The sequence below is a fragment of the Hevea brasiliensis genome, chromosome 11, assembly GCF_030052815.1.
Source record: "Hevea brasiliensis isolate MT/VB/25A 57/8 chromosome 11, ASM3005281v1, whole genome shotgun sequence".
NCBI lineage: Eukaryota > Viridiplantae > Streptophyta > Magnoliopsida > Malpighiales > Euphorbiaceae > Hevea > Hevea brasiliensis.
Window position 1 is genome coordinate 48,464,480 of NC_079503.1, and position 144,179 is coordinate 48,608,658.

At 33.8% G+C, this 144,179-nt stretch overlaps 1 protein-coding gene across 3 annotated transcripts; it reads right to left on the reverse strand.

Moving 5' to 3' along the window:
* Window positions 1-16,140: 16,140 nt before the first annotated feature.
* On the reverse strand, window positions 16,141-69,293 carry LOC110640869 (protein NAP1). Of its 3 annotated transcripts, none has more exons than XM_021792435.2 (24): window positions 69,066-69,293; window positions 67,710-68,148; window positions 67,534-67,608; window positions 57,829-57,909; window positions 57,478-57,558; window positions 57,265-57,347; window positions 53,983-54,067; window positions 52,645-52,770; window positions 52,377-52,484; window positions 51,753-51,797; window positions 51,527-51,669; window positions 49,685-49,817; window positions 49,087-49,197; window positions 48,784-48,862; window positions 47,642-47,835; window positions 35,702-35,847; window positions 34,362-34,443; window positions 33,988-34,098; window positions 25,873-25,998; window positions 25,626-25,765; window positions 25,453-25,549; window positions 23,138-24,129; window positions 22,430-22,642; window positions 16,141-16,840 (listed from the first exon to the last, which is right to left on the reverse strand). In XM_021792435.2, exons 2-24 carry the CDS (start codon window positions 68,121-68,123, stop codon window positions 16,348-16,350), a joined length of 4,158 nt encoding a protein of 1,385 aa, XP_021648127.2. In that variant the 5' UTR covers window positions 68,124-68,148; window positions 69,066-69,293; the 3' UTR covers window positions 16,141-16,347. The 3 variants fall into 3 exon arrangements, with proteins under 3 accessions (XP_021648127.2, XP_057986028.1, XP_057986027.1); XM_058130045.1 differs by having other exon boundaries at window positions 67,710-68,189; window positions 69,066-69,265; XM_058130044.1 differs by having other exon boundaries at window positions 69,070-69,264.
* Window positions 69,294-144,179: the final 74,886 nt, after the last annotated feature.

The window sequence follows — 144,179 nt, forward strand, 5'->3', positions numbered from 1 at the left end:
ATAGAAGGAACTTCAACAACTAAAGGTTGGACTTTCAACAACCGAAGTCCTTTTTTTGGTTCAAATCTCCTTTTGAAAAGAATGCATTGTGGTAGTTGAAAATCCCCTCAATAGCAAGGCTATAAATAGCCCATTTCAGTTCAGATTTCAAAGAAAAATTGGTTTATCTTTTTCTTTCTCTTTCTCTCTCCCAGCTAATGTTACATGCAAAGGGTCTAAACTTGAGTTTTTCTTGGTACTTACTTGTCTTGTGTAACACCCTCACTTTAGCTAGTCTGTAGATTCGACTGTTCTAGTGACCAATGTCTGTCTGGATAGCTAGAATGACTAGAACTATATGTAGACTAGAGTGAGGAGTCATAAATAACTCAAATATTAATAAGAAAAATTTAGAAAAAATTTTAGAAATAAAATACAACCAAGTTAAATGAGCCGATGCCCTAGCGATGGGTAACCCAGTGGGAAGTTACGGTCCTCGCAACTAGGAGCCTTAAACCTGGGAGAAAATTCATAAAATAATTTTTTAGACTCCAGAGAAGAGTCATTGAGGTTTCAATGGCATTAGAATGCCAAGAAAAGGCTTCAAAAAATTTTTGTATCGGTACAGACAATTTTAGTCTGTTAAGCCAAACGAAGGGCATTTTGGGCATTTCGTCTTCAGAGATGATTTTTGGCTGACTTGTCCAGTTAAGTAAATAATTATTATGACATAAAATGTGAATAAATATTGTTAAAAATTTAATTAAAAATGAGCAAAAAAGAAAAGAACAGAAAAATAAAGTAAATTCATTAAAGGCTTTTAGTTACATCAGGCATAATTATGACATAAGCATGATGTAACTAAAACCTTCCACCAATCATTATCAAGCAAATTCATTAAAAGGGAAAATGAGGCAAAATTGAAACAAAAAAAATATGTTCTTCTTCCTTCATCAATCGGTAGCTTCTCTCTCTCTCTCAACCTCCATTAAACCTCACTTCCCAAGCTTGATTCTTACTTTGTTTCACCACAAAACCCTAACCTCTCTTCATTAAAATTTTACCCCACACCTTAAACAACCTCTAGGCAGCCATTGGAAAGAGAAGAGTGGAGTTTTTCAAGTCTTGGAGATTGGCTAAATTCAGGTTAGTGTCCAATTTCTTGACTCTTTCATTTAAATTCTTGTTAGAATGATAAATTTGAGCTAGGATATATGAAATTCCATTAAAAATAAATATGTTAAGGTGTTACCCTATTTTTGGCAGCCATGGATTTGTTATGTTTTTTATGGTTTCTTTGGATTAAATGAGTGAATAAGCTACTCTTGATATGACTGTATCACTCAAAATATTAGTTTATGAGTTTAGTGCAAGAAAATGAAACTTTGGAATTTTAGGGCTAGGGTTTGAAACTCAAATATGGAGGTAGATGTAATTGAACACAAAATGATGTTGTAATGGTCATTTAGTGACCATTTGGTGTAGTTTGAATTGGAATTGGAGTGATTGGTGACATTAACTAATGTAGAGAATTAGACTGCCTTAAGTGTGCATTCTGGACTCTTTGAGTCTAGTGCGCTCTTGGGGTTATAACTCAAGCTAGGTAACTCCAATTGGTACAAGGCCAATTGGAGACTAGACTAGACACAAAATGCAACAATTTTGATGAAGGAACTTGTCCTAGAAAACTAACCTAAGTGGCTCTAAAAATTGACCTAATCCGGGTGACCAATATGCGGTCCCTGGAAAATGACCAAATGAATAGTGTTCATTCATTTGGTCATAACTCAGTGTAGAAAGGTCCAATTGACCTGAATTTTCGCCAATAGAAAGCTGAGACATAGCCCTACAACTTTCATGAAAAAAACAAACCCAAATTTTGATCATAATATGTCAAAAAACTGACCTGCAGTCAGTGTACAAAAACTGCAAAATTGATTATGCCCAGAAATTCTAGAAAAATTGCAATCTGGCCAGTTATGGTGTTTAGGCCATAACTTGAGCTACAAAACTCTTAATGGAGTGATTCAAAAAAAATAAATGTAACTAGACACAATAATGAACAACTTTGATGAAGAACATTTGGCCAAATTCTTACTGTAGAATGGCCTAATGGAACAGTGAACTCTAGCACCCAAAACTGAAATTTCTGATTTATTTACCATAGGTTAGAAGTATGAATTGGCAACTAATGCCAACACTTTTGGGAATCAAAATGTGGTAAATTTATGTGACTAGGATTTATGTAGCTATTATGCATTGGAAAGTCAATAATTTGACCTAAATAGTAAAATGAATAGTAACCTTACATGTAAAGCCTGAAAATTCAATCAATAACTTAGTATTGTGCCCTAATACACCTAGTAAGATTGGTTTGGATAGGTTGGCATGCTAATAGGGTTCAGCTAGCAGTACTGCACATGCCATTATGCCATTCTTTGATTTTATGGCTTTTAGCCATTCTGATATTATGATGATACTTAGCCTTGTGCCTAATGTTATTACAGTTTATCAGCTGTTATGTTGTCCACCGAGAGATACTATGTGACCAATAGTGTGATGGCCCGAGGTACTTGGTACCCAGTGCCAGTTTACCCGTTTATCCAGTCCAGTCATCCAGTATAGGTTACTTGGGCAACCAAAAATGAAAGTTGATAAATTTAATGAAATAATGGATATAACAAGTACCAAATAAATAAGACTACAAATAATTACCAAAAATTTGTTTGCATAAGGCATCGATATACACACTACATATTTATTTTTCCTTTAGCTCTTTTTATTTTATTATTGTCACCACTAAGCATTATTGCTTAGTGCGTTGCTTTTTGCCATGTGTAGGCTCTGGAGAGACTGATAGAGAGCCCAGCAGACCACAGACTGGGTGAGGTCACAGATCTGCATAGAGTCAGAGTCACCTCTCATCTGCAGTGCATCAGTGGTAGGACCTTTAGGCTCCTTTTGAAATTTTGTTTTTGCATTTTGTAATAGGTAGTAGTTTGTGATTTGTAAATTATGAACTCATAAAAATAGTAAATTTATGTAATCATATGTTGATGTACATATTTTGTAAAATTTCGTTAATTAATATAATTTGAGAATATCTTCATGAAATTAAATTTGATTTTGATCTGAATGAAATTATGGATTCATGTTGAAAACTTGAGATGGTTGTGATTGTTGAAAATTGTTGAGACCATGTTGATGGTTATTGGAGTTTGAGAATATGGATGAATGTTTTGGAAGTGTTTTTCATAGGTTTCGAAGAACCGTTTTCTCCATTTTTAGCCGGTACTCTACCGGATTTTCTATTAAATTTTCAGAACCTCAAATGAATTTATAATTTCAATAAATGACTTAAATGAGTCAAATCTCCCAAATTGCATTTCATCATCATAAAGAAATAAATTAAGGAAGGATAAAAATAATTGAGATAAAATATGGTGTTTTGGTACACAGTGTGGCATATCTTGCTCGGCTATACTGTAGACGGGTAAGGGGTGTCACATCTTGGATGTTAGAAGGTCCTTGAAGGGAATAAAAATTTCAAGAAAAAATCAAGATCTTAACTCTACCAATTTCCTTTTCTTCTATACCAAGGGAGAAAGGTATTTATTTTGTTCTTTTTGATCTCGAATCTAGTTTGGCAGTTTGTTTCCAGGGGAGAGTTGAGTGGTTTAGTTTGCATGTAAATGTTAAGTTGGCTTTCGAAATTTTGATGTTAGGGAAGTTCGATCAAACTTGATGTTTTGATGATATGTATAATTGCATGTGCAGTTGTGGGTTTTTGACCAAGTCTAGAGTCCTTATGGACATAAGTAAGTTGGTTATGGGATGTTTCAAGTTGAAATATGTGTTTTTCCTTTTAATGAATGTTGAAAAAAGCTTTGGAGAAATAATGATTTGTTGTTGTTTTTGGATGCATGTAGCATCCATATGTCTTTTTCAAGTTATTATATGTTTAAAAAGTATGTTTTAATGTTAGATTATGTTTAGGAGCCTTGAGGATGAGTTTGGTTTATTTTGGGGCAAGGTTTCTGTAGATTTTCGAACTTAGAAATTATGTACATTCTCGGGATCAACTGCCGAAGATCATTACTTAGGCTACCGAAGTGGCTACAGTTTCTCTGGAGATTTTTAGGTTTAGCTACTGAAATCTAGGATTTTAGTAGCCATAACTTCCACTACCCAAATAAGGCATTTCAAGTTTAAGACTTCCATAGCCAAAGTCCCATGTTTTGCTAACCGAAGTTAGTTTTGCCAACCCTATTATCCTTTTTGTTCCAAGGCTCCAAAACTTGTTTTTATGATCCAAAAGGACCTAGAATAAGATGTTTAGCATGTGTATAGAGTTTTTAAGCTCCAAATAACTCTTTAAGGTCTGATGTTTACAGGATCAAACTTGAAGGACTCAGGGAGCTAAGGATCCAAGGCTAGCAACCATTCATATAAGGTGATTGATAGACTACAAGAGGTGAGTAACACTAATCTTAATACATGAAACTGATTTAATTGAAATCATAACCATCCACATGCATCATTTCATTATTTATTAGGATGTATTTGTAACACCCTCATAATAAGCAGTCCTGTGCATTCCACTGTTCTGGTGACCAATATCTATCCGGACAGTTAGAATGTCTAAAGCTAAACTTAAATCACATAGAGGAGTTATAAATAACATTGATAAAGATTAAATAAAGGTGGATAAAAATAAAAGAAATCAAGCACAAATGGGTTAAATGAGTCGAGGTCCCGGCGATGGGTGACCGACTTAGGAAGTGACGGCAAGCTCAGTTACTACCCTAAATTCGTGTAGGACCCCATGACACCCTAGGCCAAGGGATAATTGTGAAACTAACAGGAACTAGAAAATCATGGAAATAAAAAGAACACAAGCTCAAACAAGGGAATCAGAACTCAATGAGTTATCGGGTATTATTAAAAGACGGATTATTACCAATGAGGAGTATTTTGGTCAATTCACCCTTAGAGGTGACTTTTGACCTAAATCTTAATACATGAAACTGATTTAACTGAAATCATAACCATCCACATGCATCATTTCATTATTTATTAGGCTGTATTTGTAACACCCTCATAATAAGCAATCCTGTGCATTCCACTGTTCCAGTGACCAATATCTATCCGGACAATTAGAATGTCTAGAGCTAAAATTAAATCACATAGAGAAGTTATAAATAACATTGATAAAGATTAAATAAAGGTGGATAAAAATAAAAGAAATTAAGCACAAATGGGTTAAATGAGCCGAGGTCCCTGCGATGGCTGATCGACCCCGGAAGTGACTGCGAGCTCAATTACCACCCTAAATTCGTGTAGGACGCCATGACACCCTAGGGCAAGGGATAATTGTGAAACTAACAGGAACTAGAAAATCGTGGAAATAAAAAGAACACAAGCTCAAACAAGGGAATCAGAACTCAAGGAGTTATCGGGTGTTGTTAAAAGATGGATTATTACCAATAAGGAGCATTTTGGTCAATTCACCCTTAGACGTGACTTTTGACCTAAATGTCCATTAAAATATATGAGATTAAAATAATGAAAATTAATTAAAAATGAAGAGGTGTAGGGAAAGAAAAGAAAAAGAAAGAAATGAAAAAAAATTAGATTAAAGTGGATTATGACATCATGGTGACAAATGGATGACAAAATTAAAAATATAATTTAAATTAATTTATTTTTGGATAAATATGTATAGGATAAGATAGAAATTAAAAATCAAAATATCCATCTTTTTCCCAAACTCACTTGGCCGGCCACTCAGCTCTCTCTCTCCTCCATTGATAACTTCATTCAAGCTTTGATTCCAACTTTCTTTCCCTAAAATTTTCCCCAAAATTAGTAAAAACCTCCTAATTGAGCTTTAAAGTGAAGATTTGGAGGAAGAAATTCAAGAACAAGTGAAGATTAAGAAGTTTGGAAAATTGTCAATTAAAGGTAAGTTGATTTTTAAACTCTCTTTTTATATATTGATGTAATTAGAGTTTAAATAGGTAGAAATAACTTAGGAAAGTATGAAAATTTTGCATGAAACTCAAGCGTGAATTATGGTCAGCCATGGGGTATTAGGGTTTTGATGTGTTTAAGTTTAATTGAACATGAATTTGAACTTAAATGAAGTTGTATATGTAATTTGTAAAGTGAAATTGCATGAGTTGCTTGAATTGTGAAGTTGGGAGAATTAAGATTTGGTGAGAATTAGGGTTTTGAGTAATGTTGACCAATTGATATTTGTCATGCTTAGTTGTGGTCATGTTGTGTGTTTTGGATAGATAATTGATGTGAATTGATGAAGGGAATTGATGGAATTGTAATGTGTGAATTGCTGGATTCTTGACAGCCTAAGTCCAGTCCACTTAGGTGGTTATAAGTTAAATTATATAGCTCCAATTAGTGTGAGGCTAATTGGAGATGAAACTTAAAACCTAAAGTCACAAATTTCATGGAGAAACCCTGCTCAAAAACTAACCATAAGTTATTCTAAATTTGGCTTGAATCCGGAATTGGTGTTCTGGACCTAACCAAAATTGACCAAATGAACAGTACATCTTCAATTAGGCATAACTCGCACTAGAAAACTCCAAATTAGGTGATTCTTGAACCAATGGAAACCTGAAACATATTAGAACATTTCTTATGCAGATTATGAGCCCAAATAATGACCTTAAGTTAGTCAAATTGCTAAGCAAATTTAGTCTAACAAATCTGCTAGAACCAAACTTGACCTCGAAATCCTAGACAAATGACCATCTGACCAGTTTTGGCAAAAATGCCATAACTTGGGCTAAAAAACTGCAAATGCAGTGATTCAAAAACCAAAATCTTTATAAGACCTATAACTACAACTTTGATTTTTCGGCCAGAACCTAGATCCTAAAAGAACTTAGGAAAATTGTTAGGACAATTTAGGGCTTCCCAATCTGGAATTCCTGCATTGAAATCAATTTAACCATTTGACCCCAGGACAGTACTTAAACCATAACTTTCACTATAAAATTCCAAATGGGATGAGCCAAAATGATTTGAAAACCTAAGACGTAGGCTATAACTGTAACACCCCTCACCCGACTACAGTGTAGCCGAGCGAAGTGTGTCACACTCGGTGCCGAAGCACCGATTTTATCTTATTTCATTTTTATCGTAGTTTTGAATATAACTTGTGAAATATAATTCATTTATTGAAATTATAATTTATTTGAGGTTCCGAAAATTTTATAGAAAATCCGACAAAGTACCGGCTAAAAATGGAGAAAACAGTTCTTCGGAACCTGTGAAAAACACTTCCTATGATCATATTCAATCAATCCCAACTCCAATTATCAACAAAGTCTCAGAATAATTTCATCAATTTCATTTATTTCTCAATCATTCATCTCATGGTACTCATATACAATTCACATTTTGTATCACATCAAGTTACAGCAATTTCTTAACGATTCCTCTATTTATCATTTCACATCATCATTAGACTCAAATCATAAATAAATTCTCACATGTGATTTATAATCACAAATTACAAGTACTTACATTAATACAAATTATATTACATTTGTTCAAATACATATGATAAAATAAGAGTTTAATTACCAAATTTACAAAAATCTCAAAATACAAAATGGGACCTAGTGTCCTACCAATGCACTGTAGACGGTGAGGTGACACGGACACTATGCAGAACTGTGAACTGCCTTACCGAATCTGTGGTCTACTGGGCCCTCTGTCCAAATCTTCAGTACCTACGCGTTACAAAAGCGACGCGCTAAGCATAAAGCTTAGTGGTGCCAATAGTACAAGAAAATATAATATGCAAATAAAAATAATAATTTCCTTGCTATTGTGTTCATAAGAAATGAGTAATTACTAACTTATTGTTTAGTCGAGGGCTAATCATGTTTTATGATATTAACTTCTTCATGCATTTCGTTAATTATTTTTTTTCTTCATGATCTTGAGCTTCCTTGTATTTTTGTAATCATTCCTGATACTTAATTTTCGTATTTTCTTTAATAATCAGTTCACAGTTATGCTTTTCCATTCATTTGGTTGCCCAAGTAACCTATACCGATGACGGATCGATAACGGTCGTTGGCACTGGCACCGCGTGCCTCGGGCCGTCATACCATGGGACGCAGAACGTCAACCATGTATGCAGTCAGTATGGCTAAAAAGCCATGATATCACATAATCGGGCATAAAAGCCATGCATACGGGCATAAAAGCCATGAATACGGGCATAAAACCATGAATACAGGCATAAAGCCTTTCGCAGTACTGCTAAAACAATACCCTATTGGCATGCCAAACTATCCAAACCAATCTTGTTAGGTATACTAGGGCATTTGATACTTTAAAATTCTTCAATCTTTGAATTTCAACTTTTGGTGTCACTATTCATTTCATTGGTCAATAAAAAAGTTGACTTTTGCATAGAAAATATGTACACTGACTTTGGCACTTCAAACATACCACATTTTTCATTTAAAACTTGTTGGAAGTGATCACCATTACCATTTCTAGGCTTAAACCAAGGGAAACAAAATTTTCAGTTTTTGAAACTTAACTTTACTATTCCATTAAGCACTGTTGCAGTGGGAATTTGAGGAAATGGTAAACATGAAAGTTGTTCCTTATTTTGTCTAGTTGAATTTCCTTTTTTGAATCACTCCATTTGAAGTTTTTTAGCTCAAGTTATGGGCAAAATAAGTTTACTGTTCACGTGCACTGTTCATGCTGAGATTTTGGGTCTGGCAGATTTTTTGTCCAACTTTGGTCAGTAATTTGATCAAGTTAAGTTCATAATTTGGTCTAACTTTCTTCTTATAAAATGTTCTACCATACCTTAGGTTTCCATCGGTTCAAGAATCGCCTAAATCCGAGTTTTCTAGAGAGAGTTATAGTCCTCCAAACATTACTGTTCAAATGAAAATCTGCAGAGTTGCAGGTTTGATAACTCAACTTTGCCCAATAATTTGAATGGGTTAATGGCATAATTTGGGGTGATGTTCTTCAAGAAAGTTGTTTTTCTATATCATATCTTGTTACTGTAAAAATTTCAGGTCAATTTGACCATTCTACAGTGAGTTATGGCCAAATGAACAGTTACTATTCATTTGGTCATTCTGCAGGGGCTGTTTGCAGGGTATCTGGATTGGGGCCAACTTTTGGTCCTCTTGCTTTGGTCTTTTGGGCATGGTTTCTTCAGCAAAAATGTGCCATTATAAGCCTAGTTTCATGTCCAATTGGCCAAACACCAATTGAACCTACACAGCCAAAGTTATGGCAGTCCAATTGGACTGAAATCTCAGCCACCATGCTGCTATCTTTAGGCAGCCTACCATTCCACTTTGCCATGCCATTTTTCAGTCCAATTTATGATCAACATACCTCAAATGGTCACTAATTGACCATTAGAATGTTCTTTAACCATTTCATAAGCCAAGTCAAATTTTCATTCCTAAACCCTAGCTAAATTTCAAAGTTTTCACAATTTCCCTAATTTACTCTTTCATTCTCTATATATATATATATGTATACACTTTAAACCTAAGCTCTAGTTCACTCTAAGTCCATCAAACACTCCATTTCTATTCCTTCAATAGGGCTGCCAAAATGCATGGCATGCATACACATAATTTTTTTTCATTTTAGTTACAATTCCTTACTTATTTTAAGTCCCTTAGCATAGAAATAAAGAGCTTTAAATAGATAGGTGCACTAACCTCTTGTAGGCAAATTTTTCCCAAGCTCAAACTTCACTTTTCTTGTACTCTCTTGGCTGCCAAACACTTCCTCTAGGTCCAAGGATTCATTTTAGTGTTGGGGTCTTAAGGAAATATGGTGAGGAAGCATGAGAATGAAAGCTTGCAAAGAATGGCTATGGTGGAAACCCTCTCTTCTCTCTCTCTACGTTTTGGCTTGGTTTTGGGGAAGGAGATGGCTGCTGCATTTTTAATTCCTTTGGTCCATTTTTGGTCTCTTTTATTGGTTAATTAATTGGTTGTTCAATAGTGATTGGTGGTGGCTTTTAATGACATCACCTTATGTCATAAATAAACCCTTTTTTCTCATTTTTCTTTTCTTTTCATCACTACTCAATTTCAATTTAATTTTTAGTAATGTTTCTTCATATTTTATGTCATATTAATTATTTACTCAACTGGAAAAGTCGGCCAAAAATCACCTCTAAAGGCAAAATGACCAAAATGCCCTCCTTTGGCTTAACGGGTCGAAATTGTCTGTACCGATTGAAAAATTTTTCTAAATATTTTCTTGGCATTCTAATGCCATAGGAACCTCAATGACCCTTCTCTGGAGTCCCAAAAATTATTTTATGAATTTTTCCCCGGGTCTAGGGCTCCTCGTTGCGAGAACCGCAACTTCCCTCTGGTTACCCATCGCTTGGGCACCGGCTCATTTGACTTGTTTGTATTTTATTTCTAAAATTTTTACTAAATTTTTCTTATCAATATTTGAGTTATTTATGGTTCCTCACTTTAGTTTAAATATTTTTCCGAACGTTCTAGCTGTCCGGACCGACACCGGTCACCGGAACAGTAGAATGTACGGAGTTGCTACCGGGAGGGTGTTACAATAACTTTAGTTTAGAAACCTTACTCAAATTCTGAGAGTAAGGACCTCAAATGTGAATTGCAATACCTGATCTGGAACCTAGAATTATGGAGTTGTAGGGTTATGAGTCCAAGTTGATTAAATTACCATACCTCACCCTATATGACCTCAAATTTAGAAATTCTTGAACTTATGTAACCATGAGACATAGGGGAACAACTTATATGAAGAATACTAAGCCAAATTATGACCATAACTAGACCAATTAGCTTGACCAAGTTGAGTTCCAGAATTTTCCTTGTTCTAGAACAGTATTGGTCATTGGACAAGCACTTGGTAAACTGACCATAAATAGAGCTACGCAACTCCAAATGGAGTGATTCAAATTGGAAAATGAAACTAAGACATAGAGGAACAATTTTTTATGAAGAACAACTCACTAGATTATGACTAAAACTAGTTCGAAATTGGGTTCAAAAGTCAAGAGGTAAAACTATCCAGAACCCAAGCTTTATGAAACTTCATAAATAATTTAAGTATGTATGATGCCATTGTTGGATTAGTTATTAGAAGTGTTTCAGTTGGAAAGGAGCCTTCCAAGGAAGGAGAAAAATTGAGTTAAATCAAGATAAGTTAAGAAGGTTTGTGCACAACTATTTCTAATTCTTTGTTTTCAATTTAGAATTGCTTTGAATAAGCCTATATGAATGGTTTATGATTCTATTTGCATTGAAAATTTTAAATTGAGGAATTATGTGTTGCCAAACCTATAAGAGAAAAATTATGAATGAAATGTGATTATTGGCTTGCAATGAAATTTTTGAATGAAATTGTTTAGATTTGTTTTGAAACCACACTTGGCATGATAATTCATATTGTGTTTCTCCTCCATTCATTGGGGTCAAATTTGATTAAATTTCCTCTCTCTCTGGCTTGCCAGTTGAGGTTCAGTTCGGATGAGTACTCATATAGCTAGCTAGCCACCTCTCTCATTAATTTCGGTTAGTGAGGTTGTAGATTGCTTTGTCATGGTGTACAACACGGCATTAATTGTGAAATTTTGTGTTATGACCTAAGTTGCGTGAATTATCAGCAACACTATTGTTTGCAATTTATTTTGATAAATTGTTATTAAAAATATTGGTATCAGCTTTTTGATTTATGGATTTGTAAAAATTTTAAATTCTTGCTTATCAATTGATAAATTATGCTTTTAATGACTTTTAAAAAATTATAGTTGTGCACCACTGAGTGTTATGCTCAGTGATAGTTGTTTCATGCTGTTGCAGGTAAAGGAAAGGAAAAACCTCCAGAGTGAGCAGCATGAAGCAGTAGTGGATATAGTTTCGAGTATATACTAGGTATACCCTATTGTATATGTATTTTGATGTAATTAGCATGTATGCACATAGACAATTGAGCAGTTGTAAGAACAAAATTGTAATAATACTTTGATGTATTTTGGCTTGTATTTGGCATAAGAATATCCATTTTGAATTTATGTTTATAAGATGAGAATTATTACTTGAGAATGATGGAAATAAATTGATGATCGAGATTCTTGAGTTGATCGAGATGAAATATGTTTATAAATTATTTTCTACAGGTTTTTGAAGAACTCTTTGTTCCATTTTTAGTCGGCACCATGCCGAATTTTTGTAAAATTATAAAAATGCTAATTAAATTCAAATTAAATATTATAACATTAATTTGAATAAATTTTCCTTTGAAATTGTTTTCCTCACCACGCTTAACAAAAAAAATGATCGTTTTAAAATCCCTTGTAGTATATTTAATAAGTTATCAATAGGCAAAATTCGGTAATTCATTAGATATATTACAAGAGCATGCCATGACTTACGGAGGGATAAGGTATGACAGTATCTATCTAGAACACAAAGATATTTCATTTATGCATAATTACAATTGATAACAATGGACATTGGATGAGCCACTAGTTTCCCCTATGATACAATTATGTTATATGTTTATGATCATGGATGATATGATATGATATAATGTGTTAAGACTAGGTAAGGCCTAATAAGCCCTTGATTCACTATGTTTTTAAGCGGAAGTCCTGAAGAGCCTCTATATGAGCCAGACACTTTGGAATTGTTATGTATTTAAGTGAAAGTCCTGAGGAGCCTCTGTATGAGTCAGGCACACTGGATATAGGGAATCATTGGTGACAAGTCCATCTTATGTGAAATATTTATGATGTAAAAAACTTGTGATTGATGCATTGCATATGTATGAAGTGAACAATTTATGTTTGATTAGTTTACTCACTGAGCTCTTTGAAGTTTACCCCATTCCCTTAACCTTAGATGTAGAATTATAAGGATAGAAGTGCCTTCGAGGAGAGCTAGCAACAAGAGAAGCTTTAGTAAGTTTTATGTGTGTTGAGTTTATAGAATGGACATGTAAATTATAATGGTTAGATACTGTGCTTGGCTATAAAGAATTATACTATGTATTGTTTAAGTTAAAATATGCATGTATGTTTACCTTAATCTATAAGTACACTCATTAACTTGTCACGAATGTACGAAAGGAGTACACTTTAGTAGTTATGTATGATATGAAAGGGTTCAAATTATGAACCATTTTAAAAGACAATGAATTATGTTCCAATGTAAATGCTAAAGTGTGATTGGTTATGAGTTACATAGGTTTTGGCATATATATGGAATGAGCTTATGATTAATAAGTTTTAGGCTTGCTACGGGTTCAGCAGCTTTAAGCTTATCGGATCCCTAGTGGTGGTAACGGCCTGTGGTTGGGTCGTTATAGTGAGAGAGTGAGATGTGGGTCGGAGAGGGGATGATTGGAAGGGATAAGAAATATCTAGGGTTTTATTAAAAGGGATTTAGGGTAATTCAATTTTTTTTTTCATTTTTTCAAATTTTGTGGGTTCCACATTAATTAATTTTTTTTGCCATGCCAGAATAAAATTTGGATTTTATTTTTTTTATTTTAAACAAGTGGTACCCATTTTGCCACGTTAAGAATAAACATAAAAGGCATTGCCACATTAGCATCACATATGCAATTTTAATGTTTTTAGCCGTTTTGTCACTTAAGGGGTTATTTGGTATGAGGTTAATAATGAGTAATTGTTACCCTTATAATTTTTAACTCCTTATTAATGTTTTTTGGATACTTAAAGAGACCAGATTAATTTTTTATCTCATTAATATTTATACCTTTTTGAGGAGTTAAATGTTAACCTTGGTGGGCATAGGTTAATAATTACTCTCTTTGAATTTTAAAACTTAAAATAATAACATTTAACCCTTGATTTTTTAACCTTCTACCAAATACAGCCTAAGTGTTAACAGGTGTGCAATTTTAATATCGTTAGCCATTTTGTCACTTAACTGTTAACTACATGAAAATAAATGTTCTAAATGGCAATTAAAAAAAGTGTAGGACATGAATGCTAAAAGTGTGAAAATACAAAGGATTTAAGTGTACTTTCCCTAAACTTTTTTTTTTTTTGATAAATTACTATATAGCACCTATATATTACTATTTATTTATTAATTTGTCCTTATATTTTGATAATTACATTATTTTTTACATCCTTGATATTTGATTATATCAATTAAGTAGTGTCTGTCCATTTTTATCAATATATTATTCCAGTCAAGCAAGTCAAATGAGAGAAATTTTTTTTTCCGATGATACCCTACTCCTCTCTCCCTTTTTCCTCTTTCTTTCCCTCCATGTCTCTCCTCTATCTCTATATACTCCTCTCAACCCCATTTCCCCCCTCTTGCCCTCTCCTCCTCTCCTCCCCCCCCCCCCCCCCCCAATTTCTATTTCATCCATTTCTCTCTCTTTATCTCTTTCCCCTAATTTAGTTTTACTCTCTCTCTCTTCCATCTTCAATTCCTTCTTCAACCTCATATATCTATAATTAGAAAATCAATAAATTAAATATACATCTAAAATGAAAAAAAAAATCTACCACCAAAAATTTTTTTAACACATTAAAAACTAAAAAATCAAAAGTTATTTTTGAATAAAAAAATTCATCATCGCCCAATGACAAGTAATAATTCTCATGTAATAATTATTTTATCAAATGTAATAATTATTTTATCAATGACCACTCCAAATATTGAAATCAATGGAAATCTAGTGCCCCAACCCATTAAATATTTTTACCAAATCATTTTTTAAAAAAACATTATAATATTTGATTTTTTTTAAGTATTTCTTGCAACCATTTAAATTAATATTTTAAACCATTTTGACAAAAACTTTGAAAAAACTATAATTTTTCAAAGAACGAAAAAATAGGTGTTCAACTGATAACAACCTAGCAAGGTCTTCTTTCATAATATTGTTGGAATATTTAAAGATTTGGGGCAATGTGAACACCCAAATTGATTAATTTGGATTTGGTTAATGTCATTCGCACCTTGATTGAATGTTTATTTTGAAGGTGCCACCTAAAGTCTCATCGTTTCCTTCCCTGAATTTGAACATATGTCTATAGTGATTGCATTTTATTTTCACTTCATTATTTATATGAACTTTATTAAAATGGACACTGAATATATCAAATTTTTAGGTATTTTCCTCCTTGATCCGATTGAGTTGCAATTGGAGTTAGAGGTTTGTCTTCATCCTCTTCCAAGTTGATAAGCGGACTTTCTTAGTTGGATATAGGAATAATAGTTGACTGTCGAATAATTCATTAATTGGGGGTATTGATTTCCATCGGTTGAAAATTAGGGTCAAAGAAAGATCGAGTTTTTACAATTTTTTTTCTTTTTTCTTGTTATTTGTTCAAAAGCCTAGATGAACCTTCACTTGACTTTAAAATATTTATAAATTTAATTTTAAAAAATAATCAAAATGCTTTTAAAAAATGAAAAAAAAAATGGCCAATGGTCAAAAAGATGGTTGGGGACTGTCGTGGTAGGCATAACGGTCACATAAAGGACAAGGGGGTAGTAGCACGCGCAGCATGAGCCGTCCAGCGTGTGCTGAGTGTTTAGCATGTTCTTTTTTGTTTTTGAATTTTTTAACTAGATGAACCGCTGGCTCCAGTTCGGTCCAATTCACAGGACTCCAAGGGGGTAACTGGCCCAATGACAAGAGGAACCCTTGTAAAAAAATCTTAAATATAAGTTAAATTATTCAGTTATTAAATTAAAAATTAATTATATAAATAAATTTTATATTTAATAAAAAAAAAAAAAGCAAAGGAATTCATAATGAATTCCATCGTGTTATTCATTTATAAAAAAAAAAAATCAATTTTATCATAACATTAAATAAAAAATAAAATCAATTTTATCATAAAACTTTTATTTTATTCTAATCAGACTTGAACTGGACTAATAGGGATAAAAGACGTGGACTTGTTAACAGTAGAGGGTAATTTAGACAAACACAAAAGTACAGTAATTTTTTTTAATTTAGAATAGAATTGCAGTTTTTTTTTTATTTTCCCAAAAAAAAAAGTTTTTGGGGAAAAAAATAACATTACAAAGCTACTCATAGAAATTACAACACTAACTAGTAAAACTTTATGAATAAACCACATAAACAAGAAATTAAATATTTCATTTATGACAGGCATTAAACTATATGATTAAAAACATTACAAAGATGAAGTTATTAAGTATTACACTTACAATGAAACAAAATTTGCATCTATTAATTCTGTAATCATTATGTATTCTAACATATAATTGATAATTGACAAGTGGATAATTTACGACCCTCTATTTCTACATGTTTCACCATATCCTATTTATACAAGAGAGGGCCAGATCTTGATACTGCAAATCTTGGCAATGGACTGGGACCTGTACTGCCTGAAGTTGAGCCTTCCACGAATTTAGTTTTGCGGCTTGAACTATAATCCAAAGGCCCAGACCGGCGAACATTCCAGTGTTTGTTTTCAGTGCTGCGAAGGCTCCCACTATCCGTGTCATACGGGTGTTCCTGGTTATGGGATGATGATCCTTTAAAGAATCCTGAATCATTAGTACCATACTGAGGTGTTGAATCTCCACGAGGCTGCTTCACCGAAGGTGATGCATGCAGCGATACTGCAGGTGAATGGCGAGGTGATACACTTAGTAGTGCCAGTGGCATGGAAGGAGAATTTGAGTAGTACTGGCTGTAAATTGAACGAAGAATTGCGTAAGGAACATGGGCTTCAAGAGAACTTCTTGGAAGGTATGGGGACATCTCACAGAGTTGGTCCAGGAAAATAAGCTTTGCTACAAGATGAGACCTGTGGAGAACAGTGGAAATTAAAAGTTAGCTTAAATTCATAACAAGAACTACCGACAACAGTGTAGCAGCAACAATGGGGAAAAGGTTGAACAAGACAAGGAACTACCAGCATTCTAGTCACTGAAAACAACTCCACGATGTTTTTGACAGCTGAGCAAATTAGTAGGGAATTCTACATGCAAGAATGAATTTTTCACCAACACTTGAACACAAATTTTTCATTTATAATTCCATTAAAAATATATTTTAGAGCTCTTAGCAGCCTTGGTTCTTGAAAATTGATATCGACTTGTGTCCCAGAATTCCTGAAATAATGATGGTAGTTCAATGATGATTTATTTTGCTATGGTTATATATTAATAAGAGCATTATCTACATTATATAGAACAACTCCGCCTAAGTAGTTTGCACTTAGCTGGTCCCAAGCCCGGATAAAGGAGGAGGGTTGCGGTAGGTGACAACCAGCGTAAAAATTTCGTCACACCCTATGATATGAATTCAAAAGATATAAACGTTAGGCGTCCTCTACTAACGACGCGCTACATCGGAGCCCGGGTGTAGTGATAAATATGCAAGGGTGTAGGGCGTTCACCGAAAGCGACGCGCCATGCCGGCGCCCGGGTGTGGTGTTAAGTGAGCAAGGATTCCCACATCATGGACCGGTGTGGGTAAAGAAGTTAGTCCATATGACAGATAGTAGAACAAATAGTGGAACAGAACACAAGATAGACATAGAAAACAATAGAAGATATCATAGAATGAGACTAATTAGGAATGAGCAGGATAGGAGAAGAATTAGGGTTGGTACTTGGAATGTTGGATCACTTACAGGAAAATTAATGGAGCTTGTGGATACCTTGGAAAGGAGAAGGGTGAATATTTCTTGCATTCAGGAGACTAAATGGGTAGGAGAGAAAAGTAAGGAAGTGGGTAATTCAGGGTACAAACTGTGGTTTACCGGAAAGGAGAGAAACAAGAATGGAGTGGGTATAATCATAGACAGAACATTGAAAGACGCAGTAGTAGCTGTGAAAAGAGTAGGAGATAGAATTATACTAGTAAAGCTAGTACTAGAAGGAGAAACAATAAATATAGTTAGTGCTTATGCCCCACAAATAGAACTAGACAATGAGAATAAACAAAGGTTTTGGGAAGATATGGATGATTTAATGCAAAGCATACCAAATGAAGAGAATATTTTCATTGGTGGAGATTTGAATGGACATGTAGGAAGTGATAGGCAAGGTTATGAGAATGTTCATGGAGGTTTTGGTTTTGGCAGTCGAAATGAGGAGGGAAAAAGCATCCTGGATTTTGCTATGGCATACGACCTAATACTAGCAAATACCTACTTTATAAAAAGAGAGTCACATTTAGTGACTTTCAAAAGTGGGCGACATAGAAGCCAAATCAACTTCCTCTTAACCAGGAAGACAAATAGAGCTCTATGCAAGGATTGCAAGGTCATTTCAGGAGAGGCTTTAACAAGTCAACATAGGTTGGTGGTCTTGGATGTCAAGTTTAGGAATAATTCAAGTAAGGTCAGAAGAAATAGTGTAGCTCGAACAAAGTAGTGGGAGTTCAAAGGAGTAAAGCAAGTGAAGTTCAAAAATGAGTTTCTCGAGTCCGAAGTATGGAAGCTAGATATGGAGGCCAATGATATGTGGATACAGATGGCATCAAAGATTAGAGAAGTAGCTAGAAAAGTACTTGGAGAGTCTAAAGGACATGGACCACCCTCAAAAGAGAGATGGTGGTGGAATGAGGAAGTACAAAAGGCAGTGAAGAGAAAAAGGGAATGGTATAAGAAATTACCTAAATGTGATAATAATGAGGCATATGAACAGTACAAGATAGCAAAGAAATAGGCAAAAAAGGCAGTTAGTCAAGTAAGAACACAGGCCTTTGAAAAGTTATATGAGAAACTTGGAACTAAAGAAGGGGAGAAAGATATTTATAGATTAGCAAGGAGTAGAGAAAGGAAATGTCAAGATCTCAATCAAGTTAGGTGCATTAAGGATAAAGAAGGAAAAGTGTTGGTAAAAGATGAGGACATTAAAGAAAGATGGAGAAATTATTTTAATGATCTCTTTAATAATAGTCAAAATGGAAATAGCGTGAATATAGATTATAGAACAATAGAAAAGAATGTAAATTTTACTAGAAGGATTAGATCTTTAGAAGTAAAGGAAGCACTTAAGAGAATGAAAGTGGGTAAAGCCTGTGGACCCGATGAAATACCAATTGAAGTGTGGAAGTATTTGGGAGATATGGGAGTGGCATGGTTAACTAAATTATTTAATAAGATTCTAAACTCAAAGAAAATACCTGATGAATGGAGGAAGAGTATTTTAGTACCTATTTTTAAAAATAAGGGAGACATACAGAGTTGCTCAAACTATAGGGAAATTAAACTCATGAGCCATACTATGAAGTTGTTGGAGAGAGTTGTGGAGCATCGACTACGTCATGATACTTCTATCTCTCTCAATCAATTTGGTTTCATGCCCGGTCGTTCAACTATGGAAGCGATCTTTCTCATTAGAAGCTTAATGGAGAAATATAGAGATGTGAAGAAAGATCTACACATGGTTTTTATTGATTTGGAGAAAGCTTATGATAGTGTTCCAAGAGAAGTCTTATGGAATGTGTTAAAACAAAAGAGGGTATCTATTAGGTACATACAAGTATTGAAAGATATGTATGAAGGAGCAACTACTATTGTGCGCACAGTGGGAGGGGACACAAGAGATTTTCCGATCTCAATTGAATTACACCAAGGATCAGCCATAAGCCCTTACCTTTTTACATTAGTTTTAGATGAACTGACGAAACATATACAAGATAGTATTCCTTGGTGCATGATGTTTGCGGATGATATTGTTCTGATAGATGAGACACGAGAAGGAGTCAATAGGAAGCTAGAACTTTGAAGAAGTACTCTAGAGTCAAAGGGTTTTAAGTTAAGTAGAACGAAGACAGAATACATGCATTGCAAGTTCAGTGAAGGCCAAACTGGTGATAGGGAAGGAGTTAGTTTGAATGGAGTGGTACTGTTCCAAAGCAATCACTTTAAATATCTAGGCTCAGTCCTTCAAGTAGATGGGGGATGTCAGGAGGATGTTAATCATAGGATTAAAGCCGGATGGTTGAAGTGTAGACGTGCCACGGGAGTTTTATGTGATCGTAAAATTCCCAATAAATTAAAAGGAAAATTTTACCGTACAACCATACGACCGACTATGTTATATGGTAGTGAGTGTTGGGCACTGAAAGAGTCGTATGCATCTAAGTTAAGAGTTGCAGAGATGAGAATGTTAAGGTGGATGAGTGGCCATACTAGACTAGATAAAGTCCGTAATGAAAGTATTAGAGAAAAGGTAGGAGTGGTGCCAATTGAAGATAAGTTGAGAGAAGGGAGATTAAGGTGGTTTGGTCATGTGAAGCGTAAACATACGGAGGCTCTAGTTAGACAAGTAGAGCACATTAGATTAGAGGATACAACTCAACTCAACTCAACTAAGCCTTTATCCCAAAAATTTGGGGTCGGCTATATGGATTCGCTTTTTCCACTCTGAACGATTTTGGGTTAAATCCTCAGAAATGTGTAATGCTTCTAAGTCATGTTGTACTACTCTCCTCCAAGTCAATTTAGGTCTACCCCTTTTTTTCTTTCTATCCTCTAGCCTAATGTGCTCTACTTGTCTAACTGGAGCCTCCGTATGTCTACGCTTCACATGACCAAACCACCTCAATCTCCCTTCTCTCAACTTATCTTCAATTGGCACCACTCCTACCTTTTCTCTAATACTTTCATTACGGACTTTATCTAGTCTAGTATGGCCACTCATCCACCTTAACATTCTCATCTCTGCAACTCTTATCTTAGATGCGTAGGACTCTTTCAGTGCCCAACACTCACTACCATATAGCATAGCCGGTCGTATGGCTGTACGGTAAAATTTTCCTTTTAATTTATTGGGAATCTTACGATCACATAAAACTCCCGTGGCGCGTCTCCACTTCAACCATCCGGCTCTAATCCTATGACTAACATCCTCCTCACATCCCCCATCTACTTGAAGGACTGAGCCTAGATATTTAAAGTGATTACTTTGGGACAGTGCCACTCAATTCAAACTAACTCCTTCCCTATTACCAGTTTGGCCTTCACTGAACTTGCAATGCATGTATTCTGTCTTCGTTCTACTTAACTTAAAACCCTTTGACTCTAGAGTACTTCTCCAAAGTTCTAGCTTCCTATTGACTCCTTCTCGTGTCTCATCTATCAGAACAATATCATCCGCAAACATCATGCACCAAGAAATACTCTCTTGTATATGTTTCGTCAGTTCATCTAAAACTAATGTAAAAAGATAAGGGCTTATGGCTGATCCTTGGTGTAATCCAATTGAGATCGGAAAATCTCGTGTCCCCTCCCACTGTGCGCACAATAGTAGTTGCTCCTTCATACATATCTTTCAATACTTGTATATACCTAATAGATACCCTCTTTTGTTCTAACGCATTCCATAAGACCTCTCTTGGAACACTATCATAAGCCTTCTCCAAATCAATAAAAACCATGTGTAGATCTTTCTTCCCATCTCTATATTTCTCCATCAAGCTTCTAATGAGAAAGATCGCTTCCATAGTTGAACGACCAGGCATGAAACCAAATTGATTGAGAGAGATAGAAGTATCATGACGTAGTCGATGCTCCACAACTCTCTCCCACAACTTCATAGTATGGCTCATGAGTTTAATTCCCCTATAGTTTGAGCAACTCAGATGTCTCCTTATTTTTAAAAATAGGTACTAAAATACTCTTCCTCCATTCATCAGGCATTTTCTTTGAGTTTAGAATCTTATTAAATAATTTAGTTAACCATGCCACTCCCATATCTCCCAAATACTTCCACACTTCAATTGGTATTTCATCGGGTCCACAGGCTTTACCTACTTTCATTCTCTTAAGTGCTTCCTTTACTTCTAAAGATCTAATCCTTCTAGTATAATTTACATTCTTTTCTATTGTTCTATAATCTATAATCTATAGAGTAGTACAACATGACTTAGAAGTATTACACATTTCTGAGGATTTAACCCAAAATCGTTCAGAGTGGAAAAAGCGAATCCATATAGCCGACCCCAAATTTTTGGGATAAAGGCTTAGTTGAGTTGAGTTGAGTTGAGTTGAGTTGTATCTACATTATATAGAACATTATCTACAAATCGTTTTTATATAGCTCCTGTCACGGGGAATCTATGATAAATGCACCTGTAAAAATATGTAACGACATAAAATGAACCATACTGACACAAGCCACAATGCAGTGTTATACAGATGAGACAGGTGATACTGATGAAAGATAAACAAGAAATGCAGTGGATATTGAAGTTCAAATATTCCAAATGCATCTAGATCTATACAATATGATGATGGTGATTAGAACATATTAGGAAAAATTAGCACTTTGTAAAAATAGCATGAGATCAACTAGCATAAATGAAGAGAAAAGAGTATTTATGCTTCCATTGTATATTACGAACACAAATATAAATCTGTGCATGCGTTTATATTTACCTATTAGCATCACTCCAAGAATCTAGCACAATTCCAGTGGCAAATTTGACAAAAAGCTGCATTGCAGATTTAATACTTGCTTCAGCTGATAAACGGCTATGTATTTCAGGATCCAAAGCCTCACCAACATGGCCATTGGAGAAAGACAGCCTCTGGTGATGTTCACGTTCCATTCTCACAAACTCACTTCCCGCAATCACAGCACTCATGCACCTGCCAGCAAGATTTGATGCGCAAGGCATAGATATTAGTAATGAATATTTGAAAACCATTTTTCTGAGTCCATAAAGAGTAAATGAATAAACCCTATCATCATCATTCGTCACTGATTCAAAAGGTGAACCAAGGAGAAGCCAACAGGAATGACATGATAAATGCTCAAACCAATAATACCAAAGACCAAGTTAATGTTTATGGAAAAAGATATGTCCCAGTCCCATAGCACAGATCATATGAAGAACAGTTGCATACAAAGACTCATGCAGTTTGAGTTCAAAATTGGAAAAGATCTATCTGCCTATACATATGATTAAATGTTCAATGAACCAATCCTACAGAAGGCTGGATAGAAATGATAGTTAAGGACCTCTGGACTGGATCATTAGCGCATATGCATATACTTTCTACAATGTTCAAGTACCGAACACATGTTATTCAGGAGTAATCCTATCAACCAATTTGAATATAGGTGGCAAAACAAGAACTGACCTTGCCAAGCAATGAATATTGTTGTTGAAGCCCCCTGTGTCAACATTGAAGCCAGTGGTGTTCCAGATGCTTGATGTCATGAAGGTTGCAAATAAATAAGGCAACAAGGTCCAAGAACCATCATTTGCACCCCCAACTTCTTCAAGAATTGATCTTACCCACTCAGAATCATGATCCAGAACCAAACCAACACTAGTTGCCACCCCTCTTATTCTCTTTATTTCTCTCTTTTCAGGCATTTCTTCAGGTATATGCTTAACCACCCCAGCAAGTAGTGAATATATCAAGGGTGCACCTTCTTCAAGCACAACTCCAGCAGCTTCAGCAAGAAGCTGATCAAAAGCAAGCGCTTGTCCTGCCTCAATACAAAATCCAATTACTGTGTCCAAGTCTACAATCTGCTTCAAACATGCCTCCCTTTCTATTCGATCACCAGAATGCATGCTTCCAGCAATTGCCTCTATCACTTCACGGTTAGAACGTAATGATGTGTCGACACAATTTAAAAGTGCAGCAGTGTGCTCTTTCATCATTCTGTCTAGCCTGTCAACTCCATAGCCACCAAAAATACGAACAAAGGCCTGCAATTCTCTGAGATCAGTAACTGACTCGGCAAAATATCCACCAACAGGCCTTGTGCTTTTGATGCATCTGTGCAATGGTGTAAACAAGATTCCAGCCCCTGATATATCTTTTACAATGTTTTCTATGTACCAGTTGCATACAACTTCAGTGGCTGATCCAGTAAGCTGCTCAGATGGTTTTTCAAACAAGTGCAGAGAAGAAACAGGTCCTGAAAAAGCCTCTGTGAGTAGAACTTCTCGAATACCATGGGTTAGGTCCATGCTTATGTGCTGCTCTGCTAAATGTACTATGCTCATGTGCCTGCGAATTAACGACTCTAGTGCAGAAGGCCGTTGAAGATCATTGTCAGTTTTTAGCACTGCAAGCACTCTTCTCCTGAAGTTTCCGAGGATGCACTCTCTCATGTACTACACAAAGCTTAAAAGTTATAATCATATCCCAAGAAACCATATGCTATGCATCAATGCACATCTCTTGTTCAATAATAGGTCAGAAGTCAGCATTTCAAGAAAAAAAGAAAAAGAAATAAGATTCCCAAATGAATTTTGATATTCATTCTCTGCTGTAGTAGATCATCCATGGTGGGACTGCAACCTCACCAAAATCAGATTCTACCTATACAAATTTCTTTAACCTATAAGTTCATGATTTTAATTTACCTACCTTATTCATTCTACAACTTAATTTGAAGATAATAGTTGCAACTACATCTATTAGTATTAAGCCACTGACATTGTATATTTTGATTTTTGAATCAACAATTAGTCAAATCAAACATAAAAATAGTTGGGTTATTAGAGATATAAAACTATTCTTTGGGGCACTGACCTACAAGGTTAAGCTTTTAGGTTAAGTGGTTTTTTTTATATGGTATCAAAACCTCTTAGACCAAAAGGTCCAGATTTCGAATCCCAATAATTAAATATTTCAGCATGAAATAAAATGAGCTTGTGCTTATTCACGCTTCAAGTCCAGTGGCAACCACATGCAGAGGTATGTTAGGGATATAAAACTATTTTTAGGACCCTAACCCACAAACTTAAAATTTTAGATTGAGTGGTTTCTTAACATGAATGAAGCCAAAGACCCAAGACAACGAACACTTTTAAAGCTATGAAGACCTCAAATATCATAACAATGGGAAGAGGGGAAACCCCCCCAACCCAAAAAAAAAAAAAAGGCATAGGTAACCCATAAAGGTTACAAAAGGCACTTTTCTTCAAGCTTAGACAATGAAATATAAATTGGTCAACCTTCCTAATATTTTTAGAAAAAGGCTTTATAATGGCAAACTAACATACACCTCATATACCGGCTCAAAAATAAATATCATAATTTTCATATCTTCTACATTTATAGTTTAATTTTATTTAGTTTTCTCCCTTTTTTATTCCTTATTGATTTTTTAAAAATTTTTTCTTAAATTATTTTGCAAGTGTCAATATGCCAATGACTAAAAAGTTTTTTTTTTTAATATTTCATGTTCGTTCCTAATTTTTTTTAACTCTTACTTTTTTTTCTTAATTTTCTAAATGTTAGTTTCATTTAAACTTTGTTTACCATAATGAGAGCTGGCACCATCATGAAATATTTTCTTAGTATTTTATCCTATTACAATTTTTTTAATTAATTTTAACTATTTTTACTATTCTCAACATTTTTTTTCCCTTTTACTGGGTTGGGAGGGAGAGGGGGGCAGGAAAGAAAGAAAAGGAAATGGCATGTCTCACCTCCCTCAGAACAAATACATGGTTTAGAACACATATCGGCTCCATGTCATTCAAAACTGAACATAAGTTTGTCAACCTTTGCATTGCAGCTTCTAACCTGCAATCAACATAAAAGTCAAGACCTAAATGCAGTCTTGCAGACTGAACAAAGACAACATTATAGGCTGCCTTACATTTTTATAGAGCTATTATTCTCAGGATAGCTCTCGTGACCAGGCAGAGGAAATCCAACTGCTCCTTTAGGAGATTTTGCTGAAGGAATTGAAACTCTAGATGCATTATTCAAATAAAAAGCTGCCTGCTCGGGAAGAAGCTGAAATTCTCAAAATTAATTAATTAATTAATTAATTAATTAATTAATTAAACACAATCTCAATAGAAATTTCCTTATATGTTATAGCATTAAGTAAAGGTAACAACCTGAGTCTCTAAGGCGCCAAACCCTCCTTCAGAATCAAGAATATTGATCAAGCCCTCCAATCCTCCCATGATAGATTCAATAAGAGATTCAACATATAGGACTGCATCTCGCCCAATTTTGGTAACCTGCTTGCAGTAACATATTCAGTAAATTTCACAAGGCTTCCACTTCTATTGTTTTTCCTTCTAATGATGACACTTGTGGGATGTATGTGATTTGGAAGGAAGGGAGGAAGGTAGCTAGGGTAAGGGGGATTTTATGTTCCTTCAGGAGATATATTTGATACCTGTGCTATTCAACAATAAAGTTCATACAACCAATAACTTGAACAAAGCAACAATCATTCTCCCAAAAGCTCATTTCAGTATCTCCACAAGTCAAAGATTTATTTTACAATAAAATCAGAACTCCAGTAACATTAAATATGAGGGGTATATCAATTTCCTCCAAATCATAATAAATGGAAAGTTTTGACCTGGACACTGATGGAAGTTGGAAGAAACCATTCATTTGCCTGCATACTCATTTTCAAGTAGATTATTAATTTAAAAAAAAAAATGCATCACATCCTTTTCTCTTTAAGAAAGAACTATAAAAAGAAAAACAAATTAGTAACTAATGATATATGCTCATTGTACTCATGATTGGCCACTTTACACATAATAACAATTTATTCACAAATACTTCATTTAGTTCCAATTGAATCAAAATACTTTGGAATCCAGTGAAAGACCCACCAGAAAGCTGACATAAATGCAGGATTTGAGGAAAAAGGGTAGAGTGAAATTTAAGAGTCAAGAAATTGGAGTTTGTGCTTAGACACTGACTAGGATGAAAACAAAAAAAGTGATGAAGTGGTAGCCATATCAGCTTTTCGACAAGCCTTTCACCAGATTCTGGCAACAATGACATTATCTCAATTGAGACTAAATTAAAACTTGTTATGCAAATAGAAGATTTGAGAACAAATTGGAAATTGAGTTCAAGCATTCTTAAATATGTGACAGACCTTATCTTCATTTTATAGCATTCATCAACGAACTGCTAGCATGTTAAGGCATAAAGTCACTCCTGAATCATTCGATACTCGCTTAAAGATCAAAATTGAGGGATTCAGAAATGAAGGGCAAGCAGAGCAGACATATGGCTATTCTCTATGACCTTTTACGAAAAGTTGGGTTAGTGCTAGAGGTTGATGATGAAGATTCTTATCGATGCCACTTTAGGGATGTGAAGTTTGAAATAGTACTATAAATATAAAGTTCTCAAGGTGAATGAGAAGTACAATTAAAGGAGGTCTGGGGTACATGAAACTTAAGTTGCCTTTTTATTTGCACTACCGCAACAAATGGTTCTTATGAGTTACAATTGATCATGTGTTTAAAACAGCTTAGCACTGAAAGGTGATATATTTGAAAGAGAAGAACAAAAACATTTATCTTTATTTAGTTCACCATCCAGCACTCAGAAAATTGTTTTATCTTGTTTTTTACATATCTGTTATCTGGGTAATTCCATTATCAGTGGGAGTTTCATCACAATGCAAGTGATTCAGAATCTTAGGTTCCTAAGTCTAAAGCAACCTTTATTCCATAAATAAACCTGAACATATGCCACACATATACCTCCTTTATTTAGAGAGAACTAAAGTATGCAATTACCATACTAGCTTAAACCCAATATGTTAAATAGGGATAAATAAGGTCCTAAATACACAAAAGCTCCTAACTTAGAAATTTTACAAAGAAACCTAATTTAATAAACACATAAAAATAATTCTCAATTTCCTTGCTTATCGGCTACATCAGTTGATAGAATAAGTCAATGAATAATGAAGAAAGAGATGATTCTCGTTGATCTCAATTAATCTGTACATGGGTATATATATATAATTGATTCCTATAATTGTGTTCTACTAATTAGGAAGAAATCCTAAATAAAAAATCCTAAATAGGAATACAGAATACAGAATATACAGAGAAATAATATAGTGATTGACTTTCCATAACACTCCCCCTCAAGTTGGAGCATAGATGTTAATCATGCCCAACTTGTTACAAATGTAGTCATCTCTATTCAGAGCTTTTGTGAAAATATCTCCTAACTGCTCTCCAGTTTTGATGTGTCCTGTTGAGATGATCTGTTGTTGAATCTTTTCACGAATAAAGTGACAATCAATCTCAATATGTTTGGTCCGCTCATGAAACACCGGATTAGAAGCAATATGAAGAGCAGCTTGATTATCACACCACAATTTCGCAGGCAATGAGGTCTTAAAACCTGTCTCATCTAGTAATTGAAGTATCCACATTACCTCACATACTGATTGTGCCATGGCTCTGTATTCGGATTCAGCACTAGATTGAGAAACTACACTCTGCTTCTTGCTTCTCCAAAACACCAAATTTCCTCCAACAAAAAAACAATATCCAGTAGTTGACCTTCTGTCAACCTTAGATCCAGCCCAGTCAGCATCTGAAAAACATTCAATATTCAAATGCCCATGATTACCATATAGCAAACCTCTTCCTGGAGCGCCCTTCAGATAACATAAGATTTGTTCCAAGGCTTCCCAATGAGCAACAGTTGGGGAAGACATAAATTGACTTACCACACTAACGGCATAAGCAATGTCAGGACGAGTGACTGTAAGGTAGTTCAATTTTCCTACCAATCTCCTGTATCTCTCTGGATCTTCAAACAACTCACTATCCCCGCTACTTGATTGTAAAGTTGGAGTTATTTGTGCGCTACACGGATTTGGACCTAATTTTCCTGTCTCTGTCTTTTGATCGAGGTCATATTTTCTTTGAGACTTTAAAATACCCTTCTTTCTTCTCATAACTTCGATATCAAGAAATACTTTAACAATCCCAAGTCTTTGGTCCAAACCGAGTTTGGAGGAAGGTTTTAAGAGATGAAATACTGCAGAGTCACTCCCGGTGATGACAATGTCATCCACATAGACTACCAAGAGAATTAGACCAGCCTCAGTTGCCTATAAAATCTTGAGTGATCACACTTACTCTTTTGCATACCAAATTCTGTCTTGCTTCACCGAATCTCCCAAACCATGCCCTAGGACTTTGTTTCAAGCCATAAAGAGACTTCCGAAGCCTACAAACTTTACCCGACTCCCCCTGAGCAACAAACCCAGGTGGTTGCTCCATATACACCTCCTCCTGAAGATCACCATGAAGGAAAGCATTCTTGATATCCAATTGATGCAGGGGCCACTCATATGTAGCTGCTAAAGAGATAAATAAGCGAATAGAAGTAAGTTTAGCTACAGGAGAAAAAGTATCAGAGTAATCAACCCCATATGTCTGAGCATATCCTTTTGCTACAAGGCGTGCTTTTAACCTAGCCACAGAACCATCAGGATTTACATTTACTATAAATACCCATTTGCAACCAATAGGTTTCTTACCAGTGGGCAAAGGCAATAGTTCCCATGTACCATTAGCATCTAAAGCCTCCATTTCCTCTTTCATAGCATCACACCAGCCAGGATGAGACAGTGCCTCACCAACAGTATTAGGGATAGGAACAGAGTCTAAAGAAGTAACAAAACACCGAGAACAAGAAGATAATTGATTATAAGAAACAAAAGAAGAGATAGGGCAAGTACATGAACGTTTACCTTTACGAAGAGCAATGGGTAAGTCTAGATCAGAATCATGATCAGTATGAGGTACAGGATCTCCCAACGAAGTAGCTGGTGGAGGATCTGAGTCAGGAATCTCCAATCTCCTGGAATAAACACGAACAACGGGGGGTCAAGTAGGTGCAGACGGAAGGCAGTGTGGAGAGGACTAGACATTGGTTGGGACAAGATATATTAAGAGATCATCCTCCTCCCCCTGACTCTCATACACAGATGATGGAGGAAAAAATGGAGTGGACTCAAAAAATGTGACATCTGCAGAAACAAGATAACGATTAAGAGTAGGAGAGAAATAACGGTACCCTTTTTGGAGCCAGGAGTACCCAAGGAAGACACATTTGAGAGATTTTGAATCCAATTTAGTAACCTGTAGACGAACATCACGCACAAAACATGTACAACCAAAAATACGGGGTTCAATAGGGAACAAAGATTTTGTACGAAACAAAGCAGTATAAGGAATATCCCCATTAAGGACAGAAAACGGCATACGATTGATCAAAAAACATGCCGTAGAAACTGCATCCACCCAAAAGTATTTAGGTATTTTCATCTGAAAAAGAAGAGCACAAGTTACCTCAAGAAGATGCCGATTTTTTCTTTCGGCCACACCATTTTGGGATGGAGTATCCACACAGGAAGACTGATGAAGAATGCCATTTTGTGTCATATAAGACTGAAATTGTGCTGAAAAGTATTCTTTGGCAGTGTCACTTCTTAATATGCGCATAGAAATATTAAATTGAGTTTTGATTTCATTACAAAAGGCACAAAAGATAGAAACAACTCAGAACGATTCTTCATTAAATATAACCAGGTAACACGAGAGTAATCATCAACAAAAGTAACAAAATAACGAAATCCAATTTTAGAAGTAACAGAACAAGGACCCCAAACATCAGAATGAACTAACTCAAAAGGGGATGAAGCCCGTTTATTGACTCTAGACACAGAAGGCAAACGATGATGTTTTGCAAACTGACACGACTCACGTTCTAGTACTGATAAAGACTGAAATTGAGGACACAGCTTCTTCATGGTAGACAAAGAAGGATGACCCAATCTACAATGAGCTTCAAGAGGTGTTAAGGTACTGGAGCAAACAAGCGACCGCAGTACATGATTTTCCAGAATGTAGAGACCACCTGACACGCGTCCTCTACCAATAATCTGCTTCGTTGTAAGATCCTGAAACAAACACTGATCAGGAAAAAAGGAAACAGAACAATTTAAGGTACGCGTAAGTTTACTAACAGAAAGTAGATTAAAAGACAATTTTGGTAGACACAAAACAGAAGACAAAGAAATTGACGAAGTCGGGTTCGCAGTTCCAGAACCCCTGACACAAGAAGTAGAACCATCAGCTAAAGTAACAGTGTTGGAAGTGAGATTAGACTGAAAAGCAGATAGAAGACTAGAATTACCTGTCATGTGATCTGTCGCACCAGAATCAATAACCCATTTGGATGAGGAAGACACAAGGCATGTAGTGGATTTATCTGACTCAGCGATCGCAGTGACAGGGGAACTGGTAAGCTTTAGAGATGTCTGATACTGGGAAAATTGTGCAAAATCATCTGCAGATACCAAAATAGTTTTCTCAAAGGAAGATACTGTAGAATTCTCTGCTGCCATATTTGCCATCTGTGATCGCTGATTTTTCTTCTGAAGTTGCAGACAATTATATTTTGTATGGCCAGGCTCGTGGCAATAATAACAAATGACTCCTCTTAAGTCCTAATTAGAACTAGCCTCTCCATTACTGTGATTATACATTGCTGTAATTCCTCCTCTACTTCCTCTTCTATTACCCTGTTGTCCATTTGGATTACGGCTAATAAGAGCACTACTGGCAGGCTGTGAAGATTGAGTACCAGAACCCATGACACAAGAAGTAGAACCATCAGCTAAAGTAACAGTGTTGGAAGTGAGATTAGACTGAAAAGCAGATAGAAGACTAGAATTACCTGTCATGTGATCCGCGCACTTAATCAATAACCCATTTGGATGAGGAAGACACAAGGCATGTAGTGGATTTATCTGACTCAGCGATCGCAGTGACAGGGGAACTGGTAAGCTTTAGAGATGTCTGATACTGGGAAAATTGTGCAAAATCATCTGCAGATACCAAAATAGTTTTCTCAAAGGAAGATACTGTAGAATTCTCTGCTGCCATATTTGCCATCTGTGATCGCTGATTTTTCTTCTGAAGTTGCAGACAATTATATTTTGTATGGCCAGGCTCGTGGCAATAATAACAAATGACTCCTCTTAAGTCCTAATTAGAACTAGCCTCTCCATTACGCTGATTACTTCTGTTGCCTGTAATTCCTCCTCTACTTCCTCTTCTATTACCCTGTTGTCCATTTGGATTACGGCTAATAAGAGCACTACTGGCAGGCTGTGAAGATTGAGTACCAGAACCCATGACACAAGAAGTAGAACCATCAGCTAAAGTAACAGTGTTGGAAGTGAGATTAGACTGAAAAGCAGATAGAAGACTAGAATTACCTGTCATGTGATCTGTCGCACCAGAATCAATAACCCATTTGGATGAGGAAGACACAAGGCATGTAGTGGATTTATCTGACTCAGCGATCGCAGTGACAGGGGAACTGGTAGGCTTTAGAGATGTCTGATACTGGGAAAATTGTGCAAAATCATCTGCAGATACCAAAATAGTTTTCTCAAAGGAAGATACTGTAGAATTCTCTGCTGCCATATTTGCCATCTGTGATCGCTGATTTTTCTTCCGGTTGCGCACAATTATATTTTGTATGGCCGTGCTCGTGGCAATAATAACAAATGACTCCTCTTAAGTCCTAATTAGAACTAGCCTCTCAATTCTGTGATTATACATTGCTGTAATTCCTCCTCTACTTCCTCTTCTATTACCCTGTTGTCCATTTGGATTACGGCTAATAAGAGCACTCTTGTGTGTGAAGATTGAGTACTCTGTCTGAAGGACCCATGTGAACGTTTCATGCAAAGAGGAAATCTCGAATCGGAGAGAATCGAGATTTAGCGATCTCATACTCAAGGAAGGCCTGCAAGAAAACTCATAACCGATTGCTCCGTTGGGCTGCTGAACTTTCACATCGTGACTAAAAGGCAACAATACATTAAGTTCCTCATATACCCGCTTAAAATCCATAAAATAAGCCGTGAGAGACTTATCCTCTTTCTCAAGACGGTAGAATGCCTTACAAACATCATAAATACGGAGATATTCCCTTTACTGAATCTGAGAAAATCTAAGTAATACATCAATTCCTTAACAAATTCACAGTGATTAATTAAACTAATTACCTCACTATGAATCGAGTTCCGAAGCTGCAAAAACAACCGAGCATCCTCCCTTAGCCAAGTTTGTCGTGTATCATCAGTGGGTGGATCTTTAGTAAGGTGATCATCCTTATCAATGCTATGCAAATAGACCCTAACAGTCTTACTCCACTCCAGGTAATTCGAACCATTAAGTTTGTGTTCCGTGATCTTAGTCATCACCGGAATCACATCAAAAATAACATTCTTATTGTCTGCCATTTGTTGAGACAAAGAAAACTAACCGAAACGCTAATCCAAAGTGCTTATAGCAGCAAAATAATCCAAAATCACAAATCAAGCAAATACCGAAATAGGATCTGAGAGCCAAATCTCAGAAGTCCTTTAATGGTGTACTGGATCAGGCAACAGCACACAGTGGTGGAATGAGAGGGTTGAGACGACGCCGGCGATGTTGATCAGGGTTGAAACGGCCGATCGGCGGCCAAGGTCTCTCCTGAGCTGGGTAGTGAGAACAAATAGTCACCCTAGATTGATGACTTGCTCTGATACCATGTAGAAAGAGATGATTCTCGTTGATCTCAATTAATCTGTACATGGGTATATATATACAATTGATTCCTATAATTGTGTTCTACTAATTAGGAAGAAATCCTAAATAAGAAATCCTAAATAGGAATACAGAATACATAATATACAGAGAAATAATATAGTGATTGACTTTCCACAACAAATAAGAAGAGCTTCTTGGCTTGGAAAACAGTACTAATGTGGCAGATGAGGAGGAAGATATCGAAAAAGCAAAACAGTATTGCTTTTGATAGCATATAAGGTTTCTTCACTTGAAACCACAGCAGATTTTCTTAGAAATTCATTTGTTCTCGTGGAGGATTTGCATTTTATCCACCAGTGCTTGACCCTTTAAAATCCTTCTTTGTTGGGTCAGGTTCACACTTCACACAAACTTTATTTTTTTTTCCTCAATGATGAATCATCAACCATCTACTTCAACAGCCTCACCACCCCGCCCCAAACCCAAAAAAAAAAAAAAAAAAAAAAAAAAAAAAAAAAGAAAAAAGAACAACCCATAAAAAATAAGGAAAATAAAGGAAAAGAAAAGAAAAATAAAAAAATAAATAAAAATTAATCAATGATGGATCACCTCTTCAGGAACAATTGGAGAAGCACACTCTGGAAAACTACTAGCAACACCAAGCCATGCACAGCAATGCTGGGGACGTCCTTCTGGCCCAAACATAGTGTTTCTGAAGACCTATGACAATCATATGTGCACATAGTTACAGATAAGCTGTTTCTTCAGATGAAAAGGAAAGAAATAGCAACAAGACAGTAAAATGAAAGGAAGCAAAATGACAGTGGAAAATAACAAGAAATCATCATGCATATCAGTCCCAAATTCTATCAACAAGAGTAAAGGGCAGAGAGATAGGCAAGCTACCATGCCCAATGAAGATGTTGACAGACCAATCTTGAAGACCTAAAAATGTAAAATAAATTCAGAAGGTAAGAACTCACAGCTGTGAGGTGCTGGTGGTAGAAATACAGTTTTCTCAGACTTCCATGCTTCGATAATTGAGACTCCAACTCATCAACGCATCTACATTGAAAAAATTCATAAGCATTATTGCTGTATATTTTAACAATCTTTCGTTCAAACAATATCGGATTGAGAGAATAACCACATTAGACCAAATCCAAAGCAAAAAGACTAAACCGAAAGGCTGTTTTGGAAAAATAAGAACCTATACAGTGGGGTTTTCTTGAAACCTTCAATACCTGTGCTCTAAGCTGAGGTTTACATCAAATTATGATTTCATTCTTGTGCCAAAGCCATTTCCACAATTTCCTAGCAATAACTGTCTCCCAAACACAACTTCCCATGTGTACACTCAACAAAATCTCAAGAAAACAAACAATGAAGAAGAAAACAAACGGACAGACCGAACATATTGGAAAAAGAAAAACCACAGAACAGAGTGTAGCATAATATGGCAGGCACAGGCTCTCACAAGTGAAACTATAGAGAAGTGGCATAATTGATGGATTAATGATGTATTTCATGGGTCTACATTGTGAATACTTTAGGGAAGGAATATGAATATTTTGCACCTCTTTTTTGTTAGACTTTAATGCAACGAAAAAAATTTTCTATTTTAGAACCATTTATTGTTGTTCAATGTAGCTTTTGCCTTGTTTGTTGAAAAAAAAAATCCTGAAATTGTAAATTTTTTATATATTTGCGTAGTATTCACAAACCAACAAAACATTTATGTTTTTGAAATTAACCCAGTTGTTTTATGTAATTAACCCTAAAATATTTTTCTATAAAATGTATTATACTTACATGAAGATGATTTATAAAAATATAATAAGGAGAAATTTTGAAAAAATGCTGGATTAATTTATTTAACCTCTCAGCTTAAATCAGAGAATTTTTTGCTAAAAAAGTAGTAGGTCCCATCCTACATAGGCTATTTAAGTGTCCTAAAGCATAAGTCTAACAATATCTTTAAAAGCATATATCAAATCACATAAAAATGAAATAACATTTATTATGTGCTTACTACTAAATACAAATAATCATGCAATGTATAATACAAAAGTGTACTATTTTGTTCCAAAAGCCCCAAGCCTAGGCATGCGTCTCCTAAGCTTTAGATGTGCCCAAACGAATGGGCCTTATTAGGGGCTAAGAAGTGCAACCCTGGTAGTTTTGCTAACACTTCTAACAACCACCAAATAATCCAATTATTTTTTTACTCCAATGTTTTTAAACAAAAATATTTCAATAAATGAGGCTTTGGCACAATGATGCATAATAACAATAGTCATGCCAAATAAAAGTTCGACAGTACCTGGACCAATTATAAGCAGCATTTCCTTCTGATAGTAGCCCTTCCTTTCCAGTGGAGACAGTAGCTTTCTCCAAATGTCTTATGTTTATAGAAGACCTAGCGGATGTGACAATCATCAATATTGATAACCAATCCTTGCGGAATTCCTGCTTGACAACAACAAATGATGATGCAATGAGCAACATCCATCCTCATAAATATGCTAATATTGAAATGAGAATGAAAATATTGCCAGCAAAAAAGTGTTCCAAGAAGCACAAGTCCAACAAGAACATTCATATAATTATCCATGATAGAAGGATAATCAAGTATAGAAAGCAAAAGCTTTAAGCTGCAACATGATTATAATGAATTAGGCCAAGTGGCCAACTATTACTTCATCTTATGAAGCCACATCACCAAAGAAAAGTCACAAAACAATATAAATACCAGAATTATCTTTCCTAGGGATCTCTGCATTAGGAGAATTACTGGTAGGCAAAGAAAAAACAAATATATATATATATATATATATATATATATATATATATATATATATATATATGTAACTCAGAAAACTTGAAACCTGAATTCCAAACAGCAGGGATTTTCTCTCTAAGAAACTAGCTAAAAATTGAGAGTAGATAGGGCAAGGAGACAAATAAGACATAAAAACCTAGCATCATACCAGGTTTGTAGGAATAACTTATTAGGAATTCATTGTTGTCTGTAGAAAGAGATGATTCTCCTTAATTTCAATTAATCTGTACATGAGTATATATATACAATTGATTCCTATAATTGTGTTTTACTAATAGGAAAAAATCCTAAATAGGAATACAGAATATACAGAGAAATAATATAGTGATTGACTTTCCATAACACTCCCTCTCAAGTTGGAGTATAGATATTAATAATGCCCAACTTGTTACAAATGTACTTAATCCCAGCTCCATTCAGAGCATTTGTGAAAATATCTCCTAACTGCTCTCCAGTTTTGATGTGTCCTATTGAGACGATCTATTATTGAATCTTTTCACGAACAAAGTGACAATCAATCTCAATATATTTGGCCCGCTCATGAAACACTGGATTAGAAGCAATATGGAGAGCAGCTTGATTATCACACCACAAATTAGCAGGCAGGGAGGTCTTAAAACCTGTCTCATCTAGTAATTTAAGTATCCACATTACCTCACATACTGATTGTGTCATGGCTCTGTATTCTGATTCAGCAATAGATCGAGAAACTACACTCTGCTTCTTGCTTATCCAAGACACCAAATTTCCTCCAACAAAAACGCAATATCCAGTAGTTGACCTCCTGTCAACCTTAGATCCAGCCCAGTCGGCATCTGAAAAACATTCAACATTCAAATGCCCATGATTACCATATAACAAGCCTCTTCCTGGAGCACCCTTCACATAACACAAGATTTGTCCCAAGACTTTCCAATGAGCAACAGTTGGGGAAGACATAAACTGACTTACCATACTAACAGCATAAGCAATGTCAAGACAAGTGACTGTAAGATAGTTCAATTTTCCTACCAATCTTCTGTATCTCTCTAGATCTTCAAACAACTCACTATCCCCTGCTAACAATTGTAGATTTGGAGTCATTAGTGCACTGCAAGGCTTAGCACCTAATTTTCCCGTCTCTGTCAATAGATCGAAGGCATATTTTATTTGAGACAAGAAAATACCCTTTTTACTTCTCATCACTTCAATACCCAAGAAATACTTTAACAAGCCCAAGTATTTGGTCTGAAAGTAGGTTTGGAGGAAGGTTTTAAGAGATGAAATACCTGCAGAGTCACTCCCAGTAATGACAATATCATCCACATAGACTACCAGGAGAATTAGGCCAACCTCAGATTGCCTATAAAATACTGAGTGATCACACTTACTCTTTTGCATACCAAATTCCTGTACTGCTTCACTGAATCTCCCAAGCCAGGCCCTAGGACTTTGTTTCAAGCCATAAAGAGACTTCCGAAGCCTAAAAACTTTACCCAACTCCCCCTGAGCAACAAATCCAGGTGGTTGCTCCATATACACCTCCTCCTGAAGATTACCATGAATGAAAGCATTCTTGATATCCAATTGGTGCAGGGGCCAATCATATGTAGCTGCTAAAGAGATAAACAAGCGAATAGAAGTAAGTTTAGCTACAAGAGAAAAAGTGTCAGAGTAATCAACCCCATATGTCTGAGCATATCCTTTTGACACAAGGCGTGCTTTTAACCTAGCCACAGAACCATCAAGATTCACCTTTACTGTAAATACCCATTTGCAACCGATTGTTTTCTTACCAGTAGGCAAAGGCAACAGTTCTCATGTACCATTAGCATCTAAAGCCTTCATTTCCTCTTTCATAGCAGCACACCAGTCAGGATGAGACAATGTCTCACCAACAGTATTAGGGATAGGAACAGAGTCTAAAGAAGTAACAAAACATCAAAAACAAGAAGACAATTGATTATAAGAAACAAAAGAAGAGATGGGGTAAGTGCATGAACGCTTACCTTTACGAAGAGCAATGGGTAAGTCTAAGTCAGAATCATGATCAATATGAGGTACAGGATCTCCCAACGAAGTAGCTGGTGGAGGATCTGAGTTAGGAATCTCCAATCTCCTGAAATAAACATGAACAACGGGAGGTCGAGTAGGTCTAGAGACAGAAGGAACAGACTATGGGAGAGGACTACACATTGGTTGGACAGTATATATTAAAAGATCATCCTCCTTCCCTCGACTCTCATACACAGATGATTCAGGAAAGAATGGAGCGAACTCAAAAAATGTGACATCTGCAGAAATAAGATAACGATACCCTTTTTTGAGAGAAACAGCGGTACCCTTTTTTGAGCCGGGAGTACCCAAGTGTAGAAAGAGATGATTCTCATTGATTTTAATTAATCTGTAAATGGGTATATATATACAATTGATTCCTATAATTGTGTTCTACTAATTAGAAAGAAATCCTAAATAAGAAATCCTAAATAGGAATACAAAATATACAGAGAAATAATATAGTGATTGACTTTCCATAACATAGTAATTGACTTTCCATTACACTCCCCCTCAAGTTAGAGCATAGATATTAATCATGCCCAACTTGTTACAAATGTAGTCAATCCTAACTCCACTCAGAGCTTTTGTGAAAATATCTCCTAACTGCTCTCCAGTTTTGATGTGTCCTATTGAGATGATCTGTTGTTGAATCTTTTCACGAATAAAGTGACAATCAATCTCAATATGTTTGGTCCGCTCATGAAACACCGGATTAGAAGCAATATGAAGAACAACTTGATTATCACACCACAATTTCGCAGGCAGGGATGTCTTAAAACCTATCTCATCTAGTAATTGAAGTATCAACATTACCTCACATACTGATTGTGCCATGGCTCTGTATTCTGATTCAGTACTAGATCGAGAAACTACACTCTTCTTCTTGCTTATCCAAGACACCAAATTTCCTCCAATAAAAATGCAATATCCAGTAGTTGACCTCCTGTCAACCTTAGATCCAGCCCAGTCGGCATCTAAAAAATATTCAACATTCAAATGCCCATGATTACCATATAGCAAACCTCTTCCTGGATCGCCCTTCAGATAACACAAAATTTGTTCCAAGGCTTCCCAATGAGCAACAGTTGGGGAAGACATAAACTGACTTACCACATTAACGGCATAAGCAATGTCAGGACGAGTGACTGTAAGGTAGTTCAATTTTCCTACCAATCTCCTGTATCTCTCTGGATCTTCAAACAACTCACTACCCCCTGCTAACAGTTGTAAAGTTGGAGTCATTGGTGCGCTACAAGGCTTAGCACCTAATTTTCCTGTCTCTGCCAATAGATCGAGGACATATTTTCTTTGAGATAAGAAAATACCCTTCTTACTTCTCATAACTTCGATACCCAAGAAATACTTTAACAATCCCAAATCTTTGGTCTAAAACTGAGTTTGAAGGAAGGTTTTAAGAGATGAAATACCTGCAGAGTCACTCCCAGTGATGACAATGTCATCCACATAGACTACCAAGAGAATTAAACCAGCCTCAGATTGCCTATAAAATACTGAGTGATCACACTTACTCTTTTGCATACCAAATTCCTGTACTGCTTCACTGAATCTCCCAAACCATGCCCTAGGACTTTGCTTCAAGCCATAAAAAGACTTCCGAAGCCTACAAACTTTACCCAACTCCCCCTGAGCAACAAACCCAGGTGGTTGCTCCATATACACCTCCTCCTGAAGATCATCATAAAGGAAAGCATTCTTGATATCCAATTGATGCAGGGGCCACTCATATGTAGTTGCTAAAGAGATAAACAAACGAATAGAAGTAAGTTTAGTTACAGGAGAAAAAGTATCAGAGTAATCAACCCCATATGTCTGAGCATATCCTTTTATTACAAGGCGTACTTTTAACCTAGCCACAGAACCATCAGGATTTACTTTTATTGTAAATACCCATTTGCAACCAATAGCTTTCTTACCAGTGGGCAAAGGTAATAGTTCCCATGTACCATTAGCATCTAAAGCCTCCATTTCCTCTTTCATAGCAAAGACACTGTGATGAGACAATGCCTCATCAACAGTATTAGGGATAGGAACAGAGTCTAAAGAAGTATCAAAACACCGAGAATAAGAAGACAATTGATTATAAGAAACAAAAGAAGAGATAGGGTAAGTACATGAACGTTTACCTTTACGAAGAGCAATGGGTAAGTCTAGATCAGAATCATGGTCAGTATGAGGTACAGGATCTCCCAACGAAGTAGCTGGTTGAGGATCTGAGTCAGGAATCTCCAATCTCCTGGAATAAACATGAACAACGGAAGGTCGAGTAGGTCTAGAGACAGAAGGAACAGGCTGTGGGAGAGAACTAGACATTGGTTGGACAGTATATATTAAGAGATCATCCTCCTCCCCCTGACTCTCATACACAGATGATGGAGGAAAAAATGGAGTGGACTCAAAAAATGTGACATCTGCAGAAACAAGATAACGATTAAGAGTAGGAGAGAAACAACGGTACCCTTTTTGGAGCCGGGAGTACCCAAGGAAGACACATTTGAGAGATTTTGGATCCAATTTAGTAACCTGTGGACGAACATCAGGCACAAAACAGGTACAACAAAAAATACGAGGTTCAATAGGGAACAAAGATTTTGTAGGAAGGAAACAAAGTAGTACAAGGAATATCCCCATTAAGGACAGAAGACGGCATACGATTGATCAAAAAACATGCCGTAGAAACTGCATCCGCCCAAAAGTGTTTAGGTACTTTCATCTGAAAAAGAAGAGCACGAGTTACCTCAAGAAGATGACGATTTTTTTCTTTCGGCCACGCCATTTTGGGATGGGGTATCCACACAGGAAGACTGATGAAGAATGCCATTTTGTGTCATATAAGGCTGAAATTATGCTGAAAAGTATTCTTTGGCATTGTCACTTCTTAATATGCGCACAAAAATATTAAATTGAGTTTTGATTTCACTATAAAAGGCACAAAAGATAGAAAACAACTCAGAACGATTCTTCATTAAATATAACCAAGTAACACGAGAGTAATCATCAACAAAAGTAACAAAATAACGAAATCCAGTTTTAGATGTAACAGAATAAGGACCCCAAACATCAGAATGAACTAACTTGAAAGGGGATGAAGCCCGTTTATTAACTCTAGACACAGAAGACAAACGATGATGTTTTGCAAACTGACACGAATCACATTCTAGTACTGATAAAGACTGAAATTGAGGACACAGCTTATTCATGGTAGACAAAAAAGGATGACTCAATCTACAATGAGCCTCAAGAGGTATTAAGGTACTGGAGCAAACAAGCGACCGCGGTACATGATTTTCCAAAATGCAGAGACCACCTGACTCGCGTCCTCTACCAATAATCTGCTTCATCGTAAGATCCTGAAACAAACACTAGTCAGAAAAAAAGGAAACAGAATAATTTAAGGTACGAGTAAGTTTACTAACAGAAAATAGATTAAAAGAGAATTTTGGTAGACACAAAACAGAAGACAAAGAAATTGACGAAGTCGGGTTCGTAGTTCCAGAACCCATGACACAAGAAGTAGAACCATCAGCTAAAGTAACAGTAGAGGAAGTGAGATTAGACTGAAAAGCAAATAGAAGACTAGAATTACCTGTCATGTGATCTGTCGCACCAGAATCAATAACCCATTTGGATGAAGAAGACACAAGGCATGTAGTGGATTTACCTAACTCAACGATCGCAGTGACAGGGGAACTAGTAGGCTTTAGAGATGCCTGATACTGGGAAAATTGTGCAAAATCCTCTGCAGATACCAAAATAGTTTTCTCAGAGGAAGACACTGTAGAATTCTCTGTTGCCATATTTGCCATCTGTGATCGCTGATTTTTCCTCTGAAGTTGCGGACAATTATATTTTGTATGGCCAGGCTCATGGCAATAATAACAAATGATTCCTTTTGAGTTCTTATTAGAATAGCCTCCCCATTACGCTGATTACCTCTATTGCCTGTAATTCCTCCTCTACTTCCTCTTCTATTACCCTGCCGTCCATTTGGATTACCGCTAATAAGAGCACTACTGACAGGCTATGAAGATTGAATACTCTCTGTACGAAGGACCCGTGTGAACGTATCATGCAAAGAGGAAATCTTAAAACTGGAGAGAATCTGAGATTTAGCAGTCTCATACTCTAAAGGAAGGCCTACAAGAAAACTCATAACACCCAGTTGCTCCCGTTGAGCCTGCTGAACTTTCACATCAGAACTAAAAGGCAACAATACATTAAATTCCTCATATACCCGTTTAAAATCCATAAAATAAGCCGTGAGAGACTTATCCTCTTTCTTAGCACGGTAGAATGCCTTACAAACATCATAAATACGGAAGATATTTCATTTACCAGAATACAAAAAATCTAAGTAATCCATCAATTCCTTAACAAATTCACAGTGATTAATTAAACTAATTACCTCACTATGAATCGAGTTCCGAAGTTGCAAAAACAAACGAGCATCCTCCCTTAGCCAGGTTTGTCGTGTAACATCAGTGGGTGGATCTTTAGTAAGGTGACCATCCTTATCAATGCTACGCAAATAGACCCTAACAGTCTTACTCCACTCCAGGTAATTCGAACTATTAAGTTTGTGTTCCGTGATCTTAGTCATCACCGAAATCACATCAGAAATAACATTCTTATTGTCTGCCATTTGTTAAGACAAAGAAAACTAACCGAAACGCTAATCCAAAGTGCTTATAGCAGCAAAATAATCCAAAATCACAAATCAAGCAAATACCGAAATAGGATCTGAGAGCCAAACCTCAGAAGTCCTTTAATGGTATACTGGATCAAGCAACAGCACACAGTGGTGGAATGAGTGGGTTGAGGCAACGCCGGCGATGTTGATCGGGGTTGAAACGGCCGGTCGGCAGCCAAGGTCTCTCCTGAGCTGGGTAGTGAGAACAAATAATCACCCTAGATTGATGACCTGCTCTGATACCATATAGAAAGAGATGATTCTCATTCATTTCAATTAATCTGTACATGGGTATATATATGCAATTGATTCCTATAATTGTCTTCTACTAATTAGTAAGAAATCCTAAATAAGAAATCCTAAATAGGAATACAGAATACAGAATATACAGAGAAATAATATAGTGATTGACTTTCCATAACATAGTGATTGACTTTCCATAACACCAAGGAAGACACATTTGAGAAACTTCAGATCCAATTTAGTAACCTGTGGACGAACATCATGCACAAAACAGGTACAACCAAAAATACTGGATTCAACAGGGAACAAAGATTTTGTAAGAAACAAAGCAATATAAGGAATATCCCCATTAAGGACGGAAAACAGCATACGATTGATCAAAAAATATGCCGTAGAAACTGCATCTGCCCAAAAGTGTTTGGGAACTTTCATATGAAAAAGAGGAGCACGAGCTACCTCAAGAAGATGCCAATTTTTTCTTTCGGCCACGCCATTTTGGGATAGGGTATCAACACAGGAAGACTGATGAAGAATATCATTTTATGTCATATAAGACTGAAATTGTGCTGAAAAATATTCTTTGGCATTGTCACTTCTTAATATGCGCACAGAAATATTAAATTGAGTTTTGATTTCATTATAAAAGACACAAAAAATAGAAAACTCAGAACGATTCTTTATTAAATATAACTATGTAACACGAGAGTAATCATCAACAAAAATAACAAAATAACGAAATCCAATTTTAGAAGTGACAGAACAAGGATCCCAAACATCAGAATGAACTAACGCAAAAGGGGATGAAGCCCGTTTATTGACTCTAGATACAGAAAGCAAACGATGATGTTTTGCAAAATGACAAAACTCACATTCTAGTACTGATAAAGACTGAAACTGAGGACACAGCTTCTTCATGGTAGACAAAGAAGGATGGCCCAATCTACAATGAGCTTCAAGAGGTGTTAAGGTATTGGAGCAAACAAGCGACCGCGCTACATGATTTTCCAGAATGTAGAGACCACCTGACTCACGTCCTCTACCAATAATCTGCTTCGTCGCAAGATCCTGAAACAAACACTGGTCAGGAAAAAATGAAACAGAAAAATTTAAGTTACGAGTAAGTTTACTAACAAAAAGTAGATTAAAAGAGAATTTTGGTAAACACAAAACAAATGACAAAGAAATTGACGAATTCGAGTTCCCAGTTCCAGAACCCATGACACAAGAAGTAGAACCATCAGCCAAAGTAACAGTAGAGGAAGTGAGATTAGACTGAAAAGCAGATAGAAAACTAGAATTGCCTGTCATGTGATTTGTGGCATCAGAATCAATAACCCATTTGGATGAGAAAGACACAAGGCATGTAGTGGATTTATCTGACTCAGTGATAGCAATGACAGGGGAATTGATAGGCTTTAGAGATACCTGATACTGGGAAAACTATGCAAAATCCTCGGCAGATACCAAAACAGTTTTCTCAGAGGAAGATACTGTATAATCCTCTGCTGCCATATTTGCCATCTGTGATCGCTGATTTTTCCTCTGAAGTTGCGGACAATTATATTTTGTATGGCCAGGCTCATGGAAATAATAACAAATGATTCCTTTTGAGTTCTTATTAGAATAGCCTCCCCATTACGCTGATTACCTCTATTGCCTGTAATTCCTCCTCTACTTCCTCTTCTATTACCCTGTTGTCCATTTGGATTACCGCTAATAAGAGCACTACTGACAAGCTATGAAGATTGAATACTCTCTGTACGAAGGACCCGTGTGAACGTATCATGCAAAGAGGAAATCTCAGAACTGGAGAGAATCTGAGATTTAGCAGTCTCATACTCTAAAGGAAGGCCTACAAGAAAACTCATAACACCCAGTTGCTCCCGTTGAGCCTGCTGAACTTTCACATCAGAATTAAAAGACAACAATACATTAAGTTCCTCATATACCCGTTTAAAATCCATAAAATAAGCCGCCAGAGATTTATCCTCTTTCTCAACACGGTAGAATGCCTTACAAACATCATAAATATGAGAGATATTCCCTTTACTAGAATACAAAAAATCTAAGTAATTCATAAATTCCTTAACAAATTCACAGTGATTAATTAAACTTATTATCTCACTGTGAATAGATTTTCGAAACTATAAAAACAACCGAACATCCTCCCTTAGCCAAGTTTGCCGTGTATCATCAGTAAGTGGATCTTTAGTGAGGTGATCATCCTTATCAATGCTACGCAAATAGATCCTAGAAGTCTTACTCCACTCCAGGTAATTCGAACCATTAAGTTTGTGTTTCGTGATCTTAGTCATCACTGAAATCACATTAGAAATAACTTTCTTATTGTCTGCCATTTGTTGAGACAAAGAAAACTAACCGAAATGCTTATCCAAAGTGCTTACAGTCGCAAAATAACCCAAAATCACAAATTAAGCAAATACCGAAGGAAGATCTGAGAGCCAAACCTCAAAAGTCCTTCAACGGTGTACTGGATCAGGCAACAGCACACAATGGTGGAATGAGGGGGTTGAGGCGACGTCGGCGATACTGATCAGAGTCAAAATGGCCGGCGGACGCACCTCCACACGTCAACAAGTGAAGAAACGGCGAGAACCTGAGTTGAGCGTGTGAGCCTCACGCGCTTGAATTCCGACGACCGGATCAGAGGGGACGGCCGATCTGCAACCAAGGACTCTCCTGAGCTGGGTGGTGAGAATAAATAGTCACCCAAGATAGATGACCTAAGGTAAGTGGGTTTCAGTCCAGAAATAGACGGGAAAGAAATTCCATATTTAGATTCCTTAATGAACCAGCACTGATACCATGTAGAGAGATGATTCTCCTTAATTTCAATTAATAAGTACATGGGTATATATATACAATTGATTCCTATAATTATGTTCTACTAATAGAAAGAAATCCTAAATAGGAATACAGAATATACAGAGAAATAATATAGTGATTGACTTTCCATAACATTGTCACACGTGAGAAAAGGATGCATCACTTCCAGTTTAGTATCTGCCATTAAGGCTGATATTTCTTTCATTTTATCCCAAAATAAAATGCCGTAGCCCTACATAGCCTCTTAAGGAGGTCCCAAGGCTTAGAGGAACTGAGATCCACAAGAAAAGGTTTCCTTCAAGTTGTGACTCAGCAGCCAAGATACTTAACAAAGAAATCCTCTTATGGACCACCTGTTAACTGAGACCACTGATTAAGTAGCCTATTCCTCTGACAAAGCAACATGGACATGGTAATTGTGTTCAATAGGGAGTTTCTTTCTTTAAGCTGTCATGTGAAACCAGCAATACTTGCAATAAAGCGTGCACAGACTCTCTTCTTTCTTTACAGTGTTGTTATCTTCTCAAACAACACCCACTGATTACATCTTTTCAACCATCTCAATTGAGAATCTGTCTTCAATATGCAAGTCATGTAATACAGTAACATGGGTTTAAAACATGGTCACAGACGCGATAATGGTTAGTGGCATATGATAGAGCGGCAACACAACAGTAATAGCCTATCATTGCACAAATTTTTTTCAAAAATTTGCAAAATGCATAAACTAAACAAAGGTTAATTGAGCCAACTAAAATTAAGAAATCCATCGTAAATATAGCAAAAGTTCCAAGTTTTAACAACAAATTTGTAAATATAACCAACAAAAAAAATAATAAACCTCTTTCAAGGAAATTATGAAGAATACTCATTTCTACATAATTGTTCCCTTATGCTTAGTAAAATGTGGAATTCCTTTCAATCAGGTTGAAGATTACATATATATATATATATATATATATATATATATATATATATATATATATATATATATATATATATAATGAGTCGAGCTACTCACGAGCTGCTAGAAACTCATTTCGAAAAAAAGCCTAGCCTGGCTCAACTCATTTAGAGCTCATTTTCTTAACAAGCCAAGCTTGAGCTTATGGATATTCAGCTCGAGCTTGACACAAGTTTAGCTAAGCTCGAAAAAATTTTGACAAATCACACATGAGCTCTTCAAAGCTCAACTCGACTCAACTCGATTCAGTTTATTTATACCCTTATGTGGTTTGGAGTGTCAGCAGCTGTATCCTGCTGCCTACTGAAACATTACCTTTTACATGGTAATGGCTGTTAGATAAACAGCCATTACAGTTACATTTTGGCGGTAACATCCATTACTATATATATATATATATATATATATATATATATATAGTGGTGGCGTATTGGAGGTAATCAAAGGTACCCCCAAAACCGTTATTTAAGGTTAAGTAATGCCCATTATCTGAATTCATGTCTAACCACAATGTCTAATTCTACTTGTAGTAAGCGGTACTTTAAAAGCAAATCAGTATCAGTTGAAATCCGAAAGTATTAACCTTAAAAAATATAATGAATGGTTTATAAAGATTTCTTACACATAGATCACACGTGATGGCAGAAATATTTTCACCCTGTGGTTTTGGTATATTTTCAAGATGATGAACAATCCGTTGTAAAAGCCCTTTCAAGCTAGCATCAATATCAAGAGCCACCATTCCAGGAGTTCCCAGCAAAAAGCGGATTCTACCAGCACATGAAGAAAGGTATGATAACGCATATCCTCGAATAGCTGCATTAGATATGAAACAACTTTAAAGATTGCAATCCATATGAGAGGTCTGTGAATGAAAAGAAGAGCATTGCAGAACATATAGCAGCTTCAGAGTCATATGACTAATATTTAAGAGAACATATAAATCATGGAGAAAGCCAAACAAATTTTCATAACATCAGTACTTTCCCAGCTCTAATAACCAGTACTCTGCTCTCTGTTAATATAAATTGGAATTAAATTTAATAACTACTCCGTATTCTTATATAAGAAACCTTAATCGTAAGTTAGCACCCATATAAAACCAAAAAAAAAATTTACACTGAACAATATTGCTGGATAAAGCTGTTTCCCAAAAACCCAATAATAAAAGTGATGCAATAACAAAGTATGGACCAAAAATCTACATCACTTCGCTCTACTGATAAATGCATGGGCTGCAGTTTGCAATTAATGAATTAAAAATATTAGACCTCCTGTGGCATGGATAGGAGAGCAGTCTTTCACTCTTCTTAGCTACTTAACCTTCCCAAGCACCAACACTTCAGGAAACTATGCACCCACACTTCAGGAAAATATGCACCATCAAAAGCTTTTATATCGACTGTTATTGGTGCCATAGTCAGACCTTCCTAAAAAGGTTAAAACACCATACAACTAGGGAAGTGGGAATTCAAGAGAAATAACATTACAATTCATGAAGAATATACAGGCGATCAAGATTATAAATCTCAGCAGTCAGTACAAAACGCAATTGCTTCACCCACCCCCAAACCACAAAAAGAATAAGTAAATAAGAAAATTTAAAAAAAAAAACACTTGTGAAAGAGCAATGCAACAATTTTATGTGCATTTAACTGTTTTATATATAGGTCTCATTTATATTATCCACATATTTCAAAATCAATATAAAGTATATCACTTGTGGAAAAGAACTAATTTTTGCATACATATTCCCATACCAACCTGCAATATACTTGCGCACTAAACAACAGAGACGATCCATTCCATCTAGTAAGAAACCAATAGTTGGATCACTTGGATCCTGCAACCAAAAATAAAACCCCTTTAAGTTACAGCATTCCACAAGTTTGTCAGCAAACCTATTACTTTATGACTGACTAAGTCTCAGTTCCAAACTAGACTTTAGGGTTCGCCATGCAGATACTTCTCCACCATTCAGCTCTGTTAGGGGATTCCGGCAACCAAAATAATAACAGAAATGCAATGGTAATATAGTTAAGCAATACATGGGAGAAGCTGACATACTATGTCCACAGGTACCGCTCGAGCAGCTTTAGATTTTGATGGTGCAATTCCTACATGTTGGAAATACCAGATGACTTCAGATTGGGCCAAAGCCAATGCAGAAAATACCATCTGTAAGGAACACCATCAGATCAGGGGAAATTTGTAGCAAGTATTATTCCATTTATACTCTGGGACAAATGTGTAAATTAATGACTGAAGGGAGAAATCTAAGGGCCTGACAAAGACACCACTTTCTAATGACCACAAGCTGAACATCACAGAGAGTAGGAAAACTATTTTAAAGATTATTACATTCTATTTTGATAAATAAATAAAAAAACAGAGCACATAAATTTTAGGAATTTCCAAGGCTTCACCAACTGTTTCATAAATGTCGAGTGAGACAAATCCAAGGATTTTTCACTAAAAACAAGTGCCACAGAACCACAGGACACAAGTATTTCCCACCTTTTACAGGACAGAAAGATTTGAAATATAGCCTATTGGTTGGGTACATGTGTTTTTTTACTACACCTTTAAAAGTGTATGCAAAATTAAGAGAATCACTTCAAATCCTATTAGAAGAAGTCTGTAATGAGTCTATGGACAGTCTTACCTGGATGTTCGGTGCCAATAAACTCGGCTGATCTGTAAAAAAGAGCACCATTCTTCCAATTTCTTGCTTTAACAATATTCTTCTCTCACTGTGAATAGCATCACATGATACAAGTGCTTGTTCATGTACTTCACTGCAACGATTCATCAATTTCCAAATTACACTGATGCTGAAACAGTAGGCATGCTGGTTTGTTCTCTTTCTTTTTTTTTTCTTTTTCTCTACAAGAATACAGTATAGTAATATAATTCTTCCTTTCTCTTTTCTTTTTTTTTTTTTTTTTTGAGAAAGAGGGCTGTCTAATAAATGTCAGTAGCATGCTTGCCATAGTTATTAAAGGTGCACCTCAAGCTCAACGCTCACCAAGCTTCAACCCTAATGCTTTATGCACCTAGACATGTGCCCTTCTTCCAAGCACAAGGCTCTGGAAAACCAAGTCTTCTTTATTTCCACCTTTGGCGAACACTTCCGTTGGCAAAAAACACTACCACTTAAATTAGATATTTGTCGATCTATCAGAATCCTATATTAACGCACTAGGAAGTTTTCAGAATTAGTATCGCTAGTGATAACTAGCGATCAAAATCTTATCAAACTAAAACTTTTAGCAAGTTTATTTTTATTTTATTTGGAATGCAAAATTATTATTACTTGATTGCTTATTAGTTATTATTATTTTTTAATTTCATTATATTTGAAGTTTGATGGAATATTCATATTTCTTTGACTTTTATGGATTTTTAATTTTTTTTTTTACTTTTGCACCTCACCTCAGTCAAGCGCATGCCTACGCCTTGTGCCTTGCGCCTAAACTCTAGGACTCACTTGGCGCCTTAGTATGCCTTGAGCCTTTAATAACTATAATGCTTGCAAATATTTTAACATGAAAGAAGCAAACAAGTGGTTGCGCATTTCATAAAATTATATACATAAAGAGAAAATCCCAAAGACTCTGGATTATACAAGGTAATATTAATGCTAATGGAATTTATGTTCAGTGCAATGAACTGGTCCACTTTTCAGCTTATTAGAACATAAATGGCCAGTGTTCTCAAAAATGCACATATATAAATGATCAGGAATTTTCCAGTTTGCTAGCTTCACATCTTAATCTTTTATCAACAGTGAGCATTTGATCTTTATATGCTAGAATTTACATACTGCTAGAGTGATTACTGCAATGAATGGCTCTATATTTTCTCCTTTTGTTTTCACATTTGTTTTCACATATACCCTTTGTATATACATTGGAAATGTCTATTCAGTTTAGAATTTAGGAAATTAATCTCTTCTACACCATCATCCTGTTGAACTCAGTATAAACACTGAAGCTTAAAATATGCCTTCAAAGACATACAACTCAACTCAACTCAACTAAGCCTTCAAAGACATAGTGACATTTTTTTTTAATTTCTGCTAGAAGAGATACAGACAGCCTAAAGCTTCTTCAATCCAAATATAAGCTAAAAAATGGCATTTGCCTCTTCAAAGTTTGCTTCTGGTAACTTATCCTAGCAAGATCAAGTCTTCAAACCTCACAAAAATTATCGGTTTTGACAAGGAGTCCAGGACCAATTTTAAGTCAATAAAGATCAATGCTAAAGTTTCAAATTCCATAATTTGGCCTTGACAATTTCACCATGAAAGAAACTCATTTATATAAATATTACTTTCCACTTCCAGATCTCAGAGAGGAAAATAATTTAACTGAAATCCACAGCTCTAGAAAAGAAAACCAAAAGAAAGTATCTCTTGTTCTTGACTTTATTCAACTTGCTCAAGTAAAATTGAGAAATCAAGTTTAGCAAATGCATCAAAACTATCAAATCCAATCAGTTATACCTTATCATTTTCTCAACCTGCTTTGCCACACTGTATTCCAAGTCTGCTTCCTTTTGCTTAGCTCGTCCAGATTTAGCCATCTTCTTTGACTCTAATATCCGAGGCAAAACATATAACTGATAATCTTCATGCAATAAAACATACTGCACATTCAAGATTTCAGTGAAAATCAGATATTGCTATGGAGAATGCAGTTTTGAGTTTGACAATAAACAGCACCGCTCACCTCATCCCTGAATAGTGTAAGAATTAAATTTTCCTTCAGTACAACCTGAAGACCATTTTGAACAAGATAAAATCAATGTAAGATGACAAACAAACATCACACAGTGCTTTCATGTCCATGAAAAAACAGTAGAAGGAACCATGGAGGTACATCCATATATTCTTTCTAATCTTTCACGCCCATAAAAGTAATAAAAAATCATATTCTTAAGTGCACAGCTAAAAATTATATACATATGTTAAGAATCCACAGGCAATATTCCAAAAATATACATAAATATTTTGCTTCATTTATTAATTAAAAAAATATAATTTTATAAATTATTATTAAAACATGAAAAATATTATAAGTATAATTTATATGATAATAATAAACGTAATAATTGTATATAATTAATAAAAAAATAAATTATTTCAAACATAATTTACCCACAAAATGAACCAATAACTGAAACCTGAAATTTTTAAAAAATACTAACCAAACCAAAAAGATCAATACCAAATAATTGAATATCATTGGTTAAATTTATAAATGAATTATTTCTTAATTAACTTCAACTTTATTATCACTTCCTGATATCATGTACTCAATGAGAATCAAAGCCAATAATCATGGGAGACATACCAGAGCAATATCGATGCTAGTGACACGAAGTAGCTCATCAGGACAAACAAGATATCCAAGCAGCACCCATTCCCTGTAATATGTAACATTTGCTAGATCTTGGGCCCTCTAAAATGTGAAAAGTAACATGAAAGCAATTAGGAATGCCAATTGCAATTAACAGAAGTGCTGAAAATTAGTAAGACTAAAAGTAGTAGCAATAGTTTGGCAAACTTAATGACGAATTTCCTCAACAAATCTCAATGTCTTCCAAAAGAATAGTACTTACCATTGGGTGAGCAGAATTTGTAAGTATATCTGGATATCTAGGATGGTATGGACTTAGAAACCCCTCATTTCTGAGCTTCCTTGTATCTGTACATAGGAAAATAATTGGACCCACGGCCTCTAAAACCTATAGAATAAAATTGAAAGTTTTCAAGAATGAAAATTATTGGATTTATTAATAACACAAAAAGGAAGAAGTAGAAAAGAATGAAGGGTCACAATAATCAAAATTAATTATCAGTGGTAATGCTTATATCGAAATAGATATATGAAGAAAGCACGTAACTTACAGGTCACGGAAGCAACAATTCAAACATTAAAATAATTCCCAAATCTATTGGCATAAGTCTAGATTTTTTATATACTTTCGCGGTATGGTCCTTAAACAATAATCAAGTACTTGAACAATAACCTGGTCAGTTTAGCTAACATTCAATGATGAGTCAAAATTAAGGTGGAAGTAATTAGTCCACATATGGCCTGAAGCGTTGAAAAATGCTGATGCAATGCTAAAATGGCAAGTAGCACTACCACTAATGATGCGCTTGATAATAGATTTTTCACAAAACCATGTTCTACCAACTTACTAAAATTAGCTTTTATGGGACCCACTATACACACGGCTCTTGTCAATTAGTTCATTGCTTTAGTAAACCTTAGCTGGGATCCACTTTTTTAAAGGATCCCCAAATGGAAGGACCCGCATGTCATATCAGTAGGCGCTTTCACTCTCAATGTACGCATGAACTAAATAGTTTCATGTCAGCTCCAACTTAACATCAGAGAGCAACTCTAAGTGACTAGAAGGCACAAGCTTTCGTAGTCGTTATTACTTATTTTGTATAGTTGTTTAGAGACAACATCCCAAAAATTTATAAAATTTAAGACAAAAATCTGGACTAATTCCTAAATTCTTCAATGTGAAAACTCAAGAACTTAGATTATCTTAGTTTAGCTTCTCTCTTAAGTATCACATGCAATAATCCTAAATTCTACATCATTTTGAAATGGCATAACTAAATAAAAAAATGCATGATCTGCAAGGAAAAGAAAATTATTTCTAGTATGATTTTCAAGAAAGAGAAAATTAGTTCTTGTTCTTATAAGTTATTATCTATATACAGATGAACATTAAGGCATAACAGAAAAAAGAAATAAAAGTGGAGATCTTATCTTTAAAGTTTGCAGAAAACTACAAGCTATTACAAATAACCTCCCACTATGCAGTTTATGAGATAAAAATAAGCTATAACTGTAACACCTTATGACACCAAAACATAAAGAGAATTTTAACATCAACATTAATATATCATCTCTAGGAAAGAGAGAGAGAAATTACCTCTCCAATGCGTGGACTGACAAAATTAAGGTCTTCTTGTAAACCTTTCAATGGTGGATCATAGGAGTCTATGAATTGAACCAACCTAAGATACAGATTTTTATTTGTGTATAAGATAAAATAGCAGCCACATAACAATGTCCCCTTAAATTAAATTGAAGCAACCATGCTAGAAACAGATAATAGAAAAATCAAAAAAGATTATATGCAAGTATGAACTCTTTCAGAGATGAGAATGAAAATAGTATGTTATGGAAAGTCAATCACTATATTATTTCTCTGTATGTTCTGTATTCTGTATTCCTATTTAGGATTTCTTCCTAATTAATAGAAGACAATTATAGGAATCAATTGTATATATATATACCCATGTACAGATTAATTGAAATTAAGGAGACTCATCTCTTTTTACATGGTATCAGAGCAGGTCATCTATCTAGAGTGACTATTTGTTCTCACCACCCAGCTCAGGAGAAACCTTGGCTGCCGACCGACCGTTTCGACCCCGATCAACATCGTCGGCGTCGCCTCAACCCCCTCATTCCACCACTGTGTGTTGTTGCCTGATCCAGTACACCATTAAAGGACTTCTGAGGTTTGACTCTTAGATTCTATTTCGGTATTTGCTTGATTTGTGATTTTGGATTATTTTGCTGCTATAAGCACTTTGTATTAGTGTTTCAATTAGTTTTCTTTGTCTCAACAAATGGCAGACAATAAGAATGTTATTTCTGATGTGATTCCGGTGATGACTAAGATCACGGAACACAAACTTAATGGTTCGAATTACCTGGAGTAGAGTAAGACTGTTAGGGTCTATTTGCGTAGCATTGATAAGGATGATCACCTTACTAAAGATCCACCCACTGATGATACACGACAAACTTGGCTAAGGGAGGATGCTCGGTTGTTTTTGCAGCTTTGGAACTCGATTCACAGTGAGGTAATTAGTTTAATTAATCACTGTGAATTTGTTAAGGAATTGATGGATTACTTAGATTTTCTGTGTTCTGGTAAAGGGAATATCTCCCGTATTTATGATGTTTGTAAGGCATTCTACTGTGTTGAGAAAGAGGATAAGTCTCTCACGGCTTATTTTATGGATTTTAAACGGGTGTATGAGGAACTTAATGTATTGTTGCCTTTTAGTCCTGATGTGAAAGTCCAGCAGGCCCAACGGAAGCAACTGGCTGTTATAAGTTTTCTTGCAGGCCTTTCTTCAGAGTATGAGACTGCTAAATCTCATATTCTCTCTAGTTCTGAGATTTCCTCTTTGCATGAAACATTCACACGGGTCTTTCATACAGAGAGTACCCAATCTTCGCAGCCTGCCAGTAGTGCTCTTATTAGCCGTAATCTAAATGGACAACAGGGTAATAGAAGAGGAAGTAGAGGAGGAATTACAGGCAACAGAAGTAATCAGCGTAATGGAGAGGCTAGTTCTAATCAAGACTCAAGAAGAGTCATTTATTATTATTGCCATGAGCCTGGCCATACAAAATATAATTGTCCGCAACTTCAGAGGAAAAATCAACGATCACATATGGCAAATATGGCAGCAGAGAATTCTACAGTATCTTTCTCTGAGAAAACTATTTAGGTATCTGCAGAGGATTTTGCAAAATTTTCCCAGTATCAGGCATCTCTAAAGCCTACCAATTCCCCTGTCACTGCGATTGCTGAGTCAGGTAAATTCACTACATGCCTTGTGTCTTCTTTATCCAAATGGGTTATTGATTCTGGTGCGACAGATCACATGACAGGTAATTCTAGTCTTCTATCTGCTTTTCAGTCTAATCTCACTTCCTCTACTGTTACTTTAGCTGATGGTTCTACTTCTTGTGTCATGGATTCTGGAACTGCAAACCCGACTTCGTCAATTTCTTTGTCTTCTGTTTTGTGTCTACCAAAATTGTCTTTTAATCTACTTTCTGTTAGTAAACTTACTCGTACCTTAAATTATTCTGTTTCCTTTTTTCCTGACCAGTGTTTGTTTAAGGATCTTACGACGAAGCAGATTATTGATAAAGGACACGAGTCAGGTGGTTTCTACATTCTGGAAAATCATGTACCGCGGTCGCTTGTTTGCTCCAGTGCCTTAACACCTCTTGAAGCTCATTGTAGATTTGGTCATCACTCTTTGTCTACCATGAAGAAGCTGTGTCCTCAATTTCAATCTTCATCAGTACTAGAATGTGAGTCGTGTTAGTTTGCAAAACATCATCGTTTGCCTTCTTTGTCTAGAGTCAATAAACGGGCTTCATCCCCTTTTGAGTTAGTTCATTCTAATGTTTGGGGTCCTTGTTCTGTTACTTCTAAAACTGGATTTCGTTATTTTGTTATTTTTGTTAATGATTACTCTCGTGTTACTTGGTTATATTTAATGAAGAATCGTTCTGAGTTATTTTCTATCTTTTGTGCCTTTTGTAATGAAATCAAAACTTAATTTAATATTTCTGTGCGCATATTAAGAAGTGACAATGCCAAAGAATACTTTTCAGCACAATTTCAGTCTTATATGACACAAAACGGCATTCTTTATCAGTCTTCCTATGTGGATACCCCATCCCAAAATGGCGTGGCCGAAAGCAAAAATCGGCATCTTCTTAAGGTAACTCGTGCTCTTCTTTTTCAGATGAAAGTTCCTAAACACTTTTGGGCGGATGCAGTTTCTACGGCATATTTTTTTTATCAATCGTATGCCATCTTCTGTCCTTAATGGGGATATTCCTTATACTGCTTTGTTTCCTACAAAATCTTTGTTCCCTATTGAATCCCGTATTTTTTGTTGTACCTGTTTTGTGCGTGATATTCGTCCACAGGTTACCAAATTGGATCCAAAATCTCTCAAATGTGTCTTCCTTGAGTACTCCCGGCTCCAAAAAGGGTACCGTTGTTTCTCTCATACTCTTAATCGTTATCTTGTTTCTGCAGATGTCACATTTTTTTAGTCCATTCCATTTTTTCCTCAATCATCTGTGTATGACAGTCAAGGAGAGGAGGATGATCTCTTAATATATACTATCCAACCAATGTCTAGTCCTCTCCAACCAATGTCTAGTTTCACTATTTGAAACTAGTAAAAAAAAGACTGAGCACAAAGTGCAGATCCTTCAAATTCATTATCTTATTACAATTAATAAATAACATGAAAAGGTGCAAAGGCTGTAACCAAGCATAATGAAGACATAAAAGAGGATAATGGCCAGTTTCATTATAATTGTCCCATCTAGAAGGACGCACAATGATAACTCCAATAATTAACTAAAAACCATTCCATACCGATGATAGAAATCACAGTCTCTGTCATTTCTTGACATGGCATGAAGAAAATTATACATTTGTAGCATCATTTTTCTTGGTATCTACATGAGGGCACAAATTTCAGTGTTAAACATGTACGGAAGTTCCCAAATACAGGATATTAAAAAAGTATATATATATATATATATATAAGAAAGAATTAAAGGAGAACAAAACAAAAAGAAGACTTGCCTTCTCAGAGAAAAGGTTAACACGGACAAAGGAACAAAACAGATCCATAAATGCATGCAGTATAAGTGAGTTCTGATGGGGCTGCAAAATACCATGCCAAGTTATCAGAGATACCATGGGCAAAAACGACCGTTATGTTTCTGTTCATTTATATTAGAATAAATAAAATAAAATAAAATTATTGGCAGGTGTTAGGGAGAAGGCAAGTGTAGCATCTTTATGGGTTTTGATGCACATCAACAACTATGTAGCATCTACATATCATTGGACGTTTGAGGTCAACTGTTTGTAATCTCAGACAAAAAATGTCAAAAAAAAATTGTGATGAAGGAGCAGCATCTTGATACTCACCAACAAGGTAATGACTGTACTACTTAGATCCAATATAAGTCTTAGAGCTTGTTCCCGAAATGCCATCAAGTCAATAAGCAGCTGGTCAACATAAAAGAAAGCTATCATCAATTAGAGATAAATGTTGATTTGCAATCACTGTAATTATCAGAAAGCAATCAATTTCCATGTCATCGTCAGAGACAGAGCAGTCCAAATGGAAGCACATCAAAAGATTGGCTATGAACCTAATAGCTTCTAATATGTGAAAAATGCCGTAACTATATGACTTCAGCCCATTTCTAATTGAAGTTCAATCAAATCCAGTAATGAAGTCCAATTCAATAATAAGCAGTTAGGATTAGTTGAAGCTGTTGGTGGAAGTTTCCCTTGCTGCCATGATTAGGAGTTTGTTAATAATCAATCAACATTAATCACTAAGATTGTTCCTTTCAACATAATCTCTCCCTTCTCCATTGCTCTCTCTTCTTATTTTCTTCCTTTGATTTAGCCAAAATCAACTTGCATCAGCTTCTCACAAGACATTCCTAACATGTATCATGATAGCTAATAACATGATTTCAAATAACAGCCATTATTTAACAGTTTTTGAAGGGCTGCGTGCCATTACTACCTAACTATAGGCAAAAAATTTTTGCCTTAGTAGCGATTGTCATTTGTTCATTACTAGTATGATAATGACTAACAGCTGTTACATGTATAAAAGGCTAGATTTTTGCTGCCAGCTCCAGCTTGCATTTCCCCTACATTCAACCTCTTCTCTAGTCATCAGTTTCACACTTTCTTCATCTAAAATCCTTCAAAACTCTTGCTACATAAAATTTCTGTTTGATTTTGCTTAGCAACAAGGAAAACTATAAATAAGCTATACAGAAGCGTTAAACAAGGCCAGAGCCGAGAACACATCTAAAGCTTAAAAATCCTTGAATCCACAAGGAAGAGAAATTCTGTTGTCCACTAGAATGTAAAAGAACTGAAATTTTCTTTAATTTAACAATCCCCCCCCCCCCCCTCTAAACAGTACAAAATAAAATACCTATTTATAAGAGTAAGAATCTAATTATATTAGGCTCCTTCTCTCTAAAAGTCTTCCTTCTCCACCCCTTTCCCTCTACTCCACTCGCCCTCTCTTCTTTTCTTGTTTTTCTTGGTTTTATGCCAATAATGATTAGCTCTACCCTCCTTTGAAGTTGATCTGTATTTGTTGCCTCAATTTTTGAGTATTTGTGCTCCTCTTTTTTGGATGTTTTATATGGTTTGTTACTTCATTGTGTGGTTGATAGTCCAAAAAGATGGGCAAGTCTTTTTTTTTTTTTAAGCATATTTTATTTTTGGTGATTATCATATAGGACTTGCAAAAAAACTATGGAATCAAACAGTGGCTAAAAATTGTTGAGTGGAGCATGCTTCCCGCCATTTGGCTTGTCCAAAAGCTCCAACAACCCGATTTATGTCTTCAAATCAAGATAGTTGTTCATATATCTGGTTATTCAATATTGCAACAAGGTCTTGTACCTCTGATTTGTACTATTTCTCCTTTAAATCAAAGATTTTATTTTACGTTCTCAAAAAAAAAAAGGAATGTTAATTATAAGCTTACTAGAATAGAAAAGCTAAAAACTATAGGAATATTTTAAAGAAAGTACAAAAAAGTACCAAGAAGTTTTGCACTTTGAGTCATTAAAAATTGTTAATTCAATTTTTTTAATTTTCATATTATTTGTTGGATCCAAGACTTCTTTTAAAAGGTATTACTTTATTAGAATCACACTGTCACATCAGCATAACTAAGTGTTATAGTCTTAGTAACTCAGTGTATCATTTTGTAAAAAATTGAACCACAGACCCCTAAGTGTCAAAGTGCAAAATCTCAGGATATTTTTTTGCATGTTTCCCTATATCTTCATACAATAAAAAATAAATAAACTAATTAACTTACTACTACTACAAAATTTCTGTTATAAATAATATTATAATTATAATTGTTTTATACACCCCCCACATCATACCCCTCCACTTAAACAAAACTCATCTTCAAGTTTATAACTAGAAATTGTGATCTCCCATGCCAAAGAAATAAGTACTTCAAATATCTTCATGCCTTCAATTTCCTCACAAAGTAACATAGCATAAATACCTTTGCTTGAACTTTCATCAAATTACAATATTCCCCAATATAGGACAATAATGTAATGGAAGTCAGTAATCCCAGTAAAATCAATATTTTGCAGCTTATCAAGAATTAAAAATTCAATGAGATTATGGGACTTGAGGGTTTTTTTGTCCATCTTGACATCCAACAATTTGATCTACCCATAATTCATCCTTATCAATTTCAATATCTTGGCTATCATTATCAAAAAGTCTTATTTGCCTCTTCCTCAATTTGCTACCCGATTTCTTGAGCCTGAACATCTTTCATTTCTCTTTCTATGAATTGTTTAGATCTTTGTGGAAATTTGGCATCACGTGCAAAGTTGGCCTTGCATAATCTAGATTCAAGTTCTAAATTCATCCTGTTTCAAATTCTAGGGTTCATCTCCAAGAATTTCCAAATCTTCCCCCATCTTTTAATAAACAACTTCTGCAAACTTACACAGAGGCTGCAAATTCAAAAAATTGTTTTGGATCTCACCCATATTCTTTCACTCACTGTTTTCAGTTTGGAAGTTAATTTCGAATGGTTGAAATGGTTTTAGACTTTCAAGCTTTGTACCTGCAGAAAATCTTAAAGAACCAATTGATTCTTGGATGTTTTATACTACATAGTATCCATCCAACTTTTTCTTAAATAATCGAAATTTTCTTCATAATACTTTTATAATAAAATTCACTCACTAATAATTTTTTCACTCTTGTTCTATAACGAATTTACCAATTTTCCACAGAAAATTCAAAAAACAATCAGCTACCCCATAATTGAGTTGTAAAGAAGCAAGTTTAATTTTTCCTCCCCATGAATCTCATGAAAATCAGAAGATACTGTAGAAAACAAAGAATTTGAAAAATTTTCTTTTATATTTCTTCATACTAAAATGATTTACAAGCATTCTAATTTATATACAAAGGTTAGGACTAACTAGGAAACTAAAAATAGCCAATAAATACAATGATTCCTAATTATATTCTAATTTACAACTAATTTACACTGATTAAGGGATTTACACTAATTGAGGGATTCTAACACTCTCCCTCAAGTTGGTTCATGTATGTTGCACATGCCCAACTTGCAAACTAGGGTATGAAACCCCTTACAACTTAATCCGTAAGTGAACACATCAGCCAACTGGTTTTTCGACCCTACGTAAGAGATACTTAAGGAACCATTGACAACTTTTTCTTTTATCAAGTGTCTATTAATCTCTATATGCTTAGTCCGATCATGCTGAATTGGATTGTGAAATGTACTGATGACAGCTTTGTTATCACAGAACAAGGACAAACCACTAGTTTCCAGCAATTTTAATTCCTCCATCAACTTTAATTCCTCCATCAACTTTCGTAACCACAATAGTTCACAAATACCTTGAGCCATTACTCTAAACTCAGCCTCTGCACTGGATCTAGCTGTCACATTTTACTTCTTGCTTCTCCAAGTGACTAGATTACCATCAACAAAAGTACAGTAACCAGATGTCGATCTCTTATCATCAAGAGATCCACCACAATCTGCATCTGTAAAGGCCTTAATCTGAAGATGGCCATGCTTTGAGAAAAAAAGTCGTTTCCTAGGTGTAGATTTTAAGTATCGCAAGATGCGAAAAATAGCCTCCAAATGAGGTTCACGAGGATCATGCATATACTGACTCACTAGACCCACTGCATATGCTATATCTGGTCTGGTATGCGAAAGGTAAATCAGTCTGCCAACCAATCTCTAATATCTCTCAATATCCACGGATTCTCCAACTCCAGCTTACAATTTGTGATTTGCCTCAATGGGAGACTCAGACAGATCTAGTATGTACTTCCTTTGAGCATGATCCAGTTTACAACCTAGCATTCCTGTTTCCTCCAACAGATCTAGTATGTACTTCCTTTGAGAAATAAAGATTCCTTTATCTGATCTGGCAACCTCTATTTCAATAAAGTACTTTAGCCTTCTCAAATCTTTGATTTCAAACTTCTGTGCTAGTTGTTCCTTTAGATGAATCATTTCTTCCCTATCATCACTAGTTACCACAATATCATCCACATAGACAATAAGCAGAGTGATCTTACCCCTATAGCGTTTTATAAAAAAGGTGTGATCAGCATTACTTTAGCAGTATCCAAAGAAACCATAGCCTTACTAAACCTATCAAACCATGCCCTAGGTAACTGTTTTAAACCATACAGTGCTTTCTTCAATCTGCAAACTTTTCCTTTGGTCTTTCCATTCTCAAACCCTGGAGGGATTTCCATATATACTTCTTCTTCCAAATCACCATGTAGAAACACATTTTTTACATCAAACTGCTGCAAATCCCACTCAAGATTTACTTCACATGATAGTAAAATTCTGATGATATTCATTTTAGCAACAGGAGCAAATGTTTCTTGGTAATCTACCCCATACGTCTGCGTGAAACCTTTTGCTACCAGCCTAACTTTATACCTTTCAATTGAACCATCCGCTCTATGTTTCACAGTGAACACCCACTTGCATCCAACTGGTTTTTTTCCCAGTGGAAGAGTAACAAGTTCTCATGTCTCATTCTTTGCTAGAGTTTTCATCTCCTCCACCAAGGCTGCCTTCCATTTTGGATCAAGACATGCTTTCTTCCAATCTTGTGGAATAGAAGCAGAGGAAACAAACAATAGAAAGGTTATATAGGATGGAGACAAAGAATCATAGGAAATGAAGTTAGAGATTGGATGTTTAGTACAAGTTCTAACACCTTTTCTGAGAGCAATAGGAATATCAAGATCATTATTAGAAGAAGGAAAAGTAGACTGAGAATTAAAATTAGACTCTTCAGGAATCAAAGGAGACTCATCACATACGTCAGGATGTTCAGAAATTGAATCCAGATATTCCGGTTGATTAGCAGTCTCCTACTCGATGGCTATATCTGTCTTATTCCGCCGAGTATAGATTCTCAAATCTGGTCCATTCAGTCTCCCTCAAGATTTAGGTGACTCCCCCTGAGTATCATTATTAGATATAGGCTTTAGACCCAGATTTTTCCTTTGAAGTTGAAAGTTGAAAGAGCATAAAGAAGAAGGGAAAGGGAAAGGGAAAGACACATCTTCTCCCTTCCTATGCTCCCCCTGAAGAGGTGGATGGAAATAAGATTTAGATTCCCTAAAGGTAACATCCATGCTCACAAAATATTTCCGTGTAGGAGGGTGGTAACACTTATACTCCTTCTGAGTACTGGAATAACCAACAAAGACACACTTGAGGGCTCGATATTCTAACTTCCCCCTATTAGGCTAATGAACTAAGCAAACACAACCAAAGACCTCTGAAGGAATAGTATATGAATTTTTACCTTGCAAAACCTCTAAAGGACTCTTAAACTCCAAAGTCTGAAGTAGCATCCTGTTAATAAAATATGCAGCAGAAAGAATTGCATCCCCCAATAAGGTATGGGAATACTCATTGTAAACATAAGAGACCTAGCAACCTCAAGTAAATGTCTATTTTTTCTCGCAGACACTTCATTTTGAGCACTAGTATTAACACAACTAGTCTGATGCAAAATTCCGTGTGACTTTAAATATTTCTGAAAAACTCCATTCATATACTCTGTGCCATTATCAGTTCTCAGTATTTTAACATAAGCATCAAACTGGGTGCTAATCATTTTGTGAAACTGGTAAAAACATGAAAATACATCATTTTTCCCTTTCATCAGATATACCCAAGTTAACGTACTGCAACAATGTCACAAACCATTTATAACCTGATAAAAACACAGTTTGAGTAGGCCCCTACACATCAGAATGGATAGTCATAAAAGGAACTGAAGCCTTATTATTTATTACAGGATAAGATTGTCTAGTATGTTTAGCAAACTCACAAGCATCACATACTAACAATTCAGTTTTGCATTGCTTAAACAAAAGAGGATAAGGTTTCTCTAAAACAGTAAATGAAGGATGTCCAAGTCTCCTATACCACTGAATAATTTCTTCCTCAGCACTCATAGACTGTCCCAACATGGCTTGATCAACACAATCATTCAATAGATATAGCCCATCTTGCAATCTACCACTGTCAATCGTTCTCCCTGTTATCAACTCCTGAAACAGACAATGGGTGGGAAAAAATTCAATTTTGCAGTAGAGAGCTTTTGTGATAGAACTGACAGACAAAAGATTAATAGGAAAGCTAGGCACATGTAAGACAGAACTAAGACTTATAGTAGGAGTGCATTTAACAGAACCTGTTCCAGAAATATTAGATAAGGATACATTCGCAGTGCGGACTTTTTTTTTGCCTGAACATGGAGAATAGGATATGAATTTATTCGAAGAGCTTGTCATATGTTTGTTTACTCCAGAATCTATAACCCAAAATGAATTATTATGATTGACAAGAAAAGCATTACGTGAGTTGACGAAATTAGAAGAGGCAACTGTAGTGGATTATAATTCAAGCTGTGATAGGAATCATCTCAAAGTCTGTACCTCTTCATTGGAAAATATCCCACTGATAGAAGTATCTTCAGAAACACTCACAGCCTCAGATACATTTACTTGTGATCTAGCAGATCCCATCCTTTTTCCTCCACAACCTTTAGTTGGGCGGCCATGCAGCTTCCAACATTGTTCTTTGGTGTGCTAATATTTCCCACAGTAGTCACAATGCAAGTGATCCTTATCTAATAGACCATATGACTGTTCTCGTAAGGAGTTAGCAGCTAGCCCAGCCTTATCAACAGCTGTAGAATTGATCATGACACTCCTTCTGCTCTCTTCCAGCTGAACATAAGAGTATGTCTGCCTTAAGGTGGGCGAAGGATCCTTACCGAGTACTTGGACCCGAATCTAATCATACTCCACATTTAGCCCAGCAAGAAAATCATATATGCGCTCCTTCTCAACCAATTTCTGGAACTTAACTACATCAGCCGGACATAAAGCCTGAAAGTCCTGATAGAAATCCAACTCTTGCCATAGACCACTCAATTCCGCATAATACTGAGCAACAGTCAACTTACCTTGTTTCATTCCATGAACCTTGTTCCTAAGCTCATAAACTAGTGCATCATTCCCAACTTGAGAATAAGTCTGAGAAACAGTACTCCAAATGGTAACGGCACTGTCAAACAGTAAATACCCAAAGCTATATGAGGTTGCATAGAATTAATGAGTCATGACATAACAAGAGTGTTCTCTGACTCCCACTGGCTGTAAGTAGAACTAGTACTTTCTGGCTTTTTTCTATCTCCAGTGATATACCCCTGCAGTCCTCTAGTCTGAATGAACAGTAAACAAGATCTAGACCATGTCAAATAATTAGTTCCATCCAACTTTACAAGACTAATTTGTAAAGAGAGATTGTCACCAACAAATCCATCCTTTGTTTCAGATACTTTCTTCTTTTCATCAATCATTTTTCAATTAAAGAAATAGGTACTAAGACAGAAAGCAAGAAACTGGGCAACAGAAGGTACCCAAAAAAAACATAAATGTGCAAACCAGGTGTGAAAATACGTTGGTTAGAGGCGCGTCAAACAGGGAAGGTCGTCAGGAAGAGGTGCGGTCGGAGAAATCACCAAAGAAAAAAGGGTGCACGCGCCAGCGCGTGAAGAATGACGTGAGACTTTTGCAGGAGCGTGAGCTCACGCGCTTCACCGGACGGCGGCGGGACTCCAGACGTAGGCCGATTGGCTGGTGTCCTTCCTCCTCAAGTGGGTGGTGACAGTCACCTCCCTTCCTAGAACAACGTAGAAGCTTGACCCAAAAAAAAACTACCCAGAACTACACTGCTCACGCCAATAAATTTTGACACTGCTCTGATACCATGTAGAAAACAGAGAATTTGGAAATTTTTCTTTTATATTTCTTCATACTAAAATGATTTACAAGCATTCTAATTTATATACAAAGGCTAAGACTAACTAGGAAACTAATAATAGCCAATAAATGCAATGATTCCTAATTATATTCTAATTTACAGCTAATTTACACTGATTAAGGGATATGCACTAATTAAGGGATTCTAACAGATACCTTTAGCTCAAACAACCACTTCACGAAATCTCTCTTGTAAAATCTCCATCAAAATAAGAAATGACCCTAATTAGGAATGAGTCTATGAATAAACTGATCGCAAGCAAAATCTCCAATGAAATTTCTATCATATCTATGGTTCCAAAAACTTACTTTCAATTCTCAAAAGAATTTTCACTTTCTCAAAAGAATCTTAAACCTCCATAGCATCAGAAAGCCATGAGAAACCTCGCTCTAACACCAACTAACATAGGATGGAAGCGCTAAACAAGAGTACAATACACTCACAACTCAAAATTCAAAATTCCTTGAATACACCAGGAAAATAAATTCTTGAGTCCACCAGAGTGTTAAATAACTGAAATTCTATTTAAATTGACTATCCCTCCTCTACATAGTACATAAAATACCTATATTATATTAGTGGTAATCCTGATTGTACAAGTTTACTAAAATAGGAGCCTAAAAACTCCATGAATACTTTAAATACAATGACATAAAACCTAAATTAATTAAATTATCTTATGAAAATTCTTTTATAAACCATATTATAGTTATAATACATTTATAAGAGCCCTACATCAGTTAAATTTGGCTTTGTTGTTGATGCTTTTGCAAATTTGTTATAAAAACAATTGCTTTATGCAATTTTTTAATGGATCTACTAATGCCATACATTAGTTTGCTAGATTTACAATTTTTTTACAAGTGAAACATAACATTAAATTAGAAGTTTAGCTTGATTAATGTTTCAAAACTATAAATGTATAAATTAAAGCATAAGAAAGTTAAGTCATGGTTGACAATAATAAATATGAACCATGGACTCAATATCTTTATTTGATGTATCTTTGCTCATTATTTAGTTGCATTCCTTAATAGTTAACTCCTTTAATATCTATTTAATTTAATGAATTATGCAAGTTTTAGCCTTGGTTTGGTTCCTTAATTGTGCAAAGGAAATGAAAAGAAACTAAATAGAGGAAAAGAAAAGAAAAGAAGTCTATTTTACATCATATTGTTTGGTTAAATTATGTGACTAAGTAGTTAGAAAAGAAAAGAAACAAGTTTATAAAGTCTACTTTTACTATTACACCCTCATCATAGAGCCTTTGCTATTTATATGGTTTCAAGTGTATATTCGTAACTTCAGCTTCCATAACGTTTTTACTTCTCTTTTCCCCCCTTTTCACACCAAAATGGTGGGAAATTTTTTTGGAGGTTCGGAGGGAAATTAAGAAATCTAATTCCCATTATTTTTCTGCTCTTTTCCTTTCTCCAATTGCTGTCCAAACAAAAGAGAATAGGGAAATAATATTTTATTTGTTTTCTTTTCTATCCACTTCCCTCAAAACAAGCAAAATGTTAGGGAAAAAAAATTGTATCAACATGCTGTGATCATTACATAGCAAATGCAACAGCCAATATTTGTTATATATTATGACCGTGACAATGATTTTAAGTCTATGGCTATTTGCAGCCTTAAATACTGAACATGCTTGTAACAGAAAAATGAAAGCATGCAAGCAAATTCAATACCTGGACCCATGGTTCCAAGCTCTGCAAATGAACTTCTGCACTATCATTCAAAGCATCAAAAGCAATCTTATCAACCTGCATCAATCTTCCCCACGTTATAGAACTCATCTGTTCGTCTATAGATACATCAATGAAAATAAATATGTGTATATTTAACAGAACAAGGTAATTCTTACTCGCTCAAGTTGCAGTTTGCTAAAATGGTCTGGAAACTTTTTGGAGAGCAATAAGCAAATCCTCGGATAGTTTGGGAACACACCTGCTTTCCAAAATGCTTCTGAGAAAACATGACCAACTGGATCCGGATAGTCCAGGATTTGATTCAATCTATACATTTTGGCCATAAGGCCTTCAGCTACTTCAGTAAGCTGTACTACCCACTGCAAGTTCAAACACTTATGAGAACCACCTGAATTTTGAACCTGTCCATCAGGACCCTTGTTCCTAGAAGTCCTAAATGTCATTGGAGAAGACATATCAGGACCCAAGTACTCCGTCCATCTTGATTGACCCTCCCACTCCTTTGATCTTGCAGCTGTAGGTGAAAGGGATGTGTCGTGGACTGAAAAATCTTGCCAAGGCTTTGCCATGAATTAATTAGCTCACTTGGAAACTCTGCAAGTTAAGTTTAGTTAAGTGCCAGGCCAGCTTCAGATCTGAAAATGAAGAAGTATTTCCTTATGCACTTCATTTTCGCATTTGCATTATGTGGTATTTTTTTCTCTTTTATTTATTTTTTGGGGACAACCATGGAGATGGGGAACCTTCAAATTACATTATATTTTCCTTTTCCATAGTTTCTCTTTGCCACAAAACAGAAATGAAGCCAACATTTTTCTTTTCTAGGGAACTTTTATGCAATTATCCTAGAGAATTTAATCATTATTCTGTTTTACCAGGTAAAGAAATTTCAAGGAAGAGGGGAGGGAAATAAGAGATCGAATATTTTTCTTTTTAAACTTTGCCTGTTATTACAAATCATCTGTATCAAAAGAGAAAATAAAAGTACGAAACAGCAAAAGCACAAAGAACCAGAATATTAAAAAGTTCCTTTCTTTCATTTCCATAAACTCAGTAGAGTAAATAAAAACAAAGCATCACAATCACAAGCAACCTATTTCTTCAAAATTACTACTACCAGTTTAGTTTCTCAACAAATGTAGGACAAATATTAAAAAAAAAATCCTAAAAAAAGAACACTAGAATTCTGTTTCTGAAAGATTAACTACTCAGCCAAGGTCTGAGGAGAAAAAATTTCTCTTGTTCCTCATATTTCCTCAGCAACCGAGGGGAGAACTCACATTCTAAGACACAAACATAGAAAACAACATTTTGAAAAGAAAGAGAGAATGCAACTCAAAGGAATTAACAAAATAAAACCAGATTAAAACAAAACCAATATAAAAACACATAATTTTACAAACTCCATCCAGTTTCCCAAGAAACCGAGAGAAGAAAGTAAAATTGCAAATTTAAGGCCACAATAATCAAAGAAAGAAGCACAGTGGTTTAGCTCGGAGAGAGAAGAGTACCTACAATTTGAAGCAGCGAAAGTTGAAATTCACAGCGACGCTAGAGATTGTTCGATGGCATCCAAGTACGGAGTTCAGATCTGAAGAGTCTTTCTAATACATGCAAGAGGAGAGAGAGAGAGAGAGAGAGAGAGAGAGACGGGGGTTGGTTGGTATTAGTACGAGGGAGCTGGATTTCGGAGATAAGAAAACGGGAGTGGAAGATGACATGAAAATGACGATTTTATTTCCTTAATTAAAAACGGGTAGCCATTGTTTTCTGTTTTTCCTTTTCTTTTCTCTTTTGAAGGGAAATTAATCTTAAGTGCTTTAGGTATATATTCCTTTTTTTATATAAATAAAATATATATTTTTATTTTAAAAAATAATTATAATGTTTAATAATAAATTGTATTTTTGATAAATAAATAATATATTATAATTTCGCATAATAAATATATTGAAAAAAATGACAATGATAATATATTTTTGTAAATTTATTATTTATTTTTTATAATAATAAAATTAATAATTTATTTTTTATATTTTAAAAAATATATGAATTAATTTCTAAGTTTTGATTTTATAATTTATTTCTGTAGCTCCTTCTATTTTTCTCAACTTTTATTATTAATAATAAATATTTTTATCTTTAAGTGATGTCATTATTAATATTGTCCACCATTAATTGTCTTTTAATTTTTTTTATTAATTGTTAAGTTGACAAAAATAAATAGAGTTATCAAATAATGAAACGTGAAGAAATAGATTTCTTTTTAAATATGAAAATTAAATGAATTAAATAATAATTTATTTTATATTTTTTAATTTGATAAATTAATATTTTCTTTGGAAAACATTAAATACAAATTAATATTTTTAAGAAAATAGGGGAGCAATATAAAAGAAATTAGACCGGAACAAAATATTTTAAAACACTAAAACTATTTAAAAGTCATTTAATTATCTCAACATTTTACTAATTGAAAATTTAAATATTAAAATAAATATTTTTATTTTTTATTTTATTTCTTATTACAAAGATATAAATCTAATTTACTTAATGACTTTTTTAGTATTAAATAATTTAAATTTAAATCAAATTTATATTATTTTATTTCTTTAATATAATTTATTTCTTAAATTAAAATTTCAAATTTAAATAATTATACGCTTTTCAGACATAAAATTTAATTAAATATAATAAATAATTAAATTACACTAAATTCTTTTTTTTTACTTTCCCAATTTTTTTAGTAATAATTCAAGTCGACAAGTATTTTTTAAACTAAATTCTTTTTTTAATAATTGTCAAATTAATAATCTAATTGCCAATTATTTCTTTTATGTTTGATTTGCTTGGGAGTAAAATATTTTTTTGAAGATTTTTATCTATTATTAAAACATATTAGAATTTCTATTATAATAATTACAAGTAAAATGAAAAATCTTTTGATGATTAAGATTTTATTCAACAACAACTTTTAAGGTAATATTTTGTGACATAATATTTATAGCAGTGTTTAGAGTTTGAGAAATTTATTTATGAAAAGTTATCATCATGACTTTTAGAAATGGAAAGAGAGTTTTGATTAGGGTCAATAAGATGATACTACTGTTTTTACATTTAACCACTAATGTAATAAATATTTTTACCGAATATTTTTATTTTAAATAATTATATAAACAATTAAATATCAAAAACTAATGTCTAACAGTTAACAATTAATAAAATAGTAAAATAGCTTATAACTATTAAAATAGCTGACAGCTACTAAAATAACTAATATTATCGAACATGGTCTAAAAGGTTGTGTTCACAGCTTTAATTGGAGTTATGTAGTAAAATTGAAAAGAAAAATAAAATGTAATTACTTTATAAACTTGTAATGTTAAAATGTAAGTTATTTGAGGTAAAAACCTTTTACCAAAAAAAAGCCTAAATTAACCTTCCAATTATACCCTCAAAGACAATTTCACCTTAATATTAATTATAATTTAGCTTAATTAGGTACTTGAAAAATATTAAATACTCAATTAAGATTTATATAGAAATGTTTTCTAATTATTTATCATGTGTTTTAAACGAGGACTTTATATTATACACATATTTTAAATTTGATTGAAATGAAACTTAATTGCTTAATCTCAATTTTCATAAAGGTATAAATGAGTGAAAGTTAAAATATAATCACGGAATTGATTCTGACAATAAAATTTGAGAACTAATTAAAATTTTCTAACCTAAACAAAAATAATAATGGTAATTAAAAATTAAAGATTAAAGATGTTTTATTTTGATTTCAGTTCGAGGCTTTCTTTTTTTATCAAAACAGATTGATTCATTGATGAAAAGATTTAACGCACGTTTGATATTGTGGTTTTAAGGTTAAACTGTTTTTTAAGAAAAAAAAATTGAAAATAACTGTTTTAAAAAAAAATATTTTATTATCTTAGTATTATATTCAATTCAACTAAGTTTTTATCTCAAAAATTTAGAGTCAGCTATATAGATTCTCTTTCTCCACTCTAAATCATTTTGGATTAAATCCTCGAAAATATGTAATGCTTCTAGGTCATATTGTACTACTCTCCTCCAAATCAGTGTAGGTCTACCTCTTCTTTTCTTTCTATCCTCTAACCTAATGTGCTCTACTTGTCTAACTGGAGCCTCCATATGTCTACGCATCACATGATCAAACCACCTCAATCTCCCTTCTCTCAACTTATTCTCAATTGACACCATTTCTTATAATAACTAAACTTATTCTCAACTTATTATCTTAGTATTATAATAACTAAAATTTGTCAAGTTTAATTTTAAAATTTTTAATGCTTTTTAAGTAGTATATTTAAAAAAATAATAATCTTTTCAACAATAGTTTCAACAGATGTCAAACAGACTCTTTTCAAGCTCACACTTACAACAAGAAACTTATCTAATTCCAATGCCCAAATGCAAACAATAAAACCCCAAGGCCAATAAAAGAAAGAAAACCCTAAATTTATCAGGTGGGTAAACCACAAATCAAACTTAGGAAAGCTTAAAAACACAGTCACTCTCATGGGCAATGACATCAACAAAGCATAAAATATGGAGAACCATTGTCACCAGACCAAAGCACCACCAATTGTCAGAGGAAGATCAATAGCACAAAGGAACCACAACATAAACTTTTGATCAAAACTATCAACCCCTAGATGAGGCATAGCTAAGAGAGGCAGTTATTGTTAAAGGAGAAGCAAGGAACCATGGCCGGTAAACTAGGAATGGCATGACGCAGCTCGAGCATCTCACTCTCATATAACTTAAGGACCGGCGTGACCCACTAATCAAAACGGTACTAACACTTCCCTTGAGAATACTAGCCAACTGGGAAACTCCCAAACAAGGAAATAGATATTAACAACTATAGCAGATTAACCATTCATCCCTCATTGTAAAGTGCAAATCTACAAAACAAGGAAGAGCCCACACTCTGGCTGGGGAAGAAATCAACACTACTCTATTACTCAAGTTTTCCTGAATGAACAAAGAAAAAAATTCTCTCACTAAGAAGAGAGACGAGCGCTCTCACTTAGCGTATTATTTCAGTCATGACTTATTTAAAAATCAAAATTAAATTGTAACATTGACATGGTTTTTATTTTATTTTATGATATTTTGATTCCAATTCAATTTGTTTTGATCTTAATTTGAATTTTGATTCTTAAAATAATTTTATGCATATTGACCAAAAAAGTATACCTAAATTACAATTTACTTTAATATTTATTGTTAATAAGTGATAAATACCTTTTAATTATTTTTAATTATATAATTTTTAACTATTAAAAATATAAAATCAAGGATCAAGCATATTATATACCATATTAATACACTTATAATTAAGTATTATAAAGTGATTTAATGTATTAATGACTAAGTAAAGGTGAATGATATTAATCCCCCAACAAAGCTCATTCCCCGGTCTTTTACTTAAAAAAATAAAAAAAAGAAAGAAAGTAAAAGGTAGATGAATGAAATATAATATCCTTTTTATTTTGAAAAATACATTAGTTAATTCTTATATTTTTATTCTATTTACTCTTTAATTTCTTTGGTCAAAGGTGTTAGTTTTGAGTTTAGTCTTTGTAATTTTAAAAACACAATCATATAGTTTTTCTATTTTTTAAAACTTGAATTATTTAAATATTTGTAAAAGTAATTTTTCTTTTATTTGAATACATCGATTAACAAAAAAATTTAATTAAAATTAGACAAAGAAACTAAAAGTAAATAAAATAAAAATATAGAGACTAATAATATAGTTTTTAAAATAGAATAACTAGGTGATTAATTTCACTAAAATATATTGATTAGATAATAATTTTTATATAATTATATTAACAATGTATAATTTATCTAAAAATCACAAAAAAAATGCGTAAAAATAATTTTTTATTTTGTTTGACTCATATATAAATTTGGTAAGGTTTCAATTCAATTGAATGAAAAATAAAATAATAAAATAAATTTGTTTTGATGCGATTTTCATTATCGACTACATGAGAAAAGAATATAAGGAAATAGGCTATTCGCATAACGTGGCATTTGTGGTCCATCCCTAACAGTACAAAAGTCACGAATTATGAGATGCGATATCATAAATAACCATGTTACGTGGAAATTTAGTGATTAATTTGAAAAAAAATTTAAATAAGTCGATGCACTTTTAACGGATGCTTATATAAGTTCAAAATTAAATTTTGAGTTAAATAAATTTATATATTTTTTAATTAAGGTTAAATAATTTTATATTTAATAAATATTTTTTTTGCTTTTAAATAATTAAATATTAAAAATAATAATTCTAATATTAAACAAATTTTATTGGTCATGTTTTTCAATTTTATAAAGCAGGGTTTAACCCTCCCTCTCTCCCTCTTAGGTATTTAATAAATTTTAATTTATTTTAATACTATTTTATTTTATTAATATTAAAAAATAATAATATATAAACTAAATTTATTTATATACTAAAATTACATATATAAAGCACAATAATTCTTTAGGATTAAATTCATTGTTTTAATAATAAATGAGAAAAGAAAGAATTTTGTATTTCTAAATCTGTGTATTACAAGATTTACAGGGTTCTATATATACAAGTATAATTGAGCTAAGAAAAGAAAGAAGGTTGGTAGCAAAAATAAAGCCTAGATTAAAGCTTAAATCAAGGTCCGTAATATTGGGTTAATGACAGAATATTAGGTCAATGACAACTTAATACAAATATGGCAGTTATATTCTAACATCCCCCCTCAAACTCAAGTAGGCAAAGTATTTGCTAACTTGAGTTTGCAAGATAAGCTGTGAAATCACCCAGGTGGATGAGCTTTGGTGAAGATATCTGCCGTCTGATCAGCAGAAGGAACCGAAATGAGACAAAGCTTGCCACTCACAAGTTGATGACGAACAAAATGACAATCAATCTCAATGTGTTTAGTTTGTTCATGAAAAACATCATTGTGGGTAATTTGGATGGCACTTTGATTGTCACAATAGATGTTTGTTACAGCATTAAATTGAGAGACACCCATATCCTGTAATAACCATCTTAACCAGAGAAGTTCAGAAGTAGTGTCAGCTAGTGCCCTGTACTCTGCTTCCATACTAGATCGAGAAATTATTGTTTGCTTCTTACTACGCCAAGATATAAGAGAATCTCCTATAAAGAAATAATAGCCAGTTGTAGATCTTCTATCGGTAGGATCTCCAGCCCAGTCAGCATCAGAATATGCTTTTAGTTCAAGTGATGATTGAGCAGAAAAATGAAGACCATGGAACAATGTACCTTTGATGTATCGAAGGATATGAAGAACAGTAGTAAAGTGAGAAGTGCGAGGAGCAGCCATGAATTGGCTAATAATATGAACTGCATATGTTATGTCTGGTCAAGTGGCAATGAGATAAATAAGACTCCCAACCAACTGCCTGTAGAGTGTTGGATCCTCCAAAATTGTTCCATCCATAGGAGAAAGTTTCACATTTGTCTCAAGAGGAGTATTAGCAGTTTTATTATCTGTCAAGCCTACTCGACATAGAAGATCAGTGGCATATTTAGCCTGAGATAAATAGTAGCCTTTGCTATCAGAAGAGAGTTCTAACCCAAGAAAATAACTCAAATGACTAAGGTCTTTTAGTTCAAACTGAGAACAAAGAAAATTTTGCACCTCTTTAATACCCTGCAAATCATCACCTCTGATAATCATATCATCCACATATAATAACAAAAGTGTATATCCCTTATGAGTCTTGCGAATAAAAAGAGCACTATCAAAAGAGCTAGAAGAGAAACCCAATTTGCTGATTGTAGAGCTGAATTTTGCAAACCATGCTCTAGGGGCTTGTTTAAGTCCATATAAAGCCTTTTGAAGATGGCAAACTTTCCTAGGTGGATGATCATAACCAGGTGGAGGTTGCATGTAAACTTCCTCAGAAAGATCCCCATTGAGAAAGGCATTTTTTTACATCTATCTGAAAGAGTGTCCATTTATGCACAGTTGCAATAGCGATGAGGTTATGAACAGATGTGAGACGAGCTACCGGAGCAAAAGTCTCTTCGTAGTCAATACCATACTCCTGAGTGAAGCCTTTTGCTACTAATCATGCTTTATAATGTTTTACTGAACCATCTGCTCGGGTTTTGATTTTATAAATCCATTTGTATCCTATAGCAATTTTACTAGGCGGTAAATCAACCAAGTTCCAAGTGGAAGTCTTTTGTTGAGGCTTGCAATTCTTTTTGCAGTACTTGTTGCCAAAGAGGATCAGTACTGGCTTCCTTATAAGAAGAAGGTTCATGCAAAGAAACTATAGCATAATAGCAATGATAATCATGAAGATAAGATGGTGGGCGACGTACTCTAGAAGGTACAATGTCAGAAGGAGTAGAAACAGTGGTTGGGGAGACAGAATCTGCAGATGTACTAGATCTCTCAGACGTCACCGTAGGTTGATCATCTGTTTGTCCTGCATTAAAGATGTTAGGAGAAGGAGTTACATTGTCATTAAGAGGAGAAGATGTATTAGGAAATAACTCCACAAATAAATTAGTGAAGAAAGGGGAACTATTGTCTGGACACTGAAACTCAGACAATGTGGAAAATATTTTATGTTCCCAAAAGGTAACATGACGAGAGATAAAAAGACGTTTAGAAATAGGATCCCAACATCAATAACCTTTATGGTCAATGCCATAACCCAAAAAACAACATAACCGTGCACGAGGTTCTAATTTTGAACGTTCATGTGGTTGAAGAAAAACAAAGTAAGCACACCCAAAAACACGAAGAAGACTATAATTAGGAGAGATACCATACAAATGTTCATAAGGTGCTTGATGACCAATTGTTGCAGAAGGAACACGATTAATGGTGTAGACAGCTGTAAGAGCAGCTTCTCCATAAAATCGTCCAGGACAAGAGGAAGAAATTAAAAGTGTATGTATAGTGTCAAGAATGTGTCTGTGTTTTTGTTCTGCACGACCATTTTGTTGAGAGGTACCTGGACAAGATCAATGAACAGTAGTGCCATGTTGAGAGAGAAGATTGAGAAAGCTAGTATCTTTATATTTCATGGCATTATCTGTTCGAAGAGTTCTAATGGTACAAGAGAGTTGAGTTTGAACATGAGCAGTAAAATTAGAATAAATTTGAGAGAATTCAGAACGATTTTTCATAAAGTAAATCCAAGTAAATCTAGAGTAATCATCCACAAATATCACAAAGTAAGTGGCACCACCCATGGTGGCAACTGGAGATGGACCCCAGATATCAGTATGCACAAGTTCAAAGATTAAAGAGGAAATAGAATCACTATTATTAAAAGGGTAAAGCATGATGCTTACCAAGTTCACATGAAGAGCAATCAAAATTCTCATACCTAATATTTCCTAAAAGACCACTAGAACATAAAGATTTTAGTCTAAAAGAAGAAATATGCCCAAGTCGAGAATGCCAAGTAGAAGAAGACACGAAGGCAGCACATTGAGATAAAGAGATAGGTATAGATGTGGTTTGTGAAGGAAGGTGAAGATATGACAATTCAAACAAACGATCAACTTTACGACCGATCCCAAGGATCTGTCCTGTCTGCGGATCCTGCACATAACAACCATGACGAGAAAAATGTAAATCAAGACCAAGATCACATAATTGTCCAACAGAAATAAGATTGAGTGAAAGTTTAGGAACAAGAAAGGTATTAGGTAAGGACAAAGTTGATGTAGAAATATTTCCAACATGACTAACAGACAAGCATGAGTTATCGGCGGTATGAATAACAGGAGAACGAGATATGGAATTTTTGGTTTTGAAAAGATGTGAGTCAGTTGTCATATGGTTACAACAAGCAGAGTCAAAGAACCAAGAAGAATATGTACCTGGGGTGACTGATAATGTAGAAGAGGTGGAAACACCAGTGATGGAATGGGCTAGAGCTTGTTTTAAAGTATCAATATTTATCTAGTTAAGAAGCTCATCTAAGGTAGATGTGCCACCAAAACACCAACTTTCAGTGGTAGCAGCAGTAGTATGGGTAGGAGCCTTACCAGACTTAAATTTGGATTGATTGTTTAGTCCAATTCCCTGCTTAGATTGCAACTTAAAGCAATTAGAAATGTGATGTCCTGGTTTGTGATAATACCTGCAAGTCACTTTATTTTTACAATTGAGAAGATGCTGGAGTAGCTAACACTGTGTTAGTAGTGATGATAGACTGCTGAGATTTCAAGGTAGCAAGACGAGTTTCTTCAGATAATAATTCTGGAACCACAATCTCAAGTATGGGAAAAGGATCCCTATGTAACAGAGAGGATCTGACTGACTCAAATTCATCATTTAAAGCCAAGATAAATTGATAAACTCAAAATTCATCTCTTTCTTTAGCATAAAGTTTAGCAAATGTCATGCCAGAGTGGTTCAGATAATGACAATTGGTCCCATAAAGCAGACATTTCAGACAAAAAATCATTAATGGACTGACCTGATTTTTGATGCATGCGATTGAGAGTACCATAAATTTGAAATCGATGAATAGCATTCGAAGTGGAGCATCGCTTGACTAACAAGTCCCAAACTTCTTTGGTAGTATCAAATAGGCCAAATTGGAGTTTGATGGATGGAGCACAGGTGTTGCGTAGCCAAGTAAGAATTTGATGATTCTTACAATCCCATTCCTCAAGACATTCAGCATATTTGGATTCATCTTCATCTGTGATCTTAGTGGGTTTAGTGACATTAACAGTCACATAACGCCATAATTTTTTGCCCTTGAGAAAGCTAGACATTTCTTGAGACTAAAGGACATAATTGGCTCCATTTAAAATGGTGCCAATAGGCTGTGATACATTAAACTTCTCCATAAAAAAAAAATTATCTACACATAGAAATTGTGATAGACCAGATGAAGTCAAAATGAGAAAAGGCCAAAGTGAAATGAGTGCTATGAATAAAGACTATTGAATCAGGGATGGAATAACAAGACAAAAATCTATCAAGTTAAACAACTCTGATACCACGAGTAAAGAAAGAATTTTATATTTTTTGAATATGTGTATTACAAGATTTACAGGGTTCTATACATACAAGTGTAATTGAGCTAAGAAAAGAAAGAAGGTTGGTAGTAAAAATAAAGCCTAGATTGAAGTCTAAATCAAGGTCCGTAATATTGGGTTAATGACAGAATATTAGGTCAATGACAACTTAATACAAATATGGCAGTTGTATTCTAACAATAAATATCATTGTTGTTGTTAAATTTGTTAAATTCAGGATGACTAATTGGAATGAATTAAATTTCAAAATAGTCTAAATTTTTAATTTTATCATATTAAAAAGTAATTCAATATGACCCAATTATTTTAATGGATAAAATTAGTAAATTTTAAATTATTTTTATAAATAAATTAATTAGACAATCTTTAAATAAAATAATTATTAAAACTATTATCATTAATTTATGTATTAAAAAATAAATAAATTATTTTTAATTAATTAAGCCGTAAATTAATTTAAAAAATTATCCATTAAATTGAAAAATCATTTAAATTAAATAATTTCAGAGAAAATTCTAAAAATAAATAATTTTAATATATATTAGAGACTCGCGTAGCCCAGCATTTTGCCAGTAAACAAGCAAAAATGTGAAATGTCTCGATCATCATTACTACCCCTATTTCATTAAAAACTAGTATGACGTCTATGCGTTGTGCAAATTATATTATTAATAAATTATTTTTTATATAAAAATAATAATATTAGTAAAAATATTTTTATATATTTTAAATATTATTTTGATGATAAAAATTTAAATATTGTGAAATGAGTCATAATAATAATAATAATAATAATAATAATAATAATAATAATAATAATAAAATTATAATTAAATATTAACGATTTAATAGGTTGAATTATAAATTGTATTACATGATTTACATGTATAATTAAAAATTTCACATATGATGATTTTTTAATATTAAATGTTTTATATATTTATGTTATAAATGTGTTGTGAAATTTTAAGTGAAAATAATATCTACTTTTACAAAGTAATATATTTATAATTAATGTTTTCAAATGCATAAGAATAATTATTGCTCGTAAATTAAGAAAATACACATAATCATCCGACTTTCATGTTATTCACTTTATTTTTTAGAATTTTTTTTTGTTTCTATAAAAAAAAAATAAAGTGATGTATTAGATTTATTAAATTAGTTTGACCAATCTCAATGAAAATAATTAAATACTTTAAAATTTTTAAAAGGGAAAAAATATTACAAAAGTTAATTTATAACTAAAATAAAGGAAATTTACCTAAAATGCATTACAGTCATTGTTACATTAATTTTTATAGAAAGAAATCAACAACTATAGTAATTATAAATTCTTATTTTACCAGAAAGTAAGGAAAATAAGTAAATTTGAATACGAGTGAGATAAAGATGGCCATTAATCGGAGAGGAGAGTGTCCTATCTTTTAGTAAACTATCCCTAGTTAGCAAGGTAGATTTTGAAATCCTAAGAATTAATTCTCCTTTCCTAAGAATTAATTCTCCTTTCCTAAGATTGTGAGCTACACTAAAACTTCTTCTACACCAATCCCATTTCCAATTTTAATTATACTTTCATTTTTTAGCAACCAAATAAAGCAAAGTGGATTGCGAATATGAATATGTATTAAACTATACAATATAAAATATCCTCGCCCTTGTACATCAGGGAACAGAGAGACAATGAGAGAACTACTCAAACAAAAGCATGATTTTTGATATTGAAAATTGTGAAGTAAATTTAAAATTTCAAACTCGCATGGAAATAATTAAATAATTTAGGAATTTAAGGGGAAGAAAAAAGGTTACAAATATTAATTATAAGCATTTTAATTGTTCTTATATGAAAATAATTAAATATTATGGGAGTTTAAAAGGAGAAGAAAAAAAAAGTGCAAACATTGAATTGTAATTATGGGATTGCAATAGAGGGATATTAAAAGCTAAAATGAAAGTGGATGAGTAATTTGAAGGGTTTCAAGTAATAAATAAAATAATTATAATTAAAATTTACTTATTTTTTTTAATTAAAAATTAAAAATTACTAAATAGGAGTGAGAAAATTGCTACTACGAAAATGCAATGTCAAAAGTTAAAATGGGAAAGGAGAAGTAATTTGAGGAGTTATCAAGTAATAAATAAATTAATTTTAACTAAAAATCACTTATTTCTCTTAATTAAAAGTTACTAAATATAAGTGAGAAAATTACTCTTATTTTTTTATAAAATTGAAAAATATATTTAAAATTTAGAGAAACTGAATTGCAATGGAGGGATATCAAAAGCTAAAATAAAAATAAATAGTAATTTGAGGAGTTTCAAGTAATAAATAAATTAATTATAATTAAAATTTATTTATTTCTTTTAATTAAAAATTAAAATTTATTAAATAATAGTGAGAAAATTACTATTACGGGGATTGTAATGTTTTTATATCAAAAACTAAAATGAGAATTGAGGAGTAATTTGAAAAGTTGTCAAATAATAAATAAATTAATTTTTTTATTAAAAATTACTTACTTTTTTTAATTAAAAATTAAAAATTACTAAATAGGAGTGGAAAAATTACTACTACGGAAATTGCAATGTTTACATATCAAAAGCTAAAATAGGAATGGAAGAGTAATTTGAGGAATTGTCAAGTAATAAATAAATTCATTTTTAATTAAAAATTACTTATTTTTTTCTAATTAAAAATTACTAAATATGAGTGAGAAAATTACTTTTCTTTTTTTTTTAAATTGAAAATTATATTTAAAATTTAGAGAAATTGTATAAAAGAGAAAATTACATTTGTCTTTTACTTTTGTATATTTATATAAATATAGATAAGATCAACTCGATCAGGAAACAAAAATAGTAAAAAAAAAAAAAGAATGCTAGTGAGAAGGAATTCTCTCATAGGCGAAGGATACTTCATCAATAATAATTATAAATTGGGCTAAGTCTATATTATTTACGAATAAAAAAAAGCTTAATTCTATATATAAAAAATTAATACCAAAATAAATTGATAATCATAATTAAATAAAATTCTATTTTTAGTTTTATAATAAGAAAATTATATTATAAATTAATTTTTATGTATTATACCAAATTTATATTAAAAAAAATCCCCAAACCAATATTTTCAAAATTACATTGCACTGACTAAGATGAAAATCTAACAAGAAACTGATTTGGTATAGTGTAAGTCCAGTTTTTCAATTTATTTTTTATACATGCATTTTTTAAAATTATTTTATGTGAATCAAATTGATTCAACGGATTCCAGTCTTCAAACGATTAGTTTACTCTTTCACTGACCTATCCCAATATCCCATTTTAAAAGCACTAACTAAAACCAATTAAATTCTTAAAAAAAGAATAAAACCCATTTAATTAAAAAAAATTGTTATTGAAATGCTAAAGCTAAAAATTTTCTATCAATTAAAACAGAAAAAATACATCTCCTCCTCTCTCCTCTTCTTTTTCTTTTCTCAATGGCTGGATCAATTTTTTGTTTGTTTTTTTTTTTTTCATATAAACTCTTAAATCTGTGATTATTTATAACATATTTTCTTCTTATATTTGTGTCCATTAGAACCAGATTTAAGAATTTCTGTCCGATATTGAGGTTTTATTTTTATATTGTTGGATTCTTGTTTTCTCTTCTTAATAGAATTTTGTTTATATTTTTTTTTTTAGCATTTGAATGATTTTTTTAGCAGTTTGAAAATAGAGATGGTAACATATCAAGTATTTATGGGTACTCAATTCAACTAAATCCTAATAAGAAGAATTTTGATAGTATATAATTAAGTTTGAGGAATAATAGATTCTAATTGGATTCTAATTTTGAGTATTGAGTATTTGTTATTCGAACTCGTTTATATAAACAATTAATTAAATATAAAATATATGTTTTTTTATAATAATATTTATAAATTTTTATATATTATATTTTAAATAAATAAAATTTAAATATTTTATAAAATTATTAAAATTTTTAAATATAAATTATTAGTAAAAAATATTTTTATGTGTATTATTGATTAAAAGATATAAAATTAAACGAGTGAGTTTAAAATGGGTTCAAGTAGTTGGGAATAAATTTTATTCGAACATATTACAGGTTCAAGTATTGAATATATTAATTAGGTTTAAATTCAGGTAAGTTGATTTTCGTGAGTATCCTTTTTTAATTGGAGATTTGTTCAGGTACATGTAATAACTTTTTATTAATAAAGTCTAGTAGTATGGTCTGTTTATCCATTAACATATGGTAGTTTTAATATCTTATGCAGGCTACAGAGATAGTAAATTCTTGAAAGAGCAATGTTATAGAAGGTTTTTTTTTATCCAACATAAAAATGGACCAGTTACTACTTGAAAAATTATTTTTCTCTATCAAAATAAATAAAAAATTTTAATTGTTTATGTTTTGTATTTTTTTTTTAAAAATTATGATATATTTATTTCATGATTTTTATTAATACATTCTCATTTTATTATTATTTTTATTTCTGTTTTTCATGCTGATGTATTAGCACTAGATTATTTCGCTTAATAATTTTTGCATTAGGCTCGTAGTTAATAGTATATATCTTGACCTGATTTTAATATGGATATTCTTGTTAAGTTTTTCTTTGGTAAAAGATATAAATTTGAAAAAGAAAACTAAAACCAATCTATGTATAGCTGGATGTCCCTAGTTGAATTAGTGGAACGCATGACTCTACCTTTTAGGGAAAAAAAAGATTGGTGGAACACATGACACATTGTGGCCGAACTATGCTGTTATGTGTAAAAATTATGATTCTAAAGCTAATTAATAAATATTTACAAAACCTTTATTTTTAAGAAATAAATTAAAAAAAATTCGAAAGTTTTAATTTCATTAAATATTTTAGCTAACTAATTTAATTTTAAAATTTATTTCAACATATTTTATTCATCAATAGGAATAAATTAAAATATTAATAAAATTGTTGATTTCAATGAGAATATTTTATTTTTTTAAATATCAAAGGTTAAATAGATTAAAAATATATGAATTAGTTTAAAGATTTTTTTTAATTTATTTTTTTTAAATTAAGTGGTGAAAGTATTAATTAATTATAATAAAATATATAAAATAAAAAATAATTTATTCTAAAAAAATTTAATTAAATAATATTAAATTAAATTTTAAAATTATAGTATCTCCCCTCAACCAAAGTTAAGAAAAAAAAAAAATGGTTTACTTATTGATGTTGGTTGGGAGACCGATGCTGTGCGTATAATTTAAGACTTCATTCAACCTTCAGGGTTTGGATAATGAGGACATTCTTGGCTTGGACATTAAGCCACAATCATTATTCTTTTTACTGTTAATTATGGGTGTTTGTTACTGCGTGAAAAATTGACACTTCAGCTTCCATGTGATAAGAGATTAATTAAAGAAAATATCCATTTTTTTATTTTATGAATTTTCAAAAATATATGCATTGCATGTGTTATCATTTATTTTAAATATTTTTATTTTATATGAAAAATAAAATGAAAATTTATTATAACTTTTTTATTATAAGATATAATTGATGACATAAACATAAATTATTGCATTATAATTAATTAATTAATTGGTTAATTAAAGTAAATTATATTAAATGTTTTCAATTTAAAAAGGCATTAGTTGGATCTAGATAATTTTTTAATTGCTTGTCAAATGTGCAAGGTAATATGTTAGAAAAATATATATTTATAAATAACAACATAGAGAGGGTAATTTAATTTAAAGTCGTAGGTCGGGTTTGGTTACTTTTCTCTTTTTTTTTATTAATTAAATTAAGTAAAATATTATTTCAAAATAATATAATATATTTTTAATTATTATTATAATTAATAAATTAATAATACATTTTAATAAGTTATATCATGATCATGATTAAATTTAGAAAAATACTAAATAAATTATATATTAATTCATTTAATGTAAATTTATATAAATGATTGAGTTGCTTTACATATTAAAATGAATAATAAATTCAATATTGTGATTTAACTACTTATATTTACCAGTTTATTTTTATTTACTATTGACGTATAACTTATATTCATAATACTCCCTTTTTAAGTGCAATCACATGATTGTCACTTACAATTAAATAGTATTAACCCAATGTAAGATTTTAACTATTCAATTTTATGAGTGGTTAAATCTCATAACTCAATTTAGACTCTAATATTATATTAAATTTAAAAAAGTGTTATACAAATTACATATTAATTCATTTAATATAGACTTGTATAAGTGATTAAGTTATTTTACTTATTGAAATAATTACCTAATTTAATATTATAATACAATTACTTATATTTATAATTTCCTAATTTCGTGTCACTTAATTCCTAACAATCACATAGTAAGTCATGATCACACAACAAAAGTATTAACATTATTATTTTTTCAACTTTATTTTTTTTCTCAATTAATATTTTTGCTCATAATAATATTAACAAAATTATCATATCAATATTATTATTTTAATTTCACTTGTTTATATCACGTGACTTAATTAATGATCAGATAAATTTATATTTAATAAATAGAATAATATAAACCGAAATATTTAATAAATTAAAATAAAAATTTAAGATATCACTAAATTTTTAAATGAAACCATAACGCAATCTGTATATTTTGTGAAATATACTACTAATAAAAAAAAAATTGAAAACCTTTAATTAATAAACGTGATTTTAAATCATCACGATTCAAATTCTCAAATTGTGATCAACGCTAAGATTTAGACTGATATAAAATTCCTAAAGTCCATAATGAGCCTAAAATTGGTAAATTATTAATATATATCAACTTTAAGTAATTATCCCTGACATTTTAGCAATTTGTACATTTTTAATACAAACCAAATGTCCTTTGCGGAGAATCTTTTAAAGAGTACTAAATTATAGTATTTTTTACTTATAAAAAAAAAAAAACTAAAGGGAGTGCTCAATTTAAAGAATGTGATAATGTTTCTGCTAAATTAATTATACTTAATTTGAGCGTGTAAAAAATATGTATGATATATTTTTTTTTGTGTGAATTAGATTTTTTTTTGTGTGTGTGTGAATTAGATTGCAGACAGAGATGTTAAGATTTCAATTGTGATTATAATTGCATTGATTTTGAGTTAATTGACTTTACTAGGATGTGTTTCATCATGTTTATTTATAAAAACTTGAAAACTGGAATTGATTGCTTATGAAAACTAAAAGACTACTTATGTATTGAAAAATAAAATTATGCCTGAAAATTAAGATTGATCATTGCAAAAAATATAAATATTACATTGAAAAGTAAATTAAGTGCTTGATTAAGTAAATTGATTGCTTGATAAATTGTAAAAATGTGCAAAAAATGTAAATTGGGTATTTTGGAAATTAAAAGACTGATTGCTTGAATAAAAACATTTGTAGAAAATATAAATTGAGCTTTGAAAATTAAAGGGCTGATTATTGAAAAAGAAATATGTGCAGATAATTATAAACTGACATTCAAAATTAAAAGCTAATTTGTGAGAACTGAAACATATGCAAAAGAATTGAAAATTACATTAAAAGTTGAAGATCTTAATGGTAGGAATTAAAATATTTGCAGAAGAATTGTAAATTGCTTACTTGAAATGAAAATAAAATACTTAAATAAAACTGATATTAGATTGAAAAATAAAAAAAGCTGTTGAAATGGAAAGAGAGATTGAAATAAAGAAATTGAACTAAAGCATTGTAATTTTCAGGTTGTGTTGATTGTCCGGTTAGCCGTCCCTTGAAATGAAGTCTTGACGCTTTATTTATATAGAGTTAGGTTACTTGGTGGCTAAGTTTTATATTAGGTAATACTTGGAGAACAAGTTTGGTGCATTATTGTAATTCTTTATATCACTTTTCTGCACTTTGAATTAACTATTGCATTAAGTTCCCTCAATAAAATTATGTGATTCTGATGTTGGTAGCCACTTGTCCACTACTTATACCATTTCTCCACCTTTTACAACTAATAACCACCTTCAACCATATTTATCCATCTGTAACTTGTTTTAGGAAACCATAGGTAGTGTTTCATTATCTCTATAACTTCCTTGATCAAGTGACCACTTTATTACTTCTATCTCCAAATTAATTATTGCATTCTGACTATTGGTCCCCTATCAACTCAAACCATAGGCAGAGCTAAATTAATTGTGTAATTTAATTTAATATCTAGAACCCATTAATTAATTTGAGCCAATAATATTAAATTTTAATTATGGTGCAAATAGATACCCCATGTGCATAGCTTAAGAATTTAAGCTAAACACAAGTTGATAAAAATTAAATGCCACCTTAGTGGCCCACAGTTGCTTGACTCGAAGGAATTTGAATTTTTTTTGCTTCCTGTGTTGCACTTGCTCTATTTGCATTATCGTAACTTGCTTTCCACTTGAGATATTGTTGAGAAAATTGATCTTTGCTTTATTGAATAAAAATTGGCTAATAAGATGAAGAGCCAAAATTTCATCCAATAAATTGATGAGAGGGATAATTTAATTCTACAAAATAAAAATTGGCTAATAATTTATTAGACAAAATTTATCTAATACAATTAAATTTGAATTCTTTTAGGACTAAAAACTTTCAATTTAATATTTTCTCTCAAATATTTTCAAATCTCAGCTCCTTATTTTTTTTTCTCACAACTTACAAATTAATTTCACTTAACTTGAACATTATTTTTGAAAAATAAAAACAAAAATAAAAATAAAAATAAATTTATTTCAATTTTCAGAGACCCAATTTGCCAAACTCACAGCTAAAGAGACCCAAACTCACTCAAACACTCAAATTTTCTTCTCACAAAATCAAAATTCAAATAATTTTCTCTCACCTTAACTAATTTTTCTCTCTTCTAAACCACCTTAACAGCTCTCTCACTCTTCCATTTTCGATCAATAGCCTCCCAGCCCATCTCACTCTTTCTTCTCATCCAAAACCCCCAATTCACACTCAAATCTCTAACCCATTCTTACTTAAACTAAAGCCCTTATCCCACACCACTATAATCGGTGGCAAAGTAAGGAGAGAACCACCATTAATGCTAGTGAAAGGAAGAAGGGAAGAGGAAATGATGTGATGAGGGAGGAAGGGAAAAATCGTTAGCGAAGAGAAAAGGAAAATAAGGAAAAAATGGGAAAGAAAAGAAAAGGATGAGAAAGAAAGGAGAAGAAGCAGAAAAGAGAGTGGTGTACTAAGGAAAGAAGAAGAAAAAGAAAAAAGAAGAAAAAGAAGAAAAGAGAAGGAAAAGAAAAGGAAAATGTAAGTTTTCTTGTGGTATTTCCATTGTTTGTCTACTGGAACTTTCTGGGTGGAGAAACCATAGCTATACTTTAATTCTTGGTACTGCATCACATAGTTCTTAATTGCATCTTATTGTTTTGAGCTGCACCATATGCAAACTTATTGAAGCTTGTGAATTTGAGCTTCTGTGAATTTGTTTGAACTCTAATTGTTGAGAAATTGCTGATTACATCCTAAAAACTTGCATTATAGCTTGGATTTTATGACCTGTGAGCTTGATTTGTTCCTCTGTGATGTTGAGAAAATTTTGGCAGAGCTATTTCTATGGGGAAGTGCTGCCAGAATTTCTATAGAATTGACTGCACCTCACTGCACCCACGTAGATTCTTACCCATTACACCATGCTAAAGATCACTACATCCATACTTTTTATCATTGCATCAGGCTAAATCTACTGCATTCTAGGAATTGACTGCTCCTCATTACACCCACATTCTTGCCCACTGCACCAAGCTAAAGCTTACTAAATCCATACTTTTTACCATTGCATCAAGCTGAATCTACCACATTCTAGGAATTGACCACACCTTATTGCACCCACATTCTTGCCCACTATACCAGCTAAAGCTCATTGCATCCATACTTTTTACAATTGCATCAAGCGAAAATACTGCCAAAATTTTTGTAGAATTGATTTCACCTAACTGCAACCACATTCTTGCCACTGCACCAAGCAAAAGCTCATTGTATCCATACTTTTTACCATTGCATCAAGTTGAATCAATTGCATTCTTGCTTTCTAGTACTGAGATGACGAATAAAATGCTTCCCCCATAGAGACAAACTGTTAATATCACATTTTGCCCTTTTTAGTATCCAACTGCATCACATTACAACATGCTGCATTTGCCATTTCGTAACTACACTCCATTATATCTTGCACCAATCTATCACCATACTTACACATCAACTCAAGAATCAATAATTAATCTCATGATACTAAGATTTAATACACTAGATCGGCTTTAATCATAAAATCCCTTCACTGCACCTTACGAAATTTTGTTGCATCATGGAAATAACCACTGCATATAGGCTTTTAACACTCTCCCAACTTGCTAGTAGTTAAAACATGTGACACCCCTTACCCGACTACAGTGTAGCCGAGCAAATTATGCCACTCAGTGTGCCGGAGCACTATATTTTATCTTAATTTATTTTTATCATAGTTTTGAATATAACTGGTGAAATATAATTCATTTTAAGCCATTTATCGAAATTACTATTTATTTGAGGTTCCGAAAATTTTAAAGAAAATCAGTGAGTCTTGGCTTAAAATGGAAAAGCAGTTCTTGAACTGTGAAAAACACTTCCTATATTCATTTTCCATTATCTCAACTCCATTTATCAAATTCTCAACAATGTTCAATCTCAGTTCTCATTCATCCATCTCATATGATACCATGCATAAATCATAGATAAACATTCACTTTTCCATTTACAACCACACTTTTCATTATTTACGTGAATATCAAAATACATTACATAAGTTTCAAATACATATGAGAAAATAAAATCAATTACAAAATACCAAAATGACATCTAGCGTCCTACCAATGCACTGCTGACAGTGAGGTGACACAGACACTATGCAGAACTGTGAACTGCTTTACCGAATCTGTGGTCTACTGGTGCTCTGTCCAATCTTCAGTACCTACGCGTTGCAAAAGCGACGCGCTAAGCATAAAGCTTAGTGGTGCAAATAATAAAATAGAAAGAAATAATATGCAAATAAAAATAATAATTTCTTAGCCATTGTGTTCATAAGAACTGAATAATTTCCAGCTTAGTGTTTAGTCGAGGGCTAATTACGTTTTATGATATTAACTTCTTCATGAATTTTAAGTTTCTTTGTATTCTATCGTAATCATTCCTGATATTTAGTTTTCGTATTTTCTTTAACAATCGGTTCGATTCTGATTATACTTTTCCATGCCCAAGTAACCTATCTTGAGCGATGGATCGATAACGGTCGTTGTACTGGACACCGCGGTGCCTCGGGCCGTCATACCATGGGACGCAGAACGTCAACCATGTATGCAGTCAGTATGGCTAAAAAGCCATGATATCACATAATCGGGCATAAAAGCCATGCATACGGGCATAAAAGCCATGAATACGGGCATAAAGCCATGAATACAGGCATAAAGCCTTTCGTTTCACAGTACTGCTAAACAATACCCTATTGGCATGCCAAACTATCCAAACCAATCACATTAGGCCTACTAGGGCATTTTGCATTTTTAAGTTTCACAATTTTTGAATTTCAAGTTTTCATGTCACTATTCATTTCATTAGTCAACTAAAATGATGACTTTTGCATAAACAATAGGTACATTGGTTTTAATACTCCTAACATACCACATTTTGTATTCAAAACTTGTTAGTTTTGGTCACTTTCTCAAAGTTTAGGTCATTTTGGCAAAATTGCCAATTTTTTGATTTTGGTGTCACTATTCACCTCATTGGTCAACAAAAATGTTGACTTTTAGAATAAAAATGTGTACATTGACTTTGGCACTCCCAACATACCACATTTGGTGTTTAAAACTTGTTGGCATTAAGTGTTAATACCATTTCCAAGCATTAAACCAAAGGAGCAGATTTTTTAGTTTTGGTGAGTCAACTTCACTGTTCCATTGGACACTGTTACTGTTGGAATTTGAAGAAATGTAAAACATAAAAGTTGTTCCTTATTTTGTCTAGTTGAATTTCCTTTTTTGAATCACTCCATTTGGAGTTTTGTAGCTCCAGATATGGCTCAAAAACCCAAGCTGTCCGGATATGCATTCTGCAGAAATTTACCATATCTACAGTGCATGAACAGTAACTTGAGTCACTTGGTTGAATGGGTTCTGGCCATAATTTGGGGTAGGTTCCTTCATGAAAGTTGTTTGGCTATGTCTTAACTTGTTTCTGTAAAAATTGCAGGCCAATTGACCAAATCTACAGTGAGTTATGGCCACTGTTCATTTGGTCAATTCTGCAGAGACAGTTTCAGGGTTCCGGATTGGGGCCAAGTTTTGGTCCTCTTGCTTTGGTCTTTTGGGCATGGTTTCTTCAGCAAAAATGTGCCATTATAAGCCTAGTTTCATGTCCAATTGGCCAAACATCAATTGGACTAACACAGCCCAAGTTATGGCAGTGCAAAGGGACTGAATTTTCACCCTATGTCATTGCCCTAGGCGCTTTGCAAACTCACTTTGCAATCTCATTTTTCAGTCCATTTGTTGGTCAATCTACCTAAAATGGTCATTAATTGACCATTAAAATGTTCTCTAATCAATTCATAATCCAAGTCCACACTTTACTACCAAAACCCTAGCTCAAATTCAAGATTTTGTACAAGTTACCCTAGTTGACTAACTAACTCATTTCCTTATGTTTATATACTTTATTCATGATTTCTAATTCATTCCAAGTCCATTCAAAAACACTCAATCCTATTTCTCCCTAGGGCAGCCGAAATTTATGGAGTACATATATGTGACACCCCTTACCCGTGTACAGTATACCCGAGTAAGTAATGCCACACGGTGTACCGGCACACTCTAATATTCCTCAATTAATTTATATCATACTTTTGCATATAATTTATGAAATACAATTTGTTTAAGCCATTTATCAAAAGTATTATTCATTTAAGGTTCTGAAAATTTTAAAGAAAATCCGGCGGAGTACCGGCTAAAAATGGAGAAAACCGTTCTTCGGAACCTGTTAAAAACGCTTCCAATAAACAAATTCATTCATTCTCAACTTCAATATCATCACAAAACTCAATATCAAGATTTGAACAATTTTTCAGTTTCAGGTTTCAACAACCTTTTCATTTCTCAACATCCATTTCTTATATACAAGCAATAAATACATGCTCAAATCTTGCATTCATAGTCATAACTTTCATTATTTACATAAACATCAAAATATATTACATGAGTTCAAGTACATATGAGAAAATACAAATCTGCTACAAAATATCAAAATGACAAAATGACACCTAGTGCCCTACCGATGCACTGCAGGTAGTGAGGTGACACGGACATCGAGCGTAATCCGGATGGACTCACCCGATCTGTGGTCTCTCACGGGCTCACGGTCGGAATCTCCAGTACCTACGCGTGGCAAAAGCAATGCGCTAAGCAATAATGCTTAGTGGTGCAATAATATAATAGAAGAAATTGGCAAGAAAATAAATGTGTATGCAAAGTGTATGCTTTCTTTGTTTGATTTTGGTATATTCATTAATTCATTAACTTTGTTCACTTTTATTCATTTGGTTGCCCCAAGTAACCTACACTAGACGACTGGACTGGATAACGGGTAAACTGGCACTGGGTACTTATTACCTCGGGCCGTCACACCATCGGTCACATATGCATCTCCCAGGCAAATGTAGCAGCTAACAAGTCAGAATAATATCGAGCACAAGGCCAAGTCTCAATGCAAAGTCGAATGGCTAAAAGCCATGAAATCACAGAATGGCATTTTTGCCATGTGCGATCTTGCTAATCGAACCCTATTGGCATGCCAAACTATCCAAACCAATCTTGTTAGGTATACTAGGGCATTTGAAACTCTTAAATTCGTCAATTTGTGAATTTCAACTTTTTTGGTGTTACTATTCATCATTGGTCAACAAAAATATTGACTTTTAGAATAAAAATGTGTACATCAACTTTGGCACTCCCAACATACCACATTTGGTGTTTAAAACTTGTTGGCATTAAGTGTTTTTGCCATTCCAAAGTGTAACTCAACACAAACAGATTTTTCAGTTTTGGTGAGTCAACTTCACTGTTCCATTGGACACTGTTACTGTTGGAATTTGAGGAAATGTAAAACATGAAAGTTGTTCCTTATTTTGTCTAGTTGAATTTCCTTTTTTGAATCACTCCATTTGGAGTTTTGTAGCTCCAGATATGGCTCAAAAACCCAGGCTGTCCGGATATGCAGTCTGCAGAATTTTACCATATCTACAGTGCATGAACAGTGACTTGAGTCACTTGGTTGAATGGGTTCTGGCCACAATTTGGGGTAGGTTCCTTCATGAAAGTTGTTTGTCTATGTCTTAACTTGTTGCTGTAAAAATTTCAGACCAATTGACCAAATCTACAGTGACTTATGGCTAAATGAACAGTTACTGTTCATTTGGTCAAATTCTGCAGAGGCATTTTCAGGGTTCCAGATTGTGGCTGAGTTTTGACCCTTTTGCTTTGGTCTTTTGGGCATGGTTTCTTCAGCAAAAATGTGCCATTATAAGCCTAGTTTCATGTCCAATTGGCCAAACATCAATTGGACAAGCACAACCCAAGTTATGGCAGTGCAAAGGGACTGAAATTTCAGTCCCTATGCTGCTGTCCATAGGGCAGTTTATACTTTCACTTTACCATCTCATTTTTCAGTTCTAATTAGGGTCAACCTACCTAAAATGGTCACTAATTGACCATTAAAAAGTTCCCTAACCATTTCCTAAGCTAAGTCACAATTTCACCTACACAACCCTAATGTCCAAACTCATTACTCATACACTTTGATTAACATACTTACTTAAGTCTCCATGCATATTAATACTTTAACCATGATTTCCAACCATTCTAAGCTTATCAAACAATCAACCTCAATCTCTCATAGGGCTGCCTAAATTCTTTGGTAGAGATACACATGGATTTGTTTCATTATTTCACAATTTTTCATTCATTACAAGCATAGATCATGGAACTAATGAGTTTTAAACTTCATATATGCACTAACCTTGTTTGGGCAGAATTTCCAAAGCCCTAAACTCTAATTTCTTCCTTCTTCTAGGCTGCCAAGAGACCATGCAAGGTACTAGAACAAACTTTAGTGAAGCTAGGTTATGATTTTAGGGTGAAACAAGGTAGGAATTTGAGCTTGCTTATTTGAACTTCAATGGAGGTTTCTAGGTGTGTTTCGGCTGGGTAGGGAATGAAGAGGGCTGCTGCAAATTTTGGTAAATTTAGTATTCATTTAGTCTTTTATTTAGTTAGTCAAAGGGTGGTTAAATTGTGATTGGTCCAAATAACCTTAATGACATCACCATGATGCCATAATTAAGCTTTTTTCCTCATTTTCTTTCCTTTTCTCCACTACTCATTTTCAATTTGATTTCTAGTAATGTTTATTCATATTTTATGTTATATTAATTATTTACTCAACTGGACAAGTCGGCCAAAAATCACCTCGGAAGGCGAAATGACCAAAATGCCCTCCGTTTGGCTTAACGGGTCAAAATCATGCATCTGGATTGAAAAATTTTTCTAGGTATTTTCTTGGCATTCTAATGCCATGGGAACCTCAATTACCCTTCTCTGGAGTCCCAAAATTATTTTATAATTTTTCCCAGTCTAGGGCTCCTCGTTGCGAAAACGCACTTCCCTCCGGTGACCCATCGCTTGGGCACCGGCTCGTTTGACTCAGTTGTATTTTATTTCTAAAATTTTTACTAAATTTTTCTTATTAATATTTGAGTTAATTAGGGTTCCTGACTTTAGTTTAAATATTTTTCCGGACGTTCTAGCTGTCCGGACCGACACCGGTCACCAGAACAGTAGGATGTACGGAGTGGTTATCGGGAGGGTGTTACAATATACATAAATTTCATCCACTTAATTTACAAATTCTTGCTAAATTCAAGTTCCTATGCATGAAATGAAAGAGTTTTTGATATATAGTGCACTAACCTTGTTGTATGCCAATCCAAGCTTGAGAGAACTTCACTTTCCTTCTTCTTCTTGGCTGCTAAGAGCTTGTTTAAGGTGTGGGATTAATTTTTGATGAAGGGACTTATGGGTTTTAGGGTGAGGAAGCATGGAATTTAAAGCTTGAAAGAGCTTTCATGGAGGTGGCTATGGTGGAAACCCTCTCCTTCCTCTCTCTACGTTTTTGGCTGCTGGTTTTTGGTCCATTTGGTCTTCATTTTATGTCTTTTAATGGTTTAGTCAAATGGTAGCTTAATGGTGATTGGTGGTGGCTTTTTAATGACATCACCTTATGTCATTATTAAGCCTTTTTCTTCATTTTCTTTTCTTTCCTCTACTACTCACTTTTAATTTAATTTCTAGTAATGTTTATTCATATTTTGAGTCATAATAATTATTTACTTAACTGGACAAGTCGGCCAAAAATCACCTCTGAAGGCGAAATGACCAAAATGCCCTCCGTTTGGCTTAACGGGTCAAAATTGTCTGTACCGATTGAAAAATTTTTCTAAATATTTTCTTGGCATTCTAATGCTATAGGAACCTCAATAACCCTTCTCTGGAGTCCCAAAAATTATTTTATGATTTTTCCCCCGGGTCTAGGGCTCCTCGTTGCGAGAAACGCAACTTACCTCTGATTACCCATCGCTTGGGCACTGGCTCTTTTAACTTAACTGTATTTTATTTCTAAAATTTTTACTAAATTTTTCTCATTAATATTTGAGTTAATTATGGTCCCTCACTTAAATTTAATTATTTTTCCGGACGTTCTAGCTGTCCGGACTGACACCGGTCACCGGAACAGTAGGATGTACGGAATTGCTACCGGGAGGATGTTACAAAACACACCTCCAATTATTCTAGGAAGGCAATTATCATAGAAAAATGTGCCAAATCTCAATGAAACCCTCCAATGCAACAACTGTTTCTTAGGTTAGATATTACTGCACCTAGTTAAAACCCACTGCATCCTAGGGATTCCTTACTACACTTTAAACTTACAGCACATCTTTAACTTCCCAAAAACTTAAGAATAATTAATAAGGCAGCTTTTGTGACACCTCTTACCCGTCTACAATGTAGCCGAGTAAGATATGCCACACAGTGTGCCGGAGCACCAAATAATATTTCAATTCAATTTACCCTTTTTACTTATTTATTTACAAATTTTGATTAATCTAAATTTTTTCACAAATTTTATAGAAAATCCGGCAGAGTGCTGGCTGTAAATTGGAAAAACAGTTTTTTTGAATCTGTTAAAAACACTTCCAATAAAATCATCACATCATTCTCAGTCAACCACCAATATATTCTCAGCATATTTCTCAATTGACTTCAGTATCTCAAAATTAAATTCAATTCATATCACAGTCAACTCAACGAGAAATGGTCACATTTATTACTGAACATAGTTCATAGATAATTACATCAAAAACATAATTACATGAATTTATAATATACATTACAAAAGTTTACAAAATACAAAATATCAAAATATTAAAAGTGGCCTAATGTCCTACCAAATGCACTGCAATGTGAGGTGACTCTGAACTCTGTGCGCAGATTTGAAAGCTCACCCAGTATGAGGTCTGCTGGACTCCCCAGCTAGGTCTCCAGTACCTGCGCGTGGTAAAAGCGATGCGCTAAGCAATTCTACTTATTGATGACAATATAAAATAAAATAACTAAAATAATATAAATATGTAGAATGTATGTTTACATTTTAGGTAGACTTAATTTCTGGCATTTATTGCAGTATAAATTGATTAAAACTTTGTAAAATTTATTATCGTTGCCCGAGTAACCCATACTAGTCGACCGGACTGGAAATACGGGTAAACTGACACTGGGTACTAAGTACCTCGGACCATCACACCATCGGTCACATTGTGTCTCCCGGTGTGCAACAGAACAGCTAATAAGCTATAATAATCATCAAGGATATAATTCAAGTATAATAACTCAATTACCATAGCCAAAGGCTATTTTATCACAGAATGGCATAGGAGGCCATGAAACACAGAATAACATGAAGCCATATGCAGTACTGCTAACAGAACCCTATTGGCATGCCAACCTATCCAAACCAATCTTGCTAGGTATACTAGGGCATATTACACTTTTAAGTTTCACAATTCTTGAAATTCAAGTTTTGGTGTTACTATTCAATTCATTAGTCAACAAAATGTTGACTTTTACATGGACAATAGGTACATTGATTTTAATACTCCCAACATACCATATTTTGCATTCTAAAATTGTTGGTATTGGTTGTTAATACCATTTCTAAGTTTAATGTTAATTGTTCAAAATTTTTAGATTTCAAGCTTTGTGTTTACTGTTCTATTAGTCATTTTTGCAGTGGGAATTTGGTAAAATGGTCAACATGAAAGTTGTTCCTTATTTTGTCTAGTTACATTTCTTTTTTTGAATCACTCCATTTGGAGTTTTGTAACTCAAGTTATGGCTCAAAAACCACAACTGGTCGGATTATAATTTTTTCAGAATTTCTGAACTGACCAAATCTAGAGTATTTTGAACAGTGACTGCAGGTCACTTTTTGAATATGTTATGGTCATAATTTGGGTTAGATTTCTTCATGAAAGTTGTAGGTCTATATCTCAGCTTGTTGTTGGTAAAATTTCAGGTCAATTGGACCTTTCTACACTAAGTTATGACTAAATGACTAAACACTATTCATTTGGTCATTTTGCCCAGGCAGAATGCAGGTCACCCAGATTAGGGCAATCTTTAGGTCAACTTGGTTTGATTTTCTGGGCATGGTTTCTTCACCAAAGTTGTGCCATTATGTGTCTAGTTTCATGTCCAATTGGCCTTGCACCAATTGAACCTCTACAATTCTAGTTATTGCTGCCCAAATCTACTGGACTCATGCCCAGTCCTGTAGGTTACCAAGGGCAGGCACACCAAACTCAATTCCCACTACACAAACCACTTCATTTTTGATTCACACACAGCCAAATGGTTAATAATTAACCATTAAAACTCTCTTTCACCAAATACATGAACAATTCTCAATTTCAAGCTCAAACCCTAGCTCAACCATCTCAAAACTTGCATTCACTTACTTTTCACTATCCTAACCAATAAATTAATGTTAAGGGTAGCCACTTTACCACTTTAATTCTAAGAATTCTTCAAAACACTACCAAGTTCAAGGCTGATGGAATTTAGAGCAAGACATACACATAATGTTTACTAAATTTTCTTGCAAATTTGCATTAATTACCACTCCTTCAACATGAATTTAAAGAGAAAAATAAGTTTAAGTCACTAACCTCTAATGGAGTGAAATTCCAACTTGCCAGGGTTCTTTTTTTTCTCTTCTTTTTACTCCCAAAAGATTTACCAAGATGAATTGACAACTTAGGGTTTAGTGGGTGAAAAACTATGGAAATCAAGCTTTGAAAAGCTTGACAATGGTGGCCATGGGAGAGGAGTGAGACGACAAGAAGAAGGGATAAGAAGCTTTTAACTTTTTTCTTTTGTTTTCTGCCCATTAAGTCTTTTTAAACAAATTAGTGCCATGTGTCAACATGTGATTGGGTGGGAGAATACTAATGACATCATAATGATGTCATAATCCTCATTTCTCTCATTTTCTATCCTTTTCTTGTCTATTTAATTTCAATTAAAATTTTAACAATATTTATTCATATTTTATGTTATATAAATTATTTATTTAACTGGAAAAGTTAGACAAAAATTATCTCTGAAGATGAAATGACAAAAATGCCCTCCGTTTAGCTTAACGAGCTAAAATTGTGTGTACCGATAAAAAATTTTTCTAGGCATTTTCTTGGTATTCTAATGCCATAAGAAGCTCAATGACCCTTCTCTGGAGTTCCAAAAATTATTTTATAATTTTTCTCCCGGCTTTAGTGTTGCTAATGGCCTTCACCGTCACTTCCCCTTCGGGTTACTCATCACTGGAGTTTCGGCTCGTTTAACCTTAGTGTATTTCGTTTCTAAAAATTTTTCCTTGATTTTTTGAGCATTATTTAGCTTCTTTATAACTCTCCACTTTAGTCTAATTATAATTTCAAATATTCTAGCTGCCGGACCGATATTGATCACCGGAACAGTAGACTGTACAGACTAGCTAAAGTGAGGATGTTACAGCTTTCATAGAGAAACATGCCAGATATAAGAAAATAAACTTTAAGCTACACTACACTTCAAACTTAACCCTTCAATCATCCAACCTTCACCCCTAGGATTAGATGTACTTAACCACAGCCTTATCCCTAGTTGCTAATCTAACTTTGATCATGGGAAATTGCTATGCAAAATCATGCAAGTGCACGGATTGTTAACAAGTAACAAAGTGATGAGTGAATATCGTTTCCATGAGAAACTTGGTGAGTACTAAACTAAACAGTAATTATAATTATCTAGACTACCAATTATAATGATGAGAATTTAAACTAAGTTAACTAGAACTAACAAAATAAAAGAAAATTAAATAATTAAACTAAGATAATTAATTAATAAAAGTAATTCTAGAATTAGAAGCTCACACTTCAATCTATTACAGATCTAATTACATTTATTCAATAAATTGGAAAGTTGTTACTTTGAAGGAAATTAATCTTAAGTTATCTTAAATCCTCTCTCAAGGCACTTAAGGTATATCTTGATTAACTTGAACCTTGCTTTTGTGACTATCAATATCAATTAAGACCCTTTAAGGTCTTTGATTAATTATGAACTCCACATAGGATCTCAGCCTATCTCTAGGTCAAAAATCCTAAGTTTAATATCTTGACTTTTCAATATTAATCTTCACATTTCAGTCCTTCAATTAATATCTAAAATCATAACTAAGTTGAGCTCTACACAAAGCATGTATTAAGATCATAAGAAATTAAATCCAAGAATAGTTCTCCAAATTTATTAAATAAAATCAATGCAAATTCATAATAAAACTGAAAGTGTCACATCCTTAATTCTAGAATTAAGAAAACTACACACTCATGACCAGTTTAACAATCACACTAAAAATAAAATAACAATATGAAAACATCTAAAGAAATAAAATAAAGGACCAGATAAAAGATTCTGCAGCTTTGAACTTTTGAAACTTTGACTGTAAATTCCTCCTAAGAACTTTAGTACAAATCTCTCCAAATTATTGAAAATCTAAGTTTTTAATGTAAAAGATGCAATCCCTCCCTTGATTTTGACTTCTTATATTTATATCTGGCACAAAAACTCTCAATTCAGAGTCCTGAAGGCCTTCGAAGTTTTTTTGAGTCGTGCAAAATAGAGTTGGAGTCGAATTGGTATCTGAGCTGGGGGCAAATTACATGGCTCATGTATCATTACATGGAGTCAGCTATGTAACTTTGGAGCTTTGAAACTCTTCATCAAATAGCAGGATAGAAGATTACATGGGCCAAGGAACATTTCAAGGGGTCCCTTACACGACCCATGTAAATGTCTTTTCTCTAGCACTTTGCTTGTAGCTGGTTACATGGTTCTGGTCCACCTAATGCATGGCCTGTGTAATCTTCCCAAAACTTGACTTGTGCTTTTTTGACTTCTCAACTTGTTCAAATGTGCTCTAGGCCTATGGATTGCATTAAATTACTTGACAAAACACAGAAATCAAGAAATTAAGCCAGATATAAAATATAATGAAACTAACTAAAAATCATGCAAGTAACTAACAAAATGCCAATGAAATGTAATAAAAAGTACCTTAAAATACCTATATAATACAAATATAGTAAATACCCCCAAACTCAAACATTTGCTTATCCTTAAGCAAATTGAAGCTTAAAAACACAATAAGGTTCTTTATTTTCCTAGAATTACAACCAAGAACTCAATTTGCATGCAATTGAACTCTTAATAGCTACATTCCAATTCCATTCCTTTAAGGCATAAAAGAATCAATGATTGCTTGTTAGAAATCCATCTCCTTCATGAAGTTTTAGCCACTCATTCAAATTACAAGATTATTAGTAAGTCGCAAAGAGTGTGTTTCACTAAGATGGATTTAAGAAATAATCACTAACTTAGAATGCCTCTATTATGAATGATTATATGTAAGATGAATGAGTATATCCCCAACTCCATAGGTATATCTCAATTTTCTATTTTCTCTAATATAACATACACTTTTCAAAAGATCAGAAGGTCTTTTATAAGGTTGTAATGGGGCTAATGGGTGATTAATGTGGTTATCAATGAACAAGGACTTAAGGAATGCAAAGTATGAGAAGAAACATCTTATAAAAGATTAATGCACACTAAATTTTTACTTTCCTCTTTGCACATGGAGAAAAGAAGGCTTTTTACAATTTTGATTCTTAGTGCCAAGTATGCTTCCTTTGGTACTTTGATAGGGACTTTTTGTTTGTTGGTTTTACAACCCTCACAAGTGCACGGATTGCTAACAAGTAATAAAGTGATGAGTAGAGTATCATTCTCATGAGGAATTTAATTAGCAAGTACCAGGCTACACAGTAATTTTGACTGTTTCGGCTATCGAATATAGATGGAGAATGAGTTAAACCTATTTTGGATGTTAAAAGTAAATTTTGAATTAAACTATTTATAAAAGCAATTCCAAAATTAAGATTTCACACTGCAACCTTACTATGGATGTTAATCTTGTCTATTCATCGGATTGAGAATAGTTGCCTTGATGGAAATTAGTCCTAAGTTATGCTGAGTCCTCTCTCAAGGCACTCAAGGTGTATTTTAATTAACCTAAACCCTACTTTCGTGGTGATTAAATTAATTGAAACCCTTTAAGATCTGTCACACCTTACCCCTTTGTAAGGCATAACATGATCCCGTAGAATACTTAATGAACTACCGAATTTCATCTACCGATAACTCATTAAGCACCCTACAAGGGATTTTAAAACAATTTCTTACTTTTGGTAAGTGGTGAGCATTTCTAATAAGCATTTAAAACATGTACATAAGTAAAAAGCTAGTTGGAAATTTTGGCCCATTTTATTTTTTCGCAAATTTTATAAAAATTTTGACAGAGTTTCCTTTGTATTTTGAGAAAACCGTTCTTTAAATACCTGTAAAAAGCACTTCTAAAAATTTTTCTCAACCACAACTTTAATTTCACAATCAAACTCTATCAATTTCAACAATTCCACAATCATTTCATTTGAGACAAAATAATTTATATACATCCTTACAAAATTCACATCAAAAGAAATACAAACTAAATTTTATTACAAACTTTATACAAATTTTGTACAAGCTGCTCAAGACCCATTTACATGTCCATACCTTTATATGCAATACATACATCAAAATAAATATTTACAGGCAGGGTATAAATTATACCCGAAGACTTCAAGATGATAGGTCCTCACACCTCAGCAGCTCAGTCTGCTGCTCTTCTAGTCTCTGTATCTGCGACAGCAATAGAAGTTATCGCTGAGTACTAGGACTCAGTGGTACACAACATACTAAAATAATCTTTATGCAAAAATAAAATCACATTTATTCAAAAATTTGACTAAACATGAGCATTAAACACAAAACATGAATTATGAGATTTTAATCCCAAACAATTTCATTTTGAAGTATCAAATCACATTTCATAAAACCCACAGTTAGATCATGCCATTCGAAATAAATAGAATCTCAATAGCCAGAGGCTAAAGAGAAATCACATCACAAGGCTAGCTAGCTCAAATATATGGATATCCATTCACATCCTCTTCTACTGGCACACCTCAACACTTCTCCAGAGAAGGAATCAAAATTCGAAACTAATTACCCCTACTAGTCGTGCTAGTGAGGTGCTCAAATATATGGTCATGACACTGTGATTTCAAAACTTATCTTAATAATTTGCTAAACATTGCTATTTCAAATATATACAATAACTTTCACAGTTTAATCAAAACATCATAAATAATGTCACAAATAAACTTTCAACAATTCCAAATCACAAGTAAAATACATATTTCATTCACTTTATCAATGAATTTTAAAGCATGAAGATGTTGTGCACAAACCTCAAATGAGTCGCCTTTTGGCCTTAACTCGACTCCTCGGGTTCTGTCTCAGTATTCTTTTCCACTGAAACACACAATTTTATAGTGTTTCAGTACCATAATTTAACATAAATCCAAAAATAAATTTAACTTCACTTATACCTAGCTCTAACGTGCTAATTTCGACGTTCTTGAAATTTTGTGTTTCGGGTTACTATTCACTGCACTATTCAAGTCAAATAGTTGACTTTCTAAGGCTTAATAGGTATGGGAACTCCAACTTCACCCACATACCACATTTTGGTCATTAAACTTGTTGGTTTTGGTCATTTCCTCAAAGCTTAGGTCATTTTGGCAAAATTGCAAATTTTCGGTTTTGGAGTTCTAAGTTGCACTATTCCATTGGTCAATCTACTGTTGGAATTTGACAAAACTTCCTTCATAGAAAATGTTCCTTATTGTCTTAAGTGTATTCTCATTTTTGGATCACCTCAATCGAAGTTTATGGCCAAAATAAAATTACTGTTCACGTGCACTGTCATGCTGAGATTTTGGGTTCTGGCAGATTTTGATCCAACTTTGGTCAGTAATTTGATTAAGTTAAGTTCATAATTTGGTCTAAATTTCTTCATATGAAATGTTCTACTATGTCTTAGGTTTCCATCGGTTCAAGAATCGCCTAAATCGGAGTTTTGTAGAGAGAGTTATAACCCTTCAAACATTACTGCTCAATAGAAATTTTGCAGAGTTGCAGGTTTGGTAACTCAACTTTGCTCAATAATTTGAATGGGTTAATGGCATAATTTGGGGTGGTGTTCTTCATAACAGTTTTAGATCTATACCTAATTGCTGGTAAAATTTCAGGTCAATTTGACCTTCCTAGCTCGAGTTATGACCAAGTGAACAATTCGCTCATTTGGTCGATTTAATCTGATGTGACCGCTCTCATTTCACTTTGGTCAATTTGTTCACCCAGTTTTGGTCAGTTTTTGGGCATGGTTCCTCAATGAAAATTGTGCTCTTTTATGTCTATTTTCATCCCCAATTTTTGGCATATCAATTGGACTTGTAAAATTTGAGTTTTGGTCCTTCAAAGTGGGTTTGGTCATCTTTGCCGGCATGACCATTGGACCTACGAATTTGGTTTTCATTCCAACAATTCCCACACACCTCTTTTGGTTATTATTGACCATTTTTCATCTCAAAATAGGCCAAAGTCATCATTTATGTATTTCTCCAAAATTTGGTTCCAAACCCTAGCATTCAAAACCCTAACTCATCAATTTCATGCATTTAACCAATTCAATGGCTATATACATGCTTCTTTAACTCTATCAAACTCATACACACCTTTAAGTCCATCAAATTCATGCACACACATCAAAACCCTAGCTGGATGAATTTTTCTTTAATCCTCCCACAATTAATTTCTTTTCATTTTAAACATATTACAAGTAATTCAAGCTATAAACATAACTACTAAATTTCAAACTTACAAATTAATGTGCTTACCTCACTTGAACTTAAATTCTCTAGTTTCTCTCCTCTTTCCTTCTTTCTTTGATGATCAATCTCCTTGTCAAGTGACTAAAACAAGTTTTTATGGGTGAATTTGGGGTAAGGTAAGATCAAATGGATGTTTAAAAGCTTGAATCAAGCTTTAATGGTGGACCTCCATAGAGATGAGAGGGAGAAGGTGGGTGGCAAGATGGAAGGAAGAAGAAGACAATTCTATTTTTTTTTTCTTTTGTTTTCTTTTTATCCTTATCCCTTTTTGAAGACCAAAAATCCATTTTAAAGAAATAATTTAATTAATTTGTTTATGACATCATTCATGATGTCATCACCTTTGACTTTTCCCATCTTTTTTTTTTATTTTTTTTATTAGTTCTTTAATTTAATTCTCAACTCCGAAATTTTTTTTCTCCGATTTTATTTGACAGTTAGGTCAGGAGTCAGCTCTCAGGATCAATTGACCAAATTGCTCCTCGCCGGTTCATCCCGGTTTGCAAATAATTCCATATTTCTTCCGGCTCCCTGACCTAATTATTTGACTGGCTTAACAGTTCTTTTTCGTGATTTTCTCTTTTCCACTGTGTCCATAAGGGTCTTAAGGACCGCAGTGTCACTTTTTACGGTACGAAATTTGAGTTTAAAATGACTTCGCAGTCGTTCCCGAGGAGGTCACTCATCGTTGTGACTCTCGGCTCGTTTAACTTCTTATGTTCTGTTTTTCTTATTTATAGTTAACTAATTAAACATTACTAATTATTTGTGTTTATGGCTTCTCAAGTTGTCTTAAGTGTGGCTCTAATCTCCTTAATTGTCTGGACCGACACTGGTCACCGGAACAGTGAAATCTACCAGGCTATGCAAACGGGGGTGTTACAAGATCTATGGTTAATTTTGAAACTCCACAAAGGTCATCAACCTATCTCTCGGTCAGATTTCCTAGGTTTAAGATCTCAATTTTCTAATATTAATCTTTAACTTTCATTCCATCAATTAATATTTGTAATCAATACTAAGTGGTTACCAACACATAACATGCATTAAGATCACAAGAAATTGAATCAAAGAATTAAACTCAAATCCTATAAACAAAACTCAATATTTATCCACAATAATAATTGCAAGTGCTACTCTCCTAACTCCAGAATAAAGGAATTACTCACTCATGGTGAGTTTAACAAACATAGAGAAAATAAAATAAAAGAACATAAAGAGTCTGCTTGGAGAAATAGAATGAAAGAACCAAAGAGGAATGACTACAATCTTAATCTTTGTGGAACTTCGGCTGAGGATTTCCCTTATGTACTGATGTTCTACTCTTCAAGATGGCTGTGGAGAATGCAAGTATGAAAAAGTGAAAACCCTTCTGAAACTCTCTAAAAAGCTCTGTAAAAAGGGTTAAACAAAAAAGAGCCCACTTCAATGTCATTTTCTGCTTCTATTTATAATAGCTGGTCTAGGATTAGGTTTTTAGAATCCCAAAAACATTAGTAGTCTGTTTGGAATGTGTAAATAAGAGCTGGAATTCGGATTAGGAAACTGGCTGTCGCATGATATATGGCCCGTGTATCACTACACGGCCTAGGGCCGTGTAACTTACTGGAGCTGAATGGTTGAGTCTTGCTTTGGCACAGGAGTTTTCACGAGTTCGCGCTGGTTACACAGGTCTAGTTACACGACCCATGTTTTTCTGTTCTTTGAAAATTCTTCAAGCCTGCACCCGGTAAAGACTTACACGGGTCTCCATAGCTTACACGGGTCTGATTGCACGACCTGTGTACTTTGTTTCTTCCTTGGCTCTCTGGCTTTCTTCTGGCAGTAGGTTACACGGGTCTGTGGCTTTGCTTACACGACCCGTGTAATGTGTATCAGCAGCTTTTCTCAATCCTTTAGCCTTTCCAAGTTTCCTTCCACACTCCTATGCCTTGGGACTTCACCCAAACACCTGAAATGATGCAGAAAACATGGAATTTAGAGCTTGACAATGGAATTAACAGAAGTTAATGAAATTAATGGTTATGCATGAGATTACTATTCCAAATGCTATGAAATATTATATAAATATACTTAAAAACATCTATATAATACAAGTGTATCAAATACCCCCCAAACTCAAACTTTTGCTTGTCCTCAAGCAAATCAAAACTCTTTTTAGAACACTTTTTAGGGGAAAACTTAGAAACATAACCATAGACTCAATATGCACATAATTGAATTCCTTCAACCTTCATACCAATTCCCTTCCTTCAAGACATAAGGGCTTCAATGGCTACCTGCTTAAACCTTCACACATTTCATGGAGTTTCAACTAGTTATTCCTCTATGCAAGGTTATTAATGAGTCACAAATAACCTGTTTTGTAACACCCCTAAGTTTGGTAGTGCGTTCTACTGTTTCAGTGACCAGTGTTGTCCGGACAGCTAGGATGCCTAGAACTACACTTCGATATGAGTGAGGAGAAATAAAATAATGAGATACGAGAAAAGAAAATACAAGAAAAACAAAGGAAAAATAATAGCAAAGAAATGTAACCAAGTTAAGCGAGCCGAGAACCCTAGCGATGGGTGATCGCACTGGGAAGTCACTGCGTGGATCGTTGACTAGCCCTGGACCATGAGGAACCCTAAAAAATATTTTTAGGACTTAGATAGACACCTATTGAAGTATAAATAGCACTATAAATATCAAAGAAAAATTAATTAATTAGTACAAAGAAAAGTGAGAAATCGAAAAACGGACAAAACCCGGTGTTACCGAAAAATCGGGAATGCAACCCGAACAGGGGCATTGTGGTCATTTAACACCCTGAGTTGTCTTTTGACCTAAATGTTCATTAAAAATAAATGATATTACACTTGGAAAATGTTATGAAAAATTAAATTAGTGGCACCTAATGTAAATAGCAAAAATGGGAAGCTTAATGTGGGAAAATGAAATCTTATATTAAACTAATATTTAATTTAAGCTTAGTGCTCTACTCACCCATCAAAGTGGATCACTAACTCATCATCTTGGGCAGAATACACATCTTCATCTTCAACCTTAGAACTAGCAGAAATTTGCTCCCAAAAAACTCCATTGACGCATGGTTTGAAGCTCCATGCATGTGAGATTCAAGCTACTTTCTTGGCACTTTCCTTCATTAAAGATTGTCCATACACCTTGGGTAGTAGATAGGCAACAAGAAGACCAAGTTTGGGAGAGATTTTGAAGAGTTTGCAAAGTGGTAAGTTTGTGTTTTTGGGTTATGGCTTCATTAAAGTTAGTAAGAATGTTATGGGTACTTGAATTATGGAGAGATTTTTGAGGTTTGATGTTTAAAGGGAGAGGTGTATTTTTGGCAGCCATGGAAACTCCTTGAGGGCAGTTTATTCTTGCTTGTAAATGGTAGATTAAAGGGTTAATTAAGTGTTTATGTGTGTAGGAATTTATTTGGGTGATGTATATTAAGTATATGTAAATGTGTACTTGAATTTGGAAGCTTGGAAATTAATGGAGTGTGATATATGAATCGGCAGCTTGATTTGGTGAACCATAAAAATGTTATTTCATGTTTGGTTTATGGAATATTAATATTGAATTGTGGTACTTGTTGTGGCAGCTTGTGTATATGTATGATGGTGTGAGGTTGGACATGTAAATGAGCTAGGTTAGGTGATTGAATTATTGTAATTTGAGCTTGAAAAATTCTGTACATTATGGTACATATTGAGTGTGATTATAAGCTACCAAAATGACCAACAATATGTTGTGAATTGTGTTTAGGTTATGGTACAAACCAGAATTAGTTTGGTAAATGTTAAAAGTGTTCTTTGATGAGTAATGAATAAAATGCAATATGGCAGTTTATGTTATGGGCCTAGAACCTTAAGTGTGTGGCTCCAATTAGTATGAGACCAATTGGAGGTAAAACTAGGCACAAAATGTGCCAACTTTCATGAAGGAAGCTTACCAAAATTCTGCTTGTAAGGTAACTTGAAAAGTGACCAAATCCGGATTAGTGCATTTAAGGCCTGAAAATTGACCATTTAGGCAGCAGTTAGTATTTTGGCCATAACTCACTCAAAACAGGTCCAATTGACCTGAAATTTTGACCATGAATAGTTAAGACATATATCTACAAGTCTTATGAAGACACCAAAGCCCAGAAATGACCATAAGCAAGTCAAACAGCTTGCACAAGTTTAGGTCCAAAAACTGGCCGAACCTAAAATGACCTAAAATGACCTAAAGTAACCAATTTTGGTACATTCTGACCAGCAATAGTAAAATGACCATAACTTGGTCTAGTAAACTCAGAATGACCTAAAATTTTGCCCCGCATGCAATAAGACATAGATCTACAAGTTTGTAGTTTTGACCCAAACTAAAAAACTGAGCGAACTAGGTCATCCGGCTAGGTCAAATTGGTATACCGAAATTCGACAAATTACAATAAAACGCAATATACATAGAAATAAATTTGGTAACATGTACCGATACAAAAAGGTTATAAAATGTGACATATTGGTAACATTAAAACCTAATTCACCTAGACTGCATCGAGGGTCAACATTTTTTGCTGACTAAGGAAATAATAGAATTCAATAAGTTAATTATTAAGCTTTATTCTTAGAGACAGTTTAAATGAGTATTGAAACACTTCAAATTGTGTGTTTCAGTTAGCAAAGACTCAGGGAAGGGGAAGGAAACACTGAGTCAGAGCCAAGAGACAGTTATCAGAGGTTTGTGCACAACTAGTTTTTAACTGATTTTGTTTTGAATATTTCATATGATTAAATGATATATTTTTTTTATGTATTATGTTTAACAAGCATTGGATTTAATTCAATGATTATTGAAATTGTTATAGTATGTATGAATTTAGCTTTGTGAAATAGTATTTCCACAAGTATTAAGCATTGTTATGGATTGAATAAATTATGTTTTGGAAAATTGTTATAGAACATGTTTTGAATTGTGATGGTAATTTTCATGGAAAAATGCAAATTTATGATTTGAATTGTGATGAGCATAAAAATTATTGGATATTGGAATTGAATTTGAATCGAATTATATTGTGATTTATGCTCACTAAAAGGATTGTGATATTGTTTTATATCTCACTATAGATGCTTGACTAGGTTATTACCCGTCTCTCTCATTTGTTGAAAAGACAATGGAGTTAGTTGTGTTTTGATTACCATGGTACGTGCACAGGCTTAGATTTTCCTCTGATTTGAGGTTAGATCTAAGTTTTTTATCGTTATGGCCCTTGCAGAAGATTCATTATTGTGGTGTGTACTGTGCACGATGATTCGACCTCCCCGACCATAGGGAGTTAGAATCTGATTCGACCTCCTCGACCATAGGGAGTTAGAATCACTTCGAATATGGCCCTTTCGGATTAGTCTTGCATAGTTAGTGAGATAAAGAATGATTTTTGAGATAAAGAATGATTTTTGAGATACAGCATGATTTTTGAGATACAACATGATTTTTGAGATACAGCATAATTTTTGAGATACAGCATGGTTTTTGAGATACAGCATGGTTTTTGAGATACAACATGGTTTTTGAGATACAACATGGTTTTTAAGATACAGAATGTTTTTGAATAGTAAAGAATTGTGATTTTAGTTATGATTTATGTATAATTGATTTTATTGGAATTACCTTAAATGGTTAGTCATGATTTGATAAATTGAATTTCGTGATCAAAGTCATTTCATACAAATAATTTACATTATTGGCAATGAATATTTTGAGTTTTGGAATTTGATGAGTATTCAGATTTCTAAATTATTTGCTGTAAATTTTGTCAATGTATATTATACTATGTTTTAAATTATAGTTGTGCACCAGAGTTCACCACTCAGCGATAGCTTTGTATGCTGTCACAGGTAAGAAGAGCATAGAGTAGTGAGTAAGTTTCTTTGAAGACACATTCAGATCAGCTCCAGGTATATCATATGTATACCCATGTACATAGGTTTTGATGTATGCATGTAATAATATGTATGTAAATTATTTGAGCAGTTGTATAAAAACTCTTGTAAAATATTTTGGTATGTAATTAAATGTAAATTATTGTAACTATAAATTTGGGATTTCATTTATTTGAATTGTTTTGTAATATTAATTTTGAGTCTTATAATCAATGAAATGTTTCTTTTATGAGGAGATTGATTTGATTATTGAGATTTGAATAATGGGTTCAAATAAAGTTATTGAAGTTGTATTTGAGAAAACATATTGGGAGTGTGTTCTTTGCAGGTTTTGAAAAACTGTTTTCTCAAAATACAACCGGCACTTTGTCGAAATTTTGAAAATTTTTTTATAACACCAGATTTTAATCGATGATTTAAATTTCATGAAAATTATTTTAAAATCCCTTGTAGTATATTTAATGGATTATCGATAGGCGAAGTACGGTAATTCATTAGTTGTACTACGGGATCATGTTACATCTTACAGGGGAGTAGGGTGTGACATGTTTTGTCAGGATCAACTTGAGAAATACTTACTCCCTCAAATTTGCCTCTATTATTGTCACACCTTACCCCTCTGTAAGGCATAACATAATCCTGTAGAATACCTAATGAATTACCGAACTTCACCTACTGATAACTCATTTAGTATCATGTAATTGAACTTTCAAAACTAGTAAAAATTTTTATCCATTTTTATTTGTCCGCAAATTTTGGAAAAATTTCAGCAGAGTGCCGTTTGTATTTTGAGAAAACAGTTCTTCAAAAACCTATAAAAACACTTCTAATAATTGTTTCCACAACTCCCAACCACCAAAATGACTCAGTTCAACATAATTCAAATCAATTCCACAATTCAATCAAAGTTTGTCATCTAACAATATTTCATAATTATTAAAATTCATTATAGTACAATTTTGGTTAAACAATTTAATAAACATAGTGTTGTCAATTCATACACAACTTAAGCCATGAGACAAAATTTTCGATCAATATCGTGTTGTACACTATGACAAAGCGATCTACAACCCCACTAATCGAAATCAATGTGGGAGGTGGCTAGCTAGCTAATGAGTACTCATCCGATCTACAACCTCAACTGGTAAACTAGAGAGGGAGGAAAATAATCGATCTCAACCCCATAAATAGAGGAGGAATAATAAGGCATTGTCATGCTAAGTGTGAATCCAAAATCAATTTAAAACAATTTATTCAAATATTGCATACAAAATCAAATCAATTTCCAAAGTCACATTGTCATTCACAAGGTAGCAACACAAAAGTTCTTAAATTCATAATTAACACATAAATCTCATAATGCGTACTAAATCAATTTTTCAATGATAAAATGCTTCTATAAGGTTTATTGTGCACAAACCTGACGTGAGTTGTCTCTAGGCCTTGACTCAATCTCTTAGACCTTCCGGGTCTTTTTCAACTGAAACACGAAATTTATAGTGTCTCAGTATCTTTGCCTCACAATAATTCTAATAATTAATTCATATATGTTCAATTCTAGCTCTAATATGCTTAAACTTATATTCTTGAAAAGTTTCATGTTGGGGTTACTATTTATGGTACTATTTAAGTTAAAATATTGACTTTCTTATGCTTAAAAGGTATGGGAACCCCAACTATACTCACATATCACATTTTGGTTACCAAACTTATTAGTTTTGGTCACTTTCTCAAAACTTAAGTCTTTTAGGTAAACTTTCAAATTTTCAGTTTTGGTGACCTATTTTGCACTGTTCCATTAGTTATGTTGCTGTTAGAATTTGGCTAAGTTTTCTTCATAGAAATTGTTCCTTATTATTTTAACTTTATTTCCCTTTTTGAATCACTCCATTTGGAGTTTTTTAGCTCAAGTTATAGCCATTTGAACATGGCTAGTAGGATTTGGTTTTACCCAGAATTTTGGGCAATTTCTGGGTTCTGGCAATTTTAGGTCACTAATTTTGGGTGGTTAAATGGCTTAGTTAAGGGCATAATTTGGGTTTGTATTCTTCATGAAAGTTGTAGGTCTATATCTCAGCTTTCTACTGGTAAACTTTTAGGTCATTTGGACCTGCCTATCCCAAGTTATGGCCAAATAAACAAACACTGTTCATTTGGTCATTTTTGTACAGGGCAGAACACTCAATTTCGGATTTGGCCAATTTGTTCAATATGCTATGGTCACTTTCTGGGCATGATTCCTTAATGAAAAATGTGTCATTTTGTGTTTAGTTTCATTCCCAATTGGCCTCACACCAATTGGGTTAGTAAATTTTCAGTTTTGGTCCCTGAAAGGGGCCTTGGTCCTGCTACCTGCAGAATGTCCCTATCTAATTCGAATTTCCACTTAATTCCCACACTTCCAACACACCACGATTGGTCACATATGACCATTTTTCAGCTCAAACAAGGTCAAACACACCATTTGACTAAGTCTCAAAATTTTGTCTCCCAAACCCTAGGTCCAAAACCCTAACTTTGCTACTTGACTTAATTCTTGAAATTAAAATGTATACACATTACCTACACACTCATTTAAGCTTACATACACTTTTAATTCAATCAAAATACATCATATTCTCATAAATCTATGGCTGGCTGAAATCACACATAGTCCTCCAAAGATGTTTTCTTTTCATTTTAAATATATTTCTATGTTTATTCAACTATAAACACAATAATTCAACTATAAATTCAAAGTTTAGCTTACTAACCTTCTCTTTGAAATTCAACTACCCAATTCCTTCACTTTTCTTTCAAACTTTCTTGATCAATCTTCCTTTCTAGTTGCCCAAACAAGGTTTAATTATGGAACTTGCAATTTCTATGGCTAAATTTTGATTTCTTCAAGCTAAAAAATGAGCTTTCATGGAGGATTTTGAGAGGGAGAGGTGAGAGAGAGTGAGCCGGCAATATGGGTGAGGAAGACAACTTTTTTCTTTTCTTTTCTTTTATAAATTTTGACTTAATTACTATATAATCATCCCACATTTTTTTTAATATTTAATGATTAAGTTCATTGCATCATGCATGATGTCATGCATAATGTAATAACTTTTTTGCTTTTCTTTTTCTTCTTTTTTTTTCATTTATTTTTCCATTAGTTCTTTAATTTAATTCCCAATTCTGAAATTTTCTTTTCTCTGATTTTATTTGATAGTCAGGTCAGGAGTCAACTCTAGGGGTCAATTGACCAAATTGCCCCTCGCCGGTTTGACCCGATTTGCAAATAATTTAATATTTCTTTTGGATTCTTGACCTAATTATTTGACCGGCTTAACAAATCTTTTTCATGATTTTCTCTTTTCCACTATGTTTGCAATAGTCTTAAGGATCGCGGCGTTACATTTTATGGTTCGAAATTTGAGTTTAAATCGACCTCGCAGTTCTTCTCGATAAGGTCACCCATCGCTGTGACTCTCGGCTCATTTAACTTGTTATATTTTGTTTTTCTTATTTATACTTAACTAATTGATAATTACTAATTTTTTGTGTTCAGGGCTTATCTAGTTGTGTGACACCCTACTTCTCGTGAGATGTAACATGCTCCCATAGTACACCTAATGAATTACCGTACTTCGCCTACCGGTAACCCATTAAATATACTACAAGGGATTTTAAAACAATTTTCGTTCATTTTTAAATTGATGAGTACATTTTTTTTTAGATATTAAAAACCTTTATTTAAAGTCCAAACATAAATCAAATTTTTAGATATTTAAAATCTTCATAATTTTTTACAAAAATTTTGGCAGAGTGCCATATGTATTTTAAGAAAACAGTTCTTCAAAACCTGAAAATAAAGACACTTCCAATATATTCTCAATCCCAACTCCATTATTCAATCTCATTTCACAAATCCGCATAAATCACTCAATACACAATGTAAATTAAATCAAATATTAAAACATCTCATTGAGGTAAACAAATTAATTTTCACATTCATGGGAGCATTAAAATTTAATAGTGCTAAACTTTATAAGTATATAAAATCTCAAGATTACCTTATAATAATTTGTATTTCATTACAATCTAAAAATATATTACAAAAGAGTTGGTACAACTGCTCAAAGGAAATTTCATACATATAATTACAGAATTACATCAAAATCTAAAGTACAAGGGTAAACCTATGATATACCCGAGGATAATCTCACCGTGTCTTTCAGTAACCTCGCTCAGCTACTCTATATTCACTACACTATTCAAGTCAATTTGTTGACTTTCTAAGGCTTAATAGGTATGGGAATTCCAACTTCACCCACATACCACATTTTGGTCACTAAATTTGTTGGTTTTGGTTGTTTATTCAAATTCTAAGTCTTTTAGGCAAATTTGCAAATTTTCAGTTTTGGTGTCTAAGATTGCACTGTTCCATTGGTCACTTTACTGTTAGAATTTGTCAAAACTTTCTTCATGGAAAATGTTCCCTATTGTCTTAACTTTATTCTCCCCTTTGAATCACTCCATTTGGAGTTTTGTAGCTCAAGTTATAGCCATTTAAACCATGGCTGTCGGATTGAACTTAACCCAGATTTCTGGGCACCAAACTGGTTCTGGTAGTTTTAGGTCACCAATTTTGGATAGCCAAATGACTTGGTTAAGGGCATAATTTGGGTTTGTGTTCTTCATGAAAGTTTTAGGTCTATATCTCAATTGTCCACTAGTAAAATTTTAGGTCATTTAGACCTACCTAGCTCAAGTTATGGCCAAATGAACAAACACTGTTCATTTGGTCAGTTTGTACAGGGCAGACTGAGATTGGGCTCAGAACAAACACTGTTCATTAGTGTTTATTTTCATTCCCAATTGAGCTCATACCAATTTGACTTGTAAATTTTCAGTTTTGGTCCCTCAAAGGGACCTTAGTCATGCTGCTAGCAGCATGACCACACTCAATCCGAATTTGATCTCAACTCCAACACTTTCAACATACTTCATTTGGTCACCATTGACCATTTCCCACTTCAAACTAGGTCAAATATATCATTTACCAATTTTTCACATTTTTGTCTCTAAACCCTAATGGTCCAAAACCCTAATTCACAAATTCTTGCATTTAACCAATTCAATGTATATCAATCTCATTACCACATCCATACAAGCTTGCTTAACATATTAAATTCAATCAAACCATGCAAATACACCTCCGCAACATGCTGGCCGAAATTTACTCATGGTCCCTCAACAATTTATTTCATTTCATTTTAAGTTTATTTCTAAGTTAATCAAGTTATAAACACAACTAATAAACTAATTTTATAACTTAAATCACTAACCTCAATCTTTGATGTCCAATTCTTCAATTCTTCTCCTCTTTTCTTCTTTCTTTCTTGCTAAATCTCTTTCTCCAAGGAAGAAAATAAGATTTTATGGAGTGATAGGGGGAGAAATTAGGGTTTAATGGGGGATTTAAAGCTTGGAGTAAGCTTTCATGGAGGTGTGGTAATGGTGGTGTTAAGGGAGAGGTGGGGCGGCAACTTAGGGAAGATGAAGGAGACTTTTATTTTTTTTTTCTTTTCTTTTCTTTTATGTAATTTGTCTTATGGAAAACCTAAAAATCAATTTAATTAAATTTATTAATTATAATCTTTATGGCATCATGCATGATGTCATGCATGATGTCATCTCCCTACACCTTTTTCATTTTTATTTTTTTTTTAATTTTTTTATTAGTTCTTTAATTTAATTTCCGATTCTAAAATTTTCTTTTCTCTGATTTTATTTGATAGTTAGGTTAGGAGTCAGCTCTCGGGGTCAATTGACCAAATTGTCCCTCCTGGTTCAACCCGGTTTGTAAATAATTTAATATTTCTTCCTGCTCCCTGACCTAATTATTTGACTATCTTAATAATTCTTTTTCGTGATTTTCTCTTTTCCACTATGTTCACAATAGTCTTAAGGACTGCAGCGTCACATTTTATGTTTTGAAATTTGAGTTTAAATTGACTTTGCAGTCCTTCCCGAGAAGGTCACCCATCGCTGTGACTCTCGGCTCGTTTAACTTCTTATGTTCTGTTTTTCTTATTTATACTTAACTAATTGACAATTACTAATTATTTGTGTTCAAGGCTTATCTAGTTGTCTTAAGTGTGGTTCTAATCCCCTTAATTGTCCGGACCGACACCGGTCACCGGAATAGTGAAATATACCAGGCTATACAAACAGCGGTGTTACAATTCTCCCTCCCTTAAAATAATTTCGTCTTCGAAATTTTACCTGGTATCAGTGTCTGAACAGTTGTGGGTGCTGTCTCCTCATGTCCTATTCAACTCTTAAGTGGCTTCCTGGCCTGAATGATGGTTTCTTAGCACTTTAACCAATACTATTTACTCATCGATTGCTCACCTCGTGTGCCAAGTTTCTTATGAGCTTCTGTCATAAGTTAGATTCAAATTCATTTCAATTTTAGAGGTAAGCAAATCTGTGTGCTAGTGGATCCACTCTTTCTAGGATCTCGTACAATCCTATGGGTGAGAACTTAGTTTTACTCTTTTCTTATCAAATCTCTTGATCATTTGATGCAACCTTCAATTTAGTTTAGAATATTTTAGTCTTTTCTTGCTGTTGTTTTAGCAATTATTTTCCTTTTTTTTTTTTTAAATGACCTTGTTGGTCATATATGAACTGCTTATCTCTTTCTTGGCCATAGGTCCATAATCATTATCTTACCATCTCCATTTATGACCGTGGCCGATGTGCCATTTTGCACTATCTTGTTTGCTTTTGTTTAACTTATTTCCTTCTTGATAAAATAGTTCGAGATATCGTTGTGCGTCTTAAGTAGGTTGTTTGCCCTGGTGGCAATTCCTCATCTAGTGTTTTTCTCATTTCTTACTGTTCTATTTGTTTCCTTCTTTCATTCCACAACTTAACTTTAATTATTTTATTTCTTAATCTAATCTTCTTCCTTAACTTGACTGTCAAGTCATAATTTAGCACCACTTATCATCCCTAATAAATCCACTATACTTCAATATTACTTTAATTTGGTCCTCTGACCATTCTAGTCAACACATTAACTAATATTCATAACATTTCTTTTTTACATTCGCACTAACTATTCTAATTTTTACTTCCACAACTCTTTAATCTATCAATATTCTATAGCTTATTTTTTCACTGGTTTGCAATCATTACCTTTTTTTTTTTTCAACCATAAACAATTCTTTAATCTTAAGAAGGGAGTCTACCGGACTCTCCTGTTTCCCATGCTATTCAAAAGTTTCGCTTGAATTCTAATTTAATCCTTATGATCTGCACAATAAAAATGTGCTCTTCCTAAAGAATACTTGGCCAACTAGTTCCTATCGAATTACTGTTATCAGTAGAATATCATTTCTTAACTGTTTTATAAGTTATAATTGTCATCCATAGCATCCTGTCTCTTCTAGGGGAATAAAATTATATTTTGTGTCTTACTGCTACACAAATAGAATACTGTTCCTTACTAAACTTTGAGCAAAAGATCCATTGCAATACCAAAACAACTACAAACCCCATATCGGAGACTGGATGACTTAGCCCTATAGGTGTTATTTTTAAATTTTTACCATGCGAAAATCTCTAGTCCCATAATAATTCTTGATGTACTGTAATTCATGTTAGGGTAACGGAGTCTTTAACTCTCACTACCTGGCACCATGATCTTTTGATATTCTAATTATAGAGTTTTAAATCCCGAATTAGGATTTTCAAACTCAGTTCTAGTAATAAAACTCTATTATGGTATATTTGTACTAGAGCGAAAGTCATTTATAACTATTCTGATCCTTATGTACTATTGGGTAGTACATAGCTCTGCACAATAAATCTCAAGTCAGTACTGTAATCTGTAGCTTACAGCACAAATATCAAGAATATTGCATAGTTACTACGATACATCCCAATAGATCAAACTTCCCTATGTCTTATTTCTTTCAAATCCTCTAATATCTTAAACTTATTTTGATTATGGTACTTATTGACATCTATCAATAGTAGTACCTTTACTTCCATCTAGGGCAGATATATTGCTATAACTTACTTTTTGGTCCTCTTGCCTTACCTAATTAGGCTTTCTAATTAACTTTATAATTTATCGTAGTCTAGGAGATGTATCTCACTAGAAACTTTTCCAAAATTAATTCCAATCACGCTTATTATCACAATTCTTATCCTGAAAGACTAATTACTAACACATTAAAATTTATCTCCATGCAAGAGAATAGCAGTAGAACATATAATTTTAGCATTAGCATATAAACAAGTAGAGCCGGAATCAAATAGTACATAATTATTCTTTTCGCAAGTTAAAAACATACCGACAACTACATCTGAAGTCTCTGTTTCTTCCTATCGATGCATGGCGTTTCCTCTTTCTAATGCATTCCTCTGCTCGGGTTGGTCCATTGTGCGAAGATTACCCGAAATGCTGTCTCTACTTCTACCTCTGCCCCTACTAACAATTAATGAGCCTCTAAAATCAAAATCTTGAACTGATTCCTCTGGTGTAGTATGTGGCATAAATCGACGTGCACTAGTACAATCTCGAGCGAAATGTCCAATTCCATTACAATTGAAGCAGGCTCCAGTGACCCTATGGCAAATACCCCCATGAAATTTTCCACAAACATCACAGATACGGATAGGGTAGGAACTTCTGGTTCTTTAACGAATGGTTCTTGATTGCTTCCGCCCTGAAGATCTGCCTCTGCCATACTTAGGAGCTCGGAGTCCCTCAAAATCTTTTCTCTTTCCTAAATTACTACTTGAACTTTGACCGATGGGTTTCCCACTTTTCTCTTTTTCATGCTGCTCTTGAGGGGGTTGGGTTTGTACTTGGGCCTAGGCTGACAGATTATCAGCCATTTGCTGAAAGAACATGGCCATCTGCTGGGCCGTTTGTGCAGTAATTTGTATAGGACGAACTGGTGCAGTTGGACCTGCAACGCTTTGCAAAACTGGGGCCTCTCCTTGTACGTTAGCTGTATTAGACTGCTCTACCGTTTTATCCCCCTTGTCCATATCTATTCACAGGATTTTTTTTTCCTGTACAACCAACACAAGGAGATTTCTCCCTGTTAGTTCATATTTATGATGTAAATGTACTATATGTATCAAACATTCGAGCAGTTGTACTTATCGAAAAATATTTCAAATTCACAGTTCAAAATTTAGTTTAAAACCTTTGCTCTGATACCACTAAAACATGTCACACTCTACTCCTCGTAAGATGTAACATGCTCCCGTAGTACACGTAATGAATTACCGTACTTCGCCTACCGGTAACCCATTAAATATACTACAAAGGATTTTAAAACAATTTTCATTCATTTTTAAATTGGTGGGTAAATTTTTTTTTTCGGATATTAAAAACCTTTATTTAAAGTCCAAACATAAATAAAATTTTTAGATATTTAAAATCTCCGTAATTTTTTACAAAAATTTCGGCAGAGTGCCATCTGTATTTTAAGAAAATAGTTCTTCAAAACCTAAAAATAAAGACACTCCCAATATATTCTCAATCCCAACTCCATTATTCAATCTCATTTCACAAATCCGCATAAAATCACTCAATACACAGTGTAAATTAAATCAAATATTAAAACATCTCATTGAGGTAAACAAATTAATTTTCACATTCATGGGAGCATTAAAATTTAATAGTGCAAAACTTTATAAGTATATAAAATCTCAAGATTACCTTATAGTAATTTGTATTTTATTACAATCCAAAAATATATTACAAAAGAGTTGGTACAACTGTTCAAATGAAATTTCATACATATAATTACAGAATTACATCAAAATCTAAAGTACAAGGGTATACCTATGATATACCCGAGGATAATCTCACCGTGTCTTTCAGTAACCTCGCTCAGCTGCTCTATATTTTCTTTCACTTGCGACAGCATAAAATGCTATCGCTGAGTGGTAAACTCAGTGGTGCACAAACTAATAATTTAAAACTTAATACAAAGTATTCTTAACAATTCATAATGAATAAAAATTTAAAATTTCTAAATTCTTCAAAATCCATGACATTCAAAAATCAATATTTTCATTCATGTAAATTATTCATTTGAATAACATTTTGATCAAATAGTAACTATTTATTTACATTTCTTTTAAATTCCAAAACAATACAAAAATATTTTGAATCACTAACAAATTATTTATTTCAATCACAATTTATCAATTTATGCATAATTTAAAGGGCGTTGCCAACAATTCACACAGTCGATCCCATAACCAAAAATTCAAATAGAAGCCGTGTTGTACACCACGACATTTCACATTCTCCCAATAACCGAGACTAAAAGGGAGAAACAAAGACTGGCTAGTATATATGAGTAGTCATTCAAATTCTTCCCCAACTGGCAAGCCAGAGAGGAAGTAACTCGCCCCATCCAGTGGAAGAGATATCTCACTAGACAAGCTAATGAGAATTCACAACAAATTTTGCCATGTTAACTGTGGTTTTAAATCATATTCAAAACAATTTCTATTTACAAAGTGTTTACAAATCATCAACATATTTAATCATCATAAATTCATGCTCAAGGTTGGCAACACATCAAACTTAAAATTTACAATCCTCAAAACAATGCAATAAATCCTTAAATGCATAAGAAAATTTATATTCAAATTATACAATTTCATTCAATAAGTTAAAATTCTCAACACAACAAAAATCATAAATCATACCATAAATTTATTTCAAATCAATTTGGAATTGAAAAATAACAAAAGAGTTAGTTGTGCACAAACCTTAAGCGAGTCTCCTCTTGGACTTGACTCGATTCCTCGAGTTCTTTCCCGGTGTACTTGTCCACTGAAACACATAGTTTCACTGTGTTTCAGTATCATAACTTATTATAAATCCAAAATAAATTCAAATTCACTTTTATCTAGCTTTACTATGCTAAACTTGGCATTCTTCAAAATTTGTGTTTTGGGGTTACTATTCACTACACTATTCAAGTCAATTTATTGACTTTTTAAGGCTTAATAGGTATGGGAATCCCAACTTCACCCACATACCACATTTTGGTCACTAAATTTGTTGGTTTTGGTTGTTTATTCAAATTCTAAGTCTTTTAGGCAAATTTGCAAATTTTCAGTTTTAGTGTCTAAGATTACACTGTTCCATTGGTCACTTTACTGTTAGAATTTGGCAAAACTTTCTTCAATAGAAAATGTTCCCTATTGTCTTAACTTTATTCTCCTCTTTGAATCACTCCATTTGGAGTTTTGTAGCTCAAGTTATAGCCATTTGAACCATGGCTGCCGGATTAGACTTAACCCAGATTTCTGGGCAACAACTAGTTCTGGCAGTTTTAGGTCACCAATTTTGGGTAGCCAAATGACTTGGTTAAGGGCATAATTTGGGTTTGTATTCTTCATGAAAGTTTTAGGTCTATATCTCAATTGTCCACTGGTAAAATTTCAAGTCATTTAGATTTGTCTAGCTCAAGTTATGGCCAAATGAACAAATACTATTCATTTGGTCAGTTTGTACAGGGTAGACTGAGATTTTCCGGATTGGGTCAATTTATTCACTAGGTTTTGGTCACTTTTTGGGCATGATTCCTAAATGAAAATTGTGTCATTTAGTGTCTATTTTCATTCACAATTGGTCTCATACCAATTTGACTTATAAATTTTCAGTTTTGGTCCCTCAAAGGGACCTTGGTCATGCTGCCAGTAGCATGGCCACACTCAATCTGAATTTAATCTCAACTCCAACACTTTCAACATGCTTCATTTGGTCACCATTGACCATTTTCCACTTCAAACTAGGTCAAATATATCATTTACTAATTTTTCACATTTTTTGTCTCTAAACCCTAAGGGTCCAAAACCCTAATTCGCAAATTCTTGCATTTAACCAATTCAATGCATATCAATCTCATTACCACATCCATACAAGCTTGCTTAACATATTAAATTCAATCAAACCATGCAAATACACTTCCACAACATGCTGGCCGAAATTTACTCATGGTCCCTCAATAATTTATTTCATTTCATTTTAAGTTTATTTCTAAGTTAATCAAGCTATAAACACAACTAATAAACTAATTTTGCAACTTAAATCACTAACCTCAATCTTTGATGTCCAATTCTTCAATTCTTCTCCTCTTTTCTTCTTTCTTTCTTGCTAAATCTCTTTCTCCAAGGAAGAAAATAAGGTTTTATGGAGTGATAGGGGAAGAAATTAGGGTTTAATGGAGGATTTAAAGCTTGGAGTAAGCTTTCATGGACGTGTGGTAATGGTGGTGTTAAGGGAGAGGTGGGGTGGCAACTTAGGGAAGATGAAGAAGACTTTTATTTTTTTTTATTTTCTTTTCTTTTATGTAATTTTTCTTATGGAAGACCCAAAAATCAATTTAATTAAATTTATTAATTATAATCTTTATGGCATCATGCATGATGTCATGCATGATGTCATCTCCCTACACCTTTTTCATTTTTAATTTTTTTTTTAATTTTTCTATTAGTTCTTTAATTTAATTTTCGATTGTAAAATTTTCTTTTCTCCTATTTTATTTGACAGTTAGGTCAGGAGTCAGCTCTCGGGGTCAATTGACCAAACTGTCCCTCGCTGGTTCAACCCGGTTTGCAAATAATTTAATATATCTTCCAGCTCTCTGACCTAATTATTTGACTGGCTTAACAATTCTTTTTCGTGATTTTCTCTTTTCCACTATGTTCACAATAGTCTTAAGGACCGCAACGTTACATTTTATAATTCGAAATTTGAGTTTAAATCGACTTTGTAGTCCTTCCCGAGAAAGTCACCCATCGCTGTGACTCTCAGCTCGTTTAACTTCTTATGTTCTGTTTTTCTTATTTATACTTAACTAATTGATAATTACTAATTATTTGTGTTCAGGGATTATCTAGTTGTCTTAAGTGTGGTTCAAATCCCTTTAATTATCCGGACCGACACCGGACACCGGAATAGTGAAATATACCTGGCTATACAAACAGGGGTGTTACAAGTTGTCTCAGATGTGGTTCTACTTCTCTTAATTGTCTGGACCGACACCGGTCACCGGAACAGTAAAATATACCAGGCTACGCAAATAGGGGTGTTACAATTCTCCCCTCTTTAAAATAAATTTCGTCTCGAAATTTTACCTGGCATCAATCTCTGAATAGCTATGGGTGCTATCTCCTCATGTCCTCCTCTCGTTCCCAAGTAGCTTCTTGGCTCGAATGATGGTTCGACAACACTTTCACTAATGGTATCTGCTTATTCCGTAGTTGTTTCACCTCATAAGCCAAAATCTCTATGGGTTCTTCTTCATATGTGAGGTCTAGATTCACTTCAATTTCTTCTACTGATAGTACATGAGATGGGTCTGATTGATACCTCCTCAATATGGACACATGGAAGACGTTATGTATCTTCTCTAACTCTGGAGGTAGTGCCAAATGATATGCCAAAGGACCCACTCTTTCTAGAACCTCATATGGCCCAATGAAATGAGGACTCAGTTTCCTTTTTCTACCGAATCTCATAATTTTCTTCTAAGGGGAAACCTTGAGGAATACTTTATCACCCACTGCATACTCAATATCCCTTCTCTTCAAATCAATATAGGACTTCTGATGGTTTGATGCAGTCTTAAGTTGATCTCTGATCACCCTGATCTTCTCCTTGGTCTGCTGAACAATTTCGGTCCCAATCATTTTCCTTTCACCTACCTCATCCCAGCACAGGGGAGTTCTGCATTTTCTACCATACCAGGCTTCATATGGGGGCATCCCAATGCTTGATTGGTAGTTGTTATTGTAAGCAAACTCAATCAAAGGCAAGTGTGTGTCCCAGCTGCCCTCAAACTCAATCACAAAAGCCCGTAGCATGTCCTTCAAGATCTGAATTACCCTCTCAGACTGGCCATCTGTCTGTGGGTGGAATGCCATACTGAAGTTTAATTTAGTTCCTAGGGCTCTTTGAAGACTACCCCAAAATCTAGAAGTGAACCTAGGATCTCGATCAGATACGATGGATACTGGCACTCCATGCAGTCTTACTATCTCATCAATGTACAACTTGGCAATTCTTTCTAAACTGTAATCCATTCGTACTGGCAAAAAATGAGCAGACTTGGTCAGTCTATCAACAATGACCCATACTGCATCATGACTCTTCTGTGTCCTTGGGAGTCCCATCACAAAATCCATTGTTATTCTCTCCCATTTCCATTCTGGTACTAGTAGTGGATGTAACAACCCAACGGGTACATGGTGCTCTGCCTTCACTTGCTGACAAGTTAGGTATTTGGAAACAAATTCTGCCACATCTCTTTTCATATCCATCCACTAGTAATGCTCCTTTAGCCCTCTATACATTTTTGTACCACCAGGATGCATTGCAAAAGGAGATTCATGTGCTTCCTTCATAATGGTCTATCTCAAGTCAACATCATTAGGAATACATATTCTACCTTGGTGTAGCAGTAGACCATCATCTTTTATTGAGAATTCTGGTTTCTTGCCTTGCCGGACTTCTTCTAACAGCTTCTGATTCTGAGCAACCATTCTGATCTGATCAATCAACACTGGCTGTACATGCCATGAAACTGCTGTTTGCCCCTTATCATTAATCTCTAAGCTGGCATGTAATGATCTCAACTCATGTACCATAGACAGCGGAGTAACCCGTAGACTTGCCATAGTCTTGCGACTTAAGGCGTCAGCCACAACATTAGCTTTCCCTGGATGATAGTCTATCAGACAATCATAGTCTTTCAGACAATCATAGTCTTTTATCAATTCTAACCATCTCCTCTATCTCAAATTCAACTCTTTCTAGGTGCCCAAATACTTCAAACTCTTATGATCTGTGTAGATATAGCATTTCTCCCCATACAAATAGTGTCTCCAGATCTTAAGAGCGAACACAATAGCTACAAGCTCAAAGTCATGTGTCGGATAATTTCTCTCATGTGGTTTTAGCTGGCGTGATGCATATGCAATAACATTCCGATCTTGCATCAGTACATAGCCTAACCCATTGTGAGAAGCATCACTATAAACTGTATATTCTTTACCCGGTGTAGGTAAAGTCAGGATTGGAGCCTCAGTCAAACACCTCTTCAATTCATCAAAACTCTACTGGCATTTATCCGTCCACTAAAATTTCACATCTTTCCTAAGCAGCTTGGTCAGTGGAGATGCCAACATGGAGAATCCCTTCACAAATCGACAGTAGTATCTAGCTAACCCCAGAAAGCTGTGAATCTCTGTGATATTTATGGGTGGCTTCTAATTAAGGACAGCTTTTATCTTGCTAGAATCTACCTTAATATCTCTGCTGATACTATATGCCCCAAAAAGGATATCTCCTTTAGCCAAAATTCACATTTCGATAATTTTGCATATAGCTGTTTCTCCCTCAAAGTTTGCAGTACAATGCGCAGGTGTCTATCATGCTTTTATGAACTCCTTGAATAAACCAATATATCATCTATAAATACCACAACAAACTGATCAAGGTATGGTCTGAAGGTAGTGTCCATCAGAACCATATAAACAGCCAGAGCATTAGTTAACCCGAATGGCATGACCAAGAACTCATAATGGCCATAACGAGTTTTAAAGGCATTTTTTGGAATACTCTGCTCTTATACTTTCAGCTGATAGTAAAATGATCTCAGGTCAATTTTGGAGAACACAGCTGCACCCCTAAACTAATCAAACAAATTATCAATGTGGGGCAATGGGTATCTATTCTTTATTATCACCTTATTCAATTGCCGATAGTCAATACATAACCGAAGAGTGCCATCCTTCTTCTTTACAAACAACACTGGTGCTCCCCAAGGTGACACACTCAGCTCTTGCAACTGCACTTTCAATTCTTTTAGTTCTGCTGGTGCCATTCTATATGGTGTTATGGAGATTGGGTCCACACCAGGCATAACATCAATCTCAAACTGCACCTCTCTTTCCGGATGTAATCCTGGCAATTCATCAGGGAATACATCCGGAAGGTCACATACTATGGGGATGTCCCTCAATGCTGAACTACCCACTTGGGTGTCTATCACATGTGCCAAGTACGCCTCACACCCCTTCCTAATCATTTTTCTGGCTAGTGTAGCTGAAATGATGTTTGACATCAATAACTGCCTCTCCCCATGTATTACTACATCACCATACTGAGGGAGACCAATAGTGACTGTCTTCAATTTACAGTCAATCATTGCATGATGCCTGGCTAACCAATCCATGCCTAAGATAATATCATAATCTCTGAAGGGCATTTTAATCAAATCTGACAGAAAAACATGTCCTTGGATCACTAAAGGACAGTCTCTATAGATTCTATTGAGCCTAACCTCCTGACCTAATGGACTAGTTACTAGCACATCATAGTCCATTTGTACACACTGGATAGCAGTAGAACACATCACACTTGTAACACCCCTATTTGCATAGCCTGGTATATTTCACTGTTCCGGTGACTGGAGTCGGTCAGGACAATTAAGGGGATTGGAACCACACTTAAGACAACTAGATAAGCCATATACACAAATAATTAGTAATTGTCAATTAGTTAAGTATAAATAAGAAAAACAGAACATAAGAAGTTAAATGAACCAAGAGTCATAGCGATGGGTGACCTTCTCGGGAACTACTACGAAGTCGATTTAAAGTCAAATTTCGAACCGTAAAATGTGACGCTGCGGTCCTTAGGACCATTACGAACACAGTGGATAAGAGAAAATCACGAAAAGAATTGTTAAGCCAGTCAAATAATTAGGTCAGGGAGCCGGAAGAAATATTGAATTATTTACAAACCGGGTTGAACCGGCGAGGGGCAATTTGGTCAATTAACTCTGAGAGCTGACTCCTGACCCAACTATCAAATAAAATCAGAGAAAAAAAAATTTCAGAATCGAGAATTAAATTAAAGAACTAATAGAAAAATAAATAGAAAAAAAAAGAAATGAAAAAGGTGTAGGGAGATGACATCATGCATGACATCATGCATGATGCCATAAATCCTATAATTAATAAATTAATTAAATTGATGTATAGTCTTCCTAAGACAATTAAAAAGACAAAAAGGAAAAAGAAAAAAAAAAGTTGGTCTTCTTCCTTATCTTCATTGCCGTCCACTTCTCCCTCTCATCTCCATGAATTGTCCTCCATTAAAGCTTGCACTCAAGCTTGAAATTCTTCACTAAACCTTAATAGCTTCCATAAAAACCTCATTAGAGCTTGTTTTAGCCACTTGAGAAGAAGATTGAAAGAGGAAAGAAATACAAAAGATAGAGATTTGAAGGAATTGAAGTTCTAAGAAAGGTTAGTATGCTAACTTTTAATTTTCTACTTCAAATGCATGTTTAGTTATTTTAAATGAGCTTAGAAACTAAAGAAATGAAAAGAAAAATTTGTTGAAGGACCATGACTGAAATTTGGCCAGCATGAAGGGGAGGGTGATTTGCATGGTTTGATTTATTTGAATGGGTATATGAACTTTAATTAGTTGAATGGTTATGATTAAAGGCTTTGAAAGTAGCTAAATGCAAGAGTTTGCGAATTAGGGTTTTAGACATTAGGGTTTAGAGACAAAAATGTGGTATGTGGGTGAAGTTGGAATTCCCATACCTATTAAGCCTTAAAAAGTCAACAAATTGACTTGAATAGTACCATGAATAGTAACTCAAAAATGAAAATTTCCAAGAATGTTAGTTTAAGCATATTTGGGCTTGAATTAAGTATTTATGAATTAATTATTGGATTTACTGTGAAATAAAATACTGAAACACTATAAATGTTGTGTTTCAGCTGAAAAAGACCCGGAAGGTATAAGGGACTGAGTCGAGGCCTAGAGGCGACTCACGTTAGGTTTGTGCACAAAAATTTTAAATTATAGTTTTCATAATGGAATTTGATTTGTTTCACATTGTGAAGGTGTTTGTTCATTATGAATTTCGAGAATGTTGTGTTGCCTATTCTACAATGGAAATTTGGAAGGAAAATTAATTATTGATTGAATGAAATATTTGAACAAAATGGTTTTGAATTTAGTTATGGCTTTGAAAATATTATTTGAAAAATAGTGTGTTGCCTACTTTGTAAATAGAAAGTTTAGAATGAAATACTATTTGTGAATTGTATAAAATATTTGGATAACTTAATTTAAATTGTTTTTAATTCACACTTGGCAAAACAATATTAATATGTTCCTCCTTCACTTGTGGGGTGAGTTTGATATTTGATTATTTTCCTCCCTCTCTGGCTTGCCAGTCTAAGGTGAGTTTGGATGAGTACTCATTAGCTAGCTAGCCACCTCCCTGATTGATTTCGATTAGTGGGGTGAGTATGCCTTGTCGTTATGTACACACGACATGTTCGAAAATTTTGTGTCATGGCCTAAGTTGTGTTATTATTTGGCAACACTATGTTTATTAAATTGTTTGATCAAGTTGTGCTCTATATTAAGTTTTGAAAATTATGATTTGTTATAAATGTGATATGAGAAAAAAATTGTGAAATGTGATTATGAGATTTTTGAATGAGGATTTGTTCATAAATGTTTTATATTTTGCATTTTATGCTTTATTGTGCACCACTGAGTATTTATATACTCAGCGATAGCTTTAACTTGCTGTATAGCTTTAACTTGCTGTCGCAGATAGAGAAAAGGACATAGTAGCAGAGCGAGCTGCTATAGTTAGAGAAGAGCACAATTGAAGAATTTTTTTACGGGTATTTGTCTATACCCTGGTAGTTTAGTTTGATGTAAATATGATAGTATGTATATGTATCTCTGTAATTTGAGCAGTTGTACAGATAAAATTGTAATAATATTTTTTTTTTGAGATTTTGCATCTGTAAATTAACTTATGATTGTAAATTAATGGTTTAAAATGCAATGTGCATGAGTTATGAAATGTTTTGAGATATTAATTCTTGATTTGAAATTTGGATTTTAAATTGAAGTATTGCTATTGCTGTTGATTTGAAGTTTGGTGGTTGCAATTGGAGTTGTGATTGAAAAATATATTGGGAGTGCTTCTATTTTTAGGTTTTGAAGAACTGTTTTCTTAAAATACAGACGACACTCTGCTGAAATTTTTGTAAAAATTGCGAAGATTTTTAAATATCTAAAAATTTGATTTATGTTTGGACTTTAAATAAAGGTTTTAATATCTGAGAAAATTTTACCCACCAATTTAAAAATGAATGAAAATTGTTTTAAAATCCCTTGTAGTATATTTAATGGGTTATCGGTAGGTGAAGTACGATAATTCATTAGGTGTACTACGGGAACATGTTACATCTTACGAGGAGTAGGGTGTGACAACACTAACATTGACATATGAATATGTGGAGCCAGGATCAAACAACACATATGCATCTAGGTCAAGGATAGAGAAAATACCAGCTACTACATCTGATGTTTCAGCCTCCTCTCTTTGTTTCATGGTACAGACTCTAGCTGGTGCACCACTTGGTTCTGACTGGTTAACAGTACTCTGACTTCCATTAGTGCTACTAGGACCCCTACCTCTGCCTCTACCTCAACCAGCTGGCTGTGACCCTCTAGGTGCAGAGACTTGGGTTGATCCCTCATATGTAGCAGAAGGTCCAGATCGGCGTAGACTAGTACAATCCTTAGCAAAATGTCCACTCCCTCCACAGTTGAAACATGCACCGGTGGCCTTGAAACACACCCCACTGTGTGTTCTACCACAAGTCTCATACTGCAGGACTGATAAAGCTCCTCGAGATGTCTGCTGGGTCTCCTGACTAGACCGGGGTGGTCTTTGGCTAGAGAATCTGCCTCTGCCAGATCTGCTGTTTCCTCTTCCCAGAATAACTCTCAGTAGCCTGGCCCGTAGCCTTTTTAGTTTTTTCTTTCTCTTGAGTGCCCTTTTTCACTGCCCCTTGTGATTCTATCTTTTCTAGTTCCAGGGCTTGCGAAATCAGCTCAGAAAAATTCTGGGGTCTAAATCTCACAACTTGCATTCTTAAGCTAGGCCTCAACTATCACACCTTATCCCTCTGTAAGGCATAACATGATCCCGTAGAATACCTAATGAACTACCGTACTTCATCTACCGATAACTCATTAAGTACCCTACAAGGGATTTTAAAACAATTTTCTTATTTTTGATAAGTGGTGAGCATTTTCTAATAGATATTTAAAACATTTAATTAAAATTAAAACTAGTTAATATTTTTAGTCCATTTTATTTTTTCGCAAATTTTATAAAAATTTTGACAGAGTTCCGTCTGTATTTTGAGAAAACAGTTCTTCAAATACCTAAAAAAAAAAGTACTTCCAATAATTTTTTCTCAACTTCTTCTTCAAAAGTCACAATCATCTCAATCAATTTCAACACATTTATCAACTTCCAAAATTCAAATTCACCATTTCCAATATCCAACAATTATCAAAATACCATTAATAAATTTCATTCAATTTAAAATAAAATACTACCAATCATATTTTATTAATGACAAAATAATTTATATATACATCATACTAGAAACTTACTTTAAGAAAATCCAAACTAAAATTTATTACAACTTTATACAAACTTTGTACAAGCTGCTCAAGACCGATTTTACATGTCCATACAATTACGTGCAATACATACATCAAAATGAATATTTACAGTCAGGGTATAAATTATACCCGATAACTTCAAGCAGGTAGCTCTCCTGTCCTCAGCAGCTCAATCTGCTGCTTCTCTAGTCTCTATATCTGCGACAGCATACAAAACTATCGCTGAGTGGTAAACTCATTGGTGCACAAACTAATAATTTAAAACTTAATACAAATTGTTCTTAACAATTCATAATGAATAAGAATTTAAAATTTCTAAATTCTTCAAAATCCATAACATTCAAAAATCAATATTTCCTTTTATGCAAATTATTCATTTGAATATCATTTTCATCAAATAGTAACTATTTATTTACATTTCTTTTAAATTCCAAAATAATACAAAAATATTTTGATTCACTGACAATTTATTTATTTCAATAACAATTTATCAAATTATGCATAATTTAAAGGGCGTTGCCAACAATTCACACAGTTTATCTCATGGCCCAAAATTCAAATAGATGCCGTGTTGTACACCACGACATTTCATATTCTCCCAATAACCGAGGTTAAAAGGGAGAAACAAAGATTAGCTAGTATATATGTATAACACCCTCCCGGTAACCACTCCGTACATCCTACTGTTCCGGTGATCGGTGTCGGTCCGGATAGTTAGAACGTCCGGAAAAATATTTAAACTAAAGTCAGGAACCATAATTAACTCAAATATTAATAAGAAAAATTTAGTAAAAATTTTAGAAATAAAATACAACCAAGTTAAATGAGCCGGTGCCCTAGCAATGGGTAACCAGAGGGAAGTTGTGGTTCTCGCAACGAGGAGCCCTAGACTCGGGGGAAAAATTATAAAATAATTTTTGGGACTCCAGAGAAGGGTTATTGAGGTTCCTATGGCATTAGAATGCCAAGAAAATACCTAGAAAAATATTTCAATCGGTACAGACAATTTTGACCCGTTAAGCCAAACGGAGGGCATTTTGGTCATTTCGCCTTCAGAGGTGATTTTTGGCCGACCTGTCCAGTTGAGTAAATAATTAATATGACATAAAATATGAATTAATGTTGATGAAAAATTTATAAAAAATGAGAAATGAAAATAAGAAAACAAAAGTAAGAAGAAAAGTAAGTAAATGGGAATTGTGACATCATAATTAGGTCATTTAAAAATGGTCCACCAATCACCATTCAACAAAGACACTTAAAACAAACTAAAGAGGCTGAAATTAAAAGAAAAATGTCATCTTCTTCCTTTGAACCCCAACCAGCCGAAATTTCTTCTACTCCTCCCTCCATTGATTTTCAATCCAAACCTTAAATTCCCTCTTCATTTCACCTTAAAAGCCTAGAGACCTTCCACTAAAATTTGCCCTAGCACCTTGCTAAACCTTTTGGCAGCCAAGAAGGAGAAAGAAATTGAAGTTTGGGGCTTGGAAAATTCTGCCACTTGAGGTTAGTGCATCTATATCTTGAAAACTCTTTATTTTCATGGTTTAGGACTTGAAACTAGTAAGAATTGTAATTTAAATGAACCAAAAACCTATGTGTATGACATCTTGAATTTCGGCTGCCCTAGCTATGGAATAGAAGGGAGTGTTTTTTATGAGCTTGAAGTGAACTAGAGTTATGTTGGAAGGTTATAAACACAAGAATAATGGATTAAAAGTTAACTAAGATAATTTGTATAAAACATGAATTGAAATTAGGGTTTTGTGAGCAAAATGTAAACTTGGTTTAGGAAATTATTAGAGAGAATTTTAATGGTCAATTAGTGACCATTTTAGGTAAGTTGACCATTAAATGGACTGAAAAATAGGATTGCAAAGTGAAGTTGCAGGCTGCCCTAGGACAGCAGTAGAGGGACTGAAAATTCAGTCCACTTGCACTGCCATAACTTGGGCTGTGTAGGTCCAATTGATGTTTGGCCAATTGGACATGAAACTAGGCTTGTAATGGCACATTTTTGCTGAAGAAACCATGCCCAAAAGACCAAAGCAAGAGGACCAAAACTTGGCCCCAATCCGGACACCCTGTAACAGCCCCTACAGAAATGACTAAATGAACAGTAACTATTTATTTGGCCATAACTCACTGTAGATATGGTCAATTGACCTCAAATTTTTACAGCAACAAGTTAAGACATATACAAACAACTTTCATGAAGGAACCTACCCCAAATTATGGCCAGAACCTAACCCAAATGGCAGTGGCAGTCACTGTTCATGTTACTGTAGATATGGTAATTTCTGCAGATTGGCAATCCGGCCAGCTTGGGTTTTTGGGCCATATCTGGAGCTACAAAACTCCAAATGGAGTGATTAAAAATAGGAAATTCAACTAGACAAAATAAGGAACAACTTTCATGTTTGCCATTTCTTCAGATTTCCACTGTAACAGTGTGTAATGGAGCAGTAAACTTAGGCTCCAAAACTGAAATTTTCTGCCCTCTTGGTTTTAAGTTAGAAATGGAAATGGCAATCAATTCCAACAAGTTTTAAATACAAAATGTGGTATGTTTGGGGTGTTAAAACCAATACACCTATTTTCTATCCAAAAGTCAACATTTTTGTTGACCAATGAGGTGAATAGTGACACTAAAACTTGAAATGCACAAATTGAAGATTTTAAAAGTTTCAAATGCCCTAGTATACCTAACAAGATTGTTTTGGATAGTTTGGCATGCCAATAGGGTTCAGTTAGCAGTACTGCACATGGCAATATGCCGTTCTGTGATTTCATGGCTTTTAGCCATTCTGACTTTGCATTGAGATTTGGCCTTGTGCCTGAAATTATATACAGCTTGGTAGCTGTTCTGTTGCACACCGAGAGATGCATATGTGACCGATCGTGTGACGGCCCGAGGTACTAGATACCCAGTGCCAGTTTACCCGTTATCCAGTCCAGTAGTCTAGTGTAGGTTACTTGGGCAACTAAATGAATGAAAGTGAACAAAGTTATTGAATTAATGTATATATAACCATACTAAACAAATGAATCATACACATTCACTATATATTTGTTTTCTTGCTATTTTCTTTTATTTTATTATTGCACCACTAAGCATTATTGCTTAGCGCGTTGCTTTTGCCACGCGTAGGTACTGGAGATACAGATCGTGAGACCGCAGATCGGGTGAGTCCATCCTGCGCAGCTTCATGATGTGTCACCTCGTCACTGCGATTGCATTGGTAGGACACTAGATGTCATTTTGTCATTTTGTAATTAATTTTTATTTTCTCATATGTATTTGGGATTTATGTAATGTATTTTGAGGTTCCTGTAAATAATAAAGATTTATGGTTATGTATGGATGTAATTTGAGTATTTAATTATTGTTTATATATGAGAACCCTGAGAAAGGGATGTTGAGAAATGAAAAGGTTGTTGAGACCTGAAATTGAAAAATTGTTGAGATCTTGATATTGAGTTTAGTGATGATATTGGAGTTGAGAATGAATGAATTTGTTATTGGAAGTGTTTTTAACAGGTTCTGAAGAACTGTTTTCTCCATTTTTAGCCGGTACTCCGCCGAATTTTCTATAAAATTTTCGGAACCTCAAATAAATAAAAATTTTGCTAAATGGCTTAAATAAAGTATGTTTCATAAATTATATCCAAAAAGCATGATATAAATTAATTAAGGTATATTAGAGTGTGCCGGTACACCGTGTGGCATTACTTACTCGGGTATACTGTACACGGGTAAGGGGTGTCACAATATGAGTAATCATTCAAATTCTTCCCCAACTGGCAAGCCAGAGAGAAAGTAACTCGCCCTATCTAGTGGAGGAGATATCTCACTAGACAAGCTAACGAGAATTCACAACAAAATTTGCCATGTCAACTGTGGTTTTAAATCATATTCAAAGCAATTTCTATTTACAAAGTGTTTATAAATCATCAATATATTTAATCATCATAAATTCGTGCTCAAGGTTGGCAACACATCAAACTTAAAAATTACAATCCTCAAAATAATGCAATAAATCCTTAAATGCATAAGAAAATTTATATTCAAATTGTACAATTTCATTCGATAAGTTAAAATTCTCAACACAACAAAAATTATAAATCATACAATAAATTTTTTTCAAATCAACTTGGAATTGAAAAATAACAAAAGAGTTGGTTGTGCACAAACCTTAAACGAGTCGCCTCTTGGCCTTGACTGATTCCTCGGGTTTTTTTCCCGGTGTTCTTTCCAACTGAAACACACAGTTTCACAGTGTTTCAGTATTATAACTCATCATTAGTCCAAAAATAAATTTACATTCACTTATATATAGCTCTAATATGCTAAACTTGACATCCTTTAAATTTTGTGTTTCGAGGTTACTATTCATGACACTATTCAAGTCAATTTGTTGACTTTCTAAGGCTTAATAGGTATGAGAATTCCAACTTCACCCACATACCACATTTTGGTCGCTAAATTTGTTGGTTTTGGTTATTTACTAAAATTCTAAGTCTTTTAGGCAAATTTACAAATTTTCAGTTTTGGTGTCTTAAGTTGCACTGTTCCATTGGTCACTTTTCTGTTAGAATTTGATAGAACTTTCTTCATAGAAAATGTTCCCTATTGTCTTAACTAAATTATCTTTTTTGAATCACTCTAATTGGAGTTTTGTAGCTCAAGTTATAGCCATTTGAACCATGGCTGCCGAATTAGACTTAACCCAGATTTTTTGGGCAATTTTGGTTCTGGCAGTTTTAGGTCACCAATTTTGGGTGGCCAAATGACTTGGTTAATGTCATAATTTGGGTTTGTGTTCTTCATGAAAGTTTTAGGTCTATATCTAAACTGTCCACTGGTAAAATTTCAGGTCATTTTGATTAGCCTAGCTCAGGTTATGACCAAATGAACAAACACTGTTCATTTGGTCAGTTTGTATAGGGCAGACTGTGATTTTTCAAGTTTGGTCAATTTGTTCACTAGGTTTTGGTCACTTTTTGGGCATGCTTCCTAAATGAAAATTGTTTCATTTAGTGTCTATTTTATTCCCAATTGGTCTCATACCAATTGGACTTGTAAAATTTTATTTTTGATCCTTCAAAGTTAACTTGGTCATGCGGCATACTCAATCCAAATTTGGCCTTAAATCCAACCATTCCAACACACTTCATTTGGTCACCATTGACCATTTCTCACTTCAAATTATGTCCAAGACATCATTTACAAGTTTCTCACATTTTTTGTCTCTAAACCCTAATGTCCAAAACCCTAATTCACATTAATTATTGTATTTAACCAAATCTAAGTATTTCAACCTCACTACTTCATTCATACAAACTTGCCTAACCTCTGAAATTCAAGCAAAACACAAACATATATATAGTAACCCTAGCTAGCCGAAATCTTTATGGTCCCTTATTTTAACATTTTGTTTCAACTTTCATCAAATTCCAACTTAATACAAGTATTTAATCATTAATATAAAGAAAAGTTTAAGGGATAAACACTAACCTTGCTTGGAGGGTTTCTAGGCTTTACTTTCTTCAAGTCTTTCTTCTTCTTTTTGCTCTCTAATGTTTCCTCAATATGTAAAGAGAAATTTTAATGTTGGGACTTTGTGAATTTATGGAAGTAAGTAGGGAAATTTCAAGCTTTCTAATCCTTAAAAATGGTGGAACAAGTGAGTGAGAATGAAGAGAGAGATGGGGCGGCACAAGGATGAGGAAGATGACTAAATGATATTTTTTTTTTCTTTTTATTTCTTTTATGTAATTTGTCTTATGGAAGACCCAAAAATCCATTTAATTAAATTTATTAATTATAGGATTTTTGGCATCATGCATGATGTCATGCATGATGTCATCTTCCTACACCTTTTTCATTTTCTTTCTTTTTCTTTTTTTTTTTATTTTTCTATTAGTTCTTTAATTTAATTCTCAATTCCAAAATTTTATTTTCTCTAATTTTATTTGACAGTTAGGTCAGGAGTCAGCTCTCGGGGTCAATTGACCAAATTGCCCCTCGCTGGTTCGACCCAGTTTGCAAATAATCCAATATTTCTTCTAGCTCTCTGACCTAATTATTTGACTGGCTTAACAGTTCTTTTTCATGATTTTCTCTTTTCCACTGTGTTCATAAGGGTCCTAAGGACCGCGGCGTCATATTTTACGGTTTGAAATTTGAGTTTAAATTAACTTTGCAGTCATTCTCGAGAAGGTCACTCATCGCTGTGACTCTCGGCTCGTTTAACTTCTTATGTTTTGTTTTTCTTATTTATACTTAAATAATTGGCAATTACTAATTATTTGTGTTCATAGCTTATCTAGTTGTCTTAAGTGTGGTTCTAATCCCCTTAATTGTCAAGACCGACACCGGTCACCAGAACAGTGAAATATACCAGGCTATACAAATAGGGGTGTTATAATTCTCCCCCCCCTTAAAATAATTTTGTCCTCAAAATTTTACCTGGCATCAGTCTCTGAACAGTTGTGGGAGTTGTCTCCTCATGTCCTATTCACGCCCTTAAATAGCTTCCTAGCCAGAATGATGGTTCCTTAGCACTTTAATCAATACTATTTACTCATCGATTGCTCACCTCATGTGCCAAGTTTCTTATGAGCTTCTGTCATAAGTTAGATTCAAATTCATTTCAATTTTAGAGGTAAGCAAATCTGTGTGTTTGGATCCACTCTTTCTAGGACCTCGTACGATCCTATGGGTGAAAACTTAGTTTTACTCTTTTCTTATCAAATCTCTTGATCATTTGATGCAACCTTCAATTTAGTTTATAATATTTTAGTCTTTTCTTGCTATTGTTTTAGTAATTATTTTCCTTTGTAGTCTTTTTTTTTTTGGGTTAAATGACCTTGTTGGTCATATATGAACTGCTTATCTTTTTCTTGGCCATGGGTCCATAATCATTATCTTACCATCTCCATTTATGACCAAGGCCTATGTGCCAATTTGCACTATCTTGTTTGCTTTTGTTTAACTTATTTCCTTCTTGATAAAATAGTTCGGGATATCGTTACGCATCTTAAGTAAGTTGTTTGCCTTGGTGGCAATTACTCATCTAGAATTTTCTCATTTCTTAATGTTCTATTTGTTTCCTTCTTTCATTCCACAACTTAACTTTAATTATTTTTTTTTAATTTAATTTAATCTTCTTCCTTAACTCAACTGTCGAGTCGTAATTTAGCATCTCTTATCATCCCTAATAAATCCACTATACTTCAATATTACTTTGATTTGGTCCTTTGACCGTTCTTGTCAACACTTTAACTAATATTCATAACGTTTCTTTATTACATTCGCACTAACTGTTCTAATTTTTACTTCTATATCTTCTTTTATCTATCAATATTCTGTAGCTTATTTTCTGCTGGTTTGCGATCATTACCTTTTTTTTTTTTTAATCATAAACAATTATTCAATCTTAAGAAGGGAGTCTACCAGACTCTCCTGTTTCCCATGCTATTCAAAAGTTTCGCTTGAATTCTAATCTAATCCTTACGATCCGCATAATAAAATTGTGCTCTTTCTAAAGAATACCTGGCCAACTAGTTTCTATCGAATTATTGTTATAAGTAGAACATCATTTCTTAACTGTTTTATAAGTTATAATTGTCATCCATAGCATCCTGTCTCTTCTAGGGGAACAAAATTATATTTTATGTCTTATTGCTACACACAAATAGAATACTGTTCCTTACTAAACTTTGAGCAAAAGATCAATTGCAATATCAAAACAACTATAAACCCTATATCGGAGACTGGATGACTTAGCCCTATAGGTGTTATTTTTAAATTTTTACCATGCTAAAATCTCTAGTCTCATAACAATTCTTGATGTATTGTAATTCATGTTAGGGTAACGAAGTCTTTAACTCTCACTATCTTGCAACCATGATCTTTTGATATTCTAATTATAGAGTTTTAAATCCCGGATAGGATTTTCAAACTCAGTTCTAGTAATAAAATTCTATTCTGGTATATTTGTACCAAAGCGAAAGTCATTTATAACTATTCTTATCCTTATGTACTATTGGGTAGTACGTAGTTCTACACAATAAATCTCAAGTCAGTACTGTAATCTGCAGCTTACAGCACAAACATCAAGAATATTGCATAGTTACTACGATACATCCCAATAAAAAAAACTTCCCTATGTCTTATTTCTTTCAAATCCACTAATATCGTAAACTTATTTTGATTATGGTACTTACTGACATCTATCACTTCCCTCTAGGGCAGATATATTGCTATAACTTACTTTTAGATCCTCTTGCCTTACCTAATTAGGTTTACTAATTAACTTTATAATTTATCATAGTCTAGGAGATGTCTCTCACTAGAAACTTTTCCAAAATTAATTCCAATCACGCTTATTATTGCAATTATTATCCTAAAAGACTAATTACTAACACATTAAAATTTATCTCCATACAAAGGAATAGCAGTAGAACATATAATTTTGCATTAGCATATAAATAAGTAGATCCGGAATCAAATAGTACATAATTATTCCTTTCACAAGTTAAGAAGATACCGGCAACTACATCTGAAGTCTCTGCTTCTTCCCCTCGATGCATGGCGTTCCCTCTTTCTAATGTATACCTCTGCTCGGGTTGGTCCATTGTGCAAGGATTACCCGAAGTATTATCTCTACTTCTGCCTCTACCCCTACTGACTATTAATGAGCCTCTAAAATCAGAGCCTTTCACCGATTCCTCTGGTGTAGTATGTGGCATAAATCGATGTGCGCTAGTACAATCTCGGGAGAAATGTCCAATTCCACCACAATTGAAGCAGGCTCCAGTGACCCTATGGCATATAACCCCGTGAAATTTTTTACAAACGTCATAGAGACGGGTAGGGTAGGAACTTCTGGTTCTTTGACAAATGGTTCTTGATTGCTTCCGCCCTGAAGATTCGCTTCTGTCATACTTAGGAGCTCGGGGTCCCTCAAAATCTTTTCTCTTTCCCAAATTACTATTCGAACTTTGACCGATGGGTTTACCACTTTTCTCTTTTTCATGATGCTCTTGAAGGGGTTGGGTTTGTACTTGAGCCTGGGCTGACAGATTATCAGCCATTTACTGAAAGAACATGGCCATCTGCTGGGCCGTTTGTGCGGTAATTTGTATACGAGGGACTGGTGCAGTTGGACCTCCAACGCCCTGTGAAACTGGGGCCTCTCTTTGTACGTTAGCTGTATCAGACTGCTTTATCGTTTTATCCCTCTTGTCCATATCTATTCACAGGATTTTTTCCTTTTTTCTATTTCCTGTACACCCAACACAAGGAGATTTCTCCCTGTTAGTTCATGCTTATGATGTAAATGTACTATATGTAACAAATATGGACTTTGAGCAGTTGCACTTAACAAGGAAAGACACAAATTCTCAAGTTAAAACATACTTCAAAAATTTTGCTCTGATACCACTAAAACATGTCACACCTTACCCTTCTGTAAGGCATAACATGATCCCGTAGAATACCTAATGAACTACCGCACTTCATCTACTGATAACTCATTAAGTACCCTACAAGGGATTTTAAAACAATTTTCTTATTTTTGATAAGTGGTGAGCATTTTCTAATAGGTATTTAAAATATTTAATTAAAATTAAAACTAGTTAATATTTTTAGTCCATTTTATTTTTTCGCAAATTTTATAAAAATTTTGACAGAGTTCCGTCTGTATTTTGAGAAAACAGTTCTTTAAATACCTGAAAAAAAAGCACTTCCAATAATTTTTTCTCAACTTCTTCTTCAAAAGTCACAATCATCTCAATCAATTTTAACACATTTATTAACTTCCAAAATTCAAATTCACCATTTCCAATATCTAACAATTATCAAAATACCATTAATGAATTTCATTCAACTTAAAATAAAATACTATCAATCATATTTTATTAATGACAAAATAATTTATATATACATCATACTAGAAACTTACTTTAAGAAAATCCAAACTAAAATTTATTACAACTTTATACAAACTTTGTACAAGCTGCTCAAGACCGATTTTATATGTTCATACAATTACGTGCAATACATACATCAAAATGAATATTTATAGTCAGGGTATAAATTATACCCGATAACTTCAAGCAGGTAGCTCTCCTATCCTCAGCAGCTCAATCTGCTGCTCCTCTAGTCTCTATATCTGCGATAGCATACAAAGCTATCAATGAGTGGTGAACTCAGTGGTGCACAAACTAATAATTTAAAACTTAATACAAATTGTTCTTAACAATTCATAATGAATAAGAATTTAAAATTTCTAAATTCTTCAAAATCCATAACATTCAAAAATCAATATTTCCTTTTATGCAAATTATTCATTTGAATATCATTTTCATCAAATAGTAACTATTTATTTACATTTCTTTTAAATTCCGAAATAATACAAAAATATTTTGATTCACTGACAATTTATTCATTTCAATAACAATTTATCAAATTATGCATAATTTAAAGGGCATTGCCAACAATTCACACAGTTTATCTTATGGCCCAAAATTCAAATAGATGCCGTGTTGTACACCACGACATTTCATATTCTCCCAATAACTGAGGTTAAAAGGGAGAAACAAAGACTAGCTAGTATATATGAGTAGTCATTCAAATTCTCATACCAATTGGGCTTGTAAAATTTCATTTTTGGTCCTTCAAAGGTAACTTGGTCATGCTGCATACTCAATCCGAATTTGGCCTTAACTCCAACCATTCCAACACACTTCATTTGGTCACCATTGACCATTTCTCACTTCAAATTAGGTCCAAGGCATCATTTACAAGTTTCTCACATTTTTTGTCTCAAAACCCTAATGTCCAAAACCCTAATTCACATTAATTATTGTATTTAACCAAATCTAAGTATCTCAACCTCACTACTTTATTCATACAAACTTGCCTAACCTCTGAAATTCAAGCAAAACACAAACATATATATAGTAACCCTAGCTGGCTAAAATCTTTATGGTCCCTTATTTTAACATTTTGTTTCAACTTTCATCAAATTCCAACTTAATACAAGTATTTAATCATTAATATAAAGAAAAGTTTAAGGGATAAACACTAACCTTGCTTGGAGGGTTTCTAGGCTTTACTTTCTTCAAGTCTTTCTTCTTCTTTTTGCTCTCTAATGTTTCCTCAACATGTAAAGAGAATTTTTAATGTTGGGACTTTGTGAATTTATGGAAGTAAGTAGGGAAATTTCAAGCTTTCTAATCCTTAAAAATGGTGGAACAAGTGAGTGAGAATGAAGAGAGAGATGGGGCGGCACAAGGATGAGGAATATGACTAAATGATATTTTTTTTCTTTTTATTTCTTTTATTTAATTTGTCTTATGGAAGACCTAAAAATCTATTTAATTAAATTTATTAATTATAGGATTTTTGGCATCATGCATGATGTCATGCATGATGTCATCTCCCTACACCTTTTTCATTTTCTTTCTTTTTTTTTTATTTTTCTATTAGTTCTTTAATTTAATTCTCGATTCTAAAATTTTCTTTTCTCTGATTTTATTTGACAGTTAGGTCAGGAATCAGCTCTTGGGGTCAATTGACCAAATTGCCCCTCGCCGGTTTGACCCGATTTGCAAATAATCCAATATTTCTTCCGGCTCCCTGACCTAATTATTTGACTAGCTTAACAGTTCTTTTTCGTGATTTTCTCTTTTCCACTGTGTTCATAAGGGTCCTAAGGATCGCGGCGTCACATTTTGCGATTTGAAATTTGAGTTTAAATTGACTTCGCAGTCGTTTCCGAAAAGGTCACTCATCGCTGTGACTCTCGGCTCGTTTAACTTCTTATTTTTTATTTTTCTTATTTATACTTAACTAATTGGCAATTGCTAATTATTTGTGTTCATAGCTTATCTAGTTGTCTTAAGTGTGGTTCTAATCCCCTTAATTGTCCAGACCGACATCGGTCACCGGAACAGTGAAATATACCAGGCTATACAAATAGGGGTGTTATATCAACCCAGCCTCAAACCTCTTACATTTGTCTTAGGGGGTGGAGACTAAGCTTCCAGCATAGTGACTTAGCCTTGAAAAGTCCCGCTCATACTTTACTATTGTTCTGTCGCCTTGCTTCAAGCTCAAAAATTCTTGTAACTTCATATCCACTTAAGCATCAATGACCCACTTCTGCCTGTATTCCCTCAGGAAGTCTGTCCATGTCAACACAGGTGGCTAAACCATGCTGTGGGGGATGGTCTTCCACCATTTATATGCATCCCCTTGCAATAAAGAAATAAAATACTCGAACTTCAGCTCTTTTGCACACTGCAGCTTTCTGAAAACCTGTTCCCTGTCTCTAACCACTGTTTTGCCCCCAGTGGATCCACAGTGCCCTTAAACTTGATAGCCCCAAATTTCATTAATTTTTCATATTGCCGAGCCGAGGGCTATGGTTATGCTGCAGGTGCTTGCATCAGAGCTTGGGGTGGCACATTTCCCGCCATTTGTTGGAAAAACGCTGCCATCTGCAGTGCAAACTGAGCAGGAAACTGCGGTGCTTGAGTAGGAGCTGGAGTGGCTGACCCATTCACGTTCTAGAGTGCTGGGGCTTCCCCTTGGACCTCAGCCTCGACAGATTGCTCCACGGAATGATCTCCCTCTTCCATTCCATTTCCCAGAAATTTTCTACTTCCTGAGATCAAACACAAGGAGGTTGACCTCTGTTAGTGCATATTCATGATGTAAATATGTCATATGTATCAATTAAAGACACTTGAGCAGTTGTACTTATCAAAGAAATATTCACATACATAGTCAAAATTCATTGCAAAACCATACTCTGATACCACTAAAATATGTCACACCTTACCCCTCTGTAAGGCATAACATGATCCCGTAGAATATCTAATGAATTACCGAACTTCATCTACCAATGACTCATTAAGTATCCTACAAGGGATTTTAAAACTATTTTCTTACATTTTGGAAGTGGTGAGCATTTTAGTAGGAATTAAAAGCATTTATTTGAAGTTTTAAAACTAGTAAAAATTTTTGTCCATTTTTATTTGTACGCAAATTTTGGAAAAATTTCAGCAGAGTGCCGTCTGTATTTGAAGAAAACAGTTCTTCAAAGGCCTGTAAAAACACTTCCAATAAATATTTCCACAACTCCCAACCTCCAAATAATCTCAATTCAACTCAAAATTTCAGATCAAACCATTTCAAAATAATTCGATCAACATTGCATTCAGTAAAGCTAATTTACATTCACAAGTTTAATTTACAGATATAAAATCCAAAAATAATACTATTACAGTTTATAAATACAACTGCTCAACTTTACATTAATACATATGAACAATATTTATTTACATCAAACTAAATTACATTGGGTATAAAATAATACCCGTACAAAAAGATCAGCGAAGTCCTTGTCAATTCAACAGCTCACTCTGCTGCTTTGT

Coding starts and splice junctions, on each gene's coding strand:
- LOC110640869 (XM_021792435.2), bottom strand. CDS start 68,123: ATGGCAAAGCCTTGGCAAGATTTTTCAGTCCACGACACATCCCTTTCA. Junction 35,848..47,641: donor CCATCACGTGTGATCTATGT/GTAAGAAATCTT, acceptor GTTGTCAAGCAG/GAATTCCGCAAGGATTGGTT. Junction 22,643..23,137: donor AATATTCATTGCTTGGCAAG/GTCAGTTCTTGT, acceptor TCTTGCTGGCAG/GTGCATGAGTGCTGTGATTG.